The following is a 144,179-nucleotide window of genomic DNA, read 5'->3' as shown; positions in this document are numbered from 1 at the left end:
TTTTCCAACAAATATTTTTGCCCCGGATTCTGAAAAACATATCTTTATATATTGTAATTTGTAGCTTCGAACTTTTGTAATATTTTTTTAGGGTGAATTCAATTGATCCTATTCGGGTGCACATACATGTACATAGCACCATATTTATATTGATAAACTTTATAGGAAAAAGAAGAGTATTTTGTATAACATTTACATTACAGCGTTGATAAAAAAATTAGTAAATTTTGACACATTAAACCACAGAATAAAACATGCAAAAGAAAGATACTTTTAAGACTATAAATATCCGAACATTAAGTGAAAACCATTTCCGAGACCTTTCTGAATGAAAAAAAGAGAAAGGTCTATCTGCATAATAGTTTGGAAAGGGCATTCAGGCGCGGATCCAGGAGAGGGCCGAGACGGCCCCGGCCCCCCCCCCTTTTTGTGACAACCTGTAGAAAAAGTGCATGTGCACTTAATTTGATAGAAACTACGAAAAACAGAAAGAAAAGTAAGAAAGAGGTGTCATACCCATGATATGTTATTTACAGCCTAGTAACGGCCAGCCCAACCCCGGAAGGAAACAAGAAAAAGGTGAGGGAAAGAATTGGAATCCCATTCAAGAAGATTAAATGACACTTAATATATCCAGTTCTGAAATCTATTTGCGCACAATATTTTATCTTATTGCACAACAAGCTTTCATTGTTTTGTTTGATTTACACAAATTGTTATATTAAAATGTTTAGCTCGCATTGTTTGACTTATGAGATACCTAACCTCTTTGGAACTGAAATTCTTTCCTAATATTGACAAATGCTCCTTTATCATGTCAGTATATAAAAAAATTAAGCCGTGCTTCGCGCTCGCATTTAATTGTTTTAGACACACAGCTTTAATTGTTCTTTATTTGAATGAAAACGCACTTAGCCTGTCAAGTTTTCAGGTCGAATATCAAAAATTTTGAGCTAGCGCCCTTCGCTCTCTCATTATTTAATTGGTGATATTTGTATCATCTTCATTGATCACTAAAAACAGTTCTAATTGAGTCCCTTTTCACGTTACTAAGATAGCATTTCGGCTTGCGCTTCGCGCTCGCACCGTTTAGTTGGATATTTATCTATGTTCATGATTGTAAAAAAAAATGCTCATAATCTTCAGTTCTACGGACATAAAATATCAAAGAATTTTAGCTCGCGCTTCGCGCTGGCATGATATATAAAGACCACATGAAATACTTATTCTTGTTTATAACCATAAAAACTAATATATACTTAAAACTTCAGTCTTCAATTTGTTAGGACTACCCCCTGAAAAACCATCAAAAATCACATTATAGCGGCCAATCGAGAAAAATATTGATGAAAATATTTTTCGGCCCCCCCCCCCTATTGGCGAAAGCTAGATCCGCCCCTGGCATTTTCACTCTCTCGTTGATCTTACCTTTGTTATTTTTTTTAAGAGCAGGGACCCTATACATACCATTGCAGAGATGCCTGTTAATAGAGAGGGTAGTAGCCTAATGAAACAAAATTTTAAGGGCGTGTATGAGACAAATTTCCTCAAAGCTGCAAGTGAGTGAACAAAAAACAGAAGACATTTTTAATACAAAAATCTTATGTTATAAAGTTGATATAATCATTTTCCTTTCCTTTTTTCACTTCTCCCTTTCTTGGTCATGATTCTTTTTAGGGTCCAAGCCCCTCCCCCCCCCTGTATGCCAGTTGGGGGGAGCAAGATGACCTCAGGTGACATTTTTTATTCTCAATTAAATAGTAGGACCTCTCGTATATTTCATTCTATCATTCATTTCTCATTATTTTCTCCCTTTTCTTCTCTTTTTTTTGCAATTTGAAAAATTAAAGGGTGCCCCTCCCCCCTCTTTCATGTGTCTCCAGTATTGTTTCAAAATTTTATGTCTTCTGAAGTCCTAATTCTACGATTTCAAAACATCGTATGAAAGAAACACATCAAAAATAAAAACTGAATTCATATAATTTATTAAATTCTACATACATTTTAAAGAGAAAATTCACTTCTGTTGTTTTATACAAGAGTCATATACAAGTATTTTTTTGTATTTACAGTTTTCATGGTAATTTAAGTATGAAAATGCAACAAAATATAAACGGCAGTTCCATACCAAGACCACTGGAAATAGACCCCCATAATATTGAGATAAGATAATTTCTGTACAATATTTAAAATTCAAAATCTTAATTTACATACCATTTTACATGATGACATACAATTTAAAAAACAAATTTGTACAAATGTATTTCAAATGCTCCTTTCACAGTACATGCCGTTATTAGGAAAATGTTTAAGATTTAGAACACATGTACATGCAGTAAATTATTGACTTCAGATCAAATGTATACATGGTTGAAAAGGAACAATTTTTTAAGAAGGGGTACTGATCTGAACAAAAAAATGCCCCCCCCCCCCGAAAAATTAACAAAATGTTTCTTTCGATGGAATCTCAATCATGATTTAAAAATACCATCATTTGCAAAAGTTGAAGATCATCTGAAATTTGTGTGGATTGCATATATACATGCATGTTATTGTTATATACCGTAACGGTTTCAATGAAAGTGGCCTTTTAAGTATTTGCTAGCATTCATTCCATGTTTCATTTGAACAGTTAAAGGTAAAGTAGTATAAAGAAATTGTCCAATACCTTGACTAATCCTTTTGTAAGAAAAAAAGGATTTTGAAGTAAAAATACATTTGAAAATGAAGATACTCAAGCATTGGCAGCGGACGCCAAAAATTTTAGGGGGGACCACCACAATTTTTTGACAAGCCAAAAAAAATTGAGGGGGGACACAGGCAAAAAAATTGACAAGCAAAAAAAAAAAGGAAAAAGGCCATCAGCTAAAAATTTAGGGGGGATCGTCCCCCCCTACTGAAATTTAGGGGGGACACATCCCCCCGCCTATGTACTCAAGCTATTTGACAATTTCTTTGAACGAACTAATTCCACTTTAACCATTAATATCAGACACAGAATAAGGCCTGGGCCCCATTTCATAAAGCTGTTCGTAAGTTACAAATGACTTCCCAGCAGTTATGAATGATTTGAGTGTCATATGAGTTAATAAATTGAAATTGTTCTAATAAAGATTTGTGCAACGATTGGCTATCCATACTTAAACCACAATTTTAAACCAGGATTTAATTTAAACTCAAGCTCAGAATACGGGCCATAGACTTATACAATTTATACAACTGGGGAGTTTTTCATGAAACAGATAACACTTTTCACTGACGAATTTGTTCTGGTCCAATCAGATGCAAGGATATTGATAGCTTATGTGATTTCCACTCGTAAAAAGCTCCCCTGTACTACTACATGATATTGTGCGTTACTGAATGGCTTAGTCTCGCATTACAAAACTAAAATAAAAGTTTCGTGATAATTTAAAACTGCCAAAAACGCTACCCCATAACTTCTGCGTTTTGAACTTGAGCATGATAAAAGATTTTAAAATAACAAATTACAAATCTACACAAAGATTACCACTAATCCGAATACACAAAAGAGTTTTATACTCTGAGAATCTGTAACTTATGGAACAATCTTCCTGAGCATGTATTGGAGTCTACGGGTGTTTTACAAATTGAACAGGGTTGATTTGTGGTGGCGTAAGACTGTGCCAATTCTTCAGACATCACTGTATATTACCAGGAGCTGGACATAGAGGAACAGGAGATCCTGCATCCACAGCTGAAGCTTATTTATCAATGTTAATAGCACAACAGAAATTGAACTTAAATACAGGCAACATCAATTCATAGAATGATGCACCAAAGCATTAGAAACCATACTCTTCCCCTGAAACAAATGAGGCATATAAATGTTTGAACTCTTCAAAGAAATATGAACAAGACAAATGGATGCTAAGGCAGGGTTCCCACAAATATCTTTTTTTTTCATGACTAAATTGCTGCTTTCAACGACTTCCCGGACGTCCCGCGAGTTATGTAGAATTTGGAAGGTCACAAAACTGGGGCAAATCATGAACACCAATCACAGAGTACGAGAGTTGCCAGACAAGACTAGAGGTAAATGCAAATCCATGACTTTTCACAAATTTTCTGAAATCCCCGACTCAATGAGGATTTTGCATGACTGTGGATACGAAGTGAAGCAATTTGTTCAACTGCAGAGATTTCAAGGCTGCTACAGAAATAGAAAGCTGACAGCTATCTGTTTCATGGAATTTTTCAACATTTTTTTATTTCTCCTCGTACACTTACGGCTCGCTATCATGCAGCCACCATTCGGGGGTGCAACGGGGTGAACAGTGCAAAATCCCCCCCCCCAATGGGGCACATTGATTTTTGTCTTCATTTCATTAAAATATTGAAGAAAACCAAAATAGAGATTATCATTCTGTTTTGGCCTGAAATGCACTAAAACGGGAAAAAAATAAACTTAAATGGGGAAAAACAGTGACTTACTTCGGTTGTCGCGCAACTTCACTCCCCCTTTTTATCCGAGCTTAAGTACATAAACATAGGCCATTGAGTCCCCTGTACAGATCGCGCTAGAACTTCGGTCTCTGTATTTGGTGAGTGGAGCCAACGTAGTTCAGCAAAACAACCAACATAACAGAGACCGAAGCTTTTGGTCTACTACAGAAAGTGCTGCGATGGAACGCATCTCCAAAAGTGAAACGCAATAAGACTTCCAACCAATGGATTTTCCGTATTTGGGACTAGTTTTTCCTTTATTATTTTGCGTTTCAACCCCACCCTTTAGAGAACGGACCACAGACCTCTTAACAATAGAACATTTGAATTTCAGGAAACTGAAAACTGGGGACTCTACATGTGTAGCTTCACAAAGGGAAGCTTTCCCTTAATGATTTTAATAAAAACATCAAATTTAGAGAAAAAAAAATATTCAAAGTGATTCAATGAAAATCAAGAAAAAAGAAGAGAGTTGTGAATAATTAAAGATATTAATTTGCGATATCATACGCGACCAGCTCCACCATTCATCATGCAATGTAAGTTCCCCAAAATCCTTTTTTGATAAAATTTTTTTTTTTCTTCTGGAAGGGGACATTGTATCTGATGATACAGTATATCCTCTGCAGAGAAAAAATTACTCCTATTTTAAGAAAATGGCCATATGGACGAACTGCTTGGATGTGACGTCACAAAATAAAAAACTTTAAAAATGATTATTTTTGGTAGGATTTTCATAAACCTTCACCCATATTGTTCTCTATTTCTTCTGCTTTTAATAAATACTGCGTATCGTCAGAGTGACTACCTAGATATGTAATTCTACTGATAAAATGTGAGTTAAATGTATTAGGCATGATTGTGAAGCGATAGGGAGAAAATCACAAACATTCTTCATGAATTGTCACCTTTTTGTCAAAATGATGTAATGAAATATTGCATGGTTAATTGACTTTCTGAATCAATTTATCAACTTCGAAGTTCTGTACATGTACTTCCTTGAAAATAAAACCCACCATAAACATTTCACTCATTTTTTTTAATACTTCAATACAATCATTACAATGTCCAATGAATTTTCATTATTTCTATAAAAGTTGAAGTAAAAGATTTATACAAATTATTTCTTTCAGGGATATTTGAAAACATTATACAATATACAAAACAAAACAAAAAGTTTGAGCATTAACAGCACTAGAGAAGCACCATGAAAGACTTCCATTCTACATGTACAGAGCTGCCAACCTGAGCGAGAACATTTCAGTATTCTTAAAGCTGAAATATCAGTATTTTGGTGAGGAAATCAGTATTTTCAAAGAAATACAATCGGACAAACATCAAACCGAAAATTCAGAAATCAGTATTTTGCATGAAACCATCAGTATTCTTCTTTTTTTCAGTACTAAATACTGAAAATCCATACAAATTGGCAGCTCTGCTTGTACTATAAAGGAGAGAATGGGCAAAAAAATATACTGTGTGAAGTATTTTTAGTAAATTTATCTACAAGTATCTCTCAAGAATGCAAGAAAAAAAAAAGAATTTTAATGAATGTGAGAATAGAGCTCTAGGTAAAACAGTTTGCTATCAGTATCTGACTCTAATAATGATGACATCTAACCTGATGATACTGTTCTTGTATAGTGCATTAATTATCGCATAAAACATTATCGTTTGATATTACAAGAAAATTGTTACTTCTGACGTTCTGACCCTCTTTCGTGGGATGTTGTGCATGTCTCTCGTTGTTGAGCGACTTGACCATTTCTCCACCTCTTGGTAACATTGTTTGAAAAAAAGTTTGGTAATATGCTTTTCACACTGCATTTCCTCGGCAGAGAGAATCAGGTTCAGCCCAGTGAGTCATTCTCCTGGGGGAGCTGAGGGAGTTGTACTGGGTATTCGGTAGCCTAGGCAGGCAGAGATACACTTCTAGTGAGTTGAGCAAGAAAACCATCAGCAGTCGTGAGATTCCTTAACCCCATACTATCCTTGAACCCGGATTGTCTTTAACCCCATACTATCTATTTTTTGGTTTCACACTGTCTTGCTTAACCCCACACTATTTGTTTAGCGTGCCAATTTTCGGCGCGATTGCGTTGTCCACGGCCGAGATCCCCCCCCGGCCATATGAACTCCTAAAATACCGCGGAATCTTGCACAGCTCATGAATGATGATTTTGCCACACAGAGCGTGATTAACATGCAATTTCGGCTTCTGCGATTGGCTAATGCTTAGCCCGTTTTCTTTTCACACTGCAACTCTTAGCACCGCAATTGTGGTGCCAGCACCGCAATAAGCCAGCTACATGTAACCCTGCTTTTTAGCAGGGCCAGATACATAGTACTGTGCTAGCCCACTTCGCTGAAACGTAGTGTGAAAACGCAGTGGGCTATAAAGCTGAACCCAGGGAAATATGTGTAGTGTGAAAAGCATATTAACAGGTGAAACTTTTGGGAGATTCCCGCCCACTCATCGAGAGCCACAAGGTCCGTACTGTAGAATACTGTTTGTGACTGGACATAAATGGTCACCTCTCCGCAATATTGTTATGAAAAATAAGTGTTTCTTGGAGAGATGAAACTGTTGAAGGTTCCTAAACGTTCACCCCACAAGGAGAGCAGCTGTTCTGTATAATAACGTTTTTTGTTACCAAGCACCAATGGTAATTTCTCCACCAGTTGGCAACACCGTTTTTTGTAAGATTATTGACGCAAAAGTTCCTACATGTTCATCCAACAAGGAAAGCAGCTGTTCTGCAGAATATCGACCTGGAACTGAACATCAATGGTCCTATGTCCACCTCTTGGTAACATTGTTTCTTGACAAGATCAAACTGTTGAAGGTTCCTAAACGTTCATCCCACAAGGAGAGCAGCTGTTCTGCGGAATAACGGCTTGCAGCCAAGTGTCAATGGTCATATGTCCACCTCTTGGCAAAATTGTTTCTTGGATAGATAATACCGTTGAAGATCCTCTTGCGTACAACCATGCTGAGGGATCGTAAGCAGACCATTTTGTGACCAACCATTAATGGCCTCTTGTCCCCCTCACAGATACACTGTCTCAACAAAATCTTACAATGTTTTAACCTGTCCATGTTCAGGATAAAAATCAGACCTTTCGCCCCGCTAACTTTCCCCGGGACCGTATAGCTCTGAGAACTGTTTCTTCGGCTCCCGCTGCCTGTTTGACTTACGGATACTGCTTCGAGTGTCTCTACACTGAGTGCAAATGAAGATGTCTGGCACGTTCGTTTTACGGATCTTGGCACAGGACAGGTGGACCCAAGTCATGCACTCGCTGCATTCGATCATGGGACGGCCGGCGAAGGGTTTGTTGCAGAAGCAGGTGATAAGGTTCCAGTCTTCGTCTTTCTCACCTGGAACAAAACAAAATACACAATACAATCTTACAGAATCAAATAATTATACTTGCTAAAAACACAGCACTTGTCACTTACATGTTCTTCATCAGAAGTCTCTCAGCACTATTGTAGTGTTTCAATTCCTTCCAGATGGGTGTTCCATAAAGCTGTTCGTAAAGTTACGCACAACTTTGCGCATGACTGGAACATGAATGATCTTAGGTCCTAACTCAATTACATAGGGATATCACTTGGCATGAGAAAGTGTTACCAGCCTTGTGTAAGGTCATTCATATCTTACGAACAGCTTTATGAAACACCCACCTGATGGGCGTTTCATAAAGCTGTTTGTAAAGACCACTGGAACATGTTCCTAAGTGCAACATCAGCTACATAGCCAATAGGGATATATCATGTACTACAAGAAAGGGTTACCAGTCGTGCGTTTAGTCAATCGTAGCCTAATCAAACAGCTTTATGAAACACCCACCTGATGGGCGTTTCATAAAGCTGTTTGTAAAGTTACGCATGACCACTGGAACATGTTCCTAAGTGCAACATCAGCTACATAGCCAATAGGGATATATCATGTACTACAAGAAAGGGTTACCAGTCGTGCGTTTAGTCAATCGTAGCCTAATCAAACAGCTTTATGAAACACCCACCTGATGGGCGTTTCATAAAGCTGTTTGTAAAGTTACGCATGACCACTGGAACATGTTCCTAAGTGCAACATCAGCTACATAGCCAATAGGGATATATCATGTACTACAAGAAAGGGTTACCAGTCGTGCGTTTAGTCAATCGTAGCCTAATCAAACAGCTTTATGAAACACCCACCAGGTTTCTGCTCACCTCACCTGGATTGAGTGAATCACAATGTGGATCAAATTCTTGGGGGGGGGGGGTTCATGCCGGGATTCGATTATGCTGGGATTCAAACCCACAACCAATGTTTCAAAGCCTACATTTTGTTGCTCGTTTGGAAACGTTTTGTAAGATCGGAGAACTCCAGAAAACTGAAATTCACATCCAAGAAACGATTGTCAAACAAATAGAGGCTTCAAGATGCACAGATGTAGCAGACCTTATTGTTTTTCATAGGTCATATGATTTGACCATGTGAGAAGTGGACCAACTACTTGTACACAAAATGATATAGAATACCAAAGTGTGAAGTCATCTGTGTTTGATGATTTTGGTAGAGCATGATGACCCCCCCCCCACCCAAATATGGTGGGAATCGGTCCATGGGGCCCCAGGATATGACCTCATGAATACATAATCATCCCCATTGAAGTCAATGAATAATGTACCTGTGTACATTGACTTCAGTGGGGCTAATTATGTATGAATTCATGAGGTCGTATCTAGGGCCACCGTGGACCGAGTCCCACCAAATTCTGGTAGTGGGTTTTTTTCATCATGCTCTACCAAACTATGGTATCAAAAATGCTGAAAAGAAAAAAAATGTGATGTCATCATTGCAGTAATCTATCATAAACCAGGCAAATAGCCCCCCCCCCCCCCCCCGGGGGAGGGGTGGGTCACACTCCACATGCCCTGCTACGCCCCCGCTTCCAGAAAAAGTGTCGAAAAGGGTCCCGTTTCAGGCACTCAGACGGAGTCAAAAGGGCTGCATTTCGGCACCATTCGCTAGTAAATCGCCCATAAGGGTAGCCTTTTCTTTCTCTCTTCACGCCATTTAGGGTTGCTAATTAGGTTAGGAAAATTACAACATTTAGGGGTGCAAATTTGAGGAGACCCGGGAGCAGACCTAAGCCACAAACACCATGAAAAGCGATTTTAAAGGATACAAAATAATCCTTGCACACGCCGGCGCGCGCAAGGAAAGCAGCACTTTTGAGAGCTACCCCCGTACAGTCCTACATGTAGCTAGTCTCTTACACCTGGCTCTATACTAGGCAGCACACATTATCCACAGGTATCAAATTAGGGGATTTCCCTGTTCACGCCACTTAGGGTGGCTTTTCTCATGGGTTACGCCATTTAGGGTGCATTTCTGAGGATGTCGGACACGGGTGGGTAGCAGTCCATGTGGAGACCCCCCCCCGGGATAGCCCCTGTTCACAGTTTTTCTTCATTGGTGTAAACGGACAGGTATTTTCACATTTCATGCCTACTCTGGATCCTGGAAGAGTAAGAGAACTATTAAAGGGATGGTCTGGGCTGAAAGTATTTATGGCTTAATACATAGAGTGGAATTTACTGTGCAAAATGCCAAAAATTTAATCAAAATCGGATAACAAATAACAAAGTTATTGAATTTTAAAGTTTAGCAATATTTTGTGAAAACAGTTGCTATGAATATTCATTAGGTGGGCTGATGATGTCACATCTCCACTTGTTCTTTTGTATTTTATTATATGAAACTAAGTTTATTCAAAATTTCCTCTCCAAGAACTAAAAAAATTGGATTGACAACTGATTTAGTGCATTACAATGTAGATATTTATTGCTGCAACTTATTTAATTACAAGGGAGCCATATTATTCACAGTTTCACACAAGTATGAAGAAAACTTGAATAAACCTAATTTCATATACATTCATATACATAATTTCATATACATTCATATACATAATTTCATATATACATGTAAAATACAAAAGATCAAGTGGAGATGTGACAACATCAGCCCACCTAATGAATATTCATAATGACTGTTTTCACAAAATATTGCTAAACTTTAAAGTTCAGTAACTTTATTATTTGTTATCCAATTTTAATGAAATTTTCGGCATTTCGCTCAACGAATTCTACTCTATGTATTAAGATATAAACATGTTCAGCCTGGAGCTTCCCTTTAAAAAGTGATGAACTTACGTATATTTGACATTTTTCCTTTCTTGGAATATCTTTCTCTTGGGCTGATATCTGAATCTGCTCCACTTCCTATGCTATTACCCTCACTGTCTAAGGGACTAATGCTTCTCTTCTTTACACGTTCCTGAAAAGAAAAAATGTTTTTAGCTCATTAATTTGGATTAAACTGATACTTTGTCAATGTGATGACAATTTGTCATCACTTGCTAAAAACTAATATTTCTAATTAAATTTATATATAAAATATACATTTATTGGACCATTCTCTAAAATTGATTTGGTCATTTTTATCAATCTATTTATTCATATACATTAATTCATTATATGTATTAAAATAAGTATATAACATTACAATGAATAATGAAAATAATAAACAAAATGAATGAATAAATATAAATACATACATAAATAAATAATTCAGTAAAAACAATAAATGAATAAATAAATAAATAAATAAATACATTAATAACAAATTAATTCATGTATTTTTAAATGAATATACAAACAATAAAGATTACCAATAAAACATGCATAGTTTTCTCTGCAACAATATATTTCACCCCCTACTATCATTCCATCTTACACCCCTATCAAGAGAATGAACTGTTCCATCTATTCTGTGATGTCATGCCCCCAATCCCAAATATGGAAAGCATGACCCAGTGCGTGGGAGAGCTCTTGGTAAACAGAGTGGTGAATACACACAACTCTGTGATACCTAGTGAGCAATGGAACTACAATAGGCATACAGACAAGTTACCAGTCTTCTTTGCTATCTTCTCTCAAATTCAATATGATAATAAGGGAGGTGAGTGCACTGAAAAGACCAGTCATATGTAAATAAGGACCTATTGAAAATGAATATTCATGATTTCGAGGGAAGTGGATTAAATAGATGTGTCAGTTTTCAAAGAACTTGCTGTATGGCACTTAGATTTCAACATGATCTATATACATGTATATGCACAGTTCAATCATACTTTATATAAATGGAGAAAATGTTTAAAATATATATCTTTGGCATTCAAAGAATACTCATTACTGTATGGTTGAGAAAAAATAAAACCCTTCAAAAGTGAAAATCTATCCATGAATCAATTCTCTAGATAGCCACTTGAAACTTCTCTTCAGCATACTCCAACTCTCACAGAAATAAAGCCCTCAGACATTTTTTTGTTGTTTACTTTACAATCATTTATCATCATCATTGGTGACAAGGGTTAACTTGAGCCTTGGCAGACACCGATTCTTAGGTGCTTTATGATCAAAATTTGCCAATCAATATGAAATATTTCCTTCCATTATTCAATCCCTTAACCAAGTTTTAATACATTTAAATATAGCAGATTCAAATGGCTAATCTGCAAAAATCTTTTCAACTCTGGCCAAAAAAATATAAAAATAAAAAATAAACTAAGATGTGTTTGCATTATTTCATCTGAAAAAGGGCCTAGACTTTGGGATTTCACAACTAATACATTCAAATCAGCAGATTTAAATGGCTAACATGCAAAAATCTCTTCAACTTTGGGATTTCACAACTAATGTAAGGTGGACTTTAATAAGCAGTCCCAATAGTTTCAACTGCAATGGGCAAAATCAAAGGTGACAAAACTTTGGCTCCTGCCATAATTGTTCCAGGCATTATTTCATCTTAAAGCCACTGCACACCTTATGACTGGTCTGCGACCCGATTTTGGAAAAAAAAATCGCATTTTGCTCATTTTCTGAAGATGTGAATGGAACATTTCATATTATATGAGGTTCAAATTGATTGAAATAATAATATTATAACCATTTTGAATGATTACAAGCTCTTATTTTGAATTCCAAATTAGTTTCTAATCGTAGCCAATCGTACGACTGCTATGACATCATTACGACTCGACATTAAATTCGTTTTTATTCTAAGAAGGGTGATAGCATAGTCACAAATTGATTCGTACAATGATTTAGAACATTACACAGTAAGTCTTACTGAGTAAGATATTCCAAATTTAAATATTAGCATCAAATTCTACTACATGTTATTCTGAAATCGGGTCGCAGACCAGTCGCAAGGTGTGCAGTCGCCTTTACAACATGTAGATGTACCTGTTCGGATGGGGTTGTAAGAGTGTTTTATTTATATGTAGATTTACATGTAGGGAAGGGTATGTACAGTGTAACCCAGGGTTTAAGTTCTAGTGATTTGATAAGGGTGTAGAATAGCGGAGGTATTGTCACCGGAGCATTGTCATGGATGGAACCGCTTAGTTACCAGTACCGACATGTTAACAGAATGCTACATACATAAGCACTTGCCAGATTGCCCAGGGCATGTAAAAGTTATAGTCGGGCAAGGGTTTTGAAGTAAAGACCAAAACTACTTGCCCAAATTATGCAAGCAAAATTCTCACAGTAGAATTACCAAAATTAGGGTCGATATGATATACCGACCCTAAGTTTGGTCATGGCGGGCAAGATAAAATCACTTTATATAAACACAAATACAAGAACAAGGTACATCAGTTCATGTCAAAACAGAGAAAAAAAGTCAATGTTTTCTAAAACCATAATATTTTCTTTTGAAGAAGTAAAACCTTTTATCAAGGACTTTTTCAGGCAAGTATATTCAAACTATTTAAAAATTTACCTGCCTGACAGGGCAAGTGCTTCTAAAAAAATATGTAGTTAATCTACTTTAATTTAGACCATACAGTGTACACATCTTTCCAAATTTGGCTGAGAATAGTCTACTGTACATGTATTACAACAGGATAATGCTTACCGGTGTTTTAGGAACATAGGGTATGTCTCCGTTGTGTAGGGATGCTTCATAGTCAAGAACCCACGTACAGAACGTACTGAAATCAGTCAGGACAGGCTGTTTGGCCACCAAATCCTAATAGAATATGAGTATAGATTCAAATGATAATCATATAGCACTCACAGCGCTTTACACAATGATGGAAAAGAAAATTATGTGATTAAAAAGCAGTCTTGAGGTGTTTCTTAATACTACCAAAGAAGGAGTCTTGTGAAATGTGAATAAGAATGTACATGAAATGAATGATATTAAGATATTAACCATCTGGCCTGCTAAACGAGATTAAGGAGATCTGCATCATAAATCTACATGTTCAATGTTATTGCCATTCATTACAGAATTAACATTGTAAGAATTTACTGTAGGGTAGATATGTATGCAATAATCCTTCTAGATGTTACTACTTTTAGACAAATTGAATTATTACCAACAAAAACAGCACAGTACTTTAGAGGGACTGAAAAGTGAAAATGTGAGAACTATGCATTTAAAAAAAACAATTCTTTAAATGACCATACGAACAGGTTTTATACTGAAAATAAAATAGACAAAATAGTGCTAGTTGAGCAAAGAATGTAAAAAGGAAAAGGGAGGGCTGACATGGCTTATTTTGAGGTCTAAAAAATGTAAATGGTTACAAACTTACCTCTTTCTCTGCTTTTGGCTTCTTCATCCCCCTCGACGCAATGGGAGCTGTGAAAAAAAGAAAGAAAAGTACTTGCATCATAACATTGACAATGCTCTCATTTGCTATATTAAACTATAGGCCTACTCCTTTCATAATCCTTCCAATTAAATTTCAGTGGGAAAAGCAGGCGAACGTCGCAGTATGGAAGGCATGGGTGAAAAAAAGGAATGTGTCCAGGGGCCGATTGCACGAAAGGGTCTTTGCAAGGACCGTCTTTCGTGTCGCCCATCTTTTATGATGCGCCATGTGAAACGCATTTCAAATAAATCACCTGCAAACATATTTCATTCGTCCGTTAAAATTAACAAAATATTTGTTTATAAAATGATGTGATATATCATGAAATTGTATAAAATTTGATTTAAAAGCAAGCTAACGAATTTTATTTTTTATCATAAATTTCAGAAACACCCCACTTATAGCGTATCATAAAAGATGGGCGACACGAAAGACGGTCCTTGGAAAGACCCTTTCGTGCAATCGGCCCCTGTTCTTTTTATTTTAGACAAAGTCACAAATATCGATGAGCCCCGTTGGGGGGATTTTGCATTGTTAACCCCTAATGGTGGCTGCACGATAGCGAGCCGTATTGTACTTTGTAGTGTTGGTGTCGACATGGTCGAGGAGAAATTTAAAAAAAAATGTTTAAAATTTAACTCCTCGATCAGTCAATCTCGAAACAGACGGCTGCCAGCTGTCTACTATCTAATATGATTTACAGTTAGGAAAAGCGATAAAGCACTGTAATCATATGGTCTCCCTTTTCACGATTTTATCTCTTTTTTTCAAAACAGGGACGCCGAACCGTTTTTTATTTTTTATTTTACCTCTCTCAACCTCAGACTCAGTCAGATCAGGCTTTAGCGCGCAGGCAGGCTGCACGACTAGTCGAAAATATATCCCATAACAATCCAACATGATCAAAGAAAAACACTGCATATAAATTATCTATCATGCATCACACAATAAGTTTAGTAGGAACATGTAGCTAAAATATTTGATTTTCAAGATTCGGGTAGCTTCTAAGGATACACAGTTGTGAAAAGCGAGAAAACAACGCAAAATATGGTCTCTCCTTTTCACTAACTTCACTTTTTCAACAGGGACGCCGAACCGTTATACACGCAAGAGCCATTGAGACGACCGAAATAAGGCGAAAAATCAGTCCGACGACAGGGCATAAAAATGCTGTTTTCAATTGTATTAGATTAGAAAAATACCAGGACTTACCAGAAAGGAGATCAGTAGACATGTCTGGTCGTTGTTTTACTATTAGATTAACAAATTAATCGGGAGATCATCCAAAAACAGACCTTTTCTCGACGTTTTACGTTCCAACTCTCGCAAAATTGACAGCCAAAACCTCAACAATACGCTTCAATTGAATTGATCGAGTTCAAAGGGCGTGACCCGTAATCTCATTTGCATCCGTAATGACATTCGACGATTCCATTATTCATTAGAGGGGTAGATCTTAATTTTTATTCCGCTGCACAGTTCGAGTGAATTTGGATGCATTGCAAGGTGACCTTTAGGGGAAGTTCACCCTGAAGAAAACTTTGTCGTGAAAATAGCAGAAAAATAGTTAAAAATATTGGTGAAGGTTTGAGGAAAATCCGTTAAAGAGTAAGAAAGTTATTAGAGTTCAAAATTTGGGATATGTGACGTCATAAACGAGCAGCTGCCCCATGTGTTATGTAATATAAAATGTATGAATTTCAAATTTTGTATGGTTCCTGATGCCTTAATTTTGTTTTCTTTTCATGATCGGGTATGAAATGATTTGTCTATTGATATACAAAAGTTACAGTGAAAACCATTTTCAATTTTCTGAGAAAATGACATTTCATTGATTTTTTTACCATTCGCTATGTAGGAATGCTGCTCGCATATGACGTCACAAATCAAATAATTGAAATTCTAATAACTTTTTAATTACTGGATGAATTTTTCTCAAACCTTCGGCAATATTTATTATTATTTTTTCTGCTATTTTTACAATAAACTTTTTGTCAGGGTGAACTTCCCCTTTAAATTCAGATATGGGGAGGCCTATATCTTTATGGGGGAGGAGCTAAAACCGAACTATCCACTTCAATGATTATAAAATGGAAAAAAAAGTAGGGAAAACACTAGGTTAGAAAATACCCGAAAGACGAAAAAGGGAAGAGAGACAAAAAAAGAGCTATGGGCATATGCATGTCGCTCAGTGATCAAGTCCACCCCAGAAAGATATTGAAAATTTCATCAAAATCGGACGTAAGATATGAAAGCTATGACATTTTTTAATTTCCCTTCTTTATCAGAAAACAGATATTATGCATGACAGATGCTAGTGAAATAGTTGATGATCTCCCTATAGTATTGTTTGAATTATATATAGGCCTACGGTTTTTTTTTATACAGATAGAACAATAAAAAAAATAATGACCAACTTGACCAAAGCACAGAATAATAAACCATGCCAACTCAACATGTTCAAGGCCAAATGAAATTTTATTCAATTGTATTTTTTTCTTCAATTCATTTGTTTTCTTGTTATCAGGTAATGGTGAGCGTTTTGCTTGAGTAAAAATTAGTCTAATTATTTTCAACCCGGAGCACGTACCCTTTCAATGCGGCGCAAGGGAAAATGGCATTCTACAGTGCGTATCAAAAAAAAGTGTACACTTTGAAAAAGCTCTGGGAATTAAAAAATATACAACATGTGGGTAATTTTTTGACATATAATCTTGGGTTAGGGTCTCATCTATCACATGAAAGTAAAAGTTTTGACAGAATGTTACAATTGAGTGAGCACTGTCCATTTTTGTAAAGCTCGCAGAAATCTGTTTGCGCAGAAATGCTCGTTTTCACGCTGTATAAAGGGGAAAGGGCGAAATCAAACTTACCTTGCGAAACATTTCTCTTACATTTCCCTTGCACTTTCAGTCAGTTGAAATAAAACGGATACGTTCAACCATTTTGTAACAATTTTCCACCTAAATTGAAATTTCAACACTTAGTAAGCACAACCTTTACCATTTTTGTGCCAGGTGGATCTGAGGACATAACTGCATGAATCTAAAGAAAAGTTAAAATCAGACATCTCTAGCATTTTTTCACTAAGTTTTTATCATTTAAAGTGGGTTTACATTTCATTTTTCATTTAATACTTGTTTCTCCACACTTTTCCCAAGCTTGGAAATGATTAACACAATGAAAATCAAGCCTAAGTTACCTCATGTAAATCACAGCTCAGTGTAAAGCAAATATCGTCACGATGGCCTCGGTGTATGGGGAAGTGGGATGGGGCGCAATGCACTCTTCGGAGGGTTTTGGGCAAGGAAACAAGTTTTTTTTTTAAAAATTAAAGAGATCTTCAAATCAATTTCACTAGCTAAATTCCACGTGTTCTTCATGATTAATGTCTACTTTTATTTGCATAACTATTTCAAAATTCTGCGCAATTGATTTTTCACCAGCTTTTCAAAAGTAAGTGGTGCTCACTCAAGCGGAAATATTTTTCGACAGTTATATCGTCATTTGATTAAATGGATCTGTACCAATGTTAAAATGTGGAAAAATCTTCAGGATATTCCAAATGTACAATTTCACAGGATTTTTTCTACGTGTAAACTTTATTTTGATACGCACTGTAGAGTAAGATGACAGGGGTTTAAGTTGCAGATCGAGTAGCAGTAGTGGCTGCTATTATTTCAAGCTTTCGGCTTACTCTAACTAGCCTTTGCTTTAAATTTTGTTTGTTATTGTTTACATAAATTATGTCTATATCTATTGTCACCTTTGTAATTTGATCATTATGTATGTTTGATGTTATACCATCGTTATATATTTGTAATTATGATTTATTATTATTAATAAATTCGGATGACAGAGGTAAAAATCGCAGAGAACTAAGGGGCAGTGGAAAAGAAAACACAAATAGGCCTACATATGAATAGAGAAAACATTTATTTTCTTTCCAAATGACACAGTGGCGTATAATGAGCAAATATTTTTTAGGGGCTAGATAATGGTGTATCCCGTAAAATTTTTAAAAGTTGCGAGCAAAACTTTTCTTAACTTTATTTATGTTTTGTTTAAAAAACTCCAGTATTGTGATATATTTTGACACAATATTCAGAAAATTATATCATATTTCACCATTCTCTCTCCTTTTCTTCCGTTTTCTTTTCTCTTTTTTTTTTATTGGTCGTGAAAAATTCTTGTACCCTCCATACGGGTACGCCACTTGATTGACATTTAATCCATTGTTTATAAAGTTGCATGTGGAGCGGTGTGGCCCAGTGGATTAGTCTTCGGACTTTGAAACAGAGGGTAGTGGGTTCGAATCCCAGCCATGGTGTTATTTCCTTCAGCAAGAAACTGATCCACAATGTGCTGCACTCAACCCAGGTGAGGTTAATGGGTACCGGTAGGAAGTAATTCCTTGAAAAGCTGTGTGCGCTATGAACGCCTAACTTAGCCGGGCAATGTAGGAGCGCCTTGAGCACCTAACAAGGAGGATATGTATACCCTATATTATTATTGTAACAAAACAACGAATATGAATACATGATTTGAATTGTAGGGCATCAGGCGAAAGAAGAAGGGACTTGTGTCGGAATGTGACTATACTGATTATATCAAGGACCTTGGTAGGGTCCAAGATATATTGCACGTTTTTACAAACTTTTTTTTTTATTGCATTGATTTGTTTCAACTATGTGCCAATGATTATATTACTATTACCACTGTTTGTATCGTTAATGTACTGTTAATACCTTTGTTCTGATTGTTATTTTCTTTGTCTATAAATAATATTATTCTCATTGTGTTCTTTTTAATGAATTCTTGAATTGACAAAAAAAAACCGACAAGGGACATATGAACACGTAAAAAAATATATAGGATTTCAAAATAATTAACATCATTTTATTTCCAAAAAAAGTATGAACAGGTATTTTATCTGCAAACATGGCAACAGGCGCACAAAATTTACAAAATAAAGACGAATAATTATGTTTTTGAGAAACAGCTCAAATGAAATAAACGAAACATGGTCGAAAGATGTCTGAGGCCTATATTAAAGGACAAGTCTACCCCAGAAAAATGTTGATTTGAATAAATAGAGAAAAATAAAAAAAAAAGCATTATGCTGAAAATTTCATCAAAATCGGATGTAAAATAAGAAAGTTATGACATTTAAAGTTTTACTTATTTTTTCACAAACTATAGTGATATGCACAACTCAGTGACATGCAAATGAGACAGTCGATGACGTCACTCACTCACTACTTCTTTTGTTTTTTATTGTTCGAATTATACAATATTTCATTTTTTACAGATATGGACCAACTTGATTGAACCATATAGTATTAAACAATGCTAATTGCTCATGTAGGGTGAAATTAATCATTGTTTCACATAACAACAGGGAGAAAATTGGAATATTTCATACTTCATTTAATAAACTATAAAAGAAATAGTGAGTGAGTGATGTCATCAGTCTCCTCATTTGCATACCGACAAGGATGTGAATAATAACTTTTTTGTGACATCAAGCGCAACTTTAAAATGTCATAACTTTCTTATCTTTCATCCGATTTTGATGAAATTTCATTGTTATGCTTGTTTGATTTTTCTCTTTTTATTCAAATAAACTTTTTGTTGGGGTGGACTTGTCCTTTAAAAACATATCTACTGGAGCAATTCATAAAAAAAGCAATCCAATTAATATGACACCATGATAGAGATGAATTAAATATACGAACACAGTTATAGAACGAAAAGAATCATCTGATTGAGTATTTTAAAACAGCAAACATACAAAATGAATAATGAAAATACAGATAAATATAATTCAGAATATCTTATTGTGCGTGAAATGTTCAATCTTTTTCATGCATATGGCCCATTTGACCCCTTATGCTCTTGAAATGTAACAAAATTATATAATGCAGAAAGTGTACAATCTATCACAAATTTTGGTGTTAAAGTTCGCGCATTATATAAAAATGCAGTAGGCCTAGGCATCATGACTATCTTCAAGGAGGGGGGGGGCAATCACCAGAGCCCTGGCAGGAGAGTTATCCCGGCATGCATCCTGGAAGATTAGGGCCCCGTCTTACAAAGAGTTACGATTGATCCGATTGACCACAAACTATGGAAAGCCAACAAAATGTCAACATCTTTTATGCATGTCATTTTCGTTCTCCACAAAATGTAGGTCATTTTGGGGTTTCAAAACTGCTATTTAGCATAGTCCTTTAGCTTTAGAGAATAACACACACAGCACCCCCCCCCCCCCCCACCCCGCCACCGGTAGCGAAATCTGTTTCCCAAGGCCATGAATCCATAATGATGGGAATACGGTGTTTCATTTGTTTCTTTTAACAAGAAATCTACTTCATGAAAATTACAAATGAAAATTACATGTGAAGTAAATAAAGTGAGTAATGAGTACAAGTAATAAACGCACATAACTCGTACCTGATTATTAACTTGACGAATGAAATCAATTAAACAATCAATCAACCAATCAATCTATCAATCAATTCATCAGTTTATCTATTCAATCAATCAATCAATCAATTGATCAATCAATCAATCAAATCGTCGGCGGTCATCCGAACCGTCGTATATACGACGGTTGAAAACTCATTTCAGAGATAATCGACTTCAAAGTTTACAGTAATTTTCACACTTACCGTAGTTCTCCGGCCTTATAACATATTTATTGCTAGAAAAATATATGGTTGGAAAGACCGAGACAACTGCTTGACAATGGTATCCTTACTTTTACACAAAACCAAGGATTATAGAAAGTATCGCAAAAAGCTCCGTGCTTGTAATTTCGGTTTGAGCGGTTTAGATTTCCCCTGTACAAAAACGCCATAGGGAATACAACAACCCTGACCGCGATTTCAATGCGCGCGGTCAGTCAAAACGTCGTATCGCTTTTCACGTGCAAAGTCAATGCAGCGCAGATGGCCGATACGACAGTTTGGTTGACCGCGCGCACTGAAATCGCGGTCAGTCAAAACGTCGTATCGCTCTGCTACAGTACACGTTTCCAATGGGATTTCGGCATGTTATTAAAAAATTGTATGGCATCGTCGTGAAAATCCCATATCTCAGAAACTAAAATAAATTGCTGCCTAGAAATTCACTTATGAATAGAATAGGACTTGTACATTTATTTTCTGCAAAAATCTCAAAATCGATTTTCTGACCAAAATTGACTGATACGACGGTTCGGATGAACGCCGACGAAATAATCATTCATTCAATCAACCAATCAATCAATCACTCAACCAATATCAATCAGAAAATTCATTACAGATCGAGCATACTGATCTTAAACAAATAGGAGTAATGCCGAAAATTAGTTAACAAATCAGGAAATTGTTTTAGGTGATCCCAAGGAATTGGCTGATGCCAAAGTTTTACATTTCTCTTGTAATGTTTCTATTGTATTTACCATTTTTTATATATGCCATGCTTGTTATAATTTTGCCTGGAAATAAAATAAATGAATGAAAATAAACAAATGAAATTATTGGAAATTCCATAAAAACCAAAAACAATATCTGAACACGGTGCCGATAAGGCAAGATGTTAATGAGATATTAAAAATAGAAACAGAGCCTCTTGATAATCTATATAAATCCTGAAATTACATAAGGAACAACAGCTAACTTTCGTAAATTTGCACAAACTCTGCCAAACTATCAAACTATACTATCACGCGCTATCAAATTAACAGTCACAATCATTCATAGAAAATAATACAAGGCAAAACATGATATCATAATACTCAAGAACAAGAACAATGCAAAGTATAAAAGCCTCATGAATACATTATACACAAATTGTAAAAAGATGCTCAGAAATATTACCACTAAGCTTATTAATATCATCAATTCATACTTCTGCTTGTTGCAAAAATCACCGGAGCAGCAAATACTTAGATTCAATGATTTCCCCTTGATTGCGAAATACTTTTGACAATCTGATGTAGTTGCACACCCCCGGTGAATGGTAGATGCCATCTTCTGGGCGTCAAATGTTCTTGTTACCTGTATAACAAACAATAAAATTATGATGATCATTATTATTTATTATATATTATCATTAAAATTATATATTTACAAGTAGTCAAGAACTCTAAGGGGGGGGGGAGGTTGTTAATTTATTTTGTTTCTTTTTTCTTGAGACCAAACGCTTTACTGTTGAGTAATTCATGAATATTATCAGTATTATTATTGTTATTTATTGTTATATTCAATCTCGCCTGCATCCCGCGATACAATATAGCAGCAGAAAACGAAAAAATCATTCAAAAAACACAATTCATATTACATGTATATCAAAACAATATTTTCATTGACTGTAAAAGTCCCCGTTTCATGAACTAGTTCCATAAACTTTCAAAGTTATGTTGGCAATTTAACAATACCCCCAGCTTTGTCAAGGTTCCTTGACCTTGCAAAGTCCATTGACCCTAAATAACATTTGACCTTGGTCATGTGACCTGAAACTCAGACAGGATGTTCATTAATACTCAATGTTATGTGTAAGTTTCTTGATCTAGGTTCATATACTGTGAAAGTTACGATGACATTTAAAAAAACCTAACCTTGGTTAAAGATGCTGACGACGCCGCCGCCGTCGAAAAGCGGCGCCTAAAACTTTAGTCTCGCTCTGCTATGCAGGTGAGACAATGTACCAAAACAAAAGAAACGACACGCAAAGGCAAAACAAAAAGTGTGGAACTTTGTGCGCGCTTGATATTGGAGTAGGCCTACTTTCAAAGGGGAATGAAACCTTTGGAATAAGTAGGTTTGTGTCGAAACAGATAAATCAAAGAATAAGAACTAAGAAAATTTGAGAAAAATCGGACAAATAATGAGAAAGTTAAGAGCATTTGAATATTGCAATCACTAATGCTATGGAGATCCTCCCTTTGGCAATGCGACAAGGATGTGTGATGTCACGTGTGAACAACTTTCCCTTTGATGAAATATAAAATACCCTGAAAATGTCTCTTTCTGCTTTTTCTTGTGGTGATACAAACTCTTTATCTATGATGTATTCTTTAGACTCTTTAGGAGAGCATCCCGTCAGACTGGAAAGAGGGATATCTAGTTAAGCTGCCTAAGAAGGGGGACTTAAGTCAGTGTTCAAACTACAGAGGAATAACTTTACTGTCAACGCCTGGGAAGGTTTTCAACAGAATACTTCTCAACAGGATGAAGGACGCTGTTGACCCACACCTGAGAGACGAACAAGCAGGATTTCGATCAGGTAGATCATGTGCTGATCAAATTGCCACTCTGCGCATAATCCTGGAACAGTCACTGGAATGGAACTCTTCCCTTTATGTTAATTTCATTGATTATGAAAAGGCGTTTGATAGCGTTAACCGACCAACACTGTGGAAGCTTATGAGACATTATGGGATACCACAAAAAATTACCAATCTTGTAAGGAATTCATACGAGGGATTGTCATGCAGGGTAATTCATGGAGGGCAGCTAACAGATGCATTCAATGTGAAGACAGGAGTAAGACAAGGGTGTCTCCTTTCACCCTTTCTCTTCTTATTGGCCATTGACTGGATTATGAAGTCCTCCACCACTCACAAGAGGAATGGAATCCAGTGGACTCTATGGCAGCAACTGGATGATCTTGATTTTGCAGATGACATCGCCTTGCTCTCACACACTCACAAGCAGATGCAAGATAAAACTGACATCATTAGAGATAAGTCAGGTCGCCTTGGACTAAATGTTAACCAAACAAAGAGCAAGATTTTAAGAATCAATTCCTCAAATCAATCTGCCATCGGGTTGGAAGATAAATCACTGGAAGAGGTTGAAAGCTTTACATATCTGGGAAGTAACGTGGATAAACAAGGTGGGACAGATGCAGATGTAAGAATAAGGATAGGGAAAGCAAGGAGAGCATTCCATCAGCTAAATAACATATGGCGATCTACAAAACTACCAAGGAACATTAAAATACGCATCTTCAACACAGTTGTCAAGCCGGTCCTCCTATATGGTGCAGAAACATGGAGAACTACTGTTGCCATTATTAGGAAAATACAGACCTTCATCAATACTTGTCTTAGGCGTATCCTCAGAATCTTCTGGCCTGAGATAATTAGTAATCAAGACTTGTGGGAGATTGCTCATCAGCAATCCATTGAGGCAGAGCTCTTGCAGAGACGATGGCGGTGGATTGGCCACACCCTACGGAAACCAATGCCTAATATTACTAGACAGGCATTGACATGGAATCCTCAAGGAAAAAGGAAGAGGGGAAGGCCTCGTAACTCATGGCGCAGAGACATGGAGGCAGATGTTAAGAGGATGGGCCGCACATGGAAAGAACTGGAGACGCTGGCTCAGGACCGCTCTGCCTGGAGGAACTTTGTTGACGGCCTATGTCCCAGGAGGGGCGATAGGCGTAAGTAAGTAAGTAATTCTTTAGAAATCCGGTGTATTACACGCCCTCCTATAGAAAGAACACATGATCTACTGATAGATGTGATAAAAGAGGCAATTTAAGTGAAATATATACAAAAGTAATGGGGAGAGTTGTTCACAAGTGACATCATATCGTACATCCTTGTCGCATTGCCAATTTGAGGTTCTCCATAGCATTAGTGATTGTAATATTCAAATGCTCACAACTTTCTCATCATTTTCCTGATTTTTCTCAAACTTTCGTCAATGTTTTCATACAAGCCATCTAGTTCCAAAGGTTTCATTCTCTTTTAACTGTTTCCGGTAGCCTAAAAATAGTGTGTTATATTGCTCTATCCATTCTTTTTTTTTATTATTATCGATGGTCATTAACTCACCCGACATCCAAAGGCACAATGCACATGTACCCCTGTCTCGGAGCAGACCTCATCCATACTGGTCATCATTTCGTGTGTTATGGTATGAGTACAATGGTAGCAGTAGTCAGCTTTTACAAGTGTTGCAGCTGAAATAAAAATATATTTGGAATAAGAGGAAATAGATGATATAAACAGTTTACACAAAATATTTGGTCAAGAGACATCATGTTTGTTGGTTGGGTAAACCAACACCATTAAAGTGATGTGTATTTTTTTTAAATATGTCGTTGATACATAACATAAGTGTGCCACCCCCCCACTGAGAGTCAGAGCAAATATCATTGATACAGAAGTGAGGACCTTTTATTTATTTATTTTTTTTTTTGTTGTAAAATTTTCTGTGGGAAATGTGCTCCCTACCTTTGGAAAATCCTGCATCCGCCCCTGATAATGTTGATAATGTCTGCAAGAATTCAATTACGCCGCATATATGTCATATATGTGCTCAGTGATGTTCATAATTGCGATGACTAAGCAGTGTGGATCTAATACTCGCTCTAATCTCTCGCAAAATTACTGAGATTTTCACATTCTACTAATTCCACTGAGTAAAGCTAAATATTCTGGAAAACCTGTCTAATCCTGTCAATTTAACACTTTTTGAAAAAATTAATTCCCATTCAAAACGAGGTATGGCCCAATTGTTTTGGGCTTTTCAAGACTAAAGAAAATCACCTTAACACAGTTGATTCCTTCATAATGTTTGTCAAAATAAATTAAGCATTATTTTGTGTCCCACGGCAATAAATTCTTTCTACTCCAGAGCTGACAACATTTTATCAATATTTTGATTACTTCCACTTGTTTACATTTTTGTTGCATACTTTAAAGGGGCCGTGGTCGTGGAACATATGATCATGTTTACATTTTTGTACACAGTTTTGGAAAAAGTTGGGGTAGGGGTGCTGAAGCCCCCCCCCCCCCCCCCCCCCCCGGTTTCGCGGTCCCTGCTTTATAGTAGATTTATATAGTGTCCATGCAGAAACTATTTAACAAGGGATCCAGTATATTCAAACTCCTGAGATAAATATTTATTTCAATAGTAAAATAATTGGAAAATATCCTCTAAAAAACCGGATAACCAAAAAAATTTCTGTTTTTTTTTGTAAAACCATGCGTATAAAAAAAAATTATCATTTTTTTACAATAAGCTTACGTAAAACTATAATTTCAGCAAGGTACTGGAACATTGATTAAAGGCCCTGACATAATGGATAGACATATAGATCTTACCAAAAGTGAAAATTACTGCACAAATATAGCTCATAATCTGCATCATCGATGTGAAGTCCATTGCTAAATTTCCGAGATTAGGCAGTCAGAATCATCTATATAGGCGTCATTCTGAAATTTCATGTAATAAATAAATATCTTTATAGTCAAGAGTAAACTTGAATGATCTATCAAACATTTATTTGTAAAATAGTAAGCTACAATGTATAAGTCCTGTGGTATATTCTCCGACCTAGAGATCCTATTTTTGTAAAGCAGATATTTTGTTGATATACATCACTGCCCCCTAATAAAATAAAGCCTTGATCTGCCCTTGCTTGGAATAGGGGGAATTGCAGTAGAGGTAGAAGTAGTGGTAGTAGTAGTATAGTAGTAGTGGTAGTATTATTATCAGTAGTAGTAGTAGTAGTGGTGGTAGTAGTAGAAGTAGTAGTAGTAGTAGTAGTAGTAGTAGTAGTAGTAGTAGTAGTAGTAGAAGTAGTAGTAGAAGTAGTAGTATATAGTAGAAGTAGCAGCATGCAACAGTAGCAGCAGTAGTAGTAGTATAAGTAGTAGTAGTAGTAGAAGTAATAGTAGAAGAAGTAGTAACATTAGAAGTGGTAGCACGGCCGTGATAAAAGTAGAAGTAGTAGCATCGCAGCATAGGCTCTCGTAGTATCAGTCTGGGCATAGCAGTAGTAACCTACATAGCTACTACTATACTATATACTACTACTTCTACTAGTACTACTACTACTAGTACTACTACCACTACTACTACCACTACTACTACTTCTACCACTACTAGCTACTATTACCACTACTACTACTACTACTACTACTACTACGACTACCACCACTACTACCATTACTACTACTACTATTACTTGCACTACTTGTACTACTACTACTATACTACTACTACTACTACTACTACTATACTGTCACGATCATGCACTCTTTAATATCTAGACCAATACCATGCATTAACAATAATCCAGTCAAAGTATGATACTCAGACCAGTTGTGTTTTGTAAATGGGCAGCTCAGTTTTAACACTAACACTAACAGCTGCGTAAAATAAACGCATATACTTGCCTTGTACTGCATATATTACTGTGCACATAATCCGGAATCCAAATTTATAGAACATATCCTTGTGTAAGTGAAAAAGCTGGAGATTTCGTGCCAGATCAGAATGATATGCTGTGCATATTTGTTATATTGGTGCAACACGATTTGGTGTACTTTGAGCCGTTCGTAGGTACGTATAGCCTACATGTAGCTATGAACAAGATCTCATATTCGTTTCTTTCTTCATGGATATGGGGTTTCCCCGATATTCGCTGTTACCGAGTGAGGGCAGGCTCCCGTTATTCAATCCATTCTGTCAGATATTTATCGTCTTTGTTTAAAACTGTCTTTGAATATAGGGAATATTGTTAAAATTCATTTTGCAAATTTCTGCCTTCCTTTTTATTTTGCTAGTTTATTAACAAATATATACGTACGGCAAATTAGGGCCTTCGGTTCGATAAATCGAGTGACAGGGTTACACTTCGTAATTCCGAAGCTTCGTAATTCTGAAGGTTCTTTATTCCGAAGGTTCGTAATTCCGAAACACGTAAATTGCCTATACCTCGATGTTCGTTAATCCGAAAACGAAAAAGGGTTCGTTAATCCGAAAATTTGTGGTGTAATTCCGACGGTTCGTTATTCCGAAGGTTCGATAATCCGAAAACGAAATAAGGTTCGTTGTTCCGAAGATTCGTTAATCCGAAAACGAAATAAGGTTCGTTTATCCGAAAACGAAATAAGGTTCGTTGTTCCGAAGGTTTGTTGATCCGAAAACGAAATAAGGTTCGTTTTTCCGAAGGTTCGTTAATCCGAAAACGAAATAAGGTTCGTTGTTCCGAAGATTCGTTAATCCGAAAACGAAATAAGGTTCGTTGTTCCGAAGGTTCGTTTATCCGAAAACGAAATTAGGTTCGTTGTTCCGAAGGTTCGTTGATCCGAAAACGAAATAAGGTTCGTTTTTCCGAAGGTTCGTTAATCCGAAAACGAAATAAGGTTCGTTTTTCCGAAGGTTCGTTGATCCGAAAACGAAATAAGGTTCGTTTTTCCGAAGGTTCGTTAATCCGAAAACGAAATAAGGTTCGTTGATCCGAAAACGGAATAAGGTTCGTTTTTCCGAAGGTTCGTTAATCCGAAAATGAAATAAGGTTCGTTAATCCGAAAACAAAATAAGGTTCGTTAATCCGAAAAATGAAAAGCGGGAAAGCAGAGGCAGAGGCAAGGGGAGGGGGGGGGGACGGGGGACACTGTTGCCGTTCAATTATTATGAGGATTGGAAGGCAAGGGCGGCCGAACGAATTTTCGTTGTGGGGTCAAGCCAAAAAAGGAAACTACGTCAAAATGGGTACTTTGGTGATATTTTCACCTTAAGATTATCATCTGCTTGAAGTCATTGTGTGTTTGATAGTGATTAAGTAGAGAAAAACTTTTTCGAAGTGACTTCTTATTATGGCAAAATGTATATTTAGGTTTTATTTTTCGGGAGAGAGTATAATGAGCGAACGGCTTGGTAAATCAAATTCAAAGGTGAAGTTGTAAAACGTTTTTGGGGTCAATTATTCTTAAAATGGCAATATTGCGAGGTGTTGCGAGCGTGAATCACAAGCTTAAACTTTAGGGTATTTCAATAAAAAATGAAAATAAGTTTTTAAAAATCCGAGCAGATTTCTGCTGTTATTAAAAAGATGTGCATCTAACTAAAGAATTAACACGAGCGCAAAACGCGAGCTTAAACATACTGACCAGAAAAGGGACCTGTTAAAGAAAGCATTTAGTGACCTCTTTAGGGCGCATATTTCAACAATCGAATGAGAGTGCGAAGCGCAAGCTGAAAATTTGCAATACTCCAGCCTGAAAACTTATATTAACTTGTATACTTTAAAATGAGTATTTCATTTCGAAAAAACATGAAAAACGGCATATTTATTTTTGAAAAAGGAACTTTCCCATTTTGGAAAATATTAATTTCCCTGTTTTTTATTTCATTTTTGGGGTGCAAGTGCCCCCTGCCTCCCTCCCGTCGGATCCAACTTTCGTCAAATAAGGGGGGGGGGCAATTTTTTTCAGCCATATTTTCCTCGATCGGCAGCTTAAAGTTGATTTTTGTTTATTTCTTTGAAAGGGTAGTCCTAACAGTCAATAATTAGCTTTATACTTATAAAATACAGTAAATATGTAATAACATGGTAAACCCTTTTTAAATAATGCGAGCTATATATTTTTTTAATAATATCATGGGCAATATGTTTGTGATCTTCAAAACGAGATGCCTATGTAACTAAATTTAGATAATAACTGCGAGCAAGAAGTGCAAACAGAAAATATATAAGCTCAGACCTGATCTAAAGGGGACATTTTAAGAACTTTTTGCAGTTAGCCATAAAGACGATGCGTGTTTCAACTAATGGCGGCGGAACGTATTTTCCTTTTTTTTTGGGGGGGGGGGGGCAAAGCAAAAAAAGGGGCCAATAGGGGCAATTTGGTGTAAACGGATATTTTCACCATGAGATTATCATCTGTGTAAACAGGTTGTGTGTTTTGTAGTAATTAAATTGAGCAATTTTTTTAAGTGATCACTAAAGTTATATATTTACGTTTCATTTCTGCGAGCGTAGCGAGCGAGCGGTTTTGGGGAAAAAATCAAATCTGAAGATGTAAAATTCGCCTTTTTAAGCAATTACTATTAAAAGGGCATCCTTGTGAGATGTTGCGAGCGAATCACGTGCTCAAACTTTTGGAAATTTCATGTATTCCTAGAATGATAATAATGGTAATATTGATATAGATATTATTTACCCAGGGAAGCCACATCAGTTCTGAAAACCGTTCTCCCAGCCATTATTATTATCATTTTTACAAGAATGCTTAGAATGTCCAGTTTTCAGGTTGGAATATCACAAATTTTAAGCTTGCGGTTCGCGCTCTCATTATTTAGTTCGTGAGATATATATTCTATTCATGAGTCACTAAATGCAGTCCTTAAAAGATTACTTTCTGAAGCCTGTTGCATAAAACTTTTTACCTGAGAAAACTCTGGTAAAAACTGAAAACTAAGGTTAGTCTGATTTCCGCCACTGCATGACTTTAGCACAGGGCAAAAGCTCCTGTAAAAACAACCTGAGTTTTCTCAGGTAAAAAGTTTTATGCAACGGGCCCCAGGTCAGTATATAAACATATTACAGCTTGCCCTCGCATTAATTCTTTAGAAAGATACACATCTTTCTCACGATTACAAAAAATGCTCCGAATGCTCACTTCACGTCTTGTCACATGAAATGTCTACTAGTTTGAGCTTGCAATTCGCGCTTTCAACATCTCACAAGGATCATTATTAGTATTATTTTTATTTTATTACCAGCAGAAGCTGTTATTAAAAATGACATCCCCTCCATTACAAATCCTATTATCTAGAGGTTACTCGCACGCGACCAACACACTTGACCCCCTGCATCTTTAAACCATTTGCTTAGGCAGCAATTGCTCAGATAAAATCGAAATTAGCCTATGCATCAGGGCGCCTATATTCTTAATGAAATACATGCTTTTGGCCACAACACACACATGTATCATCGATCGTTATTACTATCATTGCATAATCTTGTAATGACAACATCATTTTTGTTACCAAAATGAATTATTTTCATTTTCGGAAATACGAACCTTATTTAATTTTCGGATTAACGAACCTTATTTCGTTTTCGGATTGACGAACCTTCGGAATTACGAACCTCATTTCGTTTTCGGATTAACGAACCTTCGGAATTACGAACCTTATTTCGTTTTCGGATTAACGAACCTTCGGAATTAAGAACCTTATTTCCTTTTCGGATTAACGAACCTTCGGAATTACGAACCTTATTTCGTTTTCGGATTAACGAACCTTCGGAATTACGAACCTTATTTCGTTTTCGGATTAACGAACCTTCGGAATTACGAACCCTATTTCGTTTTCGGATTGACGAACCTTCGGAATTACGAAACTTCGGAATTTCGAACCTTCGGAAATACGAACCTTCGGAATAACCGAACCTTCGGAATTACGAAGCTTCGGAATTACGGTTGTATGCGAAGTGACAGTACAATACATGGTGAAATGCTAATAATGATAATAACAAAAGCACGGTGCACTGATAAGGTGATGATAATAATGATTATAATAATAATAAAAATAGTAGTAGTACTACTACTACCACTAATAATGATAATAATGAAAGTATAGTATAACATCTATGTTAAACATAACAATCAATACGTGGCTGGTGTATTATTATTATTATTCTAGTGTTTGATGTGTTTTCCTTTTGGCCTTGCTTTTAATATTGTAATTTTCAAATATGTTTTTTTTTCAAGCCTTTGTGCTTATATATGACCGTCCCCTCCCATGCAATGATTGTATGTTATTTTACCGTGAAATATTGTCAATATATTTTGTATGATCATCTTTTGCATGGAAATAAAGAATCAATCAATCAATCAATCATAATGATGATAGAAACAATTATAATTATGCCATTGACGATGCAAATCATAATAATTTTGATAGTAATTATGGGGACATGGGTGCCATTTATTATAAATCATTTTATTTCTCATATAGGATTCATATCTTTATGTAGTGTCAATCATAATTTACAGTATTTTGGCTTCTATGTTTTCCATGTCACCCTCCTCTTTTTCACCACTTTCTGTTTTTTTTTTAATCTCTACCTCACTCAATTTTCTCTTTCTATTAAGAGGACATACCCCTTCTCTCACTCTCTTTCTTTCCATTACTCTCATTTCTCTTCTTCTTCTCTTTCCCTCTTCCCCTTTGCTTATTTCTCTCTTTCTCAAACTTCTATTTATGAGATACATCTTTTAGTTGGAGATAAGTTTTGACGTAGAATACTGTAATTATGTTTTTATGCATTTGCTTTGTTATATATGTACATTGTACTTCATTAATTTTTGTATATTGACCCTTTCAGCTTGTGCTGCTGGTCAATTTTTATGTGCATATAAACCAATAAATAAATAAATTATATTCCGTGGCGCTCATAAGAAAGGAATAGACCAATACAAAAAGAATAATAATAAAAAACATGTGGACCGAGCGAGCAATTCAATCTACTTTTTAATAGACGTATTGAAACTCTTAAAAAGAAACAAAATGGAGCGCCTCTGGCAATCTCGCCTGCATTACGCAATATACCAGCAATGCTGACTTTGAAAGCAACCATGTAGAATAATCATTCACAAAAACACCATTCATATTATGATGAAAAAATACTATGTTCATTGACCCTTGATTACTCTTATGTCTACGTTTTATAAAAGGGTTCTATATACTCTCTAAGTTATGACATTAAACAAAAATTAACCTTCGATTAAGATTTAGATTCCCCAAGCATAGTCTAAATTCATTGACCCTAAATGATCTTTGTCCTTGATCATGTGACCTCAACGTCTAGCAGGATGTTCAGTAATAATTGATAATCATTATGTCGCATTTTCATGAACTAGGCACATATACTTTTTAAGTTGACATTTCAAAAACTTAACCTTTGGTTAAGATTTGATGTTGACGCCGCTGCCGTTGTCAAAAAAGCGGCGCCTATAATAATCGCACTCTGCTATGCAGGCGAGACAAAAATGGCTTACATGATAGTAATAAACGCATGGCCTCTTATTCTGAAATTCAGTTTAAAATTGATTTTAACCGAAAAAAAAATTATGTACTCCCGCAATGTAAATTTTCTAAATAAATGTAATGATTTATCGAAGGTTTAACTTGGTTTTAGAAAGAAACAATACCTACCAATGTATTATTAATGTTCATAGATAAAAATAGCTACATCTATTGACGTTTTTTTCTTAATATGTTGGTTTATTTCTGGACTTCTCCGAGGCCTTCGATACAATTAATCATGACATTCTTATTTTTCAAATTATCACATTATAGAATACGTGGAAAGGCCTTGGAGTGAGAAGTTATTTGTCTAACGGTTAGCAGTTTGTATATGTTAACAATCAAGAATCTCAGTTTAAAAAAAAAACCTATTACATACGGAGTGCCACAGGCAGTGGCGTACCGTGGGCCACGGCATTGGGGGAGGGGCACCAGCAAAGATTTCGTGTCACTTAGTCATGGTAGTGAGCGCTCGAAGCGCGCTCAGTTGCCAGGTATACTGACCTAAACGGATATGTATCTCACTGATTAAATAATGCGAGCGCGAAGCGCGAGCTGAAAATTTTTTATATTCAGACCTAAAAAGGAAAATTATAAGCATTCTTTTTTGTAATCATGATACGTACGTACCTGCCTTGCTAAACAATGCAAGCGCGAAACGCGAGCTGAACTTTTTGTATATATTGACTCCAAACAGGGAATATATTTAAGGAATCCATTAAGAGTACACATATCTCAGCATAGTCATTCAATGCTCGTGCCATCCTTTGCTGATTTTGTTAGAATTACATCTAAATACATTTAGCAATTTTTGTAGACATGGTAATCATAATTATCATACGCATCTCACTAATCAATTACTGCGAGCCGAAAATTTAGGAAATTCACACCTGAAGAGGGACATTCTAAGGCTTGTTTGCAAGAATGACTAAGACCGTTCGAATTTCACTAAACGAATGATGCGAGCGCGAACTGAAAATTGTTGATATTGAGATCAGAAAAATTGACATTTTAAGGATTGATTTAAGGAATTCATCTCACCAATCAACTAATGCGAACGTAAGCACAGACAGGAAATGTTTTATATTAAGACCTTAAAATAGGGCAATCACTTTAAGTAGTCATGAAAAAGAAGCAAATGTCACTACATGAAATATAGTAACTCGAATTAGAGGAAATGAATTTGGTGTACAGTATATTGATTTGAAAACGGGAGGTTTTAGTACAGCAGGATTATTTATCTCGTTAAACAGTCTATGCGAGCCAGGTGGGGACCGAGCCGGCCCCGCCCCCCCTATTTTTTGACAACCTGCAGAAAAAAGTGTACTCTTTATCTTGATAGAAACTACGAGAAACAGAAAGGAAAGTAAGAAAGAGGTATTATACCCATGATGTGTAACTTGCAGCCTCGCAACGGCCGGCCCGACCCCGAAAGGAAAAGGTGAGGGGAAGAATTGGAAAATAGACTATAAAATTTACGCTCGCGCTTCGCGCTCGCATTGCCTGTGTAATGAATCCCATTCAAGAGGATTAAATGACACTTCATATATCCAGTTCTGAAATCAATTTGCACTAAATATTTTAGCTCGCACATCAAACTTTCATTATTTCGTTTGATTTACACAAATTGTTATATCAAAATTTTCAGCTCGCGCTGCGCGCTCGCATTGTTTGATTTGTGAGATTCCTATCCTATTAGAATTTCTTTCTAAAATTTGTCAAAATGTTCCTTTATTATGTCAGTATATAAAAAAATGACCTCGCGCTCGCATTTAATTGATTGAGACACACGGCTTGTTCTTTATTTAAATAAAAACGCGCTTATACTGTCCATTTTTCAGGTAGGAATAACCAAATTTCGGCTCGTGCTTTGCGCTCGCATTGTTTAGTTGGATACTTATCTTTGTTAATGATTATAAAAACTGCTTAGAATCTTTAGTTCTAAGACATAAATTATCAAAGAATTTTAGCTCTCGCTACGCGCTCGCATTATATATATATTAAGACCATGATATACCTAATCTTGTTTATAACAATAAAAACTAACACATACTTAAAACTTCAGTCCTTAGTTAGGACTACCCCCTGAAAAACCAACCCCAAAAAATGAGATTAGAGCGGCCAATCGAGAAAAAATTTTGATGAAAATATTTTTCGCCCCCCTCCCCTATTGGCGAAAGCTAGATCGGCTAGTGCGAGCATCAGGAACAATAAAGACATAGGCCCTGAGCAAATAATGTTTCATAAAAGTTTTGAAAAAAATGCTTCTTATAAATGTAATATAACAAAATTATAATGTAAAATTTATAATGAACATAATTTCTTCTTTCCCAATACGTTTCTCTACCTTTCTCCCTCTTTTTCTCCTTTTCCCCGTTTTTTTTTTGGCCAGCCGATTTGGGGGGCACGTGTGTTAAGGCCCTAAACCGCAATTTGCACCTAAACCGCAAATTGCCGCCTAAGCATGTAGAATATTAACAAGGACCGTGCGCGCGTAAGAGGCGTGAACACAGAGGGCGGCAAACATAAATCGCAGAAGGATAGCGGTTGAGGAGTGAGGAATTAGAACTAGGGCGCTGATCTCATTTTTATGAGAAATGTTGTTGTTGATACACGTATTTGTTTATTTATTTGTTATTTATTTAAATATTTTACCAGGGTGCTCATTCAACATAAAGTTGGTCTCCCATGGGGCCCTAAAAGGCTATCATTATTGTTCTTCTTGTTTGTTGGTTTTGGACTTTTGGTTATGGCGGGAGTTGGGCAACTTGCAATGGGCTGTGCATAGTGACGGGTTTTTTTGGTGTTTTTTTGTGTATCCCTAATTCTCCCCTAGTATAATCTAACGCCTGTAGGTTTAAGCAAAGGAAAAGGAAAAGGGAAGAAATGAAAGGGGGAAAATAAAGAAAGAATCGCTATAAATAATTTTTAAAATATTTATTATAACCTTTTTAAAACTTTAATACAAAATGTTACGAGGGTAATGAAGCCATGTACTCATATTATTATAGTCATAATCAGTACGAAATAGTAGTAGTAGTATATCAATTTGTTTGCGCTCCTTTTTTGCAGTGCGTAGCGTGTTAAATTATTTCCCTATGGAGAGTAATAGAAAATACGCAGTTTTTGAGGGATTTGCTAAGATATCTCCCAAACGCGTCAACAAGGTGATCTATCAAAACAGAATAGAATAGAGCAGATTCTCACCTTGAACATGATATGATTTTCATTCAATTTTAGTCAAATTAAGTTCTGTCACTTTTGAGGTTTTTGGAACCTTTCTTGATGATTTTGGAAATCCATTTGTACATGAGCCAATGGGCAAGTGCGGGAATCGAAACGTTTGGTGCGACTTCAGATTGTTGTAAAAAATTATATACGTCACAATAGACCCTATCAAAAAAAGACATTTTGCAGAAAATGCTGTAGATTGCGAATACCTAAGAATGATTATGATTGGATAAAAAAAACCTCTGTCACTTTTCACATTTGCAAAAGCTTTTGCAATCTTGGTCACTAGTTTGGCGGGTTCAGCCGATGGCATTGTGTGTACGCAGTATAGTAGACAGTACACACGCATAGCTAGGCAACGCAGCGCGTGAAGAATTTCACTATTCGTACAGCTACGGCGACGACTTGAGTGTATGTTGGATAGAACCGTACCATTTTGACCGGGGGGTGCCAATTATGAATGCAAGTGATCAAGAAGAGTTACAAAACTGAAGGGAGTGAGAAAACAAGGAAAGTGAGAGGGAAATTTATGAAAACAAGTAATGCGAGGAAAAATTACAAAAGGAGAGAAAGGAGAAGAAGTGAAAACACGCAGCTGAGTGCGCTCACGATATGTAAGTTGATCACACCCCTGCACCGCAATGTAGCAGCCCGCCACTATACACGTAGACTGCCTGCACGATGCGAAGACAGCGGCGCGTATTAGTGACTGTGCGTTAAACGTCCCATTTCTATGCCTTATTATAAAAGGAGCGTTTTTTGTACACAACAAATTGATATGTAGTAGTAGGAGTAGCAGTGGTAGAAGTAGTAGTAGCAGTAAGAGTAGTAGTAGTAGTTTTAGTAGTAGTAGTAGTAGTTTTAGTAGTAGTAGTATAGGAGTAGGAGTAGTAGTAGTAGTGGTAGTAGTAGTGGTAGTAGTAGTAATAGTAGCTTATTTTCAAAAAATTTCAAACTTTAATACTAAATGTTACCAGGGGAGTGAAACCACTCATCCAAGGTCCTTCGTTATCATTGGTATAATCATTATCATTATAGTCACAATAATTATCATTATTGGCAGTAAGAGTAGTAGTAGCAGTAGTAGTATAGTGCTTCTGCTTCTCTCCATCCCCGCTTGGCCCTGGAGAAGTTGGATGACTCTCGACCGGACGAATCAACACCCGGATCAACACCAAACACCAAAATAACAAAGTTATGATTTTCCAATTCATTATGAAAATTTGATGAAGGTTCTCGCGAAATTTTAGGCCAGCATGCAGACTTAGCAGAATCAAACAACTTTCGCGAATTGCATGAAGTGTTTATGTACATGCATGTATACATGTATGCACAGCTAGCTGGCACAATTTCTCGCGCGAACATGTGCACGCACAAAGAGTGCATTGCTATTGAGTAAACAAGTTAAGACTATATTTTCTACAAGCTTAGGCGGCGATTTGCGGTTTAGGTGCAATCGGTTTAGGGCCTTAACACACGTGCCCCCCATGCCCCCGTAGTTACGCCACTGGCCACAGGGGTCATTACAATAGGCCCTTTGTTGCTTCTCATTTACATTAATGACTTTCAAAATTGTTCTAATATTCTTTCATTCCTTCTGTTTACAGATGACTCTATTATGTTTATCTCTTACAAAAATCCTCAAACTCTCTTACATACAGCAAATCATGAAATGATATTTGTTGTGAACTGGATAGATTCCAATAAATTGTCTCTTAATATCAATAAATCAAATCATATCAACTCTCAAAGAAAAGAATTACTACTGTATCTTCTCTATTTAGAAGGAATGACGAGATTCACAGCTATCCTAGTCGTCAAAGCCATATATTATTATCATCTTCCACGTGCATACTCGTACTGCTTTTTCACATAAAACAAATATTGTCACAGGTCCATTATTTTGGAATGATACTAACCGACTCTAAAGATTGCAGTTCTATATTTACTTTTAAACTTAAATGAAAACTTTTAATGTAAACAAATATCTTAATGACAATTCTTCGGCTCCCTAGTGTTCCTCTTAACTATTGTCAGTCCATCTAATTCCTGTGTGGTTTTCCTTCTTCTTTCTCTCGCTTTTTAGAAATATTTCTCTCTTTCTCTTTCTTTTCTGGTAACATATTGATATTAGGACAAATTTACAATAAGAGGAAAACAAATTACAAACTTTGTATTTTCATAGTTTGCCCTTAATTCATATCTTCATCTTAGTCATACATCTGTCTCTACTCTGAACGTTCGATTGTATAACATTTGTCTTATTTTTCATAAATTATGGTGATGTATTGTATTATTTTATCATCAATGATTTACTGTCTTTTGGTGGATGTTACATTGTATTTGATTTTTTGTGAGATATGAAAATAAACCAAACCGAACCGTGTTGTAACTTAAATTTCAGTCATTATTCCATTAAGGCTGTGTGTGATTTGTACCAAATGATTTGATAGATGGAATCTGTGTTGGCCGGGCATTGATACATACACTGTAAAAAATGAAGTGCTACTTTAATTAGCACAGTGACTGCACTACGAGTGCTAACTTTCTAGTTTAAATTTGAACTAAAAAAATCAACACTCGTAGTGCAGTCACTATGCAAGCACTGTAAGTGCTAAATTAGCACTTCATTTTTTTACAGTGTAGGCGGCGGAAGCGGGGGGGGACGAAGGGGGCAGATCCCCCAAAAAAATTGAGGGGGGGGGAACGGTCCCATCCTAAATTTTTAGTTGATAACCTTTTTTTTAATTCGCTTGTCAATTTTGCTTCCTGCGTCCCCCCCGCCCCAATAAATTCTGGTGGACCCCCATAAAAATGTCTCTTGTCCCCCTCCCCTAAAGTTTAGGTTGAAGACTTTTTTTTTTTCTTTTCAAATTTTTGTACATGTGTCCATCACAAAATTTCAGGTAGACCTCTCCTAATTTTTTTGGCTGCCGTCGCCAATGCATTGATATCACACCGGGCTATATACACATTCAAACAAAAACTTGACACCATGCAGAATTCACATAAAAAAATGAATATAGAATGAGGGTATATATGTTAAACCTAAAGTGACAAGGGATATATTAGTAATGTATAAATTATCCATCATCACTTTAATCCGATTTGAAACAAAATCAAGGTCTATAATTACATTCTAATAAGAAATAGTGCAGTAAGAATTTAAAAAAAGTTCTACGATGATTGCTATTAAAGCTTGAGACCCATGGTCGTCCAGTGGACCTTTGTCCCGTTGGCCCATCAGTTATAAACAGCAACAGCTACGAAGGATGCACACAGCATGGCCAGCAACTTCGCGGGATAGACAGTGTCGACACCGTTACAGAAATCACCATCACAACAGTGGAAGCAGGCTGTATACCCCTCGACGGTCTGGCAAGTGTTAGCACACGCCTCGACCACATCAACGCATCCCCGAAGCCAGGATTGGCCATCATCACCTAGATCCGTCGAAGTTTTCTGTAGGAGATCAAATTACACAAGTGATCATCATAAAAAGAAAATCACAAAGAGGACGTTATAGTGTTGACCTTCCATTGATGAAAACCAAAGTTATGAGGGTAAAAGACCTGCCTTCGATATAGATTTACATTTGCTTCGATGTAAAAACAAAAAAACAAAAATAGAGGTAAAAAACGGCAGATGTTTAATTTTCAAGAGGAATTACGTAAACTGCCACCCCAAACGCACAATTAGTCTCCCAAAATGAATCTTGAGATTTGCTTGTAGCTTGAGCATATCCCGTGCTTTTAAATATAACACAACACTTGTCAAAATTGATTAAAAATAATGCTGACACGCAGACGTATTTCATTGAATCAAGCATGTGAAAATTCGGGATAAACTCAAGCATGAGGTGTGCACTTCGTCAAATTTTACTCAGTCAGGAAAAAATGGTGCAAAAAAAGAAAGACAAATATCTGGGCCACGTCTTACAAAGAGTTGCGATTGACCCAAATCAGCCAAAACTATGAAAAGCCAGCAACGTCATCAGCTAAAATAGACGTTTATTCAAAATATTTTCTAGATATGATGTACATGCATACACTCACTATTTTCTTGACAATTCAGTTTGCCCTTTTCTTGTTTCCAAACGACATTGTGCAAATTTCCAAAAGAAAAAAAATGACATTGATGGATTTCCATATACTTGAGGTTGATCGGATCAATAGCAACTCTTTGTAAGACAGGGACTTGGTATCTCGTCTTTTATTTAGTTTTACAGCTTCAAATTTTTCAGTAAGCAGACCGAGAATTATATTCAGATAAGCTCAATTTATTAATTTTACTTTTTGAAGACCAAATAGTATTCTGGTTATTATACAGAGGACTTTCCCGGGTGACTTATTGTTGGTTATAGGGTGGCAGGCAACAAAGATGAGGTTACATATAGATCGAAAAAAAATGAATATTTTCTACTCATGACGAAAAACTCCATTTGAGAACACCCCCGGGGGGCCAGTTGGTCTCACGGGCCTAATCACTAGTGGTAGGCCCGAGATATTCATTCGAGCCAACCCATTGCTATTTTTTTTATTTTGATATGGCTGATTGACAAAGTGTATGCATATGATTGTCCATCTAACACTGATTCTATATTTGGTAATTACTGAACTTCCTTTTCCCTAATTGGGAAGAAATATCACCAATTTTGGACTATATTTTCACTGGTGGAAGGATTACGGTTATTTTGCTGTTTGAGTTGATGAATCTGCTCCCCCCGACGGTGTCTTCAAACACGCCAATTTGTTTTTAAAATGAGCCGGTCGAGGGACCCTTTTCTGGTCAGATATGGATTGCCAGATATAAATCCTATCCACTGGTAGTAAACATTCGACCCCCGAATTTCATCCTTATTTTTTATGAATTTTTTAAAGTGCCAATTTAACACATGAGTCTATGGGGAATGAATTAGGCCTGTGAGACCTATAGGTAACCTTGACCATAGCCTATTACATGGGGAATTCCTTAGTGGATGAAATACCTGCCCAACTCTTCAGTAGCTGATTGTTTTTCTAGTAGACATGTTTCAATCATCAAGAGGTCCAAAAACTGAACTTCATGGCTATACAAGGCTACATAGGGGGTACTACAGGTACAATGTAACAAGTTGTTATTAGTAACTAACTCTGTGTTTGTGTACCTAGGGCCTAGGCTAGGCTGTGTAGGCTGTGTGTGTGCATGTTGTGCACTGGGTTGCTTGCATGTTGTCGTGTGTTTTCGTATACAGGCGAGCGCTGCTGTAAATCGTGTATTTCACCCATCACGAGATAAAGTACACATTAGATAGGCCTTGCATCAATTGCGCTTGTGAAATTGGTTCATGGGGAAGGGAATGAGAAGAGAAAACTTTAGAATTTGGCTGAAGAGTGATGGATTCAAGAGAAAGGGGGGGGGGAGAAAAGCATAGGGGGGGGGGCTGAGAATGAGTTCTACTGCTATCTTGTTCAACTTTTACTGACTTCTACTTAGCCAGACTAGCCCCCATCCATTTAGAATACAAGCCATCTAACCCCCTGCCTCTTTCTCTTACACCCTGGCTTGGGCCCTTGTCATAGGAAGATGTGAATGTATAGTATGCTTGTATGTTGATTCTCATTTCTTTTTATTGTTATCTAATTAAACTCATGTGAATATGGTATTTATATTGTGGGCAGATCTTGAATCCAGATATGCACACTATTCATATCTACAATTTGCATTATAGGATTTGGGCCCTAACATTGCATCCATTGTTGAGCTACATATAGGCATGTAGGATGTATGTAAATCCATAGGGCACTAGACATTAGAAGTAACATTAGAAATGGTCATTACATAACACATCTGTATATTTCATGCATTTCTTTGTGATAAAGTGAGTGTACAGATGTTAAAGAAAAGCCAGGAAGGTAAATTAAAAATAAACCTTCATGTGCCATACATTACAGGTCTCACGGGCCTAATCACTAGTGGTAGGCCCGAGATATTCATTCGAGCCAACCCATTGCTATTTTTTTTATTTTGATATGGCTGATTGACAAAGTGTATGCATATGATTGTCCATCTAACACTGATTCTATATTTGGTAATTACTGAACTTCCTTTTCCCTAATTGGGAAGAAATATCACCAATTTTGGACTATATTTTCACTGGTGGAAGGATTACGGTTATTTTGCTGTTTGAGTTGATGAATCTGCTCCCCCCGACGGTGTCTTCAAACACGCCAATTTATTTTTAAAATGAGCCGGTCGAGGGACCCTTTTCTGGTCAGATATGGATTGCCAGATATAAATCCTATCCACTGGTAGTAAACATTCGACCCCCGAATTTCATCCTTATTTTTTATGAATTTTTTAAAGTGCCAATTTAACACATGAGTCTATGGGGAATGAATTAGGCCTGTGAGACCTATAGGTAACCTTGACCATAGCCTATTACATGGGGAATTCCTTAGTGGATGAAATACCTGCCCAACTCTTCAGTAGCTGATTGTTTTTCTAGTAGACATGTTTCAATCATCAAGAGGTCCAAAAACTGAACTTCATGGCTATACAAGGCTACATAGGGGGTACTACAGGTACAATGTAACAAGTTGTTATTAGTAACTAACTCTGTGTTTGTGTACCTAGGGCCTAGGCTAGGCTGTGTAGGCTGTGTGTGTGCATGTTGTGCACTGGGTTGCTTGCATGTTGTCGTGTGTTTTCGTATACAGGCGAGCGCTGCTGTAAATCGTGTATTTCACCCATCACGAGATAAAGTACACATTAGATAGGCCTTGCATCAATTGCGCTTGTGAAATTGGTTCATGGGGAAGGGAATGAGAAGAGAAAACTTTAGAATTTGGCTGAAGAGTGATGGATTCAAGAGAAAGGGGGGGGGGGAGAAAAGCATAGGGGGGGGGCTGAGAATGAGTTCTACTGCTATCTTGTTCAACTTTTACTGACTTCTACTTAGCCAGACTAGCCCCCATCCATTTAGAATACAAGCCATCTAACCCCCTGCCTCTTTCTCTTACACCCTGGCTTGGGCCCTTGTCATAGGAAGATGTGAATGTATAGTATGCTTGTATGTTGATTCTCATTTCTTTTTATTGTTATCTAATTAAACTCATGTGAATATGGTATTTATATTGTGGGCAGATCTTGAATCCAGATATGCACACTATTCATATCTACAATTTGCATTATAGGATTTGGGCCCTAACATTGCATCCATTGTTGAGCTACATATAGGCATGTAGGATGTATGTAAATCCATAGGGCACTAGACATTAGAAGTAACATTAGAAATGGTCATTACATAACACATCTGTATATTTCATGCATTTCTTTGTGATAAAGTGAGTGTACAGATGTTAAAGAAAAGCCAGGAAGGTAAATTAAAAATAAACCTTCATGTGCCATACATTACAGGTCTCACGGGCCTAATCACTAGTGGTAGGCCCGAGATATTCATTCGAGCCAACCCATTGCTATTTTTTTTATTTTGATATGGCTGATTGACAAAGTGTATGCATATGATTGTCCATCTAACACTGATTCTATATTTGGTAATTACTGAACTTCCTTTTCCCTAATTGGGAAGAAATATCACCAATTTTGGACTATATTTTGACTGGTGGAAGGATTACGGCTATTTTGCTGTTTGAGTTGATGAATCTGCTCCCCCGACGGTGTCTTCAAACACGCCAATTTATTTTTAAAATGAGCCGGTCGAGGGACCCTTTTCTGGTCAGATATGGATTGCCAGATATAAATCCTATCCACTGGTAGTAAACATTCGACCCCCGAATTTCATCCTTATTTTTTATGAATTTTTTAAAGTGCCAATTTAACACATGAGTCTATGGGGAATGAATTAGGCCTGTGAGACCTATAGGTAACCTTGACCATAGCCTATTACATGGGGAATTCCTTAGTGGATGAAATACCTGCCCAACTCTTCAGTAGCTGATTGTTTTTCTAGTAGACATGTTTCAATCATCAAGAGGTCCAAAAACTGAACTTCATGGCTATACAAGGCTACATAGGGGGTACTACAGGTACAATGTAACAAGTTGTTATTAGTAACTAACTCTGTGTTTGTGTACCTAGGGCCTAGGCTAGGCTGTGTAGGCTGTGTGTGTGCATGTTGTGCACTGGGTTGCTTGCATGTTGTCGTGTGTTTTCGTATACAGGCGAGCGCTGCTGTAAATCGTGTATTTCACCCATCACGAGATAAAGTACACATTAGATAGGCCTTGCATCAATTGCGCTTGTGAAATTGGTTCATGGGGAAGGGAATGAGAAGAGAAAACTTTAGAATTTGGCTGAAGAGTGATGGATTCAAGAGAAAGGGGGGGGGGGGAGAAAAGCATAGGGGGGGGCTGAGAATGAGTTCTACTGCTATCTTGTTCAACTTTTACTGACTTCTAGCCAGACTAGCCCCCATCCATTTAGAATACAAGCCATCTAACCCCCTGCCTCTTTCTCTTACACCCTGGCTTGGGCCCTTGTCATAGGAAGATGTGAATGTATAGTATGCTTGTATGTTGATTCTCATTTCTTTTTATTGTTATCTAATTAAACTCATGTGAATATGGTATTTATATTGTGGGCAGATCTTGAATCCAGATATGCACACTATTCATATCTACAATTTGCATTATAGGATTTGGGCCCTAACATTGCATCCATTGTTGAGCTACATATAGGCATGTAGGATGTATGTAAATCCATAGGGCACTAGACATTAGAAGTAACATTAGAAATGGTCATTACATAACACATCTGTATATTTCATGCATTTCTTTGTGATAAAGTGAGTGTACAGATGTTAAAGAAAAGCCAGGAAGGTAAATTAAAAATAAACCTTCATGTGCCATACATTACAGGTCTCACGGGCCTAATCACTAGTGGTAGGCCCGAGATATTCATTCGAGCCAACCCATTGCTATTTTTTTTATTTTGATATGGCTGATTGACAAAGTGTATGCATATGATTGTCCATCTAACACTGATTCTATATTTGGTAATTACTGAACTTCCTTTTCCCTAATTGGGAAGAAATATCACCAATTTTGGACTATATTTTGACTGGTGGAAGGATTACGGCTATTTTGCTGTTTGAGTTGATGAATCTGCTCCCCCGACGGTGTCTTCAAACACGCCAATTTATTTTTAAAATGAGCCGGTCGAGGGACCCTTTTCTGGTCAGATATGGATTGCCAGATATAAATCCTATCCACTGGTAGTAAACATTCGACCCCCGAATTTCATCCTTATTTTTTATGAATTTTTTAAAGTGCCAATTTAACACATGAGTCTATGGGGAATGAATTAGGCCTGTGAGACCTATTACATTGACGAGTGGATACCATGCGCGACCAAAAAAACACGTAAAAAGGATGTCCTTTTCACGATAGGGCACGTTACGTACGTAACGTGATAAGGGTGTCAAAAACACCAAAATAATGAAAAAAGGGTATCTATTTCGCTAGGAAAATTACGTGTTTAGGGTCGAATTTGCGGGGATGATAAAACAAAATTAAAATGTTTTATAAAGGATGTCCTTTTTGCCCCAACACTAAGTGTTTAGAGTCCTATTTGCGCGAGGGGTAGACGGTTGGGTCGTACTAAACCAAATAAGGCAAAGCCGACTACGAAGGACCCGTAACAATAAAACATTCCTGTACTTGTTTAGGGGTTCATTTCAGGGAATATTTGCCAAGAGTATCGTTTTGTTTCCAATACTTATTAAGGGTAAAGGTTTTCACACGCCAATACTTGTTAAGGGGTGCATTTTCATAATATGGAAATTACGTGTTTAGGGTGCTTTTCGAGACCCCATGGTCGCGCATGGTATCCACTCGTGAATGGAAGTGGCCCCCCGGCCGGGAGAACACCATACCCCTGTTTCCTCTGCATCAATTTTCTTTTCCAAGTTCGACAAACCCTAACTGCCCCAAGCAAGCAATTTAAGTATCAAAACACCCGTTTCTTGACTTCGGTCCGAAGATAACATGACAGCCAGACATATACAGTCACAGCAGGGGGCCTTACACGATGTATATATGGCAATACATTGAGCTCTATGGGCAATGTGTGAGCGCGGTAGCATCCCTGCAAACCATGCAGTCTTTTTTATTCCCTTACTTTCCTTATTTCGAGGTTGATTTTCTTTGTTCGAAATTGAAAATGGACTAACACCGGATTTCTGAATACAATATGCCTTTGAAAACGTGATTAAATATCGAATACAATAATGTCATTCCGAATGTCGTGCTACAGGCAGAGAAGTCTTACGTAATAGCACAGTTGTTGTTTATAATTTCGTCCTTGGCTCAACGCTCATATGCTGGTCTGTGGAGATGAAATTGACACAGCGGAGGAATTATCTGCCCAAACAGGGTTGATCGGCGCTTGGAAATGAGTTTTTCGATTTACAAAAGGAAAATGGGGTATAAAACCGCAGTATATGCAATCTAACTGCGTTCTTTCTCCAAACGGGGGTTTGACGTAATGTACCGAAACAGTATGAATCAATCACAATAGTTTCTTTGAGAGGATCATTCATGATTGATTGGGACTTACATTTTGATATGGTATAGTAAGTCAATAATTCCTTGAAACATTTAAAGGAATATTTTCTCTGGTCTTTTCCCATCAGACCATCAGAATACATATTTTTGATAGAGTAATGATGATCCCCCCTCCCAAAACCCCCACAATAATCCGTATATTTTTTTCGATCTTGCAATTTTTGATCTTGCAATAGTTTGGGTATGAGTTCAGTTCATTTATGGGAGAATATAAGTGTCACATGGGCGGACTCCAAATAAAATTCAAGTAAAACTCAATGTGTACCAAATAACAATTTACATTTTATTTCAGTATACAAAACTCCAATATCAAAACAAATCTCTTCGAAGTTCAATGTTGTCCAACGTATAAAGTATAATAGGGAAATAAAACTGTAACACCTCTAAATTCTGAAAAGTACTCTGATTCATAAGTTTACAATCAAAGGATCCAGCATTGACCCGAGCTATAATATTCAACTCTCGATCTGTCTCAAACTCCAATATAACTGAAAAGATCCTGCACTGATCTAATCACCAACTTCAACGTTCAGTGTATTACATTTTCACCTGCAAAATTACCTCCAAAAATATCAATTAAACCTTTAACTTTGTTTCATTATGTGTTCGCAATAACGACTACCTAAAATTCCTATGAAAGGATCCTGCATTAATCCATCTTCATAGAATTCTATTCTCACCACTTTGTATCTCTTATCACAACATTTTTGTGATTACATTTCAAAATCCTTCTAACTCCTGAACTTAGGCTAAAAAATGCACCTAAATTCTAGCGCAAAACTCTGTTAATCGACATCATATCTTACAAGGATTCAAATTCGAATAAACTCTTCTCACTATCAAACTGTTCATGTTCAATCATCTTCATAATTAATGTCTATTTCTGAAATGTCGATATGCAAGACTTTCTGGTATTTAGAAAGATAGTTCAAATTTGACGAAAAGTCTCCATTGTATCTCTCTCATTGCTATTTACAACATATCTGTCAGGTAACATGTTGACCGAAAACCTCAAGAGTCATCACTTTATAATGTTCAAAACAATTCATCAGTCTCCAAAGCTACCCGGTCTTGGCAAATGTCCCGATCCTGGAAATTATCCGGTCTTGGAATATATCCCGATCTTAGAACTATCGAAATAACAGCACAAATTCAGCTAAATCTGACCTCATACAGGTATCTACAAGGTCCAGCCAATATCAAACAAAAAAGGCTGCTTTTCTGTTTAAAGTTGAAATTAAAAAAATTATCAAGATGGCAGCTAAAATGGCGACTGCCCAAAATTGCATAAGTGTGTGTTACACAAAGTCTCCAAGATGCAATGCCAGAAAACTAATGGAAGGCTACTGGGGTCTTCTCCCAGTTTTACGATATCCCCAAAAGTATCTTGAGCAGCTGTTTAAAAAGAAATGCTCACTGAGCTCACTATAAGGCAGCTATACAAGTCTACCACCCTGGACACAACACACAATAGATATGCAAATTATCTCAATTCAATGCTAGCAAAAAGAATCTCACACCGCTTCTCTCATCTCCTACTCACTCTTGCATTAAGCCCCAGTCACATATAGACACGGATCCATACGGAACAACACGGCAATGCCGGCATGATCCGGGGAGGTCCAGGATAGTTTTGCCCCGGATGACTGTAAACACGGCATCAACACGGACCAACACGTCAGCTACACGGACCAACACGTCAGCAACACGGACCAACACGTCAGCTACACGGATCAACACGTCAGCTACACGGACCAACACGTCAGCTACACGGATCAACACGTCAGCTACACGGACCAACACGTCAGCTACACGGATCAACACGTCAGCTCAAGGATGAACACGTCAGCTACACGGACCAACACGTCAGCTACACGGACCAACACGTCAGCTACACGGATCAACACGTCAGCTCAAGGATGAACACGTCAGCTCAAGGATGAACACGGCAGCTATTATATATTGACCAGCACGGCAAATTAAAATCTGCTCATAATAATGAGCTGGTATTTATTGATTGATTGATTGATTTACTTATTTATTCTTTTATTCATTTTTTCTCATCCTTGTCGCAACATTATATTATGATGTTTTTAAAAAAGATATCAGAACTCAAAACTTCCAATTTGTGTTTGAAAACCGTATTTTATTTTTTGGCTTGTCAAATTTTTTGCGGACAATTTTGCCCCCCCCCCCTGTGGAAAATCCTAGGTACGCCACTGATTTGATATCACTTTTTTGAAATCACAATAAAGGAAAGAAATTTTTCAATTCATTAGAAAACATAATAAAAATTAAGATAGGCCCAGGTCATGACACATATCTGTCGATGAAGGGCAGTAGTATAATGTACAATTTCGATGTAACAGGTACATAACATATACATATAACATATCTAAAAAAATGAAATGTGAAATAATAATAACAGAAAAAGTTGGGGTAAATATTCGAAAAAAAAGAGAAAACAAATTATTCATACATGCACTAAGTTTACAAATATTAGGTTGGGGCCAATCTCCAAAGCGTAAGAAAATATCCTGAATCATTTAATCATAAATAAATTAAGCATGTTTGTGTCAACTGGTTAACAACTACTGAAAAGTTCATAAAGTAAATAGCGTTGTCAAGATTTGATGGGAAAAAAGAACACGGACTGTCAAGGATACTCCAGGCAGCCACACCGACCTACATGGACCAACCCAGATGGCTTTGCCAACCCGGCAGTCCACGGATGACGCCGGATGTTTTTGACAGTCAAAAACTGCCGTGTTGGCCTCCCGGATGTTCAAGGACCAACACGGACTACCCCGGACCTCCAAGGATGCCCAAGGCTCCAACACGGTCTCTCCCCGGTCCACCCCGGATCAGATCCGGGATGGTCCGGGGTCTCATTATGAAAGATTTCTGCCTAAATGAGACAGAAAATCGTGTACAACTCTTGAACGCACACACAGGTCACGGAGTGACCCTGAGTGCAAACAGCTGACTGTGTTACAACGTAGGGGTGATACATTTTCGCAATAGGTGTGATCAAACTCACTGGAGGGACTTTAATTCACTTATAACAAAGAAATGTGTACTACAGTACTCCTGTTGAATGCTCTGATGAAAATTATATGAGTTTCACATTCATTTGAACGGGTGGACAAGATTATTGTATATATCGAGTGCATTATCCATAAGACTTCCATAAATCATACTACCATTGCGACCCCTGCCCGGCCGATGGTTCAGGCATGACGATCCTGAGTGACGTCACCGATAGAGACCTCAAATGCCAGGACAGCCTATTCGACAACTAACTTCATCTAGTAAAAAACACGTATTGAAGATATCCAATGGGAAAATGGCTTTCATTTTCATAAAATATACATTCCGTTCCTTAATAAATCTTTAACCCCGTCGTTAACTGCCCATTCATTCTCGAGCAATGGGGGAATGAATACAGAGTGTCTCAAAGTTTGTGTGAAAAAAAGGTGCATTTTCCATAGAACTTCTGCCAAAAAGCAATGCGTAAGGGAAAGATTAGCCCCAAAACACGAATAGATGAGTTAATCAAATGGAATGAATCATGAAAATTAGTGAAATATAGTTTCTCCTGTACTCATTACTGAATACCCCGACTTGATACGATTAATTTTTCCCCCTCTCCATCAACTTTTAAGAAAAAGGGTGCATATTTTCATAAAAATATCATGTGTTATATTGACGGACGCCCGTGCGTACGAGCAGGAGGAAGCCAAATGTCTCGTATTTTTCATAATGTATGTGACTGGGGCTTAAGATCTACTTCTTGTCTCTTAGCAACCTGGCTATGGAGTGAAACTTGGATAAAATAAGCAAGCTTTGCTGAGGAAAATAAATAAAATAAAATATATGCATTTTCAATGTGACAATAAGGAATATTTATATGTGGAAAATTCTATAATTACCTATTGTAATTCTTTATTCCTTAGATGCCATACAGACTAGTTCTCTCCCTCCCTCCCTCCCTCTCTCTTTGTATTTTAAGTGGTGCTAAGAACCCCACCAGAAAATGCACTCTTCTATCATGAGTAGACACCAACATTACAATGTCCGGCTAGCCAAGAGAAACGAACTTTTTACAGTTCAATGTAGAATTTTATCACTTGACTTCACAATAAAATATCTTAAAGATGGCAGAACTTTAATTGGCACTTTGTTAATTTTCTAGTGGAGTTCACTAACTTTGAAGCACCACTCTATAGTTCGTCCAAACAGTAATGCAATATATAAGGTTTACATTACCCTAGTATTAGATTCATATTCACATTGCCGGGTCACATTTGTATGATAGCTATTCATGGAATGAGTTAGGAAAGATTTATGGAATCAAAAACAATATTTCATTGGAGAAAAATACACAGCGGAAAATCGGACTTATCATATCACCAACTACAAATGAAAAAAAAAGCATTTATAGGCATAAAATGGAATACTCACAAGACAACCATTTGAGCAATCAACGACAGTGACATTGGAATCCCTTGGAAACGGATCTTGACATCTTGGGTCATTTCCGGGAAGATCCGGCGTTGTGCTGACGTAGGCACAACTGTAACATTTGTCTGCTTCGCCAACACGAGCTGTGGATGATAGAGAATGCATTTTTAAATTCATATCCGAAATAAACTAAATAAGGGATTACTGTGCGTTTTGCGATCAGTCGACGCTCGTTCGAACCTATGTCATGTGTCATGTATCTTTTGTTGTCAACACCCCTTTGCTAAGATCGCATACATTCGTAATTCCGAAGCTTCGTAATTCCGAAGGTTCGGTTATTCCGAAGGTTCGTATTCCCGAAGGTTCGTAATTCCGAAGGTTGGTAATCCCGAAGGTTCGTCAATCCGAAAACGAAATAAGGTTCGTTATTCCGAAGGTTCGTCAATCCGAAAACGAAATAAGGTTCGTTAATCCGAAAACAAAATGAGGTTCGTAATTCCGAAGGTTCGTAATCCGAAAACGAAATGGGGTTCGTAATTCTGAAGGTTCGTCAATCCGAAAACGAAATAAGGTTCGTTAATCCGAAAATTAAATAAGGTTCGTATTTCCGAAAATGAAAATTATTCATTTTGGTAACAAAAACGGTGTTACAAGATTACACGATATTATGCAATGACGTTCGATGATACATGCGTGTGTTGTGGCCAAAAGCATGTATTTCATTAAGAATAGGCGCACTGATCAAGCATAGGCTAATTTCGATTTTATCTGAGCAATTGCTGCCTAAGCAAATGGTTTAAAGATGCATGGGATCAAGTGTTTTGGTCGCGTGCGAGTAACCTCGAGATAATAGGATTTGTATTGGAGGGGATGTCATTTTCAATAACAGCTTCTGCTGGTAATAAAAATAAAAATAATACTATGATAATGATCCTTGTGAGATGTTGAAAGCACGAATCGCAAGCTCAAACTAGTAGACATTTCATGTAACAAGACGTGAACTTAAGCATTCTGAGCATTTTTGTAATCGTGGGAAAGATGTGTATCTTTCTAAAGAATTAACTCGAGGGCGAGCTGTAATTTGTTTATATACTGACCTGGGGCCCGTTGCATAAAACTTTTACCTGAGAAAACTCAGGTTGTTTTTACCGGAGTTTTTGCCCTGTGCTATAAGTCAATGGCGGAATTTAGACTAACCTTAGTTTTCAGTTTTTACCAGAGTTTTCTCAGGTAAAAAGATTTATGCAACAGGCTTCTAAGTAATCTTTTAAGGACTGCATTTAGTGACTCATAAATAGAATATATATCTCACGAACTAAATAATGAGAGCGCGAACCGCAAGCTTAAAATTTGTGACATTACATCTCAAAACTGGACATTTTATATTTTTTTGTAACCAGGAATAGAATGAGTTCCTCAATAAACAATACTTGATGCGAGCTAGAAACGTGAGCCAAAATTTTCCGATTTTCCAACCTGAAAACTGGACATTCTAAGCATTCTTGAAAAAAAAATAATAGCTGGGAGAACAGTTTTCAGAACTGAAGTGGCTTCCCTGGGTAAATGATAACTATATCATTATTATCATTCTAGGCCTACATGAAATTTCCAAAAGTTTGAGCACGTGATTCGCTCGCAACATCTCACAAGGATGCCCTTTTAACAGTAATTGACCAAAAAGGCGAATTTTACATCTTCAGATTTGAGTTCTTTCCCCTCAAACCGCTTGCTCGCTACGCTCGCAGAAATGAAACGTTAATATATAATTTATCAATCAGTGATCACTTAATTTTTTTTGCTCAATTCCATTACTACAAAACACACACAATCTTTACACAAATGATAATCTCATGGTGAAAATATACGTTTGCACCAAATTGCCCCTATTGGCCCCTTTCTTGGCTTTGTCCCCCCCCCCCAGGAAAATATGTTCCGCCGCCACTGGTTGAAAAACGCATCGTCTTCATGGCTAACTGCAAAAAGTTCTTAAAATGTCTCCTTTAGATCAGGTCAGAACTTATACATTTAAAATTTCTGTTTGCGCTTCCTGCTGGCATGGCTGACGTTGTTATCTGAATTTAGTTACATAGGCATCTCGTTTTGAAGATCACAAACATATTGCCCATCATATTAAAAAAAAATATAGCTCGCGCATGCATTATTAAAAAAGGGTTTATCATGTTGTTGCATATTTACTTCATTTTTATTAGTATAAAGCTAATTATTGACTATTAGGACTACCCTTTCAAAGAAACAAACCAAAATCAACTTTAAGCTGCCAATCAAGGAAAATATGGCTGAAAAAAATTTCCCCCCCCCCATTTTGACGAAATTTGGATCCGCCGGGAAGGAGGCAGGGGGCACTTGCACCCCAAAAATGAAATAAAAAACAGGGAAATGAATATTTTTCAAAATGGGAAAGTTCCTTTTTCAAAAATAATTATGCCGTTTTTCGTGTTTTTCGAAATATAATACTCTTTTTAAGTATGCAAGTTAAGTTTTCAGGCTGAAATATTGCAAATTTTCAGCTTGCGCTTCGCACTCTCATTCGATTGGTGAAATATGCATCCTAAATGGTCACTAAATGCTTTCTTTAACAGGTTCCTTTTCGGGGACATCCCGATAGACCGCGGGTCCGATAGACCGCGGGTCCGATAGTCCGCGGGTCCGATAGACCGCGGGTCCGATAGTCCGCAGTGCGTGTAAAATTATGATCAGATATATCAAATGTCATCTGAGACCATGGGATTCTACATGCAGGTGCGGATCCATGGTGGCCGAGGGGGAACTGCCCCACCCCCAGCTCAAAAAAAGAGGGGGGAGAAGGGAAAAGGAGAGAATAGAAAGAGAGAGGAAGATGGGAAAAGAAGATAATAGAAAAGAGAGTAAGAGGGGGAAAGAAAAGACAAAGAAAAAGGGAGAATAACAGGGGGAAAGAAGAGAAAAAAGAGAGGAGGGAAAAGGAAGAGAAGAAAAGAAAGGAGAAAGGAAAAGGAGGAAAAAGAAGAAGGAAAAAAAGAGGAAGAGAAGAATGTTTAAGTAGAGAGGAAGATGGGAAGAAAGATAAGAAAAAAGAGAGAGAGAGTGGAAGGGGGAGAGAAGAAAAAAAGATTAAAAGAGAAAAAAGGGGAAAAGAAAGAAAAAGAAAAAGGGAGAAGTAAAGGGGGAAAGAGAAAAAAAGAGGAAAAGGGAAAAGAAAGAAAAATGGGAAAAGAAGAAGAAAAAATAGAAAGAGAATAATATTGAAAATAAAAGGAAGATGGGAAAAAAAGAAAAGAAAAAGGGGCTAAAATATCCAGTTTCATATCAGAATATCAAAGATTTTCTTCTCGCGCTTTGCGCTCGCATTATTATTGTAGAAAGATACCAAAAATTACCCATCCTTTTTCATGATTGACAAACATGAATCGAATGTCCCGTTGGGGGGTTTGAAATCTCACCTTTTTAAGGTTGGAATATAAAAAATGTTCGGTTTAATCGTTGAAATATGTATCGTCTTTATGGCTAACTGCAAAATATCCTTAACAGGTCCCTTTTCGACCAGGCCATAACGAATATTTAACATTTCTGCTCGCGCTTCGCGCTCGTGGGAATTATCTAGTTACATACGCGTCCTGTTCAGGTTCACAAACATTGCCCAAAATGTTAAATTTTCAGGACAATATACAAGAAATTTCATTTTAGCTTGCATATAGGGCTTATGAGATTAAAACACATTTATGTTGCTTATAAAGTAAGTCTAGGAAATGACTGTTAGGACATGGGCGTTTGTCCCCCCCCCCCACAAAAAGAGAGAATCAAGACTAAGAAAAAATAGAGAGAAAAGGAATGTTATTAGGATGAAATATACTATTATTTTCCAAACATTATGTCAAAATCTATCACAATCTTGTATTTTGTAACAAAAGTGTCAACATATTTGCTTGCTCGCTTCGCTCACTGCCAACTTCTTATTAATCTTATGCGATACGCCGTACCGAACCCCCTCGAAATTGTTGGCTCACTACGGCACTTGGACAAATCAACTTTGAGCGGCCGATCGGGGAAAATATGGGTGAAAAAATGGCCCCTCCCCCTATTGACGGAAGCTGGGTTCGCCCCTGACTTGGGTTTTCAGAATAAATTACAGGAAAATTCTATTTAAAAAAATCAGATCGCGCTTCGCGTTCTCATTATTTATTTAGGCCTTGTGAGATACCTCAATGTGTTTTTCAAGAATAAAATCTCAGATTTTCTTTAACGTCTACCCCCCCATTTCATTTATTCTTTTTATCTTGGTGCCCTCGCCCCCCCCCCCCTGCACCCATGATGAATGAATACGCCAATGATGAGGATAATTAGTCGAGATTGCATCATTATTCCCAAGAGGTAATCATTAATAATATTGAAGGGTATACTAAAACAACACTACAGCTCCCGTTCACAATACTCTACTAGGGCCTACTCTGGTGAGAAGTTAAACCAAATTGGTTCTTGGTGTATTTTATACAAGCCATGCCTTGGCTTTCTCATATACACCATTTTCCAATCAATGAAATACGCTGCATTTTTTGTGTTAAATTGTACATTTGTTATGTTTTTCTGCTGTTTTTTTTAACCTATTATTGTACATTTCTGTTTATTTGTGATTATATGTTTTTTATCGATTGCTTTGAATTGATTTGGAAATAAAGTTTACCTTTACCTTAATTAAATTGAAACCCCCCAAATCGCTCATGCTTCGCGCTCCCATTGATATTACATCATGGGCGGAAATTCCAGGGGGACAGGGGGACGTGTCCCACCTACTCAAAATAGTAGGGGGACACAATATCAAATGTCCCCCTACTATTTTGGTCTTTTATGATCATAGAAATACATCACTCTTAATCAAAATAAAACATGTATTTTGGGACGAGATGACCTTACTTTGGCGATGATAACCTTGTTTTTTGTTTGCTTGTCATAGTTTCCCGCCCCTTGTCCCCATAGGCGGATCCAGGGGGCCAAGCTCCCCCCCCCTTCTTGGCGAAGCAAACAAAAAAGAAAAAAGGAAAAAAAGAAGGAAAAAGGGAGGAAAAAGAGAGGAGAAAAGAAAGAGGACGACTAGTGCATAAAATAAGATGAGGGGAAGATTTGGAAAATAAAAAGAATCTTTCGTGCCACTATATAAAACTTTCGCTCGCGCTTCGCGCTCGCATTGTCTGTTAGGTGATTTACATATTTTGTTCAATATGGAGTTCGAATATCAAGTTTGGAAGTCAATATACAACACATATTTCACCTCGGAAATCAAACTTTCATTATTTTGTGTAATTTACAAATTGGTTTTTAAAAAGTGCTCTGTAAAAATGTCAGTTTTATGGTTTGAATGTTAACATTTGCTGCTTGCGCTTCGCGCTCGCAAATTTTTATTTATCAGGTACCTATTTTCGTGTATTCCATAAAGTTTTCAAAATATCCCTTTCTGGTCTGATTGTTAAGACGCATCAGCTAGCGCGCTGCACGCTCGCATTTTGATTGGCGAGTTATATAAATGTTTCAATATTTGTTTATACAACAAACTACTTAAAATCCCCCTTTCATGACAGTTTATCAAAAATTATAGCTCGCGATTTGCGCTCGCATTAATGGTTGAAATATATTAACTGATGCATCCTATTCATAATCACAAAAGTGAAATGTCCAGTTTTTATGCCATGATATCAATTTAATAATTAAATTGTCCCTTTGTATCATATCGCGCTTAGCAAGAGGAATAGGAAGATTGTCATAATTTTCATATGATGGCATGTCATAAGGATGTCCCGGTCCTATGTCAAAACTCAAAGTAATAATAATATCAGCTCTTTTTTAAGTGCGATCCATATCCAGCTTACAATTTTTCTACAAAGTGCTTGAAATGTAAAGCTGAAATTGAATCTTTTTTTAGATCGGAAGATCAAAGTTTCATAATTATTACGATTAAAGTTGTATTTAGAATGCCTAGATTATAGGTCTAAATATGAAACACGCTAGCGCATGTTTATTCAGATACCCAACTTGTTCTCTAATTTAAATCATTATCCAGTTTCAGTTCACAATATCAAAAATTTTCTGCTCGCGCTTTGTGCTCGCATTATTAATGTGGGAAGACCCCATCCTTTTGATGATATAAAAAACATGAACAGAGTGGCCCACTTTTAGGTCTAAATCTCGATTTCTTTTCTGCTCGCGCTTCGCGCTCGCATTAATCGTTAAATAACATGGCTATCCTGTTCACGATTACAAAAACTGATTGAAATTTTCCATTCTTTCTTTAAAGAAGTTCAAAAATGTTCAGCTCGCGCTTCGCATCATATAAATGAGGATTATGATATTATATATTAATTTATAGGAATAAAGCCAAAAAGTGACTAATGAGGATTACCCCGTCAAAGAAACAAACAAAAATTATCTTCGAGCTGCCGATCGGGGAAAATATGGATGAAACAAATTTCCACCCACCCCCCCCCCCATTGGCGAAAGCCGGAACCGCCCCTGTGTCCCCCCTACCTTTTGGTATTTATGTATTCATGGATTTTTTTTCAAGAACACATTAAAAAGTGGTCTTTATTTTTTAAGAAATGTGATTATATATAAGATAATTTAAGTTAGCCTGGCCGGGAGGGAGTGGGTGCAATTTTTCGAAAAGTACACATAAGCGCCAAACATCAGGTCAAATTTGACCCCCCCCCCCCTCCCTCCCCACGAAATCCTGGATCCGCGCCTGGGTTCTATAACAACCCAATTAGGGCAATCACCCCCTGACAACTATATCAAGGAAAATATTATCCCCATATTATTTACCGCCGGGGACTGTTACCCCCCTCCCCCCGGAAATTCACTCTCCAGACAATTACCCCAGATAATTACCCCTAGTACGGAGCTGTGAAAATGCCATCAACGTGACGACATGGCGTGGTATTCTATTTTACCATGTCTTAATTAATCATTGGCGGCGGAAGGAAAACATTTAGGTGGATCCACCTGAAATTTTGGGATGGACACAGGTAAAAATGTGACGAGCAAATCAACCAAAATTTTAGGAGGGACCACCAAAATTTTTTGACAAAGAAAAAAAAGAAGGTTATCAACCAAAATTTGTTGGGACAAAAATATTTTAGAGGGGTCTACCTCAATTTACGGGGGGACGTAGAAAACAAATTGACAAGCAAAAAAAAAAAGGTTCTCAACTAAAAATTTAGGGGGGGGGACCGTCCCCCACCTCAAATTTAGGGGGGAAAGGTCCCCCCCTGCTTCCGCCGCCTAAGTAATTAATAAGGTTATTATTTCGACATCATATGTTCTATCTTGTCAAGTCTTGTCAAATCTTGTCAAGTCTTGTCCACATGGCGAGATATAAAGTGTACAATTCCCGGTAAGAATCCCGATATATCGCCATCCTGCATGTTGACATGTAACATAATTATTTAAGTCGACTTGGCAAGATAAAATATCTCGCCGTGTTGACATATAACTTTTTATAAGTGGACTGACTTGGCAGGATAACTTACTTATGGATCTCGCCATGCGGACATAATAAGCCTATTTAGTCGACATGGCAAGATAAAGTATCTCGCCATGTCGTCAAGTCGATGGCAATTTAGAGGCTCCGTATGGCGTCTAGAGGGTAAATTTCCGGAGGGGGGGGGTAACAGTCCCCGCTGCTAAAAATATGGGGATAATATTTTCCTTGAAGTAGATGTCAGGGGGCGATTGTCCCGTGGGTCATCGTTATAGAACCCCATGGACTCGTATCATTGACCTTTTGACCTCTTGATGACATGGATTTCACTATATTGTCCTGATCATAATTTTACACACACCGCGGACTATCGGACCCGCGGTCTATCGGACCCGCGGTCTATCGGACCCGCGGTCTAACGGACCCGCGGTCTATCGGGCTGTAACCTCCTTTTCTGGTCAATATGTTTAAGCTCGCGTTTTGCGCTCGTGTTCATTTTTTTAGTTAGATGCACATCTTTTTTTTATGACAGCAGAAATCTGCTCGGATCTTTAAAAACTTATTTTCATTTTTTATTGAAATACCCTGAAGTTTTAGCTTGTGATTCACGCTCGCAACACCTCGCAATAATGACATTTTAAGAATAATTTACCCCCAAAAACGTTTTACAACTTCACCTTTGAATTTGTTTTACCAAGCCGCTCGCTCATTATACTCTCTCCCGAAAAATAAAGCCTAAATATACGTTTTGCTATAATTTTGAAAAGGGGGGCAAAATAGGTGTTCTAGCTCGTGGGGGGTATGTCTTTTGTATGGATTGTGACTCGTCAGGGGGATGGGGCAGACTGCAACCTCTGCCCCCCCCCCCCGTAGGTACGCTAGTGGATCGAACAATTGAATAGCTGTTTTTCAAAGTAAATTCTGCTGCTATTGTAATATTGAATCGCGCAGGCGGTACTGCCAAAGGCTCTTCACTTGTTCGGTTGAGTAAAAACATATCCTGTTATGGCGACGTTTTCGTATACGGCTATCTAGCAGTCCAAACTCTTAATATGTCACTGAGCATGCTTAGCACTGTCAGGCGCGGATCAGGGGGGGAGGGGGCGAGCCGACCCCGACCCCCCCTCCTATTTTTTGCCAACCAAAAAATTATCCTTTTTAACTTAGGAGAATTAAACGCCGACAAACAGTAAGAAATGCACGACAGATGTATTATCTATTTAATTTAGGGCCTCGTGACGGCCGGCCCGATCCACATAGGCCTACTCGCAGTGGCACCGCCTTGTTGGTTCACATGCACGCAAACCACGCTACCGCAATTGCGAGCCCATCAATGAGACATTCTCCTGCACGTAAGTTTCCTGCACTTCATCGATCATTAACGGCCGAGTATCTCTGATCTGCAGAGGGGCTACAGCCATGTGCGCTCAAGTATGCCGTAATATATATTCTTTTTATATCCTCAAAAATGTCCAGTTTTCTGGCCTTAATATTAAAAAATATTTGCGCTCTAATAAATGTGAAATTAAAAATAAGATAATAGTCTCATGAATTCATATATATGAAATTGTCCCTTAAAAAAAGGAATATCGACAAGTTTCATCTCGCGTTTGGGAAGAGGAATAGAAAGATATTGATCATTTTTATATGATGACAAAATGTCCTTACAATGCTCCGGTTCTAGGTCTAAATATTATTTTTTTATTCGGATCGCACTTCGTGCTCGCATCATTGGTTAAGTTTCCTACACAGTGCTTGAAATAGTGCTTAAATTGAGCCTTTTCAGATTCAACTCGATTGCGCTTGTGATTTTGATAAAGAAATGTATTTAGAATGCCCAGATTCTAAGTGTAAATATCAAAAACACGCGCAGTAATGTTTAATGAGATTTGTTCTTTATTTAAAACATGCTTCCATTTTCATATCAGAATATATTAAAAAAATCTTCTCGCGCTTCGCGCTCACTCTATTAATGTAGGATAATACTCAATTACTCATCCTTCGTCAGGATCTAAACCAATGTATAAAATAAGAAAAGCCTACTAATGACAATGGTAAATACAATGCTATGCAATATATAGCGGAGATAAGTAATTATAGTCCATAAATAATAATCAAGGTAAATGGTAAGTCAGTATGTAAGGAAGTATAGAATATTTCGTTACCGTAGGGTCCGTAAGTATAGTGTATTGTATTAAAGGAGACCCGTACACGTACATCGCGATGATTGATCACACACACCCCCCCCCCCCCCCACACACACACACATATATATATATATATAAATTCCGAATGCGCTTCAATAACCACAAATCATCTATTCAGAAGAAACGTACCGACCTTCCTGTTGCCAGACATTTCTGCCTTCCTGGACATTCGTTAGCGGATGTGAAAGTGTGCATATTTGGGGGAGGATACAAATCAGCGGACGAGAGAAGAACCGCTGAACTACGAATAATTGTTAAATGTAGGAGCTTTGAGGGTGATGGTATGAACCGAGATCTGGGATTCCTAAGCGGATATTCATTCTTTCGTTAGTTTCGTTCTTAAAAAGAAAAAAATACTTTGACAAGCGCCACGATGTTTGGTATCGTATCACACAGGAATTTCTCTTATTGCTCAATAATACCTATCCGTACTTAATACTTTCGAGAGAACCATTTTCTCTTAACCAATTTGATCTTGGTTCTATCATCTCATCTCTTAAATTTCTTATTGTTGCGTAACAAGAAATGTTATTGCGCAATATTAATTGTTACGTAACAATTAGATAATTACAAACAAGCGTTACTATGTATGTTTCTGTGAAGGGCGCGCATCCTCAGCCAGTCATCATAACAACATCTGTCTGAGGATGCGCTCTCTGATTGATACCACACATTGTATATACTCCTGAAGAAGACGGAGGTCCGTCGAAAATTCGAGGAAATAAAAACTATATTGGCTTTGAAGGCATTACCATTTATCTTCAGCATATTTTGTTACTATAGTATTAGAGAAGCCAATACGTGAAACTTTAAGATATATATATATATATATATATATATATATAGGGGAAGGCGGGGTAAGTTGAGCATAGGGGCAAGTTGAGCCACCAGCCCCAGGCCAATAATGAATGAGTCAGACATTTTGGTGGTGTCATGTATTGATGACCCATAGCATAACCCCTAACCCCACCACATTATTTCCCACTTTGAAACAAAAAAGTAGTTTTTTAGAGGGAAAAGTATGAATTTCAGCCAAAAAAGTAAATAAGGGTGTGTAATAGATAAGTGCTTTATACACACACACGTCTTTGAATATAGTAAAGACATGATAAAAACATTGTTAGTCTAGGTATGGATCTTCATTCTTATTATAGTCTTTTATATGATGAATGCATAATAAATGTGTGGATACAAAATTATCGCACTAAGTTTGGACTGGGGTAAGTTGAGCCAAACAGCATGGGGCAAGTTGAGCCATGGTAATTCTTATGGTAATGTATCTTAAAAAACAAACAAACCATAAAAATCAATTGAAATACAGGCTCTCTCTTTTTTCTTCTAGTCGGTTTTCTTTTTCCGTTTTCTCTCTTTCTTTTGTCTCCCGGGCTTTCTTCTTTTTCTTCCCTTCCCCTTTCTTCCTTTTTTCCCTCTCTTTCTCTCACTCTCTTTTCTTTTGTACTGTTGCGCTTCGCGACTTACCTCTTAGCGCGTTGTTTTTTACGCTTTGCGTTTTGTGCACTGCGTTTCTTGGTGTTGTTGACTAATAAATTCATCATTTCCTGATGAAGCCCTATGGGCGAAAATTTGATAAACTTTTCTGTCTACGGTTGTTTTTTTTCACATTGTATTTTGCTTTATACTACCACAACCGACGCAGGACCTTCATTTTTATTCTTATATATATATATATTGTAAAGAAATGGATGTAGAGAACAATGGTAGGCGTAGCTTAAATCTCCAGAGCTATCTACCCTTTGGAAAAATTGGTGATGCCGAAAAAATGTCTCTGCCAGGAATCGAACCCGGGCCCCCAGCTTTAAATGCCGGTGCCTAGACCACAGAGACGGGTTAGTGGCTAGGGCGAACCCGATCCGATTGACCGTCAGATAGACAGATTTTCGACACTATACCAATTATATTTTCTTTTGTAGGGTAAGTATATAAATAAATTCGGAAGGGGGAGAAGAGAGGGGAGTGGGAGGACTACCCCTCCTCGACCCCGCGCCGCAGACAAAGAGTTTTAATGGCACAAAACAAGGGTGGTCTTTTCATGGGTGAGGAGGTGGATCTAAAGTGGTATGGGGGTGCACATCTTAGGGAGGTGGAAAATCGGTTACACTTTGTAATTCCGAAGGTTCGTAATTCCGAAACACGTAAATTGTCTATACCTCGATGTTCGTTAATCCGAACATTTGTGGTGTTATTCTCATGGTTCGTTATTCCGAAGGTTCGATAATCCGAAAACAAAATAAGGTTCGATGTTCCGAAGATTCGTTAATCCGGAAACGAAATATGGATCGTTGTTCCGAAGGTTCGGGTTCGTTAGTCCAAAAACGAAATAAGATTAGTTAATCATTTAGTTTTCGGACTGACGAACCTTTGGAATAACGAACATCATTTCGTTTTCGGACTCAACGAACCGTCAGAATTACGAACCTTCGGAATATAATAACGAACCTTGGGAATAACGAAGCTACGGAATTATTAATGTATGCGGGAAAATCAGCTGTTGAAAGCAGAAGCCAGTGGTACAAAGTTTGGTTTGCTTGCCAGTGTCGGAACTACTTTGTCTCAGCAGGAGGGTCTGCCTAGTAATTATTGGGTGTATACAATTTAAATGTAATCAGTACTTCACACTTTGGGCCCCTCTCAAGAAAATTAGGAAAGAACTTCGATGTATTACTGTTGCATAAATAAAGTTTTTCAGTCTCAAGGTTAATCTACTTAACGGTATCATAAGATATCTATGGTAGGGGGTCCTAAAGCTGCGCGGGTCCTAAAGCTACGCACCATTCATCGCGCATGCAGTTTTTATGGCAAATGCGCACTCTGTGTGTGGAACTGTGACTGCAGAGTGACGAACGATTCCTATTCAATTTCTTTTACAGAGACTGCATTAAATCTCTAAATGCAGAGAAAACCAACAACTCTTTGGAATTTTTGAGTTATATTCGCTTTGATTTCATTTTATCCTATATTAATTTGAATATATTTTAGAAATTGAGGCACAGGAAATACTATTTTTTTGCATGATAAATCGAGTTCGTAGCTTTAGGACCCCTTCTACATCGGGCGGCGAAATCAAGAGGTGTTCAGAAAACACGGCGAGATTTTCGATTTAGTGAGTTTTACGATATTTTCTTCTTGGTTAATGATCTTTAGAATGTTTGCCACAAATTAGTGAAATATAATTTGTTGAAATATTAAAATTTGGACAGTTTTTATTGTTTGAAAACAAAGTGCGTAGCTTTAGGTCCCCCCATCATACAGTGTAAGTCAGAAAAAATGTTTCACTTTTTAAGATACATGTTAGTATTTTTCAAGAAAAAGTGGGATTCAGATAGAAATTCTAGCATGTAAGGATAAAGTAAAAATTTGTTTCAGTGTTGTTATTATGGTTGAGTGCAAAACAGCCATTGTTTGAAAAAGTGTCAAAATCCATTTGCGCCAAGTCAGGTGATTACCTGTAGCTGCTGAAACAGAGACAAAACCATCAACACAAACAATAAGCGTTAAGTTTATGCGTATGTTTATCTATCAAGAAAAATAAACAAGAGAACCAGTATATCAAATTATCTTCACTGAAAAGTTTATTTTCATTGTCATTTCTGCCACAACTTGGACAAAGCTTCCCGCCTTCAATCTTCCACACGTTGTCCATTTCTCTTGGAGATGCACTTCTGAGCTCGATGGAGCATTGCTGCCATGGCCCTGCGAAGTGTTTAAATCAAGATCAGTCGACAAATAAATAAGAAGAAGCATTTTATGTAATTGAAGTCAAAAGTGTACAGCACCCCACCTGCAGATCTGGGTGACTTGCAGCAGGGTATCATCAGAACACGTTGAAGGCGGGAAGCTTTATCATTTTTTCTGACTCGCTCTGTGTAGTCAATTACCGTCGGACTCCGGAAACACAAAGTACATAGCAAGAGAAGTTTGCATGAATGAAATGAAACTGAATGTTTGCGAAACATAAAAAATTCGCGATAACATAATGGGCATGGGGATTTAATGCAACTTACAAAATTAATGACCAATCAATGATTAACGAAAATTGTGTTTAAATATCGCACGTACAGCAACTTCATAGGCGGCGGAAGCGGGGGGGGGGGGCGAGGGGATAGCCCCCCCTAAATTTGAGGTACCGTGGGGGGACGGTCCCCCCTAAATTTGTTGTTGAGAAGTTTTTTTGCTTGTCAATTTTTTTCCTGCGCCCCCCATAGTTTGTTGTGGTCCCCCCTCCAAAAATTCCGCTTGATAGCCTTTTTTTTGCTTGTTTGTAAAAAAAATTTGGTTGATAACCAAAATCTCTGGTGGACCCCCCCCCCCTTAATTGTTCCGCCGCCAATGCATAGGCCAAATGTAAATATACTCAACAGAAACACGGTTATTATACAGTACTAATAAATCGTCGGAAATAAAGGAGTACACCAGAATGAAAATAATTATATCTACATTTTATCATAATATTCACAGAACAAGACGCTGAAAATGTCATCACAATATCATGAAAAAATACGAAGTTATTAAATTGTGAAATTTTGTAGTATTTTATGAAGACAGTTATGTGTACACCCTGAGTTGATGCCATGTTCCCATCTCTTTTTTTTCCTTTTTTTTCATTAAATCATAATTTTTTTTTTTATACATTTATGTATAATCTGCATTGCACCTATAACAGATGAAGTTGCAGAAACGATGATATCTGTTATTTATAAACTCTTTTTCATTATTACTTGGAAAAATTTGATTGAACAATTTTTCATGACATGAAAAAACAAAAATACTTATTTGAAACATATGACATCATCAGCTTGCTTACTGCATATTCATGTAGAACTGTTTGCCCCCCCCCCAAAAAAAAAAAAAAAACAATGAGCTAGCTGATGATGTCAGACGCCAACTTATTTATTTTTTCATTATATGAAATAATATATTTCTTCAACGTTTTCCCAGCTAGAATAAAAAATCGATTGACAACTTCGGAATTACGAACCTCATTTCGTTTTCGGATGGAAGAACGTTCGGAATTACGAATCTCATTTCGTTTTCGGACTTACGAACCTTCGGAAATACGAACCTTCGGAATATCCGAACCTTGGGAATAACGAAGCTTCGGAATTACGAATGTATGCGATTCCTTGTAATAACACAAGAAAAGGGAAAGTGGGTGATAAACATCATCTCTCCTCCTATATCAATGTTCTTAAAGTTCAAGGGCAACTCGGAAAAATGCTGATTTGAATCAATAGGGAAAAATCAGACAAGCACAATGCTGAAAATTCCATCAAAATCGGGTGTAAAATAAGAAAGTTATGACATTTCAAAGTTTCGCTTATTATCAACAAAATAGTTATATGAACGAGCCAGTTACATCCAAATGAGAGAGCCGATGATGTCACTCACTATTTCTTTTGTTATTTATCGTTTGAGTCATATTTCAATTTTATAAATTTGACGATTAGTGCCTCCTTGTCTGAAGCACAAAATGTTAAAATAATGGAATTCCATGTGTTCAGGGAGGAATGAAACTTCCTTTCACATGATAATGACAATAAAATGACAATATTTCATATGCCGTGTAATAAAATACAAAAGAAATAGTGAGTGAGTGATGTCATCATTTCCTCATTTGCATACCGACCGAGATGTGCATATAACTGTTTTTGGGAAATGAAGCAAAACTTTAAAATGCCATAACTTTCTTATTTTACACCGATTTGGATGAAATTTTCACTTTTATGCTTGTTGAATTTGTCTCTTTTTATTCAAATTTAGGTTTTGTTGGAGTGGGCTTGTCCTTTAATTGACGGCATGCATATCACTGTCTTACCATGATTCTTTAAAATTCAATATATTCGCTATTTTACCCGACTCTGATGACATTTCCCGCATTGCTGGGTGATTTTTTACTCTATTTATTTAGATATAATTATTTTCTACACGGGAGTACCTCCTTAATTAAAGCCTTAGCCTTGGCCCTAGGTTAAGTTTCCGGTCCTCGACTGTAAGGGCAGTCTTGTCACTTATTTACGCTTATATATGATGTAACTATACTCATCAATTTGACAAAAATTCAAGAACGCAAGTAAATAAACATTGAAACAGATGGATTATTGAAATGATTATACACTCTAAAGAATGAAATGTAAAATCAACATTTGAAAGGTTGGACAACCTTTCCTACATGTTGTAATTTACCTTTCTTATGGTTTGACTCAACACTTTAAATGATGGATTTAGCTTTATGCAAGGTTGAATATATATAACATATGGAAAAACCTGCATACATTCGTAATTCCGAAGGTTCGTTAATCCGAAAACGAAATGAGGTTTGTAATTCCGAAGATTCGTTAATCCGAAAACGAAATAAGGGTTGTAATACAGAAGGTTCTTCAGTCCGAAAACGTAATGAAGTATAGGCAATTTACGTGTTTCGGAATTACAAACCTTCGGAATCACTATTCACTCACTACTCACCACACTACTCCTACCATTCAAGCATTGATTAACATTTCATTTTAAGAGTGGATATGAATTCAATATGTCAAGCAAGAAGTTTATGCAGTAACTTACACTTTGTGTCAGTTTTAACGAAAGAGCGGAACTACAAGCGTAGATTTTTACCCCTGATAAATTGATAACCACATTGGCCTTCACAAGAAATTGAAGAATGATTTCGGGGGAGATTGGTTGACTCATTTGTAACATTAAGACATGCATGTATGATGTCAGATAACACGGGATTATGGAGAAGCCATAATACTGTTATAAAAAAGATCGGTCTGCCAATATTATGATTTTTGTCATTTGTTTTTAAAGCAATAAATATCTTACGTGCATAACTGTTTGTGATTCGCAGTTTATTTTAGAGGCGTGTATTGGTGCGAGCGTGGGTGTGTGTTTGGGAAAATTCACATTCTTCTTCTCTCCTTCCTCTTCAATTAGCACTTGCTGCTATTTAATAAAATAATTTGGGATTTACTTTGGTTTATTTCTTACTTTGGAAATTAACTTAGTATTCCTGAAAAGGCCCGTAATTTCTGTTATTTCATTTTCATTTTCAGCAATAACTGATTTGAACCAAAGTTTTTAAGATATGTACAAAACAGGGGTTGTTTTTTATTTATTTATTCATTATGTATTGTTTTTTTTTTTTTTACTTATATGCACATTTAAAGGGAAAATATCATAACGTGACTTACCTCCTGTTTCTAAAACAAGATATGCATCAATCGGATTTCAAAATCAAATTAATATTGGCTTCCCGAAAAAAAATTACAAGCCAAAAAAGGTTTTCACTTTCAAGGGGGGGTGGCACACTTCAGTTCTAATGGCATTTTTACATTAATTTTGCTTCTCTTCCGCCAGTGTTCACAGTGACTGATGGAACAGGTACAGATCTAAGTAACTTTAGTCTAAGCTAGGTACAGTGAATGACCTTTTTTTAATCACAATCAATTTTTGTTTAGAGCTTGATCTAAGTTGAGACTCCAGTCCAGGTCCAGGATCTAGGCCAAGAATGTATGATGAGCCATGATGGTGCAGATAATCTGAACTCAGTTGGGGATGAGATAAAACATGACTAGATCTAGAGTCTAGATCTATGTCAGACTAAGTTAGGTTGCGGCTGTGCCGTGGGTGGTGGTCCTGACCTTTCTGTTGTCGAACCAGGTCCAGGACTAAATCTAACTGTAATGTTTCGTTATCACTTAACATTAAGTTTTCGTTGTCTTTAGCAAGATTAAACATTTGAGTTCTCTAAATTTTAGACTCTAGCCTAATGTTAGATCTAAATTTTGTCTACACGTTAAATTGTTAGAACTTATAACTTAAAGGCCTAAATCTAGATCTACTTAGGCCTACCCAATTTCACAGTCCAAAAGCTGATCTTACTCCTCATTGCTCAGACCATGGACCTATGCTCAGACATAACCACAAATCTCTGACGTTAAACCAAATAAAAAACAAAAACAATTTAAAACTAAGCTTAATGCTCGATTATGAGCCATGTGATATGCTTGGCAGTAAGATGTTTCTGCACTGAACTTTGCCCAATTTAGTCCAATTTTTATCGAAACCTGCTGCGACAGGATGAGCATTATTTCATGACATTAATAAAGTTATAAGAAAGTAAGACTTTCTTCAATTTAACAGGAAACTTTTTTTTAATTTTTACTTGGATAATCTGAAAGTCATCATTTTACATATTAAAACAAAAACTTGAAATATAGGTTGCGGGAAAGGTTTTAAAACACGTCAAATTTGTAATGCCGGACAAAGTGTAATGCAATTGACCGGGGTTATTCTACCCTCAAGAGAAACTTTTTACTTGGATAATCTGAAGGTCATCATTTTACATATTAAAACAAAAACTTGAAATATAGGTTGCGGGAAAGGTTTTAAAACACGTCAAATTTGTAATGCCGGACAAAGTGTAATGCGATTGACCGGGGTTATTCTACCCTCAAGAGAAACTTGAGGTACCAGAAAAAAATTGACAAGCAAAAAAAAAAGTCTTCAAGCTCGTCAGGGGGGGGGGGGGGGTGCTGGGCAGGGATACGTCCTTTGCATGGGTTGTGACTCGTCAGGGGGTAGACAAGCTTATATATTACGGCCTGACTAGCTTCCTCCTGGATCGTCGAGCATAATCGGGATTCATGATCATATATTACGACCACTGCAACGAGCTAATAAGCAGAAAAAAATTCTGCACGAAGCTCTGTCCAATTTTAATGCGCCACGATGAGCATGTGTACCTCAGTAGAGTTAGAATAAAAATGAATACACTGTTTTCCTGCTTGTCGTTATTTCGTTGTTCGGAGTAGGAGCTACAGGAATGCATGGCCGAAAAAAGCAGTAGTACGAAAGTGTTGGAACTATTGACTGGACTTATAGTGAAAATACTGACTTTAGTGAGATACGGAAGATACTGAGATGAGTGAGGATGATGAAAGGACTGATATTAGTGAGATAAATGCTGATAGATATTGGAATGGATACTGGAATGACTGAGATAATGATACGGAATGAGGGAGATGTTGAAATCCATAAATCTAAGTTACTGAGAAGGAGCAAAGAGTCAGAAGTAAAAAAAAGGCGGACTGTACACCAACTGATTGTATATTGTGTACCGTATATTGCAGCCGAATCGAACCAGCCCGTCAGGGAAAAAGTCGGTTCGGCTACAATGTAAATATATATATATATGTGTGTGTGTGTGTGTGTGTGTGTGTGTGTATCCACTTCTTTTTTACAGGAGTCGGTTGTGCTCCGTATATCTATTTTTGCATTCAGGATAAACCTGTTTTTTTATATCAATCTCGGACTAATGAATCATGATAATGATACGAAGCGATCGATGAGCAATTGACTTCCCACTTGAGGTAGTATTTGATCTTTAGGTCAGTGCTGCAAATTTTGTTCTTAATCTGAACGGTCGTACGCACAGACCCGCTATAATTTTGTTAAAGGACAAGTCCATCCCAACAAAAAGTTGATTTGAATAAAAACAGAAAAATCCAATAAGCATAACACTCAAAATTTCATCAAAATCGGATGTAAAATAAGAAAGTTATGACATTTTAAAGTTTCGCTTAATTTCACAAAACAGTTATATGCACATCCTGGTCGGTATGCAAATGAGGAGACTCATGACGTCATCCACTCACTATTACTTTTGTATTTTATTTTTTGAAATATTCTAATTTTCTCCTCATTGTCAAGTGAAACAATAATTAGTTCCTCACTGAACAAAACTGTCTTGTTAAAACTGACACCAATTGGTGTTAATCATGTTAATAGAGGAGTTGTTAAAATTACACCCTAGAGATTGAACATAACACCAAAGAGTGTAAATGTAACAACCAAAGATGTTGTAATAACACCTATAGGGGTAAAACTAACACCACCAATTTAACACCGGTGTAAAATAACTGGTGTGGTCCTCTATGTACACCGGTTAACATCACAGTTTTTGTTGTGTGGCATTATCATTTTTTAATAATACATGGTTCAGTCAAGTTGGTCCTTATTGTCAAATCTGTAAAATATGAAATATTGTATAATTCAAACAATGTGAATTAAGCCTATCACTGTTTTGTGAAAAATAAGGGAAACTTTAAAATTCCGTAACTTTCTTATTCTACATCCGATTTTGATAAAATTTTCAGCGTTCTGCTAGTTTGATTTTTCTTTATTTATTCAAATCAACATTTTGCTGGGATGGACGTGACCTTAAATTGCCAATTTGTATAATGACAACTGGACAAATCACCACATGGACTAATTGAGTCTACTGCAATTCCGTCCATAAACATTTCGTCTAACAACCATTTTGTCCAATCCGATCGTCACTTCGTCTATTCATCATTTTGCCTGTGACAAATTAGTCTCATATCCAGTTGGTCTAAAAACAAATCAGTCAAAAATGACTGGTTAATAGGGTCAGCTGGGAGCAACTGTTATTCTACATGTTCTAGTCATATTTGACTATTTTCTAGTCATGTTTTACTAGATTAGAGCTATTTCTGACTAGAATATATGTCAAAAATGTGAATATCAGTGATTGCCATATCAGTTGCTCCCAGCTGACTACTTGTCGAGTCAATATGACTGATTTGTTTCAAGAGTGCAGTTGGTCTAATATCCTTTTATTTTTTAAAGTTCATTTCGCCCAATTGACTAAATGTCTAGACGAAATGGTGAGTGGACAAAATGGTAATTAGACCATGTGTATAGTGAACGAACTCTTGGTAGACCAAAATTAGTAGACGTGTTGGTAATTGGACAAATTGGCAATAGACCAAGCGAAAATAAACCATAAATGTAATACAAGACAATGATGAGGACATATCACACAAAATATGCCGAGTTTGAATGAACATCAAAGTCAGAATCCGGTCTGTCGGTCTCACAATTCGTTCCTAGTTAATTTTTCATAGTTAATAGAGAGAGAGAGAGAGAGAGAGAGGATGAACAAATAAAAAAAAATAAATAAAAACATAAATTGATAAACAAATAAATGAACAAAAAAATGAATGTTTGAATGAATAAACAAAATAAAAACTAATTGCTCGTTGAAAAGTCAGATCCAACGGAGAATTGGTCAATTGGAAGTTACTTATCTGAATCCCGAACGAGGTACTATCAGACCTGATTTTTCGGCCAAATCTGACCTGGATTGTTTTCGGGTAAAGTGTAGGCCTATACAGTAAGGTTGCGGAATGTGGGGTCGGGGGAAAGGGGGGGGGGGCACGCACACCAATCATGAACTTAAACATTTAGACATTTGAGGGAACGGGGAAACGTCCGTGCCCATTACCCTCGGAACGGTGGACTCTAAGTGGTGTTTAGTTTATAACCTATATACATGTGGGGCACTACCGTACCTAGGATTTTCCACAGGGGGGGGGGGATAATCGTCCGCAAAAGAATTGACCAAAAAAAGGTCTTCAACCACAAATAAAGGATGTTTTTTAAATTGACAAGCAAAGAAAAGGTCCTCAACAGGATATAAATGAATTTTCACAGCAAAAAAAGTCTTCAACTTCTCGTCAGGGGGTGGGGGGCAGGGATAGGTCCCTTGCATGGGTTGTGACTCTTCAGGGGGCAGTCTCCCCCCTGTCCCCCCCCCGTAGGTACGCTAGTGATGTGGGGACCTCAAAGGACAAGTCCACCCCAACAAAAATTGGATTTGAATAAAAAGAGAAACATCCAACAAGCACAACAGACAATTTCATCAGAATCGGATGTAAAATAAAAGAGTTAATTATGACATTTTTAAGTTTCGCTCAATTTCACAAAATAGTTATATTCATATCCTGGTCAGTATGCAAATGAGGGAACTGATGACATCACTCACTCACTATTTCTTTTGTATTTTATTATATGAAATATTCTATATAATTTTCCCGTCATTGTCCTGTGAAATAAATTTTGATTTCGCCCTGAACATGTGGAATTACCATTGTTTAGCATGTTTCAGTCAAGTTGGTCTTTATTGTCAAATCTGTAATTTAAACTGAAAAATTGTATAATTCAAACAATAAAAAACAAGAAATAGTGAGTGAGGGACATCATCGATTAGTGACTAAATTGTGCATATAACTAATTGTGAAAACTAAGCGTAACTTTAAAATGTCATAACTTTCTTACTTTACATCCGACTTTGATGAAATTTTCAAAATTATGCTTGTCTGATTTTTCTCTATTGATTCAAATCAACATTTTTCTGAAGTGGACTTGACCTTTAATTTGGTGCGAACTGGAAAACCATTAAAAATCCGTTGGTTTTGAATACAGAATACTAGTATTCAACTTCAGTGTTGGATCCACGGTCTGGCTGTGCCCCCCCCCTTGAGAGCCACACTCAAAATGTGTAATGCAAATATGCCGTTTTTACTCAAGTGTATGCCCCTCTCCCTTTAAAAGTGGGGACCCTTTTTTTGCTTGCAATATTTTCCCGCGGATGAAATGAGTTTCAATTTTAGGTTTTTAGTTTTTTTTGTGTGTGTTTTTTGCTTGTCAAATTTTCATCAGGAAAATGTGCCCCACCCCCTCGAAAAACATGGGTCGCGATACGGTTTTCAAAGTGTGTGTGGGGGGGCTGACCATGCGAAAAAAACACAATCAAATGGTCATATTTACGTTTTTGTACACAGTTTTGGAAAAATCCTGCTGCAAAGCTTCACAATATTCTCTGTCAAACACTCGACTGGCAATCTATTGAACAGAAGATGAAATACCAAAATTGTATCATTCTAGTCTACAAAATCTGGAATGATTCTGCACCAAAGTACTTTGAACTATTATTTGTCATACGATCCATTGTTACAAGACCAGATATTCCGCCTCGAATCCGATCGTCTATACTGAACCTAACCCTGCATCCGAATACAAAAAGTAATTATCATTCACTGCAAAATTATGCTTTCAATAATCATTGTCTGTACAAAATTCTTTAACACTCCTAACACATTTGCGAAACATTCTTTAAATACTCAAACTTTACATCATGGCCCAGTTGGGAGGAAGGGGGTGGGTTGTTAACCACATGTAACTGCACGTAATATACACAATTCTTTTTCAGTTTTTATTTATGTATTCTTTTATTTATTTCAATCGTGTTAATGTTCTCTATTTATTTATTCATTTATTTATTTCCCTTCCACCATGTTTATGTTCTCTATTTATTTATTTTATCATGTTAATCTTGTTTTATTGGAGGGATCCGTTGTTAAGTAGTTTTTCAAATGAAATCGGACTTCCCTCTCCCTTTTTTTCGATTGTGTTAAATAAAACATGAATAAATAAATATGGCAATCATGAAGAAAAAATATCATGAAAATTTGTTCTGGTTATTGAAGATTGCTTTGTTTTACGTGAAAATAGAGAGTTTAATTTCGCTTGCAAGACGCAGCACGGTCGACCTATTCAAGATCCAGTAATATATTGAGAATACCCGTCACATTACAAATGTAATAAATATGTCCATAACTCCTTGCCAAACTTTCTAGGTAATTGTTCTATTTAGAAAAAAATATCTGTATGATATACGACAGAACGATAACTTGTATGTACCAAATTACAAATGTAATTTTTCTCGATCAACTATTAAATATTCAGGACCGAGTATAGCCTTCCTGGTAGCCTGAAATCTTGCCAAATTATTTCGACTTTTAAACGAACATTCAGAAAGTTTCTTCTGAACTCATATTAATTTGCCTTAGGCTATCCGTTCCCCATCCCCTTGGTTTCGTTTTGGTAGATATTTTGTGTTATTGTATAGGGATTGACCTTTGAAAGGTCTTGAGGCCCATTGTTAATCCCACCCTTTTCTGTTATTTACTCTATTTATAATGTACCTTTTTTGTATTCACGTTTGAATGCATTTTTGAATGAATTTTAAAAGTGTTTTTTATGCTATTGTACCTGTGCTTTTGTCAGATTGTGGAAATAAATAAATCTAAATAAATCTAAATAATGGACGGTTGGGATGTAAGAGGGGATTCACACGCTTGCATTTTGCGTCACTTGAATAATCATTCGAATGACCCAGTTTTAGCGTGTGAATGCAAAGTAGCGTAATTTGAAATGCGCATCAGATGATGGTATCGAGGTGTACTGTTTTCCAGTGACGATATTCTAAATTAAATGACGGAGCGACACAGCCGTGTGAATGCTTTGACCTCCAAAACGTCATTCTGGAGGAGGAGAGCTTACGGTGACATTTCAACCACTTCCGCAGAAAAAACCCCAGCTATTTTCTGCTCTGTTGGCTAATTCTAGCATTTCACGAGTGATTGAAGGGGTTCCAAACAGAAGCCACACCTCTTCTCGGTGCAACGTAAAGCCGCAGAATTTCCGAATCCTCCTGAGCCATGTGAACGTCATTACAATTCGGCATTGCAAATAAGCATTCAAATCACGCGAAATGCGAGCGTGTGAAAACCCTCTAGGAAGTTTCAGAGCTGTTCTGGATACGTCGCGCACCTTCGAAGCTAAAACTCCCTATTGTCAACAGAAAAAAAGTTTTGAGAATGCCATTCGGCTGAGCTCGTAAAGAAGCTTTTATCATAAGTACAGTTGATTTGATACAATCAAGCATTGCTCATGTCTATCGTTGGGGTGTTTTATACGGAGTGCACATAACTTCTACTTCAAAGGAGCCACTAGGTTCAATAAGTCACGTCCGAAGAATAACCCGAGAAGACTGAAAAAACAACAACCATGAGTGCTGTACTCGTTAAACACATTCGTGTATGGCGTGTTCATTGGCTCTCTCTTCCCCGGAGAGACTCTTGTTGCTTTCATAAGAAGGACGGGAATAAAATATGGCGGAGGCCTGCTATTGGCGCTAACGCTGTTACTATGGTAGCACCTTGATATTTGCACACGAACCTCAAATTGACCGTCCGCGCCACCTTGAGGTTGCGAAAACCCCGGGACAGTTAGGATTCTCTTCAGCTGGGAAAGAGGATCAACTTTAAGTTTGCCTGAGGATCACGATGTTGCCTTTCGGATTGTGACGTAATAATAGGTGCACAGAGAGGTAAATATTCATATCAGGGCCCCGTCTTACAACAACGCCAACATAAAGGCATGTTTGTTCAAAATATTTTCTAATCTCGAGATTAATCCTACGAACTAGCGCGATAATTGCGTCTGCATTACAAACAATCTCGAGATTTTTCAGATCGGGATAATTTGCCGGATCAGAAATAGCACGCTGATTTGAAAACTCGGGATGGTGCAGACGGCCCTGTAGATTCTTATATTCGATGTAGTGCTTTGATAATGTTTGATTGACAAGTCACCAATGACACAATACGCTCAGTAATTCCGATTCATAAAATCAGTTTTCGAGTGAACGTGTGAATGGTGCAATGATTCTAAAGATGATCGGATTCTCGTGTGAAAAGGTCCTATATCTTGTTTTCTAAGCAACATTACACCTTCATTTTTTTCAGTATAAAAAATAAAGCGATGAATCTAATTTGATTAAATGAAACGACAAATTTGACTAGCAAGGACCCTTCTCTATCAAATGAAGTTGATTTAGGTTGATTTAATAATAATCCGCTTTTATGTAGCGATTAATTATCGGAACGACGTTTACTATCTGCTCCAGTCACATATTCATAACGGTGGCCGTACGGCGAGTCGGAAACTAGTCTGCATGCAGGCACAGACACTGATTGGAATTTTGATCAACAAGTGTGCATGCCTCCACGCAAAGGCTAGCACATACACAATTAAAGGGGTGGTCCAGGCTGAAAGTATAATTCACTGAGCAAAATGCCGAAAATTTCGTCAAAATCAGAAAACAAATAGCAAAGTTGTTTAATTTTAAAGTTTAGTAATAATTTGTAAAAACAGTCGTCATGAATATTCATTAGGTGGGCTGATGATGTCACATCTCCACTTGTTCTATCGATCTTTTGTATTTTATTGTATGAAATTAGGTTTATTCAAATTTGTTCTTCCAAGAACTAGAAAAATTGGATTGACAACTGATTTAGTGCATTAGATATTTATTGCTGCAACTTATTTCATTATAAGGGAGACATATTATTCACACAAGTATGAAATAATGAAAAAAATATGATTTTATGTAATACCATATGAAAACGGAAAGTGGAGATGTGACATCATGAGCTCGCCTAATGAATATTCATGACTATTTTCACAAAATATTGTTAAACTTTAAACTTCAATAACTTTGCTACATTTGCGCATTTCATTTGTCCACGGAGAGAGGGGAAGAAAAACCCGACACCGGGTATCGATGAGACTGAATGAGAAAAAGATGAAGAGAGGCGACATTTGTACTAATCTTCAGTATAGGCAGAGAGCGATGAGACAGCTAATGAATTGCACCTCACATTACTTGACAAGAAAATGACAAGAAACAATGCCTGCTGAAAATAAACAGGGCAGGGTTTCACACGCCAATACTTGTTAAGAGGTGCATTTTCAGAATATGGAAAATACTTTCTTTGTTCATATTCTTTGATTTTCCTGTTTCGACACGAGCCTACTTGTTCCAAAGGTTTCATTTACCTTTAACAACCGCACCTCACATCGTCTCTTAATCTGTCAACAAATCACGGAAGACTGATCATCCTGCAATAATTAACAACAATCCACACAATAGAATATCATGCATGCTGACATGATGGGAAAAGCCCGGAGAGAAAAACAAATATAGTTGTTGACAAATGAAAATAAATCATTTGATTGCTGTATGCCATTTATGCATGCAAATCATCATATTTTCTCATGTACAACTTAAAGACGCATTCACGTCGAGGCCCTGTCGGCTGCTTCCCGAGAGAAGCGAGGGATTTATCGAAGCAGAAAGTTCATAAATAAAACCCTAAGCTCTATCATTAAATGCAACATTTTTTTTCTGGATAGGCCCTACAGCAGCTTTGCTGTCAGGTGAATTAGGGTTATATTGTATGATCATCAAAAAGATTACCTCGAACTTGGACTTAGTCCTTTAACCAGAAGTATCTAATGAACATCAGTGATTAGTTGTTAATCGATCCCGGCCAAGTTCGCCGGCTGACTCGCCCATCATATCATAATCAATGTGGCTACACTTCAGCTTCCCTCGGAGAAAAGTGCTGGTAGGATTCCGTTAACTTGCTGTTGAATTTCTAATAATAATAGCTGAAGAACAAGCTACAAAGCGACCACTATACATGCTGTGGATCTAGATCAACAAGCTCCTGATGACCCTCTTGATAAAATCTGTCCGTGTCAATTAGACCAGGGGCCCGATGCAGAAAGTGTTGGAATCAAACGCCACTCTAAATATCATGCGAAACTTGATTTTCAACCAATCAACAGCACGCATTTTGGACTTTCGATTGATTTTTGAAACGCAACTCTTTCAGACCCCCAGTTTGTGGTTTCATAGACAAGTTTGTTCCAGTGGCTTTTCTTTCATTAGGATAGGCAATTTTCAGAGCATGGTATGGTTAGGCGGCCATTCCTGCAGAAATGCATAGACCAGGTGACAAGAACCGCAATTCGATGAACGCTGTATTTGTTGCATGTCTACTTGGAACGCATATGTTGCTATTTCAATGCACTTAATTAACCAACTAAATTATGTAAATAGCAGTCGTAATGGGTGCACTGTTGTTCTTCAGCTAGGGATCTAACAAAATGCACACTTAAAAGAAATATATAGATATTCAAGAAATCGAAATTCAGTTGCTGCTTTTCTCATTGTTAAACCCCCTTGTCATTCGAGTCCAAATTACTTTCATGCACAGAATGGAACTACAAACTGGTTTATTTGATGCAGATGGGATGTGTAAAGAGGTCAGCATAATAGATAACAGATCATTATAGGTAATGAGGAATATGATTAATCAGAAACTGAAAAGGCTATTAAAGGTCGACATATTTGTGAATTTGATATGCATATTTTCCTTCAAAAATTATATATTCAAGTTGCTATCTTGTTTCTTTTCCATGCAGGTCGATTGCATCCGCTAAGATGAGCGACCGCGAAAGCAATCTTGAAGGCACCGCCGCGAACTCCTGGCGGTTCGCGATTCTTCTGTCAAGGTTTGTCTTATCAGCGTTGCAGCAAGGAATGTTGAAATCGCTCGGGTTAATCATGCCGTATCTTGTCACCAGGCTGGACTCTTCCTATGAGACGATCGGGTTGATCCTCTCCATGGAGTACGCCGTTTTCTTGATGACAAGTGAGTACAAGTGAGTGGGAGGATGACCGTGAAGCCAGTGCGTTGTGTGTAAACGTATCTCCCATGTTTCAGAGCTGTTAATATCTCCATGTTTCAGAGACGCAGGCTATGTTACAATGGAAAACACACCGTCCCTCGGATAGGACGTTAAATGGAGGCCCCGTGTAGAGGAGAGTCACCACCTTTACACGTTTTATGTCTAATGAAATGTCTAATGTGTGAGGGTGTTTGTGTGTGTGTGTTAAAGACTGGAGAGAGAGGGTGTTTATATGTGTGTGTGTGTGTGGGGTGCATGGACGAAAATCATCCCGGGGGGGGGGGGGAGGCGGATACGTCCGCCTCACTTTTTGGAAAGGGAGGGGGGACACAAAATTAAATGTCCCCCTACTATTAATGGTCTTTTTTGTGATGAAAAAAAAATGCATCATTCAAAACAAAAATAACGTAGTCAAAATGCTAACATTTGCAAAATGTTGCATTCTAAAAATGCAAACTTTCTCGCGCGGTCGCCCCTCTCCCGCGCTCCATCTATAATCTCACAAAAACTTCGCCATGACAAATCCCTCCGTTTAGCATGTTTAGCGTTAAAGGTTATATCCGCTGCCATCATGAAAGTATATGGTTATATCTATTCATAAATTGTATCATACCAAGGATTTTTATATGTGGTTATAAATTTAATCATAAACCATGCAATAAAAAAACAAACTTGCGTGATGGGGGCCCAGGACCAAAATCCAGTTGAAACCAATAAGAGCAAAACCAATTTGAAACCAGTTGACCAACTGGTTTCAATTGGGAAATTGGAACAACTGATTCCAATTGAAACCAGTTGCCAATTGGTTCCAGTTAAAACCAATTAGCCAACTGGAACCAGTTGGCAATTGGTTTCAATTGGTTCCAGTTGAACCACCAATTAGGCAACTGGTTTCAATTGGTTCCAGTTGTTCCAATTTCCATTTTAAAACCGGTTGAATCCAATTGGAAGGCAACTGGTTTCAATTGGTTCCAGTTGAAATCAATTGGTTTCCAAATGGATCCAATCGGAACTTCCAGTAGGAATTAACTTAATTAGTTACAAATTAATTAGAATTTGCACTAAATATTGCTCATGCAACAAAGAAGCAGTGTTATATGTCTATTAATACCAATTTAAAGGGCATTGATATAATAGATATGTATATATTTATATGAAAGATCTTCAAATATGTGTATTTGATGTACTTTGGTAACAGTTAGTGGTGTACTAATTATCTTATAATCTGTTTTGATTATAATCATTTTAAACACTTATCTGAAACAAGTGTGGTACTTGAAATGGAAAAGAATTAAATAGATACATTGTAAATGATGATGAATCACATAAAACATTAATGTGTGCACACTGGTAGCTAATATGCAAATTAACTGTTGGAACCAGTTGGGTAACTGAAAAATTTCCAATTGGAACCCAATTGGAAGTCATTGGCAGTTACCAAACTGGATCGAATTAGGATTTCCAGTTACCCAACTGGCTCCAATTAGAATTATTTGTCAGTTAGTCAACTTTTCAGCTAGAAGTCATCTCCAGTTAATACCCAATTGGTTCCAGTGAGGATTTCCAGTTACCCAACTGGTTCCAGTTAGAAATTATTTCTAGTTGGAAGTCATTTCCAGTTACCAAATTGGTTCCAGTTAGGTTTCCAGTTGCCTAACGGGTTCCATTTAGGATTTCCAGTTGCCCAACCGGTTTCAATTGGTTTCAACTGGAAAGCTAACTGTTTTTAGTGAGCTATCCTGATCGCCAACGGCGTAAATGTATTTACCAAATACTATTTACGTCTCCGAGGAGTCCCATTTATTTTCGAACAAAACACCTCGTCAACAATGACTTTGGAATACTCAATCAGCGCGACACGATGTGGGGATAGAACAGTGGCGTAACTACGGGGGCACGTGCCCTCCACCCCCTATCGGCTGGCAAAAAAGGGGAGAAATGGAGAAAAAGAGGGAGAAAGAAAGTGAAACGTAGTGGGTGAAGATTTTACATCATATTTTTAAACCTATACGCTTCACTCAGCGGACATCATTACCGTCATCATAATACCATCGACATCAACGCCAGACTCGACGCCAGACTCAGCGTCAGACTCAACACCATCGACAAATAATAAAATACCAAGGCATAAAAACTAAGTATCCCTAACATAAGGTTTATTTTTTGCACTAAATAATCATCTCATAAATAGAAGGGCAATCAAGAATGTAAATTAATATTCAACTTCATTATATTTTCAAAAAAATAACTTATGATTTCTAATCCGATTATAGTAAGCAAACAATTACAGTAAGATAAATTCAATTTGCAATCATCAGCAATCAATTTCTGCGTCAAATAATATCGAAATCGTAAGAACATATCTTTAAAATGTTTCCAATAATCTATATCAACTTCAAATCAAGACCCTTTTTAACTATCTATCATCTGCTTATTCCAGTTAATGGACCTTTCTTCTATTGTTCCACGCCTCTGGAACACCGGCCCTTCTTTCACTCCGAGAAATTGACAACATCGAACTCTTCAAATCGTCTCTCAAAACTTATATCAGCAGGGGCCCGTTGCATAAAACTTTTTACCTGAAAAAAAAACTTTTACTGTAGTTTTTGCCCTGTGTTAAAGTAAATGGCAGAAATCAGACTAACCTTAATTTTCAGTTTTTACCAGAGTTTTCTCCGGCACAAGAATCGAACAGGCCCCAGATGTGCGATAATCAGGTTAAGTGCCTGCGCTTATGAATGTCTTGACAAAATATGTATTCTGTGGATCATCATCATCATCACATCTCAGTCAATGATTTGAAATGACAGCAATATAGCAGAGGCAGCTCAGTTTCTTTCTATATAAATGTCAGGTAATTTGCCAAATCAAACTATCAAAAAGAATTAACCATTCGAATTTACTTACAGTTTAACTAGTGACAATAAAACTTGGAAGCCCGGAGCAGCCCATGTCCATGCAGTACAAACCAGTAGTATGATGCATAAGAGCCAGAAACAAGTAACTACTACGCCCTGTTTCTAGGCTGCTCTCAGAGAAAATTCAGAGGTCTTCAGTCTGACAGTCCTGTAGCTTCAAGTGACCAATATTAATTCTAGCTAGGTTTTAGATTGAAATATAGACATGCAATTTAAAACCCAATCTACTCAAATATGGCATTCACCTGCAAATATAATATAAACCCTTGCAAGAAAACTATTTGAGTCAGCTATAGTATATGGATCAGAATGAATCAGATAGCCTAAGATTGGGTTACTAGTGTGCAAAGGAATAATAATAATGATAATGATAATAATATAGGGTATTTATATTGCGGACATATCCACCTTGTTAAGTGCTCAAGGCGCTCCTATATTACCCGGCTAAGCTAATCGTTCATAGCGCACACAGCTTTTTAAGGAATTACTTCCTACCGGTACTCATTTACCTCACCTGGGTTGAGTGCCGCACATTGGGGATCAGTTTCTTGCTGAAGTAAATTACGCCATGGCTGGGATTCGAACCCATGACCCTCTGTTTCAAAATCCGAAGACTAATCCAAAGGGCCATAACGCTCCATGAATGAAGTACATGAATAGAAATAGCCTGCTACGCAGCATAACTTTTTTAAAAAAGATACATGACCGAAGCAAACTATTTGGGTCACTGGCATGGCATGGTACTTTAGGTCAATGTTTACCCGGGGGGGGGGGGGGGGACTTATATTGACGAGTGGATACCATGCGCGACCAAAAAAAAAACACGTAAAAAGGATGTCTTTTTCATGATAGGGCAAGTTACGTACGTAACGTGAAAAGGGTGTCAAAAACACAAAAATATTGAAAAAATCTATTTCGCTCGGAAAAATATTTGTGTTTAGGGTCAAATATCCAGGGGTGATAAAACAAAATCAAAATGTTTTATAAAGGATGTCCTATTCGCCCCAACACTACGTGTTTAGAGTCCGATTTGCGCGAGGTGTGGAAGGTGGGGCCGTACTAAACCAAAATAATGGTGTGTAAAGTTAAAACCGATGACCGACGGACCCGCGACATAACAATAAAATATCGCTGTACTTGTTTAGGGGTTCATTTCAGGAAATACTTGCCAAGAGTATAGTTTTGTTTCCAATACTTGTTAAGGGGTGCATTTTCAGAATATGGAAAATACATCGCTGTACTTGTTTAGGGGCTCAATTCTGGGAATACTTGCCAATAGCATTTGTTTCCAATACTTGTTAAGGGTAGAGTTTCACACGCCAATACTTGTTAAAGGGGAAGTTCACCCTGAAGAAAACTTTCTTGTGAAAATAGCAGAAAAAATAGTAAAAAATATTGGTGAAGGTTTGAGGAAAATCCGTTGAAGAGTAAGAAAGTTATTAGAGTTCAAAGTTTTGGATTTGTGACGTCATAAACGAGCAGCTGTCCCATGTGTTATGTAATATAAAATGCATAAATTTCAAATTTTGTATGGTTCCTGATGACTTAATTTTGTTTTCTTTTCATAATCGGATGTGAAACGATTTGTCTATTGATATACAAAAGTTACAGTGAAAACCATTTTCAATTTTCTAAGAAAATGACATTTCATTGACTTTTTACCATTCGCTATGTAGGAATGCTGCTCGCATATGACGTCACAAATCAAATAATTGAAATTCTAATAACTTTTTAATTATTTGATGATTTTTTTCTCAAACCTTCGGCAGTATTTTTCATTAATTTTTCTGCTATTTTTACAATAAACTTTTTGTCAGGGTGAACTTCCCCTTTAAGGGTGCATTTTCAGAATATGGAAAATACGTGTTTAGGGTGATTTTCAAGACCCCGTGGTCACGCATGGTATCCACTCGTCAATGGAAGTGGCCCCTCCGGGATGTTTACAAACAAAGTCTGATGTAGACATGACTTGTTACAAAGCCTGTCTTTTGGTTAATCGATTTTACCAAAAGGCATTTTGGGTTACCATGGTTACCATGCAGAATTATTTATATTTTATATCAGGTCCATTTGTACATCTACTGTCGAGGAGATTCGAACCCAGAGCCTTAGCCATTATCGGAGCTATTCTGTCATCAGTGTGCATCATGATGTCCGCGGCCGTGTATTCAGTCTGGATCGTTTGGTTATTATTTATTGCAGCAGGTAAGACTTACCGCCCTTTCACAAGGCCTTAAAAAATCGTAATTTGAATGATAATTCTAGGAAATAAAGTAAATGGCGAATTTTGGAACTAGAACATGATTAGAATCGGGTCATGTGGTCCAGTGGTTAGAGCATTGGACTCATTATCGCAAGGTTGTGAGTTCGAATCCCAACTCTGCCATTGTCTCCACTGTGATTAAAAGGCTCGAGATTGATATCTGCCGTCTATAACGTCAGTCACTATGACTGATTAACCTAGACGTAAAATTTTTCATAGGTAATTGGTTATATACCAAATCCAATTCTACTCCGGAGGTGAATTCCATTTAGAAGTTTCACTCCAATATTACGGGACGAATTTTGCGTGTGAACGCTTGACCTCAAAAAAACATTTGGGGGCAGGGGGTGGGCGGAGCTTGGTACGTGACCTTTCAAGCACTACCGCAGACAATAAAACTGTCATGCACTCATCATAGTTTGTATTTATGCTACAACGGCGCCGGTATCCGACTCCAGCTAGACCAACAGAATATATTAATAAATGACATGCCGTCGTCGGTCGGTTCGGAAACATTTCCCCCCCGAAATCATTATTTAATAAAAAAAAAGAAGAAACACTTTTCATCCAGTACACTATAAAAAGTGTTTTATTAATCTCCCCCAAAATAATGTGATGATTTAAGTCACAGTCATCTGGTAAGTCTGTGCTCGAAATTGATTTTTATTAATATCTTTCTGGGCGCTATTTCATCCAAATGAATAATATCGAATACAACAGGAATAAAATTTCGTTTAAAAAAGGATTTCTGTAAAGTTAATCTAATTAAGCTTTAATTAATATTGTTCTTATTTCACAGGTGCCCTTTCATCTCCAGTTTACCAAACGACGCTAGTTCTTCTGCACCAGTACTTCAACGAAAAGTACGCCGCCGCTAATGCACTATCGTCAACCGGTGCGCTAGCCGGAGGAATCGTTCTCCCTCTTGTGACGTCGTACCTACTTATTGCATACGACGTAGATGGCGCTTTATTATGCCTGGGTGCCATCTGTTTGCACTTTGTTGTAGTTGCTGCATTACTAAGGCCGAATGTAGGTGTGCCGATGGTTGAGGAAGAAACCAGCAAGCATGGAGAATGCACGGTGTCTTTGAGTTTAGGCTCTCCTGATAAAAACATCCCGATACAAGGAGCAGCAGCTTATCTTGGGTGTAAGATTAAACGATTTGTTCGCTGGCTTGGGGAGGTAACCGATTTAAGGACACTGCAGGCAGAGAAAACATACTGCTTGTTGATTCTCCCGTCCCTCTTTCTACATCAAATCACCTTCGTCGGTTGGGCAATGTTTATGGTCCCTTGTGTGACGTCATACGGAATCGCAGCGACTCGAGCAGCTTACTTCCCACTCACGGGATCATGTGGAGGTCTCGTCGGGCGTATCGTCTATGGTGCCATCCTCTACCTCCGCCCGAAGTGGGGGAAGCGGTCTGTAGTAACAGCACTCAGCATTTCCTCGTTGAGCTTATTCAGTTTTGCCTTCTTGCAGAGCAAATCATTTCAGTTTGTTTCAACCTTCTTCGCTGGTTTTGGTCTGTACGCAACGTTTTCTTCATTCTCTGCAGTCCTGAACAATTCTGTTGCCAAAGAGAATTTTTCTGGGATACTATCAGTCATGTCCTTCGTTAGGGGGATTGGTGTGGCGACTGGAAGTTATGTAACAGGTAGGTCTTATTGTTATCGAAGTTTAATGACGTCATTGACGGGATGTAAATTCGTTTTTTTTTCCTACGACTTTTTGCCATGTTTATCTTTCCTTGCCATTGAAAAGTAGTTTTTGGAGTCTTTGAATTCGACCTAAAGTTGAAAGTCTCGCATCAATTTTCATGAACGAAATGATCCCCGCCCTGATATTAACTTCTTACCTATAATAGGATTCGAACCCAAAACCTTGACAAGGTAAGCGTGGGGATTATCCCATTGCGCAATGCTGACCAGTCTTTGCCAATCGTCTGTATGAATATTTAGAAAGTGTATAGACTTGACTATTAGATAAACCCTATTCTGACGCCGTAAAGAAAATGCAGTAGGGAAACAAATTATCTGGTGGACAGTTAAGATTCTATGACATAATTAGTCAAAGAAAATATTTGTATATGACCTATCCACGGCAACTACATCCCACCCCGCCGAAAATTTCTTCTAGGGGGGGGGGGACATTTGTAAAAATATGAAAAAAAAGGTGGGGGTGCTCCCATTTAGAATCCGCGACTAGTGAAAATTAAGGGGGGGGGGAGTAGAAAGAGGTAGAAGTGAGGAGAGCGAGTACCAGCAAATATATAAGGAAGTGTAAAGTAAACTATGATCGGGGGGGGGGGGGGGAAGTGTAATATGAAGGGGGGGGGGGGGGGGGTCCCACATTGTTGATGTGCGGGGGAATTAACGGATGCTGCCCCCTACTCTAGCTGTTTCAGCCTTGTCTGAATAGTGTGTTACATGTGGGGTAAAGGGATTAATAATTTGTTTTGTTTGTTTGTTGTTTTAATTGCTTTTTGTTTCTTTTTAATTGGATGAACGCACCATATTGTATGAGTGCCTCCGATCCAAAGGAGTATGTTCAAATAAATAATAAAATGAATGAAATATAAGAACTTAGAACACAATGGCCCGTATTCTGAAGTCAGGTTTAACCTAGACCAAGGTCTAACTCTGTGCTAAAATTATGGGAAGCCAAAAGTGTCACATTTTTATTAAGTTGTATGTTTTTTATGTTAACTGTGCTCTCTCATGATTCTTCAATGGTGAAGATAATCATCTATTTATACTTCTTAGACAATTATGAATGATTTGGGGCCAAATGAGCTGAAATAAGATATCTCTACTGATAGTGATCCATACATAAACCACAACTTTAAACCTGAGTTTAAGTTAAACCCGACTTCAAAATACGGACCAATCAGTCAAACATGTTAAACCCTCAAAGAATATACTTACACAAAAATAAAGAGTGAATAACGCCTGCTAAACGACCAATGATACGTCATTCAGTCTGGAGACTGAGGTTGGTATTATCGTGGCGCACAATATGCGATCGAATACAACACGTTCTTCGCACTTGGCATTTAATATGAGAGTTCCAAAAAGTAAAATTAAGTTCGACGTGATTTTGATTTCAGTAGACCTACCACTATTCAGAACTGTGATCACTAAAATTTTCATTGAATGGAATGTTCTTATCAAATGTTATTACCATTTCTTTAAAGTTCGGATCGCAACGAATTGTATAGTGTCCGCCGGACTTAAAATGTTACCATTAGTTTTATGACCTGGACGGGGTTGGGGGGTTTGGGGAGGACCTGTGGGTTATGGCTATTAGGTTAGCCTTTTCCATACCCAGGCAGCCTCTCCAACTTTCATCCAGGTTTTATTTTCTCTATCATGTACAAGTTTGATTGATCTTGTCTCTGATCTGTTTGTATTCTTTATTTTTTTTTGAAATTCCAAATAAAATAATAATCGCTAGAGGGTATTCATTTGTCTCGCAATTATGGTCAACAAGGAAATTTGTGATCACTCTCGCAAAAAGTGTTCACTAGCTTACTTGTAAGCTAGTGAACACTTTTTGCGAGAGTGATCACGAATTTCCTAGAAAGCCAGTGAACACTTTTTGCGAGAGTGATCACGAATTTCCTAGAAAGCCAGTGAACACTTTTTGCGAGAGTGATCACGAATTTCCTTGTTGACCATAGTAGATTGCGAGACAAATGAATACCCTCTAGCGATTATTTCAATCCGCAATAATGAACCTATTTAGTAAAATAATAATAATTATAATAAAATACTGATATACCTATATATTTTACTGATTTTCATTGCAGGTCTCATCTTTGAAATAACTGGTTCATTCGCTGTGGCATTCAAGGTCCTAGCCTTCCTGGAAACCGCAGCCATCATACTGATTACCATCTTCGCCATCCTACAGAAAAGAAAACAAGCTTCTTCTCACACTTGAGACTTCCTCGCGAATATGATATTTTTTTTTCGTAACATGCAATTAAGCTTGCCGTGGATTCATGATGGAAGGGGGGGGGGGGGGCATCCGATGATATTTCAAGAAGTGGGGAAAGGAAAAGGCATGAAAATATAGACAGAACAAACAAAAGGCAAAACAGGAAGGAATACAATACAAACAATTAAGATGATCGAAAAAGGAGAAAAAGGAGAAAAAGGACTAAAAAAATAAAGAACAAGAAGAACGACAATAAAGGGTACAACTTCCTACTTAGAGTAGGAAGGATAAGATAAATAAGAACTGCAAAGACAGAAGAGCGTACCTGTGAACAGAATGTGCTGGGTCATTGTCCTCTTTCCATTCTGACGAAATATACACGAGATCTTTTTTATTTATTTATACTTAATTAGTTTTTACTATCTGAAATAAAATATTTTATGGCAATTGTTATTCTTTTATGATTTGTACACAATGAGCTCTCTTGAGGATAAAACATTATGTAAAGACTGTAAAAAAATATCACTTAGTGGCCGCAGTATCTTCATATTTTGAGGTAATATCATTTACTATTATGCTTTTCACACTGTACTTTTTTCCCTTAACCCCGGGAAATTGGTGGGCTAAGAAAGGGGGGGGGGGGGAGCCTTAGCCCAACCAGCTTCCCGGGGCTAAGCTTAGCCCACTTTGTTTTCACACTACGTTTTAGCAAAGTGGGCTAGCACGGTAAATAGTAAGGTACTATCTGGCCCTGCAAAAAAAGCAGGGTCAGCCGGCCACAATTGCGGTGCTAAGAGATGCAGTGTGAAACAAAACTGGGCAAAGGAAAACTGGGGCTAAGCAATGGCCAATCACAGAGGTCGAAATTTCACGTATCACGGTCTGTATGGTAAAATTATCAATATTCATGAGCTGTGGGATAGTTCGGGTTTAAGGCGTTAACCCCGGCTAAGCAGATAGTATGGGGTTAAGAAAGACAGTGTGAATAAAAAAAGGATAGTATGGGGTTAAGGATAGTAGGGAGTTAAGGAAATGCAATGTGAAAAGCATATATGTGTACTCGGAAATATACATAGGTGGAGGAGTAGGCCCATAGGAGTATGTTAATTGCCACAATCAGGTCAATGTGATTCAGTACATGTATATATATGAATTACATGCAATTCTATAGTGTGTTTATCACAGCGTGGCAGGTTCACAATTGGTGATTTCAAGTTCAGAGTTGACCTTTTGGTGTTAGGTCAATTTTTACATGATTATAACACCAAATATAAAATGAAGATGGTCCCAAAAAGTCACTCACTGGTTGTTGAGATGTCAATAATGTGATCTGGATCAGTTTTACAAACTCTGAGTAAGTTTTGGAGCAAGAGGAAACAATCAAAATTTCAACACCAACACCAAGGCCTACACCGGACTTGAAATCACCCAATGTTGAATACTTTCCACACGTGGGGTGCACACACTGAAATGTCTTCACATTTTGATCAAATAGATCAATTACTTCAGAGCAGCTGTACAATTCTAATGTGATGCGTGTTCAAATGGGCTTAAAGTTTTCCATTTGAAAACTGTGTAACAAAGAAGGGTTCATAATGTTCAATGTGGAATATTATCAATATGAGGCCACAGTAGTTTATGATGAATTTTAAAGCAGATACGAACCAATAGCGCCATCTCGAGTCCTCAACTACTCATACCTGGCCAGTTTCCTGTCCCATAATGCTAGTGTAATCTAGTAGTTTTTTAGTGTCCGATCTCCTTGATTACTAATTACATAATTACATTAAGGAACCTTCAGACATTACATGCTCTGCTTTTTATGCACGTTCCTTCAAATTTCAATTTATTTACTGCCGTTATACACGTAGTTTGTAAGTAATCAAATGTATTTCTTGTATTATGCTATTATTATGCCATCTTGTGAAGTATGAAAATAAATTCAATTCAATTCAATATAGACCCACTTGAATAACATGCTAATTAACTACTCAATACATTTATATTGCAATAATTATGTTACCAAGTAGCAAAACAATTACTTTTCCTCTCAGAACATTTTAGTTTCTCTATGCAAATACAATTATAGGTATATTTATTATCTTTAGTATTAGTAGATATCTGAAACATATATTTTAAGACTATGTATTTATAACACAAGTCAATGAGAGACCACACACAGTTCAATACCCCTTTAAGGTATACGTATATGACCACATGAAAGTTTTTTTCCTACAGAAATAATTATCAAAACCAAACAATAAAATTGTGTTCATGTTCGATGCATATACTTTATTATCCATAACGTTGATATATTTACATACACTGTATATTTACAAAACAAAAGCTATAATCATACACATACATATGGTATCAAACAACAGAAAAAAAAGAAAGAAAAAAACTTACATCTCAGGACTTTCATGATTGTACCTTTTAAAATACAACCGGAGTGGGGGGGGGAGGGGTGAAAAATAACAATTCTCAGAAAAGAACAACTCTCTAAATATTGCTCACTCATTAGCAATGTACAAACACCCAACTGCCTGCAGCTGACTACTGAAGTATACACACTATTTACTACTATACATATAAATATTTACTACAAATATTATGGTGCCCTTGAGGTACAGATGATCACACAAATTACAATGACTTCAGTCGTGAAGTTCTCAACTTTGCAATTTTAGTTTGTAATGCAAGTCGCGAACTTCACAGCTAAAACTACAAAGTTTGCACAAAAATCGTGAACTTCACTACTGAAATTGCAAAGTTTGCATTGAAAATCTCACCAACTTTAAGAATGAAAATGCAAAGTTGCAACGGGGTCGAGTGTAATCCAAAGTACTTCAGAGACACTATAAAATATCACATTGGGTGATTTCAAGTCCAGTGTTGGCCTTGGTGCTGGTGTTAGTGTTGAAATTTGGATTGCTCCTCCTAGCTCCAAAACTTATTCAGTTTGTAAAACTGACCCATATCACATTATTGACATCTCAACAACTTGTGAGTGACTTTCTGGGACCATCTTCATTTCATGTTTGGCATTATAATCATGTGAAAATTGACCCAACACCAACACCAAAAGGTCAACAATGATCTTGAAATCATCCACTGCTGCTCAGAGAGGTAAAACCTTGTAAAACACAGTGACAAATGTTAAAAAAAAAAAAAACAAATAAACACAAGACAGCTCTGAAAAAGCCATTTTATTATTTATGGCATGAGTGGCACATTCTTAATAGCGTTATAAAGGAATTATTAAGACTGTATTACTAAATATGGAATTACCACTATTGCCATATTTCTGAAATTCAGCTTTTCCTTGATCTGGCCTAAAAAATGTTTGAATTTCAAGACAAAAGGTTTTAACTGTCCAGGCAGCAACGACATGATGTTTGGAAGGCTTGGGGAGAAGCTGTGAATTAATACACCAATTAATCCACACAAATTGCACTATTCTATCATATAAATGAAAGTACAAATAGAAAATATATATAATAATGATAATAATAAAAACAGGCAATTATATAGCGCCATCTATATAGAAATATTCTATTCCGAGACACATTGTTATTATCATTATTACCCCAGCTTTAGCTCTAGCTGCCTTTCAGCGTTCATACATTAAAGGAATTAATCCTGCCAGGTACCCATTCACCTCACCTGGGTTGAGTGCAGCACAATGTGGATAAATTTCTTGCTAAAGGAAATCACGCCATGGCTGGGATTTGAACCCACGACCCTCTGTTTCAAAGTCAGCAGACTAATCCACTGGGCCACAACGCTCCACATAAAACATGATAAAACAATAATAATAATAATAATAAACTGGTGATTATATAGCGCATAATCAATCGAAATTGCTCTATGCACTCTACATTTACAGCTCTCTGATAATACAATATAACATTACGATAAAAATAAATATTTTCAGACACAATAATCTGAAATAAAGTAAAAAAAAATATGTATAATGTAAATAGCACCACATTGCCTACTATTAACCAAGGCTGGAATAAATAATGTTTTAAAAATATTTTTCATTCTCTGCATCATAAGATATACATTGTAATAAATTAACTGTAGCACCATCATATAGTAAAACGGACTAGTCACAAACTGTGAAAAGATTCTTCAAATTGTAAGAAATCAACCCATTATAACTAAATTCTCTCCTTCCCCTAATTGGGAAAGGGAACATTTGGTTCCGAGAGGCATAAGTTTACCCTGGCAAAGAGTAAAAAAAGAAGAGAAATTGTGACAAATCTATTTTGCTATGTCAAAGGATTCTGAAACATAACTTTATCATGTTGCTCCTTTGAGAAAAATTCTCAAACAAAATTATAATCACAAATCCTAAACTGTAAAGTTTCACTTGGCAGCACACTTATCTTGTTTCTGATTAAACCAATGCAGGCCTGTGGTATGAATTCCAATTCAACTTTATAGGCCAGAGCTGAATGGTCTAATTCTGTGCTAAACTTTATGGGAAGCCCAAAAATATCAAAATTTTGTTTAAACTGTATGTGTCTCATGTTTACTGTAATATTTAGTTTCTGGTTCAATTGCACACCAAATGTGATAAAAAAAATAATTCTCTACTTTTCATGATGGGTCACTAATGGCTATTAAAAGTCAAACCACAGCTTAACTTCAGAATACAGGGTGAAGATATAATATAAAAATATATCAGGCTTTGAGATAGTACAGTGGGAATTATTTATCTGAGGTTGGACAGGCAGTTACTATTTTCCTGAGGGGCGAAATAGCTTCATTGCCAGTGTAATTGAATTGACCAGTCGTTTGCCTAGAATACTCATGAATATTCATAAGAGGGATATAATGATATATATATACCCCCATTGCATAAGTAAATTAATATCTAGGACATTTCTTTTGGAAGATATATCATAAAATCCCACCTTTGTGCGTATAGAACGAGATTGGTACACTGGAAGCAAAGTAAGTAGGAAAGCATTCAATTAAAGAAAATATATAGATTTGCTTATATTTCTATAAATATTGTAACATATACAATTAAGTAGGGAGAGCCCCCAAAGTTTCAGAATCTATGAAGATAATATGAATATATTAAATGGCACTGAAACTGTATGGCACTGAAATGGCAGTCTGAAGCTAAATGAAAGTAAAACTGAATTCATAATTTTGGGCAACAAGAATTCCTTGATGAAGGCCAATCATAATAAATTGGTTCTGGACCGCATACATTCATAATTCAGAAGGTTCGTTAATCCGAAAACTTAATGATTAACTAACCTTATTTCGTTTTTGGACTAACGAACCTTTGGAACAACGAACCTTATTTCGTTTTCAGGTTCGTTAATTTCGTTTTCGGACGAACGAACCTTTTTTTGATTATCGAACGTTTGGAATAACGCCACAAATGTTCGGATTAATGAACCCTTTTATGTTTTCAGATTAACGAACATCGAGGTATAGGCAATTTACGTGTTCTGTCTGCCTCAAGTGTACGGAACCTTGATGCTATATTTGATTGCAACATGTCCTTTACTATACAATGCCTAATTAGCTTGTTGTACACAAGCAAATGGGAGGCTGAATGTCAAACATTCGTACCGTTGCACATAGCTTGCTGGCTACATGCGCAATGCTGCCCGAGGTCATGTGCGCTTTTGGGATTTGCTTTTTGCTTTCAATTTTATTGCTCCCTTTTCAAAGATACTGCAAGAAAAACTCCCTTTTCCCCCGATATACTTTTGCTAAAGTCCGAGGCGTTGTACAACACAAATAGCGAATATTCTTATTCGCGCAATGGTGCGAGATTTCACATTCGGTGAAAGAAAGACACTCTATTCAACTCAGCTAATGCCTCGTTGAATAGAACATCTTTCTTTCACCTCATGCGAAATCTCGCACCATCACACTCATGCCTATTCGCAACATGTCCTTTACTGTCCCTTACTAGCACTTCAAAGTCAGTAAGATATCAACTGCAAACCTTGGATTCGTTCTTCACTGAATGATGTCATCAGTCTCCTCATTTGCATACCAAGCAGGATGTGCTTATAACTGTTTTGTGAAATTAAGCGAAATTTTAAAATGCCATAACTTTTGTATTTTACATCCGATTTTGATGTAATTTTCGGTATTATCCTTGTTGGACTTTTCTCTTTTTAGTCATTTAACTTTTTGTTGGGGTGGACTGGTCCTTTAAGCGTTGGTGTTGAACAGACATTCAAATCTAACCCTGTGGATTTCTGAATCTCTGTCAGCATGCGGTTTCTTCCAGCATCCTTGTCTTCATGCTGCTCCGGAATGATCTCCTGTAGTTTGTTGAGTTTGGTATCGGCTCAAAGTGGACCTCCCCTGTGTGGTAAAACCTGCAAAAACAACACAAAACAAATACATTCATGCTAACCAGTAGCGTACCTAGGATTTTCTACATGGGGGGCAAAATCGTCCGCCCCAAAATTTGACAAGCCAAAGGTCTTCAACCACAAATAAAGGATTTTGTACCAGAAAAGAAACAAAAAAAAAGGTCCTCAACAGTTTGAATTATTTGAATTTATTCTTCTACTTCATTGTTGCACGGCCCAAATCTTCGCCATGGCCATTACTACCACCAGCATTACAAGCTTCTACACCTTCATTTTCATTCTTTGTAATCATTTCTTTCTTCGTAACTGAGGATTAAGAAGTTAACTTTGTTGAATTACTATTACCATATATTCATAACAACTTGAAACTTAATTGTTATATCTTGGCACTCTATCACTTTTATATTCTTCTCTTTCTTTCCTCTCTTCGTTTTTCTTACATTTTTATTTTGTTTTCTTGGATGCAAAACCAGTTTAAAGGTGCTTCAACCAATCAAGTTTTTAGCTTATGTTGTTCATTATTTACCCGTGTCTTATATATATTTATATATTATATGTGTATTCTTTTATATTGTACATTGTGAACAAGAATAAGTAAATACATAAATAAATAAAATTATATTACTATCATAGGTTGAGAATGTGCATACTCATTTTCTTCAAGGAGCCTTTATTCTGAACCATTTCATTGTGACATCATCAGAAAAAGATTTTTCTGAAACATACCTGTATAAGAGTGCTTTTTGATAGACATTGACTTATTGTTCAGACATGTATTATATGTATATAGATTTTGTTGTTCTGTTCTGAAGCGCCTTGAGCATCTAATCAAGATAGGAAGTGCACTATACAAGTCTCACGTATTATTATTATTTTCAAAAATCGCCAACAACAATGCAAGATTACCATAATCATACAAACCATTAATCAGTTTGAATTATTTGAGTTTATTCCTCTACTTAACTGTTGCACGGCCAAAATCTTCCCCTTACAAAAATAAACCATGGTATTATCATGGTACTCATGGTTTTACCATGGTATTACCATGGTACTCATGGTTTTACCATGGTATTACCATGGTACTCATGGTTTTACCATGGTATTACCATGGTACTCATGGTTTTACCATGGTATTACCATGGTACTCATGGTTTTACCATGGTATTACCATGGTACTCATGGTTTTACCATGGTATTACCATGGTAGTCTTGGTACTACCATGGTACTACCATGGTACTACCATGGTAATACTATGGTTATCATAATATTACCATGGTAAGCATGGCCTTAATTGTTGGTACCATGGTAATACCATGGTATGTACGGTAATACCATGGCATTACCATAGATACCATTGTATTTTACTAGGGTATCTATGGTAGTACCAAGGAAATTGTAGTTTACTATGATTCTTCTATGATACACCCACTATGATACCAGTTTGCATGGTTCTACCCATGGCCAAATGGAGCAGGTGGGGCAATTCCCCCACCCCCCATAGATCGCCATGGCCATTATTACCACCAGCATTACAAGCTTCTTCATCTTAATTTTCTTCTTTGTAATCATTTAAAAGTCGCCAACAACAATGCAAGATGGATTAACCATCAATCATATACCAAATTACTTACCTGTATACTAATACTCCACACAGAATAGCTGCTAATATGATAACACCCATACACACAGCACCAACTACCCACTTCCATGTACCTGTATGGTAGAACAAACAGAACAAAAAAATATGGCATTTGACCATTCACAAAATCAACCAACAATATTATTTGAGATTTGAATATAGCTGAAAGATCAGGTTCCGATGTTCAAAATAATGTATAAAATTAAAAAAAATATTGCATTCTCTATAATATCTTTAGGAAAATAATCAACCGACAATATTATTTGAGATATGAATACAGCTGAAAGATCAGGTTCCGATGTTCAAAATAATGTATAATTTAAAAAAATATTGCATTCTCTACAATATCTTTAAGAAAATAATCAACCGACAATATCATTTGAGATATGAATACAGCTGAAAGATCAGGTTCCGAGGTTCAAAATAATGTATAATTTAAAAAAATATTGCATTCTCTACAATATCTTTAAGAAAATAATCAACCGACAATATTATTTGAGATTTGAATATAGCTGAAAGATCAGGTTCCGATATTCAAAATAATGTATAATTTAAAAAAATATTGCATTCTCTACAATATCTTTAAGAAAATAATCAACCGACAATATTATTTGAGATATGAATACAGCTGAAAGATCAGGTTCCGATACTCAAAATAATGTATAAAATAAAAAAAAATATTGCATTCTCTACAATATCTTTGAGAAAATAATCAACCGACAATATTATTTGAGATTTGAATATAGCTGAAAGAACAGGTTCCGATGTTCAAAATAATGTATGATTTAAAAAAATATTGCATTCTCTACAATATCTTTAGGAAAATAACCGACAATATTATTTGAGATTTGAATATAGCTGAAAGAACAGGTTCCGATGTTCAAAATAATGTATAAAATTTAAAAAAATATTGCATTCTCTACAATATCTTTAAGAAAATAATCAACCGACAATATTATTTGAGATTTGAATATAGCTGAAAGATCAGGTTCCGAGGTTGGAAATAATGTATAATTTAAAAAAATATTGCATTCTCTACAATATCTTTAAGAAAATAACCGACAATATCATTTGAGATTTGAATATAGCTGAAAGAACAGGTTCCGATGTTCAAAATAATGTATAAAATTTAAAAAAATATTGCATTCTCTACAATATCTTTAAGAAAATAATCCACCAACAATATTATTTGAGATTTGAATATAGCTGAAAGATCAGGTTCCGAGGTTTAAAATATTGTACAATTTTTAAAAAATATTGCATTCTATACAATATCTTTAAAGAAATAATCAAGATTTGGTCGCCAAAAGAAACTTTGCTTTCTCATCATTTTATTGTTTGAAGATATAATGAACTAATTATCTTTACCACTTTAGAAGAGTTAGAAGGAGAAAACGAAGAAATGCAAGAATAAGAAGAACAACAACAAGAACAAGAAAATAATGAGGAGGAAAAGGGCAATTGACTCTCAATCTAAACACAATTGTCTTATGGGGCATTGCAAGAAGCCTGTGATCAATCGCAAGTCTATTTTTTGGTCCCTAAATTAATCATTAGAGTTTACAAATTTGCGATTGATTGTTAATCTGCTTCTTGAAACAAGGAGTGTAATCTGATTTTCTACTATTACAATTGAGCTTCAGAATATTTGCAATTGATTGCAAATATTTTCTTGCAACACCCCCTTAGCCATTGTCTTGGAGATCTCTTTCTCCATACCAGTCCTATCTACATTAAGGCTGCCCAACATTCAACAGTTAACGCTGTTTTAATGAATAATAATCCGCTTGATATAGCGCTTAATACGTCGGAACGATGTGTCTAAGCGTTTACAAATATATTATTACCCCGTTCATCGGATTCGATCAGTCATTCCCGCACACAATGTGTGCACATCCTCCACTCCCTGGGGAGTATTCCAGTCAGTTGCCGGTGAGGCGCACACAGTACTGGACAAGCTACAATGACTTTCACATCATACCGGGTACCCATTTAGCACCTGGGTCGAGAGTGGCAAACTTTGGAAGGACGCCAGACCGTGGTGAGATTCGAACACACGACCCTCTGTTTACAAGGCGAGAGTCAGAACCACTACACCACAGCTCCTCCACACAGAAGGCTCCAAAATGAATGCTCCAATGCTGATATAACTCACCTCTTTTCGCATGATAAAGGCTTGTGTTTGAATCAGCGTCGTTGGTTTCTATCCCTCCTGATGTTGTGACTATGACGTCTTCAGGCACACACTTTAACATACCTAGATAATAGGAAGAGAGAAAGAGAGAGATGAAAAGAGGATGGTAATTTTTGAATGCTTTATTTTAGGTTCTAAAGGGCAATTCCATAAAAAGACACAGACTGCTGGAGGATAGCTTCGCGGTATCCTGCCGGGAAGCTGTCCTCCGAGAGAGTTGCCCCAGGCAAGGGTTCTCATCCAGGATACTTTTCCTCGAGAACAATGATAAATAAAATTCTCTACACAAAATATTGAGCGATAAAATATGAGGGGGAAAAAGGAGGGTCGAACAAAATGGTGGAAAGAGATTAAGAAAAAGTGGAATTAAATACTAGAAAAAAGATTAATTAATTATCAATTGAATTTTTAATCTTGAACTTAATGATATCGCCCAATATATTAAGAAATCATAACTTCTTTTATCATGTTTATGTTTTATTACAAAATTACTATAAACTAATGAACATACAGGTTATAATCAATGACATTGCTCATTATTCACCAGGAAGGCAATATAAACTTACCATCGACTGAGTAATATCCTGGTTGACAAATGCATTCTCTTTCTTTACTGCACATTGTGTGTGGGAAGGGGCAATGGTCATCTACTATACACCCGACAGAAGGATAGCAGGTTCTCCCATTTCCTGTAACAAACAGACAATCATCATTTAATTCAACCAACCTATACTGAAATCATCTTTCTCCTTCTTTGTGTGTTTCTCCTCACCCTGATAAAGGAGATATGTATCATTTTCAATTTGTTAAACAAATACCATTTGTTTACTTTTTTCCTGTATTAACTCAAGCAATTATAAACTTACTTGATCCACAAAGAGTTATATCATGGTTGCAAATATCTAATACTACTGTTATCCCACGTTACCTATATCTATTTTAATTTCACCTTACATAATAATTTCATGTGGCATTACCACAATGATATTATTATTTCCACAAGTCATTTTCGCTATGATTATCAATTTCGTAACATACATGTAGGTAAATTGCCAGTCTGTCTACTGCCAACTCGTCAACATGGTCTATTTCATTTAGTCTAATGCTATTCTGTCCAACATTTTGTCTAATAACCAATTACCATTCGGTCCGATCATCACTTCGTCTAATCACCATTTCGTCTCATAACCAGTTGGTCCAATTTTCATTCATTATGCACAGATACCACTTAGTCTTATTAGACCAAATGGTATATGGTATATGGACTAAATAGCTATTGGACCAACTGATTATTAGACGAAATGATGAATGGATGAATTGGCAATTAGACCATGTGGACAGTGGATGAATTGATGATACACCAAATGATAGTTGACAAGTTAGCAATTGGATGAATTAGCATTAGACGAATTAGAAATAAAACGTTACATATATGTTGTGTTTTGCTTTGTAAAAGATTCCACAATTCAGCCCTTGGCTGTGTTGGAATTTTCTCAATAAATTAATTCAATCACCTTACATGTAATCAAGTGGTCCTGACCATACTGGCTAAGGTTGAATCAGCCATGATGGCATTTGAGGATTTGGGAATTAGACAATCTGTTTTTTTTTCTTTTTATGGTAACTTGGCAACTCCTGTAGGAGCTCAGCAGGACAGCTTTTTGCTGGTACAGATATAACCAATTACCTCGGAAATAGTTTACTTTTCTAGGTTAATCAGTCGTAGTGGCCGACCTTATAGATGATAGGCATTACTCTCAGGCCTTTTAATCAAAGTGGAGACAATTAATGGCAGAGTGGGGATTAAAACTAACAACCTTGCGATTCTGAGTCAAATGCTCTAACTACTTGACCACACGATCTGCCATCAGACCAAGTGAATACATAAAACCATTCTTGTTTTTTACCAAGAAATCCTGAAGAACACTTGCAGACACCGTTATCACAGTAGCTTCCTAGTGAGGTGCAGTCAGGCACACAGTCTAAAGATGATGGTGGTTTCACGGTCTCGTCACAACCCCCTTCTACGATCAGGATGTTCCCGCTTGCATCTAGAAAGAAAGAATATTCAAAGGGGGAACTTGTAGACAATTTATCACATCTTCTACGCAAATACCGAGGTGAATGTGCATGGTTTATTCAGAGCTGCCAACCTGAACAAGAACATTTCAGTATTTCTAAAGCAGAAAATCAGTATTTTGGTGAGGAAATCAGTATTTTCAATGAAACACCATTGGACAAGATATAAAACTGAAACATTAGAAATCAGTATTTGGCATGAAACCATCAGTATTCTTCTTATTTTTCAGTACTAAATATTGAAAATCCGTACTACTTGGCAGCTCTGTTTATTGCATGAACTTGTGATGTTTCAATTTGGATGAAAGAAATATATATTCAAAGGTCCAACATGTGTAAGTGATTTATTGCATTTTCTAGGCAATTTAATCAAGCTGAACTGTGATCTTTTACTAGCCTTACATCAGCTGTCTCTGCTTTTCTTTCTGACCAGTAGTCATCTGCTTTCTAATTATAAATAAATTGTCCAAGTTGATTTAAAATAACCCACACAAGTAATTACTTGAATGCAGAGGAAACTAAGCGAGAGTAGCGCTTCAAAAACAAAACAGAGAGGTTCCCTCAAGCATGATATCAGTAAAACTTCAAAGCAAGAACTTGCAATATTTATGTATAGTACAAGAAGAGGTTGTTACCCACTCCTTTTTCAGATCTTTTTCAATACAATAATCAAGATCATAATCATAATAACCGTTCTTCCAATAAATTTCATTTATGGTCTATCAAGTCTAGTCACGAAGATAATTCATTGAGTTATGTAGGTTCCAAACAAAGATTCCCCAAATAATAACTAATTCACAATTTATATCTTCCTTTAGAAAACAGTACAAAAATGTTCTAGTAAATGATTATTAATAGCAATGCATTACTTGTATCACATCTACCCCCCCCCCTTCGATTCGTGTCTATTTGTATTCCTTGTTGTTGTTTTTTCTCATTTTTCCTACATTGTATTTTATATAATGATATGACATTCTGTTTTTTTTTTAAATTTAATATTGTTGTCTTTTTGCTATGTTTTGGCATTCCAGCCTTACAGGTTTCTCATAACTTTAATGGAAAGCCACGCAATTTATTTTATTATCTAATCACATTATTTGATGTTTCTTTTTATTTTTATCCTATTTTGCGAAATAAAGATTGAATTGAATTGAAAGCAGTCCGCAAAAGATAGTGTCAAAGAAACTCTTGTATTTAACTTAAGTTCACAGCAGTCCAAGAACTCCTTGTGATATACTTTTCTTCATTTCAATACTCACCTAAAGTCTCGCACCAGATGTCTCTAGATCGTGTTGCTTTATCCCACTTTCCTACTGTCCATCTAAACACAGGGCAATTAGCGCTTACAGCTGGGCAAGGTCTACAAAAGAAATGATGGAAATACTGCACTTCAAGTCTACTAATATTTTTCCCCACTCTATAAAGCATTAGAAGTTTTTTCTCGCATCATCAAAATCCAATAAAATGAACTTGTCCACACTCAGGGTTCCCAGCTTTTCAAGAAAACAAAATTCCTTGGTTTTTCCCTGATGAAGTTTGAAAATCCTCTGATAATTATTTAAACCCATTCCCAGTTTCACATGTTTTCTTATGGGGCGTTGCAAGAAATTTAATCAATTGCAAGTCTATTTTTGGTCCCTAAATCAATCATATGCTTGTAATCAATTGCAAATTTGTGACTGATTACTGATTGAACTGCTTCTTGCAACAAAAAGTGTAATCTGATTTGCTTTAGTTAAAAGTGATCAATCAATTGTAATATTGCAACAGTATATTTGCAACTGATTGCAATTATTTTCTTGCAACACCCCCTTGGTAGTTGCAGTGAATTACATGGATTTTCAGTATAAAAAAAAATATGTAAAACAAATCAGTACCACCAAAACCAGTTATTCAGTGGATGTTGTTTTGAAATGCAACAAAATATAACAGAGTCTGACTGACTACCTTTGCTTTGACTATTGGGCCAATCAAAATTCCCTGATTTTTCCCTCATTTGAGACCTTTCCCCTGATTTGAGGTATTCCCTGATTTTTCCCTGACTGGAAAAAGTAAAATAATTTTATTTATAATTTATAATGGGCTGGGAACCTTGACAATGACCAACCAAGGTACAACACAAATTGTGACCATAAAAGACATGGGAGTGATATAGACAGATACTTTATTCCAACACAAAAGTAATTGGTTTCAATTACTTGAAATAATAAAAAAAATAAAGACGGTATTGTAGATTTTAACTATAAACTCAATTTGCATTGGATTCACAAAATAATTTTTTTGTAGGAATTTGAGGTCTGACAGGCACTTTTATGAATTGGGGTAAAATTAGTCTAAAGGTTGTGCCTGAATGGAAAGAACAGAAAGGCAGGAGCTGGAACTACAACATTAATTTGGGGGAGTGATTTTTGGAGTTCTAGTGCAAAGCATCTACATGTAGTTGAGGAGCCCACCCCCCCTCTAACAAAGTAAGTTTCTACCAACAACTTTGTTCATCTTCTTATTGTATATTATCTGTACCTCTAAATCAATCATTACATGTACCTCTAAATCAATTTGACATCATGGTCCAGACATTTGGAATAATCTTGCACAAAATATTAAATCTTGTTTCACTTTACACTGCTTAAAATCAATTCTGAAAAGAAATATCATTCCATCTTATTTATCCCATACTTAAAATCAATCCTAATTAACCACTATAAATCAAATAAAAAATATAAATTCTACAGCTACATATATCTTAAGCACCCGCACCTGCATCTGCATTGCACCCACTTGTTAAGTAATTACATGGACCAATCATAGTGACTAACCCATTTTTATGAGGCCACCATCAATTACAAGCTTAACCACTCACAATGGCGGTCTCCTGCGTTCATTACATTTTGTTGATGTTTCTTTTTTTTATTATTAAAATTAGAAGTATATGCCCACACCATTTTTTTTCTAATTATATGTTATGTTTATATTGTATACATCATGGATTATTTTGTATACTGTATTACAATGTAAATATTTTGATAAATGCAGTGTGAATGCAGAAATAAACAAACAAACAAACCTTGAACTGATGAGATTGGTGGTACATGGCTTGCCTCCCATCACTGGTGGACTGGTAACAACTCTCATCCTCGTCTTCTGACCACTGATACTTGAGTTGAAGCAGTTAGCAGTACAAGATGTGTACGGAGACCACTCTGAAACCTAGTGAAATAATTGAAATATATGAGAGACTGGTAACAACTCTTATCCGGGCTTTATGACCACTTACACTTGAATTGAAGCAGTTAGCAGTACAAGATGTGTATGGAGACCACTCTGAAACCTAGTGAAATAATTGAAATATATGAGAGACTGGTAACAACTCTTATTCTGGCTTTCTGACTACTTATAATGGAGTTGAAGCAGTTAGCAGTAAAAGATGTGTACGCAGACCATTCCCGAAAACTAGTGAAATAAGAAATACATGAGAGACTGGTAAAATATTTTCAACTTTGTCTTCTGACCATTGATGCAGCAGATGTGTACGGAGACCATTCCCGAAACCTAGTGAAATAAGAAATAAATAAGAGACTGGTAAACTATTTCCAACCTTGTCTTTTGACCATCGATACTGGAGTTGAAGCATTTGGCAGGTCAAGATGTGAATGGTTACCATTCTGTAAAACAAGAAATATATGAGAGACTGGTAACAAATGCATATGCTTGGCTTACTAATGTTCAGCTTTCAATCAACATGAACCACTAGAAAAGGAGGGGATTATTGGAAATTATAATAACATGAAAATGGGGCATCTTTTATCATCTGATGGCACAATTGAAGATAATTTTTATTTTATTAAAGTTTATAGGGGAAAAGGCTCAGAGTAAACTTTAAGAATGCAGGAAAATTTAAAAATGTATCTCACCAAACAATCCCCTGGACACCATGTGGTACACTTGCGAGAAGTGGCTAGATCCAGAGAAGACCGGTTGAAAGCAGATCCAAGAGGGTTGACCACATCATAGTTCATAGCTATGCATAATAAAAACACAAGAATGATAAGAAATTTGTAAATTTTTACAAGACAAGTCCACCCCAACAAAAAGTTTATTTGAATAAAAAGAGAAAAATATAACAAGCATAACACTGAAAATTTGACCAAAATTAGATGTAAAATAAGAAAGTTATGGCATTTTGAAGTTTTGCTTAATTTAAAAAACAGTTATATACACATCCTGATCGGTATGCAAAGGAGAAGTCTGATGATGTCACCCACTCACTATTTCTTTTGTACTTCATTATATGAAATATTCTAATTTTCTCCACATTGTAAAGTGAAACAATTAATTCCTCCTCAACATGTGCAATTAGCATTGTTTAATACTATATGGTTCAGCCGAGTTGGTCCTTCTTGTTAAATATGTAAAAAATATTGTATACTTCAAGCAATGAAAAGCAAAAGAAATAGTGAGTGAAGGACATCATTGACTGTCTCATTTGCATGTCACTGAATTGTGTATATCACTGTTTCGTAAAAAATAGTGAAACTCCAAAACGTCATAACTTTCTTATTTTACATTTTGATGAAATTTTCAGCATTATGCTAGTTTGATTTTTTTTCTATTTATTCAAATCAACGTTTTTTGGGAGTAGACTTGACATTTAATAAACAACAATGGGTGAAGTGTCTAACATCGCAAAGTGATATAACGTATCGTAGTGGCAGATCATTATTTAAGATAACAATCTCTTGACTGACATACACACAAATCCTCTTACCATTCATATAGCAATATTCCCAGTCTACAGTAAGGCCATCACTGCGCTGGCATTCGACGAGTCTCGTCTCGTGTCCGACTCCGCAACCAGCCTTGGTATCAAATTGGCAACCACTCCAGTTTCCTTTGTGCCACTTATAGGTGAAGCAAGGTTTGATGTTACAAGGTCTTGTCTGGTAAAAGATGAATGATTTATAAATGAAATGAGCTCACTTGCAAAAGGGGTTAGGTCCATTTTTCATCAAATTTGATTTTTATATCTTAATCTATAGATCTTTAGTAGCTCTATATAGATGATTCTAAAGAAAAGTTGAAATTCCTAGTAAAAAGTGAACTAAAATGGCAAAGAAAAATCACTTATTTTCAAAAGGGGTTAGGTCCATATCAGTTTAGTATTGCAAAAGGGGTTAGGTCCACGCAAATTTTTTTTGGAAAAGAATATCTTTAAAAATATGAAGACAAGTAGATTTCTTGTATACCAATTTTATGTTCTCATGGTAGGGTATCATGAAAATTCAGTTTCGCATAAGAATATTGCAATATGACAGAATAAAAAACATGCTTTTTCTCGGAATGGTCCAAAGTGGACCTAACCCTTTTTGCAACTTAACTCTTCAAATATCAAATACAACCATTTAATTATAACAGGTCCGTTCATATACTGTAGCACCGCAAAATATTTCAATATCACCATCATCTTCTTCATCATAATTTTCATCATCATCATCATCACCATCATCATCGTCATCACCACACCATCATCATCACCATCCTCATCATCATCATCATCATCATCACCATCATCATCATCACCATCATCATCATCATCATCATCGTCATCATCATCATCAGATCTGAACATTCATCCTCCTAACCATCTTACCTCATTGAGGCTATGTGCATCCTGGCACCTTCGCCCGTGCCCGGAGGACCTGGTGACGATCTTCCTAGTCCTGAACGTGATGCCATCGGTCCCACAGGTGGCGCTGCAAGATGACCATGGGGTAAATGCCCCGAGTTGACAATCTATGGGACATTCAACCATGCATGTTTCATGGGTCGTGATGTTTGCGTGTTGGCAGCGGTCCATGGTCACAGGGATGTTGGCAGCGTTGACGCAGTTCAGCGTCCGGAATCTGGTTCCTAGGATACAAAGAAAGAGAAAGGGCTTTTGACGATGTTGACAATATTTCTCTTTTTTAATGGTGAGATGATCAACATGATGAAGTTATTAATAATAATAATAATAACAGCTGGATTTATATAGCGCTTTTTGCCCAGGATACAAAGCACTTGCTATTAAAACCCCGGGTTCAGCTCAAGCTACCATCACCGGCGCTCAGTGCATGCAAGGAATTAATTAATCCTCCCGGCTACCCATTCACCTCACCTGGGTCGAGTGCAGCACAGTGTGGATGAATTTCTTGCTGGAGTAAAACACGTCAAGGCTAGGATTCGAACCCATGACCCTCTGTTTGAAAGGCGAGAGTCAGAATCACTAGACACACCCGCATATTAGTGATGATGACTGAGATTATGATTATTCTTATGTCAAGATGTATGCCTCCATCTTTGCTAGATCACAAATGATTTTAAAAGATGAACCATGTGATCTCCAATCATATTCTTGTCAATATCAAACAATTTTTTTTCATTTCTTGTTTATATTTAGCTATTGCACTGCTTTATTGTTTGCTTTATTGCCATAGTTGAGCATGCTATTTTATTCATGAGTCCATTTATGATTTATTAGTTCAAAACAGTGGACTTTTTCATGAAATTGGGTGCTCAACCACAGCTACAAGCATCGGTTTGGCGCACCGTGACAAAAGCATGCATCAGCAATTAAATTTTTTACATATGCAGTAGATTTAAGCATAATTCATACAGGAAATCTTCATCAACTATAGATTCACCCAATACTTTTCAAAACCACCTTTGTGAATTTATGTTATTTTGGTCCTTAACCCTCAATAGACTGGGCTATTTTGACACCTAAGAAGACTTTGATCTCGGCCGTCGATCCTGCGATCACAACGAAAATTGGTACGCGCATAACCCATGGCATTATCTACAAAACTATAATATCTAATTTATGCGTAAAATCATAAGTTTGCTGAATCAAAACTATAATATCTAATTTATGCGTAAAATCAGAAGTTTGCTGAATCAGCCCCCCCCCGTCTTCTAAGGTGTCGAAATAGCCCAGTCTATTTAGGATTAACCCTAATTCTCCCGGGGGGGGCCATAATGGCCCCCCCTCAACAATTTTCGCAATATATCTGCTGCGCGAAATTTTTTCACCTCGCAGCTCACTGACTTTAGGATTAACCCTAATTCTCCCGGGGGGGCCATAATGGCCCCCCCTCAACAATTTTCGCGATATATCTGCTGCGCGAAATTTTTTCACCTCGCAGCTCACTGACTTTTTACATTCAAGTCTCGCGCAAATTTTGAGACCAAAGTTGTGAAGCCCGGGTACGCGGTTACGACATTATGCAACATTATGCAAGTGCATGTCAGACCCACCAAAATTGCTCATAAACGTGATTTCATGTACAAATCCAATGCAAATTGCGTATTTAGCCAAAATTCATAAATGTATCATTATTTCTACTTTTACTGATTAAACTTAATTAATTTTGCCTTGTTTATGATCAGAATTATGTCTGGAACAATTTCCGATGAAAAAGCAATAAAAAACAAAAAGTAAAAAAAACAAAGAAATACATAAGAAATTCATAAAACAATAAAATACATAAGAAATTTATTTCCAAACCAAAGTTTTTTTGAATTACGATTGTTAAGAATGCTACAAAGAAAATTTTTACCAAAAATTAGCATTCTAGGAGCTTTATTTAGTGAATTAGAGCAAAAAGTATGATTTATGCATAAATTAGCATAATTAATTCAGATAAAATAAAATCTCATTATTTTTGAAAATTTTACCATACAGCCTTGTAGATTACATCGCACACTACCAGCGTGCAAATTTTTGCGTCGCTCGCGCGATCGGCGGCAGAGATCTTAAGGGGGGGCCATAATGGCCCCCCCCGGGAAAGACAAGAATCAAAATAACCCGGGAGATTTAGGGTTAAGCCATGCACAACACTACAGACAACTAAAGGCCTCATACCTCTCCCACACTCTCCCTGGATAGGCCTGCATGTGCTCCATTCTCCCGTAGCCAGCGTGAAGACCGATGCTAAGCAATCCGCCTGAGAACACGCTTCAGTCTGCCTGATTGGTATGCAAGGCTGCAGCTCGGCATCAGGGCGAATCACGATCCTGCTCCGAGATTTTTTGGCGTTCATGCACGGCTGACTGCAGCTTGTAAATGCGGACCACTCACTGAAAACACATTCACCTAATATTGGGAATGAAAGAAAGAAGGATTGTGTTTATAATGACAAAATGTGTATGACCACTCCACTATACATAGACAAAAGCTAGGTGGAGAAGGTGATAAACTGAATTTGTTTGGCTTGTTCAAAATACTGGATAAAAAAAATAGAGTTTTCTCCACTTTTCTACTCATATCATCATCATCATCACCACCATCATCATCATCACCATCATCATCACCATCATCATTATCACCATTATCATCATCATCATCATCATTACCATCATCATCATCATTACCATCATGACCATCATCATCACCATCATCATCATCATCACCATCATCATCACCATCATCATCATCATCACCATCATAATCATCATCATCGCCACCATCATCATCATCATCACCACCACCATCATCATCATCACCATCATCATCATCATCATAATCACCATCACCACCATCATTACCTTGGCAAGGTAAATGACAAGCCTGCGTCAGAGGTGGCCTTGGTGTTCTCCCTTGACACAAGCTTTCATTCCCAGCGCCTGCTGGACAGCTTATGCTTCTGGACTGAGTTCCTGCTCCACAATTAGTCTTCAGATCTGTTGGTAGACAGGGCGCCCACTAGATCAGAACGCAGAGAGGAGATTACAATCATTGCATACTTTTCTCTTAGCAATTGGGGAGAAATTATCCCTTTCCCAAAAATCTACATCTCCAAAGATTTTCTAGCATCCGCATCAGGTGTGTGTTTAATATAAATATTTGTAAGTTATGAACTACTTTACGAATAACTGGCGATACCTTCTTGTGCTTTGAATAAATCAATGAGAAACAGATTATAGTACCCAAGATGGTATCATCTTTTGTTTGTAAAGTCACTTGTCAAAAGTCTGAACTGCATCTTTAGTGCAAGAATTCAGCAAGTGGCCTCTCGTTATCAAATCTTACACTTCATCATACAAAAAGCTGCTATAAAAAGACACAAACAGGGTTCCCTACTTTTCAAAAAAACAAACTTCCCTGATTTTTCCCTAATGAAGTTTGAAAATTTCCCAATAATTATTTAAACTCATTCCCAGTTTCACATGTCTTCTAAGTTGTAGCAGTGAATTACACATATTTTCAGTATAAAAACAATAATGTAGAATTAATATAAGTACTATTACACAGGCACCATAATCAGTCATTCAATTGATGTTGTTTTGATATGCAACAAACTGTAACAGTCTGACTGACTACAGTGCATTCGAATTTTGGGCTGATCAAAATTCTTTGATTTTTTTCCCCTTATTTAATGCATTTTCCATTGATTTGAGGTATTTTTCAAATCAAATTCACTGACTGGAAAAAAATAGAATTTTCAATTTCTATGACAGGCTGGGAAGCCTGAAAAAGTAGCCCGTATTCCGAACTCGAGTTTAAATTCAACCCTGGTTTAAAGTTGTGGTTTATCTACGGAGAGCCAATTGGAACAGAAATCCCTCAATTTATTAACTCACATGACACCCACATTGTTCATAAATGTCTCAATGGAATGATAAATCAAGTATCTTTCTTTATTATGAAAGCAAAAGGAAACAAAATAGTAAACATAAGAAATATATAATATAAACATAATTTTTGAATTTTTGGCACCTTATAATTTCAGTGCAGAGTTAGACCGTGGTGTAAGTTAAACCTGACTTAAGAATACGGGCCAGAGACTTTACTGCCGGACTCCTGCTAAAAGACGCCATAAAGACTTTTTACAAGGTACATAAGCAAAGTGGTTTCAGTAAGGCATCTTACCTCTGAAATCTCCCATTCTATAAGGTCACATGATCTCTCGAAGCACATCTGTGTGTCCGTCAATAGAGGGCAGGCCCTACCTCCCTGGACTGGATTCATTGTGATTTCTCTCATTCGCGTCCTCTCTCCTACCAAAACAAGCCATATTTCAAATTGAAAGAATCTCGCATATGAATACAAGTATGCCCCAAGCCAATGATAACAATGACCTTTGTATGTCTCATGCAGATTTTGGTCAGCGCTACATTCATTCTGGGAAATTTTTTGTAAAATTCTGGTATAAATAAAACACAATATTGGCTCATAAATAAATTAGCAGTCCCATGCTTGAACTCAATTTGGTCAAGAGAAAGAAGTTTGATCGGTGTCTTATATGCATCTCTGGATGTCGCACAAGTGATCTTCTCAAGCTATAGTGTATAATGTGTGAGATGTCAATGTAATGTTGAACCAATAAAGGTATGCAGTTTCCACAAGGTCAAAATCAATCTTATTTTGCTCCTAATATTGGCAACAATCATGAATTTTTCTTAACACTTTGACCAGCGAGTAAGCTCGCAAATAATTGAACATTGGACATTGCAAAGGCAATTGTGGATTGGTCAAAATGGAATGTGCTAATAAGTCTAATTTGGAATTATGGTATTAGAGGTTCATAAGTGGACAGGACATACCTTGACCACATGCCTGTGAGCATGATGACCAATTTGACCATTGAGTGACCTCACAATCGATGGAACACTGGACGGTACAGGGGTGTTCTTGCAAGGGTCCAGTCTGGGATGGGTCGAGAGACGGACAGAAGAGGTCAGCGACCTGGACGTAATCGTTCCTGATGCAGATTGCTGCTCGACTCTGCTTTCCAGCTCCACATTGCATTCCTGTACATATTAATGATAAATTCCGTGAACTCTAACAAATAGCTTGCAAATAATCATGTTCACAGTCACACCTGCCTGAGCGTCCACTTGTCTAAAGTGGAAAGTTTGTCTTTGGTGGCCACAGAAACTGCCTACCATGTGGAAGAAATGTGCGTTATATTACCTGCCTATGAAGGCCTGGGCAGCGTTTCATCAATATTTTCATCCGACAGGTTGTCAGATCTGACATCTTTCCATGATTTTGATTGGCTTAGAGGCACTGTTCCTATGGTAACTGTCGGATAAACTGGGACTTGTCGGATAAAACATCCGACAAGTCCTTTCATGAAACGCCCCCCAGATGTCTATAATGGCCAGTTGTTGCTGTTTTTACCTTTTTTTTTGGTGGCCGTAATCGTCAGGTTTGACTGATTTTTTTTTACTTAAAAAATGAAAGTTTTTGAATACCTATTCATGTTAGCAGAATGTGGCATACAGGTCATTGAGTACTGTCTTTAGCTATTCCCACAGACACAGGGCAGGGACCATGAGTTGAGTCTGACATGCACTTACGTAATTAAGTTTGCGTAATTTTTTAACCGTGTACCTGGGTGTCACAACTTTGGCGTTAAAAGTTCTACCAGACTTGGGAAAAAGTCAAGAAACAGGACAGCATGAACCTTTCATATTACATATTTATTTGGGGTGTCGTGGTCCACTTGTTAAAGACTTCCGTCTTTCAATCTGAGGGATGTGGGTTCGATTCGCAGCCATGGTGGATTTTCCTTGAGCAAAAAATTCACCCGAACTGTGCGGCACTAATCACGGGTAAGGTAAATGGTTAACGGCAGAAAGTAATTCCTAAAAAAGCTGAGAGCATCCTATTGGTAGACTAGCTTAGCCGAGGTAATAGGAGCACCTTGAGTACCTATCAAGTGTTTATGTGCGTCATACAAATCCTGTATTATTATTAATTATCAATAAAGGAATGTTCATCCTTTCCGGGTTAAGGTTTCACAGACCTTCAGGTAGTAGGCAGGTTGTCCAAGGTCCGAAGGTCCAGGAGTAGATGGATGATTGCAAGCCGCACGACAGGAATTCATGAAGATCGCTGTCTGCTATGTGAGGGCATAGCTCACTCAAGCTATCAGTCATCGCTGGAAAATAAAAAGGAACTTTCTTTGTAAAAATATGAAAATTTCAATTGCTAAAAGGGAAGTACACTCACTGTTGTACTGGGCAGAATCTGCGCTCACTGGACAATGACCTGGAGGGGTGTTTCAATAAGATTTAAGTATGACTTAGAGTGGCACTGAAATATCTCGTTGCGCGTGGTGTATTAAAGGCATGACCACATTGGTCAGATTATACCAAGAGGACCGCACTACTGCATATTGATCAAGGTGGTGTCTTGCATATCATGAACGCATCGGCATTTAAAGGTCCTATGACACCAATTCCATCTTATTCTAGATACATATCTATTATTAGGTAGTTTTACTTGAAAAATACGAATTTACCATCATTTACTACTACTACTACGACTACTACTATTACTACTAGTACAACTACATGCACTACTTCTTTTTTTTTACTAAAACTACTACTACTACATGTACTACTATTACTTCTACTTCTAATACTATTACTACAACTACTACTACTACTACTACTACTACTACTACTACTACTACTACTACTACTACTACTACTACTACTACTACTACTACTACTACTACTACTACTACTACTACTTCTACTACCATTACTACTACTACTATGATGGCGACCTACCAACCAACCTACCTATCTACTACTACAACTTCTTAAAAGATTGTTTAAAAATGAAAATTTAATAATATTTTAAACTGTATTAACTTTAAACTTTATTCAATAAATCTCGTACTACTATAATTCATATTTGTTAGCATCATTACAGGTAATCAAAATGATTCATCCATCAGGATGATGTCATCATTACTTACAGACGCCAACGATGTCCCTCGTCCTCATTCTACAGTAGTTTCTGAGGGATTCTGTGCCACAATTGCTCTGGCACGGACCAAACTCGGACCATTCCGAGAGCAGGCAATCCCCACCGCAGGGTACGTAGCATCGCTGGGTAGAGGTGGGTGGGGGCTGCCTGAAATCCTGAAGGCACATGCCTGAGTGATAAGAGAAACAGATTGGGTTCTAAGAGCTTAATCTATGCAAAAAGAAATAACTGATTATTTTTTTCTTAATTCTAAGTCTTTCAAATATCCAAGACAATCCCCATCACAAGTTAGTTGCGGAAAAGAAAGAAGAAAAAGAAAAACAATGAAAAATACAACTTTTCACATAGGAAGTCTTTCAGACATCCAAGACAATCCCCATCACAAGTCAAGTTGTGGAAAAATAGTAGAAAATAAAAAAACACAAAAAATATACTCAAATACACCAAAAGTGGTCACAACATGAAGTGAAGAAGTTAATTCAAACAATCGGTTAACAAAATCTCCCAGAATTCCCAAATAAAAATGGGAATCATATTGGCAGAAAAAAAAGGAATTTCCAAAAAGAAAAGGCAGATGCCAATGTCTGAGTGTTTTTAATGTATAGTGAAAAGAAAAATCCAGGGGCCCCCGTCTTGTAAAGAGTTACGATTGATCCAATCAATTCCAACTCTATGGAATAGTGTCATAATTTTTCTACAGAAAATTTGCAAAACGTCCTTTGTAAACAAAGGGGAAAACTAAAGATTGTCAAGAAATCAATGAATTTAAGAATATACATTATATCTAGAAAATATTTTGAACAAACATGCATTTATAAGATGCTGACGTTGCTGGCTTTCCATAGTGACGATTGATCGGATCAATGGTAACTCTTTGTAAGACGGGACCCTGTAGACACGGTATATCATCAAAGATTTACCATCTTCAGCCACCAGACCGTCGCTACGGCCGCAGTGGACCTCCCTGGTCTGTAGACCCCTCCCGCAGCTTGACCCGATGACCTGACACACTGACCAGCCACCAGTGACCCATTGGAAAGTATAGCAAGGTTCGATGTCAATACATGGTGTGAACTGGGTAATGATACCTGGAAGAAATATAAATATTTCCATTACAAAAACATAATAAAAACAAATGATGCAATACTCACTGGAACACAAATATCTGGAGATATATTCTATTCATTATTTTTTTCTTCAAAACAGTATTCATATTTTAAGTGTCATTACAAATAGCAGCAGCAGTAGAAGGAGTATGATAAGTAATAACCAGTTGTTGAGGTTGTTGTTCCCTCTGTCAGGGCATTCATGGATGACCTGACGATTGTGTCGAGTAATGAGTCCCAGGTTGACAAAGGCCTCCATAGACTTGAGGAGATGGTAGGTTGGACTAAGATGAGGGATGCAGATCTATGACAAAGTTGTAGAGTGGTTGAAGAAGGTGGATAGGACGTTGATCCCAGGGAATGCAAAGGTGTGGTGCTGCCAATATGGGCTGCTGCCACGGATCATGTGGCAACTGCAGGTGTATGAGGTGGCAGTTTCTAGAGTTGAGAAGATGCAGCAGAAGATGAACTCGTTCTACCGGAAGTGGTTAGGTGTCCCACGGATGTTGACAGATGTAGCATTGTATTGTAGAACTGGAAAGCTAAGGCTTCCTATGGCATCAGTGGTAGAAGAGTACAAGGCTGGGAAGGTTAGGTTGGTCATGATGATGAGGGAGTCAAAGGATCAGACAATAGCGGATTCTCGGCCACCGATCCGTACAGGGAGGAAGTGGAAGGCAGAAGAGGCTACGGATGAAGCTGTGGCAATGGCCAAGTGGAAGGAGATGCGTGGTGCTGTCCAAGTGGGTAGGAGCGGGATAGGGTATCGTCCTGGCATGAGATGGTATAGCAAGCAAGGCAGGAAGGGTAGGAGGGATTTGGTAGTTGAGGCAGTCAAGGAGAAGGAGGAGGAATGTCGGATGGCAAAAGCTGCACAGCAGGGTGTGCAGGGTGCATGGACCCGTTGGGAAGAGGTGGAGCAGAAGGTCTCCTGGGATCAACTCAGGACGATGTCGTCTGGGGCCGTGCGCTTCATGATCAGTTCCACCTTTGATGTCCTGCCAACGCCGGTGAATTTAAAGAGGTGGGGTTGTGCGGAGGACGACAGCTGCAAGGTTTGCAGGAAGGCAAGAGGGTCATTGGAGCATGTCCTGTCAGCTTGTGGAGGGTTATTGCAAACTTATACATGGAGGCATAACCAGGTCTTGAAGGAGATTGGAGCTTTGGCAAGGGCAGCGGTAGAGGCGAGGAAGAAGAATGGAACCCAAGGGTGAGGGGCATCGAGTTTGTCAAGAAGGGGACTAGGTGTAGGAAGACTAGGCAAAGTCAAGGTGTGGGTGGGTTGTTAGCCGTTGCAGACGACTGGGAGGTACGTGTGGACGAGGGGAATAGGACTATGCCGGAAGAGGTGGTGGTCACAGCCCTGCGGCCAGATATGGTTCTTGTGGCTAGGTCGGCACGTAAGATTGTGATGGTTGAGTTGACGGTGCCGTGGGAGACGAGGATAGAAGAGGCGAGGGAGAGGAAAATGGATAAGTATGCTAGTCTGAAGCAGGAGTGTGAGCAGAATGGATGGGGAGCAGAGGTACATACAGTCGAGGTTGGGTGCAGGGGGTTTGCGGGTGTCTCTGCAAGGAGGTGGATCCGAGCAATGGGGTTCAGTGGTAGGGAAGGGGAGAAGTGGGTGAAGAGAATGTGTGGGGCAGCCGAGACGGGCTCGGCTTGGGTTATTCAGAAGGCAGTGTAGTGCTTTCTGGACAAGATTACTTAGGTGTCAATGGGGGTGCTGTCCAGGGTATTCCAGCATAGCACTGGCCAGCCAGGGGGAGGTGTACAGCACTCAAATGGCCGAAACACTTGTGATCCCTGGTGTGCTGCTGATGACCCGTTGACATCTGCAGAATTTAAGATCTTTCTGTATTTTCTACTGATAGTAGTCTGAGTAGTCGTAGTAGTTTGAGAAGTAGAAATAGTAGTTGTAGTAGTAGTGGTAGTAGTGGTAGTAGCAGTAGTAGAAATAGTAGTTGTAGTAGTAGTAGTAGTAGTAGTAGTAGTAGTAGTAGTAGTAGTAGTAGTAGTAGTAGTAGTAGTAGTAGTAGTAGTAGTAGTAGTAGTAGTAGTAGTAGTAGTGGTAGTAGTAGTAGTAGATGTAGCAGTAACAGCAGCAGCAGCAGTAGTAGTAGTAGTAGGAGTAATAGTTGGAGGAAAAGTATAATTACATGTATACATGTAGTAGTTGTAGTAACAGAAGCAGCATCACAAGTAGTTCGTTTAAATTTGAAGTAGTAGCAGTAGGACCAGTAGTAGTAATAGAAGTAGACATAGTAGCAGCAGAAGTATTTGTAGAAAAGCAGCTGCAGTACATGTAGTTGTAGTACTTTTACTTTTCCCCATTTATTAAATTCACGATGTCACAAAGCAGAATTTTGACCTTAACAAAAACGCTCTCGTCTTCCATACCATTTTCATCTGTCTCCTGGGGGCATGGTAGCCCTCCGTTGACCGGTAGAGTCAGGACATGCTTAGTCCTGGTCCTCATGGCATGTAGACCACATGAAGCACTGCAGGAGGACCAGGTACTCCATGGGCTTAGTTCACAGTCCTGAGGACAGGCTTTATCACAAGGCCTGGACCTTGCTGGCTCAGACCACACATCACATTGGCTGGGATCCGCAACAAACCCTATGTGAGAAAAAAACAAATAAAAAAAAAAAATATATATGGGATCATTTCATGAAGAGTTTTGTAAGTGATTTGCATCGACAAATGTTATAAGCAGCTGGAAATCCTTGTTATAAGGGGGGGGGGGATATTTCTGACAACTAAGCTAAAAAAAATAAAGAGGTTGCAGGTCACTGCCATATTCAGAAGTATCCATATAAACAATTGATGACAAGCAAGATAAATTTAAAAAAAAATCAAAAAGTCAGTGACCTCTCTGCAACTACAATAAGATATAGATATATTATCCTCCACTCCCTGGGGAATGTTCCTGTATTCACAAAACATGCATGCACCTGTTTCCTCCTCACAGACCACGCTCCGTGACTGGTATCCGATCCCTTCTCCGCAGCTGGCCGTTCCGTTCATCAGGCATCCTCCCTCTTCAGGACCTCCTTCTCCACACATGGCTGTTGCATTCACTTGACATTCTCCCCACGCAGTGGCCTGCCAGGAGTACGTATGGCACGATACGTGGAGGTTGCATGGCTTGGTTTGGGTTAACTCGTCCTCCGGCAGGCAGGGGTTCAAATCTTTGTTGAATGGGTAGGCTGGCAGTAAAAGAGAGATGGAAATAGAAAATGAGTCACAGATATCGAGACATTCTATTCTGATGCAATGTCAGCCTATACCTAGAAGGTTGAAGTCATTGGAGATGTATATTATTCAGACAGTGTCCAAAAGTGATAAAGCGCCCTCTCATGGTAATACTGCCCTGTCCCTCCAACTGTCCCTTCAAATGGGCGTCGTGGCGTGCGCCTGTAATCCAAGCTATATTGGGAAGTTACAAATTGATGCAGAGGTTCGAGTCCTCGTCACGTCTTTCGGATGGTGACGTTAAAGGTCGGTCCCAGACGTAAATTATCACATCAGGGGCCTGTTGCATAAAACTCTTTACCTGAGAAAACTCTGGTAAAAACTGAAAACTAAGGTTAGTCTGATTTCTGCTATTGACTTTAACACAGGGCAAAAACTCCGGTAAAAAAACCCTGAGTTTTCTCAGCTTAAAAGTTTTATGCAACGGGCCCCTGATTGATACGCGTCTGAAAAAACTCAAATACACACACACTCCATACAGATCTTGCAGATTTAGGGAACGAGCAAATTAGCAAAATTATAGCAGGGCTTCGAATCTTTGTTGTATGGGAAAGCTGATAGAGAGAAGAGAGATGCAAAACGAGTCGGGGATATCAAAACATTCTTGTCTGATGTAATGTTAGCATGTGGAGCGTTGTGGCCCAGTGGATTAGTCTTCGGACTTTGAAACAGAGGGTCGTGGGTTCGAATCCCAGCCATGGTGTAATTTCCTTCAGCAAGAAACTGATCCACAATGTGCTGCACTCAACCCAGATGAGGTAAATGGGTACTGGTAGGAATTAACTCCTTAAAAAGCTGTGTGCGCTATGAACGCCTAGCTGAGCTGGGTAATATAGGAGCGCCTTGAGCACCTAACAAGGTGGATATGTGCGCTATATAAATACCCTATATTATTATCATTTGGATATGTAGGTTGAGAAAAGGGGAGATGTACAGGTGTCACTAGCTTAATTACAACAGGGAGGCAAAAGATATCAATTCGACCTTACCCATTCCAGTTTTTTTTTATATTGCTGATTGACAAAAGTGTATGAATATGATTGACCATCTAACTCTGATTATAGGGAGGGTGACTACTCACCTTCCTTTGCCTAAATTGAGAAGAAATAACAATGACTTTGGAACTACTTTTGACTGGCGGAAGAATTAGGGCTTCTTTACTGTAGTATCAGATGATGAAATTGACCCCGTCAGGAGATGTCTTCATAAATGCCAATTTATTTTTAAAATGAGCCGGTCAAGGGACCCTTTTCTGGTCAGATATGGAATGTCAGACAAATATCCTATCCACTGGTAGTAAATATTCAACCCTCGAATTTCCTCCTTATTTTTTATGAATTTTTTAACCGTGCCATTTTAACACATGAGTCTGTGGGAAATGCTTTTCTTGAAATTTTCTCCTCAATTCTTACCCCAAAAAGGAAAAATTTTTGTATTTGATAGTAATTTTATCAGGATTCCAAGTTACAAAATAATCCTCACCTACGATTCTCCTAGTTCTTTTCCTGACACCTCCGTTCGGCCCACAGGACACCGAACAATCACCCCAATCAGACCACTCGTTAACCACACAGTCTTCAGCGCAAGGTACGCGACACGTTCCCTGTCTATCCGGCTTCGTCTTGCCAGCGCAGAACGATGCATCGACGCGCCTGTTGAGGGCGTTTATGCAGTATACCGCTCGGTGGCGGGTTCCCGGTCCGCAGTCATCATAGCCACGGTTCAGAAAGCACTTCGTCCATCGACCTGTGTAGCAAAGGCAAAAAGGATGCATAAGAAATTTTGGCCCGAATTCACGAAGGTGCTTTAGAAAATCCATGGTATATGCAGATTTCCTGTATAAATTACGATTAAGCGAGCGCGTATTTGGTGCGTGTATAAACAATGTCAAATGCTGATGCGCGCTTTTGTCAGTTTGCCAAATTGACGCCTGTTGCTATGGTTATCCACGCTATTTTATTCATGAGTCCACTGTTTTGAATAATGAGTCCACACTTCAAACAGTGAACTCATAAATAAAATAGCGTGGATAACCATGGTAACAGGGGTCAATTTGGCACACTGTGACAAAAGCGCGCATCAGCATTGGACATTTTTTATACATGCTCCTGATAAGCGTTGCATTAAGCGCAATTTATACAGGAAATCTGCATAAACCATGGATTCAACCGTGGGTTCTTAAAGCCACCTTTGTGAATTCGGGCCTTTATGATTAGCAATTACAGAACTCTGAAACAGCACATTCTACTGTCGTTTCTAACTTGATAATGATCACATGATTTTAAGTACATATTCCAGATATTAGAAAAAAAAAGAAACCCCTACAATATCGGTGAAAAGTTTACGAGACATACAGTTAGTGACCCCCACCAGGAAATGAACATATTTAAAATGTTCAAGTTCTGCCATGTTTTAGATTCAATTGTGAAGTCTGATGATAACATATTACACTGATTAAAGTTTGTTTCTCTGGGCTCACTGAACATTGCAGTGTTGTGGTCTACATTCAACACTCGGCATGAAGGAGTGCATTTTGTGGTAGGGCTCACTAACCTTTGAGCACAACTGTTCAAATATGGCATCTGTATCCAAATGCGTTAAAAAATATAAAGTAAAAAGTAAGCACAACAAACTGCTCCTGGGTGGAAGAAAAGGTGCTTTTAGGACAAAGTAAAATAGTTAGAGACAATAGAGAGATGAGATAAATTACAGTTAGGTTATGGAGATTCCATCTGACACTTCCAAGGACAGATTTGCGATTGATACGATCAACTACAACTATGGAAAGCAAGCAATGTCAATATCTAAAACACATGTTTGTTCAAAATATTTTTTTTTAGATATGATGTATATTCAGACATCCATCTTTTTCTTGACAATTATGTGACTGTGCTTCTCTTTGCTCACAAGGTACATTGTGCAAATTTTCCGAAGAAAAAAATTATGACATTGATGGATTTCCATATAGTTTATAGATTGATTGGATCAATCGTAGCTCTTTGTAAGACAGGGCCCTAGTCCAACACGAGTCTCATGATTGGATGAATTGTTTGATTATGAACCAAACTTAAAGTAAATGAGTACACTGTAGACACAGTGATAAAGTAGACCTACATATTGCGAGTTCCAGTTTCAAAGACATCATGGGAAACAGGCCTGTGGAATTCTCTTTGGAAACCATGATCAGCAATGATCAGACATCAATAGCAACCTAATGATGTACTTGTATTATGGTGCTCTTTGACAGACAACCAAGTATTGAATGCTAGATATTCTTGTATAGTTATTTTTCTCCCTTCCTGTAATATGCTCTTCAGTGCCTTGAGCATCTAACTATTAAGATGGAAAGCATGTTATACTAATTCTATGTATTATTATAATTTTATTATTGAAAAGCAGTAGGCCTATCATGCAAAGTGTAGCTGAGACCAAATGGTAATCAATTAGACTAAATTGATAGAAGACCACATGGCCCGTATTCGATTAAACAAAGGCCACGGTCTAACACTGTGCCAAAATTATAGGAAGCCATAAATGTCAAGTTTGTTCACCTGGTATGTTTGTTACGTTCGTTGCGGCCTTTCATTATGCTAAAATGAAGAGGAAAACTAATTATTATTCCCAAAGAGTTATGAATGATCTGAGTAACAGATGAACCTGTTTAAAATTGGCGTCACGTTTGGCTTTCCATAGTTAGAACACAACTTTAGACCAGAGCTTACGTACATCCCAAGTTCAAACTACGGGCCAACGGGTTTAGACCATTTTGTATAAGATATTCTGAAAAAGTAGAACACTGCCTAGACAACAAGTGACTCTGATCCAAATCATTTGATTCAATTGAATTAAACATGCACATAATGCAAGGATAGGGGAAGGAGGGGGAGGGGGGGGGTTATTAGTATCAGGATATACCAATGATGTAGGGGTGTAAAATAAAGCACTGAGTCATTGGGGAGTACAACATGAGGATATTGTCAAAAAACATCCTGCCATAATTGTTTCCCTCTTGGGATGATCGCCCGCGATAATGAACTTTTCTTGCAAATCCATGTCACAGTGTCCTTAATGTGATAATTAGATCATGTAGTCATTTGGGAGGAAAGTAATGTGGAGGAAAGAACTAGGCACTGAAGAGGATAGGGGTTTGGTTGGGGGTCAATTAGATAAGAGGAGGGGGGTGGGGAGGGGGGTATGCTACAGACATGCACCAAGTCCAGAAGTACCGGTTGCAAAAGCAGGTCTGAGCCCTCTTTTACAAAGAGCTGCGATGTTGATAATTTGACCATGTGCTGATTGAAACTTAGAACTCAGAAAATTATGTAGTTGTAATGTGAAGTAAGGATGGTACACAGACATAGCAACAGACCTGGGAGGCGTTTCATGAAAGGACTTGTCGGACGTTTTATCCGACAAGTCCCATTTAATCCGACAGTTACCATAGGAACAGTGCCTCTCAGCCCAATCAAAATCATGGAAAGATGTCAGATCTGACAACTTGTCGGATGAAAATATTGATGAAATGCTCCCAAGGGTCATTGCATAACCCATTGAAAAGGCTCTTGACCATTAATAAACAATACATTAACAGCATACAGGTACAGTCCGACCTCTCTTATCCGGCCTCCCCTTATCCGGATCTCTCTATTATCCGGACGCACACTTGCAGAGATTTTTTTTTTTTAATCTTGTTCCGGTACGTTAGGAAATGAGATTTCAATCTAAACTCAATCCTATACGTAAACTCTCTTTGATCAAATATATTTCCAACATTCACCCTACACCAAACAGATTTTTCATGAAAATATCTCACCCAAATCACCAAAAGAACTTTAGGAATGATAATTTCCAGTAAATCAGGGTGCAGCACAAACATTTCATCACGTTTCTCTTTTTGCTTCGCGGGAAAAACAACACATGTCTTGCTAGCTAACTTTAGGCCTCAATACGGACAGCGCCATCTATCATGTTTGAGCCTACAGTCAGTGTAACAATGGCTGACATTGCGAAGCTGCGATACCCGTCGCGATGATCTAATTTTAAAACTTGGTTTCATTGAGTCATTCTCTTTCTTTCGAGGTATGCTCGATGTATACCTCAGTCATTTTAGCAGGTAAATTATCCAAGAGTTTTGGCCATCGATCGATTTAATTTCCATAAAAACAATGCCTATAATTTGCACTGACTCTGCAGTGAATATTGTCTTTACCGTACGCCCACTTAGTGTAGCTACTGCCGGTGGCCTGGGGAGGCAGTCGGCAGCGCAGCTGCGTGTATTTAATATTGGGTCTCCCAGATTCGGATAAATCCCTTATCCGGATTGGTGCTGGTCCCAACGTGTCCGGATAAGAGAGGTCGGACTGTATGTTACCCAACTTACCGATATGCCACCATGCACATTCAATGGCTTCGCACGCCCTCAGCTCAACAAGCGGTGGGCACTCCTGGCCGTCAAACAGCGTCTCCACCAGCACTTCTCGGTAGCGCATCTGAACGGCGCCCTCACCGCAACTCTTGGTACAGGATGACCAGTGAGTCCAGTGGCCGACTTCACAGTCCACCGGGCAGTCGAGGTAGCAGGCCCGATTGGCGACGGGTTTGAAGATGCTTGTGGAATCTGGAGAAGCAGAAGGGGAAATAATATAGGTTCATATTTTTAACACATTTCATTGGAAGCTGTTAGTGATGATAGGGTGAGACCACTCTATGAAAATTCTAACCTTGTGCATCAAGAAACAATCTTGATTGACAAGAGTTTTTTCAGATTTACCGATTTCAAGAGAAATGATCGTTACAAGACTTTTTTCAGAACTTAGTCCAAATGCGTATTGATGGAATTTGCTCTACTTTTGTCCTCTTGTGAGAAAGAATAATGAAAGTCCTATCACTCCTCTTCTGGTCATCTTCTTCTTCTACTTTTTTCTTATTTAATTTTCTCCCTCACCCTTCTCTCTTTCCTCTTCTTCTTCTGATCTTTCTTCTTTTCTTGTTCCCTTCTTCACATCCTTTGTCTACTCCTTCATGGTTCCCCCCCTCTCCCCTCTTCTCCTCCTCCTCGGACTCCTCCTCTTCTTCTTATTCTTCTCCTTTTTTTTTTCTTCTTCTTCAATTTCTCCCTTCTTCTCAAACTTCTTCATCTCCGTTATCTTCTTTGTCTTCTCTTTTCTCTTCTTCTTCTCCTACTACTTTAACTTCTTCTACTCCTTCCTCTTCCCTTTGGACTCTTCTTCGTCTTCTTTCAATATTTTCTTTTCCCCCCCGCTCACCTTTACCTTTGTATACCAAGAGAAAACTTTATTGATTGTATTCAACAATACATTAAGGTGGAAGTGACATCACATTGAAAATAAACCTTCCACGTTTCCTCTCTGAAAAACAATGAACAGCCATTCCGACTGTTAACCAAATAGTATGTCATAGACCTTGGTCTCGTTCCATGTAACGTTCGTCATAATACACAATCTCTAAATCAAATTTACTATCAGCCAATCAGATTGAGGGATTTTTCGTGACATTCAACTTATAATAATAATAATAGGCATTTATATAGCGCCATCTATCTAGAAATATTCTATTCCGAGGCACGTTGTTATTATTATTATTACCCTGGCTTTAGCTCGAGCTGCCTTTCAGCGCTCATGCATTCAAGGAATTAATCCTGCCGGGTACCCATTCACCTCACATGGGTCGAGTGCAGCACAATGTGGATAAATTTCTTGCTGAAGGAAATTACGCCATGGCTGGGATTCGAACCCACGACCCTCTGTTTCAAAGTCAGAAGACTTATCCACTGGGCCACAACGCTCCACATTTTATTTTATTGCACATATGTTAATATGAGATATTTTATGAAACGGGCCCAAGGACCCGATACCCTTTCATCATTAAACTTAGTGTCATGCCAGGAAATTGTACGAGAAATTTTGTCAATAAGTACCCCTCCCCCTTTTGAGCACACAATATTATCTTGACTGAGAACCAATTTTGACAAAAAAAGCTTGGTCAACCAGCACCCAACATTGAAGTCAAGCCAACTTTGTATTGATAGGCACTGATCTTTCTTTAACGGCCCCTACAGAAATTTAAGCGTGCCGCTTGCTAGTAACTAGCATGCGACTAGCAGGGCGCTCGCTTAATAAGCGAGTGCATGCTAGCGAACAGTCCCTGCTCGTTAAAAGATCGCTTAACTATTACTCTGTACGCATATTACACGCTTATTAAGCTAGCCGCACGCTAGTTACTAGCATGCCGCAAGCTTGCGCAAGCTAGTCGCACGCTTGCCGCAAGCTTGAAAATTTCTGTGGGGGGATTTCTTTAAAGGATGGGTGGGTGGCTTTATATTCAAGTATGTTTAGCAATCTTTGAAGGCTAGAATTCAGAAAAACTACACTTGTGTCTGTGTGTTTGTTTATATTATTATTATTATCTTTCATAAATTGCTGTAATTTTGTAATGGAACTAAGTTAGGGGCTTACCTTTTGCAAAAGCTTACATGTACCTTTGTTTTTCGGCAAGACTCTCCGTTTTACTTTTAAATACAATTGTCATCTGAGGTAATTTATCAAATTGTGTTCCTAAAATCTACGATTATGTTTATATATATATATTATATCATGTCTTGTAGTATTTTCAACCTTGTTACGTTATGTTTATCATATTACACTGTATGTACAATTGTGAAACGGAAATCGATAAATCAAATCAAATATTAATATTAATATTTCTAAGACATGAAGGTGCAAAGGAGGAGTTGGAACATTTATCTTAGACTAGAATTAAAAAAAAAAAGAAAAAATGAATCACAAATCAACCACCACTACACAGAATGGAGAACAGAAAGTTGTTTAAAATAAACAAAACATAGACAAGTTAAAGTATTTTTCCTGAATTCTAGCCTAAAAAGACTGTCCACCACATCCTTGATTAAATACCTAAGTAGTAGTTAAAAATAAACAAAAGATAGACACTACTTAAGTATATTTTTCCTGAAAACAGTACAAACCTTCCTCCAGGAAATAAGCTATAACACCATAGTATATACTATAACCTTATATTATTTCCTTTTGATAATGTGTTGGCATGGCAACTGGCAATTACACTGTTTTTTGAGCAAACAATATTAATCCAATTGTTAAGGTTCTTGAAAAATGTCCCACCCCCCAAAAAATAATGAAATTAAACAATAATAATCAATAAAAAAATAAAGTAAATAGAAATAGGAATAACGAAATAAATAATAAAACAAACTAAAATGAAATAAAATAAAATCAAGGTGCATAGAAAAATAAGTCATTTTTTTTAAGCTTCAACAAACTGAAAAAAAAGAGGAAAGTAATGAAAAGTAAGAAGAAAATGGAGTAGTCTGTAAATGAAAAGAATGGACCAAAAATAAAAAGAAGAAAAGATGATGATGAAGAAGAAGATGAAGGAGAAGGAGAAAAAAGAAATGGGAGGATTACAAAAAAGAAGTAATAACATACATACAGTACATACAAAGAAGAATAACAATAATAATGATAATAACAACAATAATAATAATGTTACTACAAATAATACTAATAAACCAATAATGATGATAATCAATAACAATAACAACAGCAGCAATCTTCTCTTTATCCTTTCTAATGCAAACACAGTCTAATCCCTCTAAAGATATTTAAGCCTTAAGGCAAATATGGGTGTCTAGATGGTCATAATAGTCCCATTACTGACACCTACTTTAAGATTATTTGATTAATAGGAGGATATCACAGATGAGTGTGGATAGAAGCAGTAATACAAATTGATACATCCTCGTCATTTCCTCTACCCATTAAAGCCTACCTTATCTCATTTTGACAAATTAGAGGTTTGACCAGCAGGGTGCATTCACACTAGCTCAAGATAGCAATTAGATTGCAAAAAAATGAGAGCTTATCTCATTTTGACAAATTAGAGGTTTGACCAGCAGGGAGCGTTCGCACTAGCTCAAGATAGCAATTAGATTGGAAAAAAAATGGAAATGAACCATGCCTCATCTCATTTTGATAAATCACAGGTTTGACTAGCAGGGTGCGTTCACACTTGTTCAAGAAGGCAATTTGATTGCAAGGAGTGCGCATACGAATATATAAGGATAAGCTAAGTCCATTGTTGATACCTCAAGTAAATCAAGAAACTTAAAAGATCTTTTTTATAGTCCAATATAAAAGATTCTAGTCATCTTTTACATCATTTTGGGCACCATTACGAGTAGGTGGAATTTCAGGACATAGTTTAAACACAAGAGAGGCTAATGTTAAAGCAACAATTTTCCCATTTTTAATCAATAAAAAGCAGAGATGTTTTGATACTCAATTGGGAATGAAGAATCACCAGAAATATTTCAGAAATTCATGGAGGAATATATGATATTAAGTACAACTTAAGAAAGGTATCAATTGATGTCGAAATCAACTGCATTTAACGCAATCTAATTTAAACGTGAATTTGACAATTGGTAATTCGGTGAGACGACAATTGCTCCATGCTTTATTTCTTCTAAGATGTAAGGTTAGGGTTATAGGGTTACAAAAGAGTCTATGTTAGGTTTAGGATAGGGTACAGTGTTAGATCCAGGGATGAAGTGGGTCATCCAATCAGCGTGTGGAATTTACAGTGGAGGAATACTCGCTGGAGAAATAGTCGTCACAGGAAATGTCTTGGAACAAGTAACCGGGGGGGGGGGGGGGGGTTCACAAACATTTAAATACGACTTAAGTTGCACTTAAATGCCGAGGCGTACATGATATTCAACGTGCAATCTCATTGATAGATACACATTAGCGCACGTCCTCATGACACAATCGCACTCAGTATTTAAGTGCGACTCTAAGTCGTACTTAAATCTTTGTGAAACACCCCCACAGATGGTTGCTTTTACCTCAACATAGCGATTTGATTGTAAAAAATTGGGAATGGAGAAATGAGGGAAATTGCAAGGAGGGATATCTACAGATATAATTATAGGCAGACAGAACTGAATTCAATTTGTCTAGCTTCCAGTCTAGCAACTTTATCTGTCAAGTGGAAATAAATGAACATTAATACACCTCATTAGCAGTATTAATTACAGTCCTTGCATAATCAATCACAACATGTACCATTCTGATTCAATATGACAGCATAAGTGCTATTAATAACCAACGGTAATGTTTGCTAAACCAATCAATCGTTTGATCACCACATTGTAAAGTTTTTATTATATGGAGGGACATATAGACATGATTATATCCAAGAGAAGCACAGAAATCTGAAACCTTAAAATGAAAAGTGAATGACAAGTAAAATTAGATTACATTTCTAAAGAATTGATTGTGTTTGAAATAGTTCTAAAATGTGCAAAATTAGGGCAATTCCACAAAATGATCGACCTTTATGCACAGTATCCGACCCCCATTTTTCTCAAGGTTTACTTCGCTTTATAAACTCACCAAGTCATGGTCCTTTGAGAACATTACAGACTGTCAAAAGAACCAGAAATCCGAGACAGACAATTTCATGAAGGTCGGACGTGCATATCTTATGAAATTGCCCAGTATTCACAACAAATAAAATGTTTCTAGTTTAAAAGGAGGTGGTTGGAGAAACAAGAAAAAGGTCATCAATCCAGTAAAGCAAGGAGACTGGGTTCCTTGACACTAGCTCCTGTTGCAGTTGCTTGTAGCGCACCCATCAAGGCAAACATAAAGTTAGCCCACAAATTTAATCCTAACCTTAATCCTAATCTTCCCTGGTCCACCTGTACCTGGGAGGCGAAAAGCAACTGAACCACTATTATGCTTTTCACACTGCACTTTTTTCCCTTAACCCCGAGAAATTAGTGGGGCTAAGGGGGGGGGGGGCCTTAGCCCAACCAATTTCCTGGGGCTAAGCTTTGTCCATTTCGTTTTCACACTACATTTTAGCAAAGTGGGCTAGCACGGTAAATAGTAAGGTACTATCTGGATCTGCAAAAAAGCAGGGTTAGCCGGCTTATTGTGGTGCTAGCACCACAATTGCGGTGCTAAGAGACGCAGTGTGAAACGAAACTGGGCTAGGGAAAAGCGGGGCTAAGCAATAGCCAATCACAGAAGTCAAAATTGCACGTTAATCACGCTCTGTATGGTGAAATCATCAATATTCATAAGCTGTGGGATAGTCCGGGGTTAACGCCTTAACCCCCGCTAAGCAGATAGTATGGGGTTAAGGATAGTCCGGGGTTAAGGATAGTCCGGGGTTAAGGATAGTCCGGGGTTAAGGATAGTATGGGGTTAAGGAAATGCAATGTGAAAAGCATATATGAGCTGCAGGTCATTCCTCTTGATATAACTGATGGGGAGGGGGGGAGGGGAGAGGGTACAGGTAGACCCCTTCACCGGTGTTTCCCCTACTCTTGTGGGCGCGTTGTGGTCTAGTGGTTCTGACTCTTTTCTTTTAGAGGGTCGTGGGTTCGGATCGTAGCCATGGCATGTTTTCCTTTCTTTATCCAGGGGGAAGGGGCAGTCAAATATATTGCTGTACACATGCCTGACCAAAAACGTGTTGAAAGGGGTGTTTTTTCAGTTTTAGACGCGGGCCGCACATGCACTCATTAAGGGCATCACACCACAGATTTTCACAAAAAAGGTCGCTTTGAAAGACTGGTCTGTGGTTAATCACGGGGTCAAAAGTATTTAGGGTATGTTTTTTTCCAAAGCTTTTTTCTCCTTATTTGCGGCAACTTGTTTAGGGGCCAAAATGAGTAAATGTTACCCATTCCAAATTTCCCATTAAAAGGCGGTTTCAAACCGCCTAGATCACAAGAATCCCCGTTAAATTACGAGAACTTTTTAAGGCTAAAAAATACCCGTTAATAATTCCTGCATTCACACCGCCCTGAAACACATCCTTCGGAATAAGTTCCCGAAGTCATGAGCATGCGCAGTATGGTCTGATAAGCAGGCAAGGCACGAGATTCAAAATCACTAGCCCAGCAGCTACCCACGCCGCCGCGCCCAACGACACGCTGGGCTAAAAGTTCCCGTAATTTGCTTTCACATTGCCAAAATACCTGCGACCTTGGAAAAATCCCACGAAAGTTTTCGTAATTTCGCCAAGTACCTACTATTTAGCGGGTATTTTCTTTCGGGGAAATTACGCGTAGTTTGCTTTCACATTACCAAAATACCTGGTATTTTCTGATCGGGGTAAATTTCCCGATCAGAGAATACCTGGAACTGGCGAACTTCCAGGCGGTCTGAAACCACCTAAAGAGATGAGAATATACATGTATCTTTTATCAGGGATTTGAGTGGTCACAAATAAAAAAATCTGAAAAAACCTTGAAAAGTGTTGAAAAAGTTTGAAATAGAAAGAGCTCCCATACTTTTTGTACAGAGGAAAGCCCAAAATAAGCTGAAATTAAGCTGAAAATCAAAACAAAAAAATCTGAAATCAGATAACAATCTGAACTCTCACACCCCTGTTTTATACAACTCATACAAAGATTCTTGTAATTGATTGGTTGAAAGCCATTCAATATTTGATCCATTTTGTGCTGCAGGCAAATTTTATTTTCTATTGCACGGCGACTGTGCTCTTTTTATTTTCCATCGAGGGTTGAGGTTTCTCCTTCAGTGTGTACCACTGAGCATGGGTGTATACGTACATTTTGTATGCGCGCATCGAAGTAAGCGCATCAACAAGGCTGACTGTGCGCGCGCGATCAGATTCATGTAGAATTAAAGTGCATCACAAAAGAACATTAACAAGTAAATGCTTTCATAAAGTGGGAAAACAAAAATATTTTCAGGTAAAATGAATTGTCAAAGGCAAAATATGTCTAATTCCATCTGCTTTTGTTGATTTTTTTCTTATCTATTGTCAAATTACAAAATCTAGAAAATTTGTTGTTTAAACCAAATGATGCATGCCTACATTCGTCCATTATGCGACCTATCCACTCTCGTTGAGGCTGTGTTCACCCCATTGCAATCAGCCTAACGGCTTCATGCAATGGATTGAACAGAGCCTCAACTCGCGTGAGGATAGACCGCCTAACTAACTCATGTGCATGCATCATTTGTATAACATGTTATGGATATGTAATGGTCAAGTTGTTCAGACTCTCCCCTTCAGGTTGCGGATTCAAATCTTCCTCCAGTTAGAAATTTATTCATGTCGTCTTGCACTCAACCCAGGTGAGATGAATGGGTAACCAATAGAATTTATTTCTTGGATGCTTCAACATCTTTGTAGTGTAACTGGAGACTGTGCTATATACATGCATACGGCCCATTATTTACTTTCTAACGATTATACGTTTGTGCTCCTTACCAGAATTGAAGCAGAATTCATCAGCTACTGGTGTCAGTACATTGCTCCCGCTATCAATGCAGAAGACTTGCCTAGTCTCGATACCAGCCCCACATGTGGCACTAGAGTTATGGGTTACTCTGCACTGCTGCCAGTCCTGAAATAGAAGAGAATGAAATAAAGTTTTGAATAATATTTGGATATACTCAACTGCACATTACAATACATAACAGAAAAACAATTATTAACAGGATACACAAAAATTTTAGAAGTAAATTTAAGTTCGCTAAATTAATTGAAGAAAAATAAGTAAAGTTATAAATTGATGCAAAGGTTCGAAGTTCTAGCCCTGGTCACGTCTTTTGGTGACGTTAAAGGTCTGTCCCAGACGTAAATAATCATATCTGATTGATACACGTCTGACAAAACTCATACACACACACACACTAGTTAGCAATGTTAAATGCCAATTCTTCCTCTGCCAACTCGTCCTCTCATCACCTGGTCTACCTTTATTTAGTCTAATGCCATTCCGTCATTCCATCAACATTTTGTCTATAACCATTTGGTCCAATGATCACTCATCATCATCACTATCATTCATCACGGTGACCGCAATAACTATCTTCATTGTCATCACTATCAACCCCACCACCACTACTATCCCCCTCCTCCTCCTCCCACCCCCACCCCCCCATTTTCTCCTCCTCCTTATCATCATCATCATCATCGGTGTCGTTGTCATCATTCGTCAATACCCTGACCACGATCACCCTCCTCCTCATCAACATCATCATCACCATAGCGACCCTTCGTACCAATGTTATGACCTACCTGGAGATACCATTCGTACTGGGGGCATGTTGTCATGTTTTGAATCAAGCAAGGCTGATGATCCGCCAGAGGGGGGCATGGGAGCCCCCCATTTGAAGCAGCCCTCAGAACCCTACGCGTCCTCATCCTATTCATGGGGGGATAAAAACTTTATATATCCGGGACCCGTCTTACAAAGAGTTACGATTGATCCAATCAAACACAACTACGGAAAGCCAGCAAAGTCAACATATAAAATGCATGTTTGTTCGAAAAAATTCTAGATACATGTATGAATGTATATCTATAAATTCATTGATTTCTTGACAATTTGGTGTGTTCTCCTTTGTTAAAAAAGGACATCTTGCAAATTTCCTGTAGAAAAAAATTATGACACTGATGGATTTCCATAGTTCTGATTGATTGGATCAATCGTAACTCTTTATAAGACGGGGCCCTGACTTGCCATCTCAAAATCAATTCAATATTTTTACAGTGTGAAGAAGAAAAATGATTTCAGATCAGCTAACATTGAAGGCGCGATAGCTCAGACGGTAGAGCGTCAGTTTTGGATTCTGGTTACCCGGGTTTGATTCCTATTTTGTTGTGCTAGTGCCCTTTAGTACTAAAGGCATTAATCCTCATAACCAGGTATCTCTAAGAGGACCTTAAGCTGTTGGTCCTCTGGTTACTTGCTTATAATTCAATTTTCCTTTATAGCAATCAGGCAAAATAATCACAACCACCATAATTTCCTATTTTTAGTCTTGGAAGACCAAATCGATATTTTGTCTATTTACAGAGAACCCTCCCTGGCATGTCAAACATGTGGATGGAATGCTTGAAAAGAATACAATTAGCATAAATGAAACCAGTATCTGTTCAAATATTAAATAATATAATATGGACATCATGTGAAAATGATACCAATACGGAAAGATCTATTACAGTAATGTATTGTCAGCAAAACTGCTGCTATTTTTTCACATTAGCTTCTACAAATAATGACAAAACAATGTGCACATGTATGCACTTCATTGGTAATAGCTTTTCTGTTGCATAAACTACTGGTATATTGGAAGTCAAGATTTAGCTCTAAATATTTCACTTGAAGGCCATTCTCATTACGCTTTCTAAAACTAGTTTACTGGAAACAGATTCAGGAAACCAGTTTGGAAGATCGCTTTGCTAGCGTTCCCACTTGATCACACGAAAGTGCTTTTCTAAACCCCTAATGTAAAGCGCTCTTGTTGCTATGGAAACGCTTTCAGTGGGGGTGACATGTTTTGCGCGAAATTTGAAACTGCAGCATAGGCATTCTACACCTCTCGTATGGAGCAGCGCACTCAAAATATGCGAAGATCGCTTCCCGTAGAACGGTTGTGTCCTCACTTACGCTAAAACCAGTTTAACGAGGCAAAGCGATCTTGAAAACTACATCGCCAGGTGGTTTTCCAGACTGGATTGGAAGATCGCTTCTAAGACCGCTTTGACCATTCTCACTATGCGTTACATTAGTTTCCAATAAACTAGTTTTAGGAACGTAGTGAGAACAGCCTCTTGGTTGAGCAACAGGTATTGTAACCCGAGCTAAATACTCGGAGACCTGCAATTCACAGTATGTACATGTACACATCTAAATAGTATGCATGCCATATAGGCCTTGGATCATAAATCTTACCTGTGACCTCCGACCTCTTGAGAGATGGGGTCATGACAGGTCACAGAGCATTCTTGCCATGCTGACCACAGTGATACGAGGCAATCGCAGGGGACTGTGCAGATCTCCTGTCTGGGTGGCTCAAAGTTCACCGTTTGAAGACTGTTTTCAACTTCTGAAATACAATAAGAAAAAAAAATGGATAGATTCCAGTACTGTAATATCAAGATCGATGAAATGACATATCTAAAAATAGGAAATATGTTCTGTGATTGTACCTTCAGTTCTTCAACAGACTTATCATTTCACACCAGCTTCTTGAAAGAAAAAAAATGTTAGTCTCCAGTTCATGAACCATTGGAAAATTGAAATACATGCATGTTATACATGTATATCATAACATATGGGGCAGCTGCTCTTATAATATGACATCACATTTAAAAACTTAAAATTATAACATCTTCCTACATGTAAATCTTTGATGGATTTTCTTCAAGCCTTCACCAATATTTTTTCTGATATTTAAAAAAAAACTTTTTGTCAACATGAACTCCCCCTTTAACCAATAATTGAGTGAATCCTTTTATGCAGATGAACTTGATGGAAAGGGGAAATAAAGGAAGATGATATTGGAGATGGAACACTCACCTGATTCACCATTCTGTAAGCATCTCTCTCCTTCTACAGTCTCCCCGATGTCATCCACGCAATCAACCTGTCTGTACCTCTGTCCCACTGCACAGGAACTTGGACCAGCGCTCGAAGGCTGGAAATTAAACCAAAAAAGTTATCAATTGGTTAGAAATCAGATCAAACATCAGAGCTTTCAATTTTGACCATAACACTACACACTCAGGCTAATTACATGCAGATAGTGCAATGCGACTTCGAGGCCTATATATATGTATATGTGCAATGCCATAAAATATTTACATGTACGTCCGACCCCCTATATGTGGGACCTTCATGAAATTTTCTGTCTCTGATTTCTTGTTCTTTTGACAGTCTGTAATGTTCTCACTTCAAAGGACCATGACTTGGTCAGTTTATGAAGTGAAGTAAGAGTAGAGAAAAATGGGGGTCGGACGTACAAAAAGGTTGATTATTTTACAGAATTGCCCATATGTGTAATTGGACCAAGTTTGAAGTTGATTACGACCCCAAAACATTATACATAAATTGCCTCCGGCAAAGATCTAAAGGTGTACGGAAGCATAAAAATTCAAACATCAAAACAGGTGGACAAAGAAATCAAATGTATTTTAGTTTTTGTAATTAAAACAAGGATTTACCTTTGATAAGAGTCCCCAGTTGTTCACAGGTTCACTACTAGTACTAGCATGATTCTAAAATCAAACTGTCATGTCCATTAAGCAGACCAAACCTCCTTCAAAAATACATGTAGTTTGCCACAACAAAGGTCATTTCAGATTGTGTTGGTTTAAACCACATAATAGATCACCATCACATCTCACTCAGCTGGTCTGTGTAATGAGTTATACAGTGTATGAGGTAAAGGACATTGAGACTCTCTAATTGGAGAAAGACGAGGATGACAACCCCCCCCCCAAAAAAAAATAGAATGGAATGAAAAATAGAATAGAAGAAACGATAAAATGGAAGGAAAGATAGAAGATAGAAGACTGAAGAAAGAATGGATGGATGGATGGATAGATAGATAAATAGATTTAAAAAAATAAATAAATAAACAAATAAATAAATGAATAAACAAACAAAATAACAAATAAAATGATTAAACAGATAAATAAATAATTAATAATTTACAATCAATCAATTAAATAACGAATTAACCAATTACTGAATTAATCAATATACATGTACAGTACATAACAAATAGAAATAATAGAGTAGTCCTACATGTTCAAGAGAGGCAAATCACTGTAACTTTCATCAATGCCGGAAGAAAAAAATCATGGAATTTTCAAGTTAGATTGAATCATTTGGGGGGAAAATGGTCAACTATTCACCAACAGTAATTATGCCAACTTGAGGGGAGTTTTCAAACACTTTTCAGGATCATTTATTTTTTCACTGAAAGTGAGGTGTTTTCATTACAATCAGTAACTACAACCACATTTTATTCAGAGTATAATTCTAATTTTATATGCGCATATATCGCGTTGTGTAGTGTATGTGCCATAAAGTGTAATTAATGGGCAGGGAACAATCATACTTCTAAATTTTTTACAGGGAAGTTTATTACAACAAAATTCTCTTTCATACAGTACACAATAGACATTTTTCCTTTTCATTACTCTACCTTTTTATACCTTTTTTAATTGAGCCAGGTGTTAAGATCTATTTTATAAAACAAATCCCTGATCAAAAGTGCATGATGATATTTATTTTGGTACATGAGTAATTAAAACATTTCCTCGGGTGATCACCCGCAAGGAACATAACAGTTACCACCTGGAGTAAGGGGTTTGTTTGCTATCATTAGATGATATTACTCTCTGGCTCATTATGAACTTATGTGGAAGGTAGAGTACTGTACATTATAATGCACATTTAAAGATAAATTCCAGTTTTGGTAACGATCTCAAAATGACTTTTTACAGAATCTAATATAATGACCACCCAAGTGTCTGTTTGTATGAATAAAAAATATGTGCCAAAGGATTCTAGAAGAAATTGTGTAATTGCTGAGAAATAAGCAACATAAGCGCAGATTTGGTCACTTCCATCGGGTCTTTATTCCAGCAATAATAATACACTGTCCCACGTGTGCCTATCTGTGTTGGTGATCTTCAGTGTGAATATTTTTCGGCGTAGATTTCAAGATTTCACAAAGTTCAGTTTATGTAACTGTGCCAGATCTAGATCCTCGATGATATACTGACAATTCAGCCTGGTTTTACAGAGTTTCTCATGAAATCAGTGTTTATTGCAACTACTGGCATTTCTCTTTAAAGGGATGGTCCAGCTGAAAGTATGTATAGCTTAATGAGCAGAATTCACTGAGCAAAATGCTGAAAATTTCATCAAAATCGGATTACACATAACAAAGTTATTGAATTTTAAAGTTTGGCAATATTTTGTGAAAACAGTCATCATGAATATTCATTAGGTGGGCTGATGATGTCACATCTCCACTTGTTCTTTTGTATTTTATTTATTATATGAAATTAGGTTTATTCAAATTTTTTCAACCAAGAACTACAAAAATTTGATTGACAACTGATTTAGTGCATTAGATATTGTGCTTAAAATTCAAACAGCATTTTCACAGTACAACTATACGCTCATTGAAATTCAATTTTTAAACAGGTCTACCAACTCTGAAGGTGACCGACGCCAAGAAATAGGAACAAACTACTTATAAATTTTCCAGAAATAGGAACAGTATTCTTAAATATTATAGGCCCTACATATTTTTTTCCACAGAAACACACAGATTAAATTGGCCTTCTTTCCCCTAAAAAGGGAATATTTCCTATTCCTAAAAGGAACACTCGGTTGAAAAGAGTGATATCAGATAATTATCAGTGTCTTCCAAGAGGAAAGCGATGCATTGCTTGCTGTTTCACCCAGCATGGAATGACCAACCTACTCAATCATTTACATTTTGCCCCCAAAATAGCATTTTATTTTGATAAATTTTCCCTTTTTACAAATTTGAAGAGGATATCAATAGCATGGACCCATGGAGAATAGCAAAGAAGAAGTATGAAAAATAGTTTCTGTCTCTTTTGGGTCACCCAACCCCTTTTAGCCCATGATAAGAAAGACATTTAGAATTTTTTTTATTCATATATTAATATTAATATTTTAAATACATGTATATTTTTTAAAACTTTCCAACAAATGACAGCATCTCTAAAAAAACAGCAAGGTCAGAGGTTGAAACAGTACAAATCCAGATTGGCTCTGAATTTTCCCCGGAGCCAAACACTGGAGTTATATTCAATCATAAGGATTTAAAACTATTAAGTCTAAAAAAAAAAGGAATTCAAAGCTTTATAAATTGAAAAAAAAATCAACTTAAGGTTAAAAATCCTGTGTTTGACAGGTAACTATATACCTGTCCTGAATCAAAAGACATTGTTAAAATCAAATTAAAAAAAATCAAAATCAGCAATGATTAAACAATTTATTACCATGAGTATTATTTGTCATTCTCTGAAAAAGTGTTACAAAGCATACAAGTCTATCTAAAACCAATGCAAAATAGACTTTAGCTCTCTCAAACAGCAACGGTTCTTCATTAAAAATCTTGCTTTTCTTAATTGGATTTTGGGCTAATTATTGCCACCCTCCTTTCCTTTTCATCCCCCATTTAGACACTTGGTCAATTAAGTCATCAAGAGAGATGTTTAATGTGTCAAACGCTGTCTGTATCTTGAGGCTACCAGACAACATATCAAGATAACGCTGTATCCTCGTACCCATTCACACAACAAATATTCGCATACATTCGTAATTCCAAAGCTTCGTTATTCCGAAGGTTGGGATATTCCAAAGGTTCGTTATTCCGAAGGTTCGTATTTCCGAAGATTCGAAATTCCGAAGGTTCGTTAGTCCGAATACGAAGTGAGGTTCGTAATTCCGAAGGCTCGTTAGTCCGAAAACGAAATGATTAACGAACCTTATTACGTTTTCGGACTAACAAACCTTCGGAACAATGAACCTTATTTCGTTTTCGGATTATTAATGAACCTTCGGAATAACGAACCTTATTTCGTTTTTGGATTAACGAACCTTCGGAACATCGAATCTTTATCGAACCATGGGAATAACGAACCTTCGAAATAACGCCACAAATGTTTGGATTAACGAATCCTTTTACGTTTTCGGATTAACGAACATCGAGGTACATGTATAGGCAATTTACGTGTTTCGGAATTACGAACCTTCGGAATAAAGAACCTACGGAATTAAGAAGTGTAACCACAAATATTATAGCTGTAGCTACACTTACAGATGCATAAATATACAACATTGTATTAACGTTAATACCAACCACAACAAAAACTCTAAATTGCATAATTTTCATCATTTCAACCAGCGCTGGTTAGAATATGTCTGGGTGTGTGACCCTACACAGTAAATTAAAAATAAAAATAGCACATTTCATATAAGCCTGTTACTCTAACAAGTTGTTTAAACTTAGTTCTATAATTGTTCAAACTTTAAACAACTTGTTGTTAGAATGACTGGCTTAAACAATGTGCTATTTTTATTTAATAAAACAAACACAAATTTTAAACGACTTGTTTAAAAAGTTTATACAGTTGTTAAAAAAGTTTAAACAATATTTGTTAGAGTGACCGGCTTAACAACATGCTTAACAATTTAAGCAGCGTGTTTACAGTGTATGGATGTATGAATAGTCCCCTTCCCCAAAAATGGTGATTGTTATATGAAATCTATTGTATAATATGACTTGACATAAAACAAAAGCCATCAACATCAAGGCCAAAAATCAACTCTGTCAACAAAACTGCAAATTAAACTTTTTTTTGGGGGGGGGGTATAATGTGCAGTTTAGGGAAAGGGAAATTTCATACATAGAGAAATTTCGCCCTGAAATTATTAAAAGAGTCCTGGAAAATGGAAAAAAGCCCCAGAAAATACTAATTCAGTGTAATATTAAAGTTTATCGGTAGCAGATTTTTGGAGTAGATGGTAAAAAATAGTATTCATAGTTATAAATAATTCTTTGCCTGGTGCAGTTTAATACATTCCTTTGAGTGTGAAATGACCCGGAGTGCACGTAATAAAGCGAGGTGAGAAACTACATGTACAAGTAGGTCATAATAAAAGTTTAACAAGGAAATGAGTCATTCACTCACTAGAGGGTATCATTCATTAGCGCGGATTACATTTCATAATTGGGACCACCTTCCCTCATAGAAAGAAGCTCTCTTCCCCCTCATCCAATTAAATGATCAATAGGATTAGATGAAGGATCAGAAGGATCATTAGTGATCCTGGGAGTGGATTGGGCTCTCACCTTGAATTATTACACATGGGCCTATTGCATTTAACATTTTTGGTAACTACCATGGCAACAATGCTCTTGAACAGCCAATCAGAATCGAGGACTCCATTAAAGATGCCATATTGGATGGCAAAGTTACCATAATATTAACAGTCTCATGCAATGGGTCCCTGGGAGGGTAGCATAACATGAACAAGTTATGATTCTTATTTATTTGATATTATTGTGTGTAACTCTCTTGGATTGCATGTACACTTTGGTAAAAAAAATAGTAATAAGTAATTTGACAATTGGATGTCTGTGTTTTATGTAGGGGCATTAGGGCCTGAGGATAATACAAAGAGGCAAAATATTAATTTACAACTATCTTTTGTAGCTTTACTGCCTCTACAGGAAGAATGGGAGAAAAAGGGAAAGAGAAGGATGGGGGGAGCAAGGGGGAGAGGTAAGGGAAATATGGAGAAAGATATTGAGTATGTGAAGATAATTATGGTAGGGAGAAGTGGGGGATGGGAGATGAGGGAGGGGAGACGGAGGGGTGAGGAGGGGTAGGAGAGAGAACGGGAGAGAGGGGAGCTGCAGATCAGGTAGGGGAATTAGGGGAACGGAGGGAGAGATAGGGAGGGAGATGTAAGTGTGAGGGGGGAGGAGGGAAGGAAGAGGAGGGGGGGAGGTGGGGGAGGGGTTAGAGAGAGAAATTTGTTAGTATGTTAATCATAACTTGGAGGGAAAAGGAGAGAAAAGGAAAGATGGGAGATGGACAGGGGGGGGGGGGGCAAGGGGAGATATGGAGAGATAGGAGAGGGAGGGGAGATTGGATGGGGGGATACAGAGGGCTGGTACAGACTAAATAAGATAACAGTATCCCAAGGCTTTATCTGACTGGAATGCAGATGGATCGATCTAGTAATGATGAACAGACAGCTTGTCAAACAATGAATACATCATGTACATATTACATTTTAGAACGACTGTATGTACATGTTTTCATGTACTGAACGACTATGCTATACACTCTACTCCACATGTATGTAAAGGATTGTCTAACTTTTTGAAGGAGATTTTTAAAACAATCTGTGAATATGCAAATATGGTATGACTTACAAAATTAAAACATTGAAAATGCCATGGGGTAAGGAAATTATAGAAACAAACGTTTTCTATAAATTCAACATCATATTTGATTTTTTTTTCAACTGTTATTATCTTTGTATTCATTGCTACATATTTTGTATTTAAAACGTTTTTTGTGAAATTCAGACTTTGATTGATATTTTCTGATAAACCAAAGTCACTTTGAGTCTCAGCCATTGGTCACTAGTTAGACTTGGGTTTAATGTCCTCTGTCAGCTAAAACAGAGATTTTGTAAGCAACCGTCCTTTCAAACATTGACCAAGCTCAAACTTGGCACAGCTTAAGATGATATTAATCCTTTAATTCTCTGAAGTTTAATTTTAAACATCTGACAGGTCCTTCCCTATGAGTAATTAATGGCCATTTGTAAGAAAGATTTTTTTAACCGCTAGACTCTCATGCCAAAAACAACACTTCACACTCTAAAACTCTGTTTACTTTTGGGGTATATAATAATACTAGGCATTCATATAGCGCCATCTATCTAGAAATATTCTATTCCGAGGCGCACAAGAAAAGAAAGAATGAGAAAGTTTGGATGAGTGTCAAAGTGCCAATAACTAATAATGTTAGAAAAGATAAGATTTCAGTTTGGATTTGAAGGTCTCCAGTGATTGTATAATTCTTAAATTTAACGGCAAATTATTCCAGAGAGAAGGTGCTGAGGCAGAGAAAGCTCGTGCACCATATGCTACACGTGTCTTGGGAGTCTTAAGAAGTTGCTGGTGTGACGAAATCAGGCTTCTAGCTGGTGCATAAGGCTGGTGCATAAGATATAATGTCTATTTCAGGAAAAGAAAAAATGTTCAGGGCGACTGTTCAAAAGGAAAAAGAGTTCTATTTTGTTGCTGATCTGTCAAAATAATAGCTAATTTAGCTATTTAATACCTTTCCCTGCACCAATTCTAGAAAAGATAAGGTCCTTGGTTAACTGCCATTTGTCCTAATTTGTATCATAAAAAGAAATCTTTGAATCAAGGAAAATCCCAAACTTTATGGAAAATATGTACTTGCAATCATTTATAAGGTAAATATGTTAATACCAAATGGGTTTCCACTTGTATTGGATTTGAGATTTAATGAACACCTTATTTAAATCTAAATGAAAGGGACATAGCCATCCCATGAATCAATTTATAAAAATATACCTTACAAAGTAGAAGTTGATTTAGGGCTAGATAATTAAGGTCCTAAAATGGAAGTTGCTATTTCTATTTTTCATAATTTTTTTGTCATGTAATAGTGGAAGAATAATCTTGATAAATAGTTTGATCCTGTTTTGGATTCTTTAAAAGTCATGTGATGACATACAGGGGATAGTCAAATGGAGCATCAGATAGCTTCCTCTTTATACTAGCGGGGGCCGGGGGGGGGGGGGGTATTCAAATTATTTAAGTTGATATAATATCCTTGAAGAAAGATGGGATATTTAGCCATCAAATTATGAGCATATCACATTTTTTTTATTATTCAGCAAATTCTTATTTCTTAGACTGAAATTACACATAAACATTGGTTTAAGACAAATCATATTCATTTTAAGCAAGAGATAACAGAGTTCAAAATACTGTACATTCAAAGTAAATCAATCAAAGTAAATTTTTATTTTCTCCCAACACAAATTAAAAAACTCAACTTTTCAGAACACAGTACATGTGTATAATGTGCATGGACAAAAGCAATTTAAGCATCCAGATCTGTTTGGCAATTATTCGGTATTTAAATCTGGTATCAAGCTATTGAATAATAAAGTACAAAATAAGCCAAGAAGACGGTGATATGAATTATATCTTTGGGCTAATAATCGAAATTATCGAAAAAATGAGTAATCTACACTGTTGATAGCAGTACTTACTCTAATTATGAAGATGGTGGTGGTGAGGATAATGGTAATGATGATGTTGATGATGGTGATGATGATGTTGATGATGGTGATGTTGATGGTGATGATGATGGTGATGATGATGATGATGGTGATGATGATGGTAATGATACTGATGAGTTGATGGTGATGATGATGAATTGATGATAATGATGATGATACTGATGATCAATGATTAAGATGATTATGATGATGGTGGTGATGATAGTGGTATGATGATGATGATATTGATAAAGATGATTATGAATGATGCTTTGGTGGTAGTGGTGGTGATGGATGTGGTGGTGGCGGTGCAGGTGTTCAAGACTGTGTGCTGTGGTTTGTGGTTTTGGTGGTGTTGGTAGTGGTGATTAATGTCTATAATGATGCTCAAGAGGAAAGAGAAAATGGAGAATGATGAAGATGTTGATGGTCATTAAAGATGATGAATATAAAGATGACCAAGATGTTGATATATATGTTTATGAGGATGATGATGATTGAGGACTGATGAGTATCGTTATGATAAAATGTCAATATAAATTTATTTTTGGTGGTGGTGGTGGTGGGGATGATGATGATGATGTCATAATGGTGATGATGATGGTGGTGGTGGTGATGATGATGATGTTGATGACGATGATGATGGTGGTGGTGATGATGTGAATCATGATGATGATGATAATTGATAATTTCGAAAAAAAAATCAATAATCACCTGTCGGCAGCTCGTCCACTCCCCAATCCTCCATTTAAAAACCGGCATCGTCAACTCAACTCGACAATCCGGCAGCTCCTCATCCCGCTCAGTTTGAGACAATTCACCACACTCCTTTCCCCCGAATCTCGGGGCACGAAGCACCGTCCTGGTCCGGTAGCGATTCGCCGGCTTGCACGTTCCACTCCAATCTGACCACACACCCCATGGACCAACAACACAGTTTTCGGGGCAAGGAAGACATTGTCGGTATTTCAACGGTCGAGGAATACCATCACAGAAATAAAACGGCACCTGAGTTCTTATTTCACCGATATAAACACAAAATACATCTCTAGATTGTCCACAGAAATTAGTGTTCTCTTTGCCCCCGCAATCGCCCCACGGGCCAGCCGCCCATTCGAACAGGGTGGTAGCTGCGTTGATCGGTGAAGTACTGGGTATGGCGACAGTCGAATTCCCGACGGAAGAACGAGAGTGGTGAGTTTGTTGTGCGAGGGTAAAATCGATTTTTCCCGGGCCAGCCAAGAAAATCAATGAATAAATAAATGAATTAAACACCGCTTGAAATGTGATTGACGGAAATCTCTCCATCGTTGTTCCTTGATTGACTTCATGAAAGAGCTCAGAGTCAAATGAAAGTTGTGGTCATGTCCATTGGTGTGATTGCTTGGACGAACTTCTGCCCCTCTACTATACTAAACAAGGGAACAGGTGCAGCGGGCTGGCGCATCAGTACGCGATACCGGTACATACACGTCTGCACTGCACTGCGTGCACTATACCCCCCCCCCCCGGCCCCACATCCATACATTTATTACACACGCTCTGAACATTTACCCCCCCCCCTCTCTCTCTTCTTTTCTACTTTTTTTTCTTAGTACATAGTATCAGAATTAGTCATTACTTTCTGGATTTTATTTATTTTAATCATGTCTTTATTGTCTGCACTTGCATGTTACAAATAAAGCTCTAGCTGATT

General features: G+C 37.4%; 4 protein-coding genes and 1 long non-coding RNA gene across 6 annotated transcripts; 1 reads left to right on the top strand and 4 right to left on the bottom strand.

Moving 5' to 3' along the window:
* Positions 1 to 7,086: 7,086 nt before the first annotated feature.
* Positions 7,087 to 15,569, bottom strand: LOC121416861 (PHD finger protein 13-like). Of its 2 annotated transcripts, none has more exons than XM_041610381.1 (5): positions 15,409 to 15,569; positions 14,137 to 14,183; positions 13,452 to 13,565; positions 10,682 to 10,805; positions 7,087 to 7,849 (listed from the first exon to the last, which is right to left on the bottom strand). In XM_041610381.1, the coding sequence occupies exons 1-5, from the start codon at positions 15,428 to 15,430 to the stop codon at positions 7,599 to 7,601; spliced, it is 558 nt and encodes a 185-aa protein (XP_041466315.1). In that variant the 5' UTR covers positions 15,431 to 15,569; the 3' UTR covers positions 7,087 to 7,598. The 2 variants fall into 2 exon arrangements, with proteins under 2 accessions (XP_041466315.1, XP_041466316.1); XM_041610382.1 differs by lacking the exon at positions 15,409 to 15,569 and adding an exon at positions 15,266 to 15,297.
* Positions 15,570 to 21,764: 6,195 nt separating this feature from the next.
* LOC121416458 lies at positions 21,765 to 26,417 on the bottom strand. Its single transcript, XR_005970176.1, has 3 exons — positions 26,309 to 26,417; positions 25,034 to 25,161; positions 21,765 to 22,241 (listed from the first exon to the last, which is right to left on the bottom strand). It is a non-coding gene; the product is annotated as an uncharacterized LOC121416458 (long non-coding RNA).
* Positions 26,418 to 39,496: 13,079 nt separating this feature from the next.
* On the bottom strand, positions 39,497 to 51,564 carry LOC121416457. Its single transcript, XM_041609951.1, has 2 exons — positions 51,290 to 51,564; positions 39,497 to 39,722 (listed from the first exon to the last, which is right to left on the bottom strand). The coding sequence occupies exons 1-2, from the start codon at positions 51,464 to 51,466 to the stop codon at positions 39,504 to 39,506; spliced, it is 396 nt and encodes a 131-aa protein (XP_041465885.1). The 5' UTR covers positions 51,467 to 51,564; the 3' UTR covers positions 39,497 to 39,503.
* A 24,347-nt stretch (positions 51,565 to 75,911) lies between these two features.
* LOC121416456 (monocarboxylate transporter 6-like) lies at positions 75,912 to 88,419 on the top strand. The gene is made up of 5 exons (XM_041609950.1): positions 75,912 to 76,013; positions 78,959 to 79,188; positions 84,208 to 84,348; positions 85,206 to 86,066; positions 88,221 to 88,419. The coding sequence occupies exons 2-5, from the start codon at positions 78,978 to 78,980 to the stop codon at positions 88,352 to 88,354; spliced, it is 1,347 nt and encodes a 448-aa protein (XP_041465884.1). The 5' UTR covers positions 75,912 to 76,013; positions 78,959 to 78,977; the 3' UTR covers positions 88,355 to 88,419.
* A 6,177-nt stretch (positions 88,420 to 94,596) lies between these two features.
* On the bottom strand, positions 94,597 to 143,937 carry LOC121416859 (thrombospondin type-1 domain-containing protein 7A-like). The gene is made up of 26 exons (XM_041610380.1): positions 143,198 to 143,937; positions 134,168 to 134,285; positions 133,541 to 133,694; positions 131,881 to 132,007; positions 131,068 to 131,203; positions 123,134 to 123,370; positions 119,236 to 119,499; positions 117,453 to 117,707; positions 116,896 to 117,117; positions 114,310 to 114,477; positions 113,379 to 113,558; positions 112,416 to 112,550; positions 111,208 to 111,414; positions 110,534 to 110,661; positions 109,210 to 109,366; positions 108,527 to 108,757; positions 106,274 to 106,533; positions 105,392 to 105,563; positions 104,538 to 104,644; positions 103,691 to 103,833; positions 101,886 to 101,986; positions 100,455 to 100,598; positions 99,114 to 99,236; positions 98,509 to 98,610; positions 96,346 to 96,427; positions 94,597 to 94,716 (listed from the first exon to the last, which is right to left on the bottom strand). Exons 1-26 carry the CDS (start codon positions 143,789 to 143,791, stop codon positions 94,605 to 94,607), a joined length of 4,659 nt encoding a protein of 1,552 aa, XP_041466314.1. The 5' UTR covers positions 143,792 to 143,937; the 3' UTR covers positions 94,597 to 94,604.
* Positions 143,938 to 144,179: the final 242 nt, after the last annotated feature.

The sequence above is a fragment of the Lytechinus variegatus genome, chromosome 6 (assembly GCF_018143015.1).
Source record: "Lytechinus variegatus isolate NC3 chromosome 6, Lvar_3.0, whole genome shotgun sequence".
Classification (NCBI taxonomy): domain Eukaryota; kingdom Metazoa; phylum Echinodermata; class Echinoidea; order Temnopleuroida; family Toxopneustidae; genus Lytechinus; species Lytechinus variegatus.
Note: the sequence above shows the minus strand (reverse complement) of the source record. Positions and strands in the feature narration are given on the sequence as shown.

Bases quoted from the DNA above. Each gene is read 5' to 3' on its own strand.
- LOC121416456 (XM_041609950.1), top strand. From the start codon at position 78,978: ATGAGCGACCGCGAAAGCAATCTTGAAGGCACCGCCGCGAACTCCTGG. The intron at 84,349-85,205 runs GTAAGACTTACC...CTTATTTCACAG, and splicing joins GTTATTATTTATTGCAGCAG to GTGCCCTTTCATCTCCAGTT. The intron at 86,067-88,220 runs GTAGGTCTTATT...TTTTCATTGCAG, and splicing joins GACTGGAAGTTATGTAACAG to GTCTCATCTTTGAAATAACT.
- LOC121416457 (XM_041609951.1), bottom strand. From the start codon at position 51,466: ATGAATTTAAAAATGCATTCTCTATCATCCACAGCTCGTGTTGGCGAA. The intron at 39,723-51,289 runs GTGAGTATTCCA...GATCTCCTACAG, and splicing joins ATTGCTCAAATGGTTGTCTT to AAAACTTCGACGGATCTAGG.
- LOC121416859 (XM_041610380.1), bottom strand. From the start codon at position 143,791: ATGGAGAGATTTCCGTCAATCACATTTCAAGCGGTGTTTAATTCATTT. The intron at 113,559-114,309 runs GTAAATCTTTGA...CTTATCACTCAG, and splicing joins CGGTCTGGTGGCTGAAGATG to GCATGTGCCTTCAGGATTTC. The intron at 110,662-111,207 runs GTATGTCCTGTC...TTGTTTTGGTAG, and splicing joins CTCACAGGCATGTGGTCAAG to GAGAGAGGACGCGAATGAGA.
- LOC121416861 (XM_041610381.1), bottom strand. From the start codon at position 15,430: ATGTCTACTGATCTCCTTTCTG. The intron at 13,566-14,136 runs GTAAGTTTGTAA...ATATTCTATTAG, and splicing joins AGCCAAAAGCAGAGAAAGAG to GATTTGGTGGCCAAACAGCC. The intron at 10,806-13,451 runs GTAAGCATTATC...TTTTCTTTTCAG, and splicing joins CCTATGTTCCTAAAACACCG to GAACGTGTAAAGAAGAGAAG.